This window comes from Azolla caroliniana, unplaced genomic scaffold (assembly GCF_043228905.1).
Source record: "Azolla caroliniana isolate FFs.n. ecotype wild unplaced genomic scaffold, voAzoCaro1.0.p SCAF_8, whole genome shotgun sequence".
Classification (NCBI taxonomy): Eukaryota; Viridiplantae; Streptophyta; class Polypodiopsida; order Salviniales; family Salviniaceae; genus Azolla; species Azolla caroliniana.
The window spans coordinates 4,633,366-4,777,544 of record NW_028230443.1 but is presented as its reverse complement, the minus strand read 5'-3'; the positions used below and the strand labels follow the sequence as shown (position 1 = coordinate 4,777,544).

General features: G+C 41.7%; 6 protein-coding genes, 1 long non-coding RNA gene and 2 pseudogenes across 9 annotated transcripts; 7 read left to right on the top strand and 2 right to left on the bottom strand.

Moving 5' to 3' along the window:
* The first annotated feature begins 39,159 nt into the window (after window positions 1–39,159).
* LOC147860877 (glutathione S-transferase F10-like) lies at window positions 39,160–40,594 on the top strand. Its single transcript, XM_087323179.1, has 3 exons — window positions 39,160–39,364; window positions 39,883–39,931; window positions 40,020–40,594. Exons 1-3 carry the CDS (start codon window positions 39,203–39,205, stop codon window positions 40,472–40,474), a joined length of 666 nt encoding a protein of 221 aa, XP_087179305.1. The 5' UTR covers window positions 39,160–39,202; the 3' UTR covers window positions 40,475–40,594.
* Window positions 40,595–45,998: 5,404 nt separating this feature from the next.
* On the top strand, window positions 45,999–52,805 carry LOC147860876 (NAD(P)-linked oxidoreductase superfamily protein). Its single transcript, XM_087323748.1, has 9 exons — window positions 45,999–46,373; window positions 48,846–48,930; window positions 49,305–49,421; window positions 49,517–49,581; window positions 50,258–50,346; window positions 50,428–50,507; window positions 50,781–50,892; window positions 51,620–51,739; window positions 52,388–52,805. Exons 1-9 carry the CDS (start codon window positions 46,016–46,018, stop codon window positions 52,571–52,573), a joined length of 1,212 nt encoding a protein of 403 aa, XP_087179874.1. The 5' UTR covers window positions 45,999–46,015; the 3' UTR covers window positions 52,574–52,805.
* Window positions 52,806–54,097: 1,292 nt separating this feature from the next.
* On the top strand, window positions 54,098–55,785 carry LOC147860875 (uncharacterized). Its single transcript, XR_015530094.1, has 3 exons — window positions 54,098–54,427; window positions 55,062–55,532; window positions 55,719–55,785. It is a non-coding gene; the product is annotated as an uncharacterized LOC147860875 (long non-coding RNA).
* A 5,317-nt stretch (window positions 55,786–61,102) lies between these two features.
* Window positions 61,103–67,842, top strand: LOC147860874 (putative linoleate 9S-lipoxygenase 5). 2 transcript variants are annotated; one of them, XM_087323728.1, is made up of 10 exons: window positions 61,103–61,572; window positions 61,931–62,241; window positions 63,809–64,052; window positions 64,159–64,515; window positions 64,865–64,950; window positions 65,040–65,147; window positions 65,408–65,721; window positions 65,826–66,110; window positions 66,731–67,552; window positions 67,685–67,842. In XM_087323728.1, exons 1-9 carry the CDS (start codon window positions 61,404–61,406, stop codon window positions 67,500–67,502), a joined length of 2,646 nt encoding a protein of 881 aa, XP_087179854.1. In that variant the 5' UTR covers window positions 61,103–61,403; the 3' UTR covers window positions 67,503–67,552; window positions 67,685–67,842. The 2 variants fall into 2 exon arrangements, with proteins under 2 accessions (XP_087179854.1, XP_087179853.1); XM_087323727.1 differs by having other exon boundaries at window positions 66,731–67,594; window positions 67,726–67,842.
* A 467-nt stretch (window positions 67,843–68,309) lies between these two features.
* VPS22 (EAP30/Vps36 family protein) lies at window positions 68,310–73,996 on the bottom strand. Its single transcript, XM_087323729.1, has 8 exons — window positions 73,902–73,996; window positions 72,180–72,262; window positions 71,969–72,079; window positions 70,448–70,583; window positions 70,030–70,184; window positions 69,629–69,736; window positions 68,831–68,920; window positions 68,310–68,723 (listed from the first exon to the last, which is right to left on the bottom strand). Exons 2-8 carry the CDS (start codon window positions 72,228–72,230, stop codon window positions 68,604–68,606), a joined length of 771 nt encoding a protein of 256 aa, XP_087179855.1. The 5' UTR covers window positions 72,231–72,262; window positions 73,902–73,996; the 3' UTR covers window positions 68,310–68,603.
* A 7,590-nt stretch (window positions 73,997–81,586) lies between these two features.
* On the top strand, window positions 81,587–84,014 carry LOC147860872 (glycine-rich RNA-binding protein GRP1A pseudogene; annotated as a pseudogene). Its single transcript, XR_015530126.1, has 4 exons — window positions 81,587–82,206; window positions 83,004–83,126; window positions 83,672–83,745; window positions 83,866–84,014. The product of XR_015530126.1 is annotated as a glycine-rich RNA-binding protein GRP1A pseudogene (transcript).
* A 26,167-nt stretch (window positions 84,015–110,181) lies between these two features.
* Window positions 110,182–111,382, top strand: LOC147860871 (uncharacterized). Its single transcript, XM_087323703.1, has one exon. It carries the CDS (start codon window positions 110,357–110,359, stop codon window positions 111,146–111,148), a length of 792 nt encoding a protein of 263 aa, XP_087179829.1. The 5' UTR covers window positions 110,182–110,356; the 3' UTR covers window positions 111,149–111,382.
* An 8,361-nt stretch (window positions 111,383–119,743) lies between these two features.
* LOC147860870 (glycine-rich RNA-binding protein 7 pseudogene) lies at window positions 119,744–120,417 on the bottom strand (annotated as a pseudogene).
* Window positions 120,418–135,524: 15,107 nt separating this feature from the next.
* LOC147860869 (putative xyloglucan galactosyltransferase GT15) lies at window positions 135,525–138,400 on the top strand. The gene is made up of 2 exons (XM_087323793.1): window positions 135,525–136,761; window positions 137,512–138,400. The coding sequence occupies exons 1-2, from the start codon at window positions 135,565–135,567 to the stop codon at window positions 138,118–138,120; spliced, it is 1,806 nt and encodes a 601-aa protein (XP_087179919.1). The 5' UTR covers window positions 135,525–135,564; the 3' UTR covers window positions 138,121–138,400.
* The last annotated feature ends 5,779 nt before the right edge of the window (window positions 138,401–144,179 follow it).

The window sequence follows — 144,179 nt, the reverse complement described above, 5'->3', positions numbered from 1 at the left end:
AGGAAAAATGTTCTTCTCAAATTCGGATGGTGGCCGAGGACAAGGTTGAGGTGGTAGAAGAGGTTGATTCGACCCAAACCTTCAACAACAAGATGGAAGCCATCAGGGAGCCTTCGGAAGAAGGGGGAGCTTCCATGCCGAACAAGGTCGGTGAAGGTGGCCCATTACTTGCAACTATTGCAGAAAAATTGGCCATCATGAAGAGGAGTGTCGGAAGAAGAGAAGTGAGTCGGCTTCAACAAGCCGACAACTCGCAAACTACGCAACCAACTCCGAATACGACGACTATGGTGGACTATTCATAATGAGACATAGAGAAAACTCTATGACAGCCTCCTACTCCACAAGCACCTCCAACTCGCAAGACGTGTGGTTCATCGACTCCGACACCTCACATCATATGACGTCACACCAAGAATGGTTTCGTGACTTAAGAACGCCGGATCGACCCGGCTTCATAGAGACGGGAGACGACACCACACATCCCATTCGACACATCCGCAATATCCCATTCGGGAAAGAAGGCAAACAAACTTACATCAAGAATCTCTTGCATGTGCCGACAATAACAAAGAATTTGGTCTCGGTCGGCCAAATCGTGGAGCAAGGCATGCAAGTTTGATTCAACAACGAAGGATACTTCATCGAGAAAGATGTTAACTCATAGCTAAGGGACGGAGAGACGGTCGAATGTTCATTCTCGATTCGAACGAGGTGAAATCGGCCATGTATGCCAAAGGTCACAAAACCGAGACAAGCAACCTCCAGCGGCTTTGAGTGATGCAATCAAAGGGACTCATCATTAGACTTTTGACATTCGAGTACTTGTCTGATGCCTACGATCGGATGGATGCAAGGAGTACTTGTCTGATGAATTCATCTCCTACCTCCAAGGTGAAGGCATTCGGAGAGAATTCTCATGCCAACACACACCCCAACAAAATGGAGTAGCCGAAAGGAAGAATGGCAAATACTCGAGGTAGCACGCATCATGATGTATGAGAAGCACATGTTGAACTTCTATTGGGCTGGAGCGACATCCACGGCCATCTATCTCATGAATCGATGCACTACTAACGGAGTACATAAGCTAACTCCATACAAGTTCCTTATCGAAAGGAAGTTGATCCTATCGCACCTCAAGGTGTTCGGAAGCATTGCAAGTGTACACATTTCGAACGAACAACGACAGAAGCCCAACGCGAAGTCAGAGACATGTATCCTCGTAGGATACTCATCCGAGAAGAAGGCATACAAGTGCTATAACCCTTCGACCTGAGCGGTTTGGGTCAGTCAAGATGTAGACTTCGACGAATCGGCATCATGGTACAAACCCGATTCGGCACCACCTGACCTGACCGAGGAAGAGTTGAACGTCAACTCAGAGGACAATATTTGGCCAAGTCCTTTACCAAAGGACAATTCAAGCTCTACCGAGCTAAGTGGCACACATGAGCCTTCACGCGACCAAAGCACGTCATGGCCAAGTTCGAACTTGGACAAAGGCAAAGGCAAGATGCCCAAATACGAAGTTGATCACCCCGATAACAGTGATTCGGATGTGTCAGCTCGCTCACTAAATAGTGATTTTGGTGTACCCATCATGCAGACACCCGGAGTAAAGAAGGCGCTCACATTGGCAAGAAAGAAGAATCCTGTCACTCGGCTCGGCTACAATGTGTATATGGCCCATCATTATGCCTTCGCGATGAAGGTAGCGGCTCACCAAGAGCCCGAGAGCTCTACCAAAACGACTCATGACCCACGATGGGTGGAAACATTCGGCCTTTGGTCATTTCACATTGCAAGCCTTCGTCACCAACTTGAGGGGGAGGAACCAAGATTTCCTCGGAAAAGCCGAAGAAGTCGACGAAGACCGGATAGAAGCCAACGAAAGCCAAAATGAATGTCGGACACCTCACACTTGAGCTTGAGGGGGCGTGTTGAGATATCAAGCTCAACTTAGTTTAGTCATTTAGTCAACACACGTAATTTAGTAGTTACCTAGATAGAATCTTGTTAGTGTGTTGATCTTAAAGCCTTAAACATGATTTTGTACTTGAGTGGGATACATTGTAGATCCTCCACTCCCGTGTTCATTTAATATAGGACCTACACCTTTGTACCTATATTCTATTCAGACATGTGCACCTTTGCACATGAGATGTATATATACCTCATCGTGGGTATTTTTTTATTTGATGATGCTTTTTACTATAGTTAATCATCCCCCATTTGTCTCGTTGTTCATAAGTGTTAACTTCTCCTCTCTCTTCCTTTCACACACATATCACTTAATCTTCCGCTTAACTTAATCACATAATTAGGTACAAATTATCCCTTAACACGATACCATGGGAGAACGAGATGAGCCAAGAAGAATTATTGGCGATGCGAATAAGGCAGCTTGAAAGAAGGCCCGAAGATCTAGAAAATGCGCGAATGAAATGGAGGAAGCCCGAGTGAATAACAAGATTTGGTTCAACGAGACACATCGACTACGTCTCAAGAAGATCGAAGAAGGAGATTGGGTATTGGTCTACAACAATAGCCTTGACAACCAACACAAGACAACAAGAAAGTTCGCAAGAAGGTGGTTCGGACCGTATGTGGTGACGAGTGCCAACAACAATGCCACCTACCACCTCGCGGAGCTAGACGGATCAAGGTTGGCCATACCCATTGCAGGGAAAAGTGTAAAGATCTTCAAGAAAAGACAAGACGAGGGTCCTCACCTCAATCACCTCAACGATGAAGATAGTAGGACGGAACCCTCGAACTTGAGCAAGGTCAACGAGGATGTGGAGGAATATGATTAATCACCGTAGCCAAAATCTCACACTCTCTCTTGGCACATACCAGAGGACATGTGGTTTGGTGGGGGTGGACGTCACGAAGCTATGTATTGGTGATGTATCTTGTCTCTAAAAATTGAAGTCAAGGGTTCAAATTTTAGCAATGGGCATAGTTTCGGCTCAAACCGAACCAAACCGTTAAGCCATGGCTTAACGGTTTATTGGTTCAAAGATAAATAAACCGTTTGGTTTGGTTTCAAATATTATGATCCGGTTTGGTTTTGAATTTGATGGTTTAGCGGTTTAGCGGTTTCAGCGTATGTGGTTTGGTTTAATGGTTTTAAGGTTTAAAAGTTTTGAAGGTTTAAAGGTTTATAGGTTTATAGGTTTGGTTTGGTTTTGATTTATGATAAAACGATTTGGTTTGGTTCTAAATTTTTCATAAACGGTTTGGTTTAAATGGTTCAGCTCTAAACAGTTCGGTTTAAATGGCTTCATAAAATTTAAATAGTTTGGTTTGGTATTTAATATACATAAATGGTTTGGTTTGGTTTCAAGGCCAAGAAACCGAACCACGCTCGGTTCCCAATCCGACAGCACTTCGTTCTCCAAAACCAAGATCCCCTACTCAGCCCTCTCTCCCTCCTTTTAAATGCCAAGGAGGGGGGGGCTATTACATCATGTAGTTATTCCCTGTTGCCTTGGACAGAAACTCGTTTAGATTTGATTACCATTTATTTTGCCCTACTAATGTGTTCTTACATCGTGTCGACCTAAACTTAGTCCTAGGTTATTTACAAACATATACTACAACTTGCATGCATCCGTGCACGTGGTTGTTCACGCGACTTTGGTCCTTTTTCTCCTTGTAGCCGGTTTTCCTCACGAAATCCACCCCCACCAAACTGCACATCCACCGGTATGTGTCGAGAGAGGGAGAGAGAGAGAAAATCCGACCACATGTTACTCGTCATCCTCCGACCCGTCGACTCCCTCGTCTTCATTCGTTCTTTCCAGTTTGTCATCCTCACCCACGCTGTTTGGGTGTGGCTCGTCCTCCTACAGCTTCTTGAAAGCCTTGATCTACTTTCCCGCAACCGATATCACTATTCTCATTCCGTCGAGCTCCACAAGATGGTACGTGGCGTTGTCATTCGCGCTCATCACCACGTAAGGCCCGAACCATCTCCTCGCAAATTTTCATGTCACCTTATGCTAGTTGTCAAGGCTATTGTCGTATACCAATACCCAATCGCCTTCCTCGATCTTCTTCGGTCTAAGCTTGTGCGTCCGGTTAAACCGATCCTTGTTCTTCTCCCGCGCCGCTTACAACTTCGCTTTTGGTCTCTCTACGTCCTCCGGCCTCTACTCGAGCTGGCGAATCCTCGCTGCCAACAGCTCCTCCCGGCTCATTTCGCCCATCCAATTGATCGTTGCCCACAAAGAGATTGTGTGTTCCACCGGCATGATCGGCTTTTGCTGGTACATGAGTTCCGCCAGCATGAACCTAGTCACCGAACTATGCGTAGTTCGGTCCACCCACAATGAGTAAGGTAGGAACCGCAACCAATTCTCGACTTGCCCTTCACACGCCCGTACTAGTGCCTACACCACGATTGGTTCGTGTCTGCACTCCACTTTTCCGTTTGCCTCCGGATTGTACACCGTAGTGAGAGAGAGCTTAACCTCTAATCGACCAAACAACTTTTCGGCTTCTCACGCATCCAGCTCCCCTCAATCTGCTACAATCTTCCCTACGCACCCGTATCGGCAAATCACCTCTTCGATCAGGAACCGGCATACGACCGCGGTAGTCTTGTTCTGTAGTGTCTGATCCTCCACTTGGTTCATCAGGTCTTTCTCATGCTAGCACCAGGTATCGCATTTGCCCGATCCCCATCGGCATTGTTACTAAATCCACCATCCATTTCAAATGAATGGTCAGTGCGTAGGTCGGGTGCAACTCGTCCCTATGCCAGATTGTCGAGTGCATCTGACCGCTCTCGCAAGTCATCATGAAACGGAGCACGTCACGGTGTCGCGAAGATGCGCGTGCGAGCGTGCTTCGCTTGAGCGGGACCACCGGGGTCTTGGACCAAGGAGGATGTCCGTCAAGGTATTGGGAAGAGGACGATGTGAATGTAAGATTGGAGGAAGACCTATTACACTTGAGAAGATTGAAGATTGTACACTTTGAGAAGTAGATAAATAATTACAAGATAGATGCGAAGAAGAAGAAATAGAAGCTTATATTATTGATGGTGATGATGATGGTCATATCATATTGAACCCCCCCCTTACACAAGCCGTACTAGGGGTTTTATACGTTTGTCCATGCACAAAACCATGGGCTTGGAGCCATGGTTTCTATGCACACAGTTTTGCTTTGAGACATGCAGGAAACCATGGGCTTAAAACCGTGGTTTTGTGTACACGGTTTTGTTCGTTTGTTTCCTACGGAATACTGAATATGAGAAAGAAATATAGAATATCTACAACACTTAGTAGTAGCTTTAGTGGTAAGGTAATTGCCTCTTATCTTAGAGGTGCAAGGTTCAAATCCTATTTGCAACCCTCTACATGCACTCAATGCCATTGTGACCTAGGTTTATTTATTTTCATTTTTACAAGTATTCGTGAAATGTGTGTGGATCCTCAATTTTTGATTTTTTCTCGCACTAGACATGCCACATCACGACAACGGTACATTCTCAGCCACCAATACTTCTCCTTCAGCTTCTCAAATGTGGCCCACGTCCCACGGTGTCCTGACCAAGGGTTCCTGTGGTACTCTAACAGCAGCGCCATCTGCTCTTCCCTTCTTATCACTACGCGAAGCGGAATGCCGTTATGCTTCTTAGGGTGCTTCCATATACTCCCATTCCGCAAGAAGAAACGATACACCTTCCTACGAATCCGGTTCGCTTCTTCCTTCTTTGTCACGAACGGGTAGACAGGACAAGGATAAGTAGGTGAGCTAAATATTAAGAGAGAGCGAAAGATAGATATATATAGAGAGAGAGAGAGCATAGACAAGAGAACAACAGAGAGAGAAGGTAGACAAAAGAGCAAGAACTAAATTACGCTTCCGTAACTGGTGTTTTTCACCTTGATTGTAATCAAGGTGCACCAAAGTATTTATACAAGAATGTGGTGGTAATCCTAATTCATGTTATTTTCGTTTTGTAGATGAAAATGTATGGGTTCTCACCTAGAATCGATGAGCAAAAAATAGCCACATGGTAACCCATGTTGCAAAGAAGGTTTTTGAAAGCATCACATTGTGACGTGCCGATAGCGACGCCATTAGAGATGGTGGTTGCAATGAGTTTTGGTATCGCTAACGGCCCTTTCTATTGAGTGCCATGTAGAGTAGGACCCATAAGTTGCAAAGAGGAGAAAAAGGGTAACGAACAAATGTTTTTACATGTTTATCATGTGTTGAATGCGATGCATGTAATATCTAATTTCTGTTAGGGATAGTACTAAAGGCAAGGAGAATTAGTACTAAAGATAGAGGGGAAGAATGAGGATTAGTACTAAGAGGGAAAGAGTGTGTGAGAGTGACGAGAGGGGAAGAGAGAGAGAGAGAATGATGACAACAAGAAGTATATTATATGAAGAAGGATACAAGAACAACCAAGAGGCTTATCAAATTTGTACTGAATAATGCTATGTGCCTCTATTTATAGTATTGTCAGGAGTACTCCTGAATTTTTTAGAATATTCCAGAGTAATCTAGAATATACATAAATTTCCTCTAATCAAATAATAAATGAATATCTTTTGTATTACAATGCATGGCTTAATGGTATGACTTCCACCCATGTAACATAAAGTTATGGGTTCAAGTCTTTTTGAAGCCATACTATGCCATATCATGACACTATCTCCCCTTTAAACGACGAGTGTTATGAGTCATCTTTGATTGGGGACCTGGCTTGTCTAGATATTGAAAATGGAAGTCCTCAAGAAGAGCTCGAGCATCCGCCACATTCGCCAATGGTTCCCAAGTACGCTCACTTGGACTATATCCTAGCTAATCGACCAAATAGTAGAGCTTGTTGCGAACAATCTTGGAATCAAGGATGGTAGCAACCTTGTACTCAGGTCCATCTTCAAGTTTGATCGGGGGTGGAGGTGGTGTAATACGATCTGGAATAGTGTTGTCTTGATAAGGTTCTAGAAGGGAACTATGAAATACTGGATGAATCCGTAGTTGCGGAGGTAGATCGAGGCGAAAAGTGACATCATTAATTTTTCCATTAATATGGAAAGGACCTAACCTTTGATAATCTAGTTTGTCACATGGTCGAGTAGTCTTGATGTGACGTCGTAATAGCCATACTCGATCGCCAATATCAAAATAGAATGGAAGCCGATGACGATCCTCATAATCCTTCTGTGTTTGTTGGGCATGATGTAAGTGGGTACATAGTTCTGCTTGAATTCTTCGTAGCTGCTCCAAATGATCCTCTGCACTAGGATTTGTGGGTAACTCGGGAGTTTCTAACACACACCAACGAGGATGATAGCTTGTATAAGCATAGAATGGTGTAACCCTAGTAGAGGAGTGGATAGATTTATTATAAGCAAATTCAGCAAAGTGTAGGATATCTACCCAATCTGAAAGCAGCCCCCACACAAGTAACAATGTTTGTGGAAGAGACCCGCCCTGGTGTTTGTGGAAAGGTGATGGAGTGGTTGCACCAATCCACCATCGGATTGTGTGTTTCCAACCAGGAGAGCCCTAAAACAATCGGATGTCAAGGGGTTACAATGAGATAGAATGTTAATACCTCATGGTGGAACCCGACTTGAAGTACCAACGAGACAGTGGCTTCAGTAACCACCCCCAAAGAGAGAACCTGTTTGTCGATAGCTTCAACGGATATAGGTTGTGTTGTGCGGATGGTGGGGATTTTATGTGTTCGGACGAACGCAATATCGATGAAACAAGTAGATGCACCACAATCGAGCAAGGCATGGGATTTTATTGAAATACACCCAAAACAAAGACTTACTTGCAAAGTAAAACCTCCTACTGGCATGAATGAATTGTAGGAGCACAGAGAAGTAGGGCCACGGGAAGTGTCCAACGGCATGGCTCCTACTACAGCCGGACTTGCTCGTTTTCCTGTTGTCCAGAAACCTCTGCAAGACATGCACGATCGTTTTCTTGTTGTCGAGAAACCTCTATAAGACGTGCATGGTGGGATTGATGATGAGGGCCACTCATCGGGCAGTGGCGGATCATATGCAATAGAGGTTGAGGCCATTGTCACGTCGATGTTGCCATTGGACATCAGTTAATGGTTGGAACCGAGGATGGTCAATCTCCATTGGGGTACGGGGGTCGACCTCCATTAGGGTATGAGTATCATTGGAATATGGCAATCATGGCGTGCTTGGTGAAACTGATATATGTGGCCTTGTGAGTGGAGCATTGCAGGAGGAAGACGGAAAGCCTCAAGTCCCCCGTTCCTCTTGTCGAAGCTCGAAAAGACGATTATCACATTGAACGGCTTGGGAGATTACATGGGACAATGATGTGGGCTCCGGAAAGTTTAAGAGAAGAGTCTTGACATCATTTCTGACGCCTTGACGAAACTGGTCTCATAAAGCTTGGTCATCCCAACTGACATCGCACACGATCTGACGAAACTCTGAAGCATAGACGGAAGCTGGACAAGAGCCTTGTTGTAAGGAATAAAGTTTCGTGAGTGCCGTTCGTCGTCGATCTGTCTCTCCGAATGTGGCTTCAAGCTCCGCAAGGAAGGCAAGAAAGTTATCTAAGAGTGGGGATGAGGTCTCGATCAATGGTGCAAACCACGCTTGTGCCGGCCCCAAGAGAAGGGTGCCAACGAGGCCGACCCGAGAAAAATCACTAGCATAACATTGGGGTTGTAAGCAGATGATAAGCCGAATTTGATTGATGAAGCCATGAAGATGCGCCCTCGAGCCGCTGAATTTGTCAGGTAGGCTGACGTTAGGTTCAAGGACATATGAATGGGAAGAGGAAGGGGTTGGGTTAGGTGCTAACGGAAGGTGAGGCTCAACGGGTGGAGGGTTGTTGGATGTGCTATTTTGAAACTCCCGTAATGATTGACGAAGGCTTTCACTTTCTAATTGAAGTTGTTCCAAGGTTTCCATTACTTGGCTTAAGGCTGAGTCGAACATGGTAACAAGAAGGGAAGGTGAACAAACTGTCACAGATGGGTAGACAGGACAAGGATAAGTAGGCAAGCTAAATATTAAGAGAGAGTGAAAGATAGATATATAGATAGACAGAGAGCATAGACAAGATAACAAGAGAGAGAGAAGGTACACAAAAGAGCAAGAACTAAATTATGCTTCCGTAACTGGTGTTGTTCACCTTGATTGTAATCAAGGTGCACCAAAGTATTTATACAAGAATGTGGTGGTATGCATGCAAGCTAGGAAACATCTAGAGAGTGCATGGAAACTTCTAGAGAGTGCATGAAAATGCATTCTCTAGAAGTTTCTTGAAAGTTCTAGTAATTAACACATAATGTAATAAGTTGAAACTGATACAATACAATAATGTATAGATGGATGTAGTTCAATTGGTAAGGGTCCTCAATAAGACCAAGAGATCATGGGTTCAACCCCCTGCATTCCATTGTGTCTATGACATTCGTCCACGTTGTCGAGGTATTCCTCGCGGATACGTGAAGTGAGGCGGGACCTCGGGGGTCCTGTACCGAAGAGTAAGAGAGAGAGAGAGACCCACTACGTGCGAGCGTAGATTCACAGGGACACGGCCCTTTGACGCAAAGACGCGAGTGGGACAGCGACACAGAAAGACACGAAAGTATGTATGTATTGACAAGACAAACAACAAGAACATGAAGACAACAAAACACGAAGTCGGTTACAACCGAACAGGCCGGCGAACAGATGTCGATACCTGTTCATAAACGCACAGAGGGGAATGAGTAGGTTGGAGGTGCTGCCGGAAGCACTCGGGCATTCCTCAGAGCAGCGCGGGCCTCCCGAAACCTGCACAGAAGGAAGCTATGGCGTTTGCAACCAGAAAGAGAGAGAGAGATAAGCCTTCGCACGCAAACTGACAGCACTTCGTCCTCGACTCCGCGATCCCCCTACCCTCCTCGTCTCCCTCCTTTTATAGGCAAGGAAGGAGCCGTTTCCCCTTTACTCCCTTCCTACCGAATCTACATAGGATCTCCTATGTGCAACTTAAGGCGCACGTGTATGAAGAGTCGGTTTCTACGCTCCGGTGCACCGATTCCGCTCGTGGACGGTTTTCTTCACGACATCCGCCCCCACCTAACCGCGCATCCACCGGCATGCGCCAAATTGTGTTGGGACGGAGAAAACCGGTCCAGCCTTCATTCTCCGCCCGTCGGTTCTTCCTCGTTTTCGGATCGCTCGTCGTCGCGGTCTAAGTCAACCGGATCCGGCTCGTCGTCGTGACGCTTCTTGAACGTCTTGATCCGCTTCCCAGCTACCGGTATCGCCATTCTCGTACCGTCGAGTTCCGCCAGATGGTACGTCCCGTTGTCGTTGGCGCTTTGTACCACGTAAGGCCCGAACCACCTTCTTGCGAACTTCCGTGTCGCTTGGTGCTGGTTGTCGAGGCTGCTGTCGTAGACTAGCACCCAGTCGCCTTCCTCGATCTTCTTCGGTCGGAGTCGGTGCGTCCGGTCGAACCGGGCTTTGTTCCTCGTCCTGGCCACCCGAAGCTTTTCCGCAGCCTGCTCCACGTCCTCCGGTCTCCGCTCGAGTTGTCGTATGCGCACCGTCAACAGTTCCTCCCGGCTCATCTCGTCTCTCCAGTCCACGGTTGCCCATGAGGAGACCGTACGTTCGATCGGCATGATCGGCTTCTGCCCAAACATGAGCTCTGCCGGCATGAATCCGGTTACCGAACTGTGCGTAGTCCGGTCAGCCCACAACGCGTAAGGCAGTAGCCGCGGCCAGTTCCCGACTTCACCTCCGCATGCCCGAACTAACGCCTTGACGATCGGTCCGTGTCCGCGCTCCACCTTCCCATTTGCCTCTGGATTGTACGCAGTGGTAAGCGAGAGCTTGACCCCTAACCGGTCGAACAGCTCCTCGGCCTCTTCGGCGTCCAACTCCCCGCGATCAGCCACGATCTTCCCGACGCACCCGTACCGGCATATTACATCCTCGAGCAGGAACCGACATACGGCCGCAGTCGTTTTGTTCTGAAGGGCCCGGCCTTCCACCTGGTTCGTTAGATCTTCCCGAGCTAGGACCAGATACCACATCTATCCTACTCCTATCAGCATCGTTACCAGGTCTACCATCCATTTGAAGTGGATGGTCGGAGGGTACGTAGGGTGAAGTTCGTCCCGGTGTCGGACTATGGAGTGCATCTGACAGCTCTCGCAAGTTGTCACGAACCGATGCACGTCCCGGTACAGTCCCGGCCACCAGTACTTCCCCTTTATCTTCTCGAACGTGGCCCAGGTTCCACGGTGTCCGGCCCAAGGGCTGTCGTGGTAGGCCGTCAGCAGCTCCTCCTGTTCTTCCTTCATCGCCACCACCCGGAGCGGAGCGCCGTCCCTCTTCTTCGGGTGCTTCCATAAGTATCCGTCCCGGAGAAAGAATCGGTAAGCTTTCTTCCGGATCCGGTTGGCCTCGTCCTTCGTCCATGACGCATCCGGCGTCATTGTCCTCAAGAATCCACCGATCTGGAGCCACTCGCCGTCGTACTTGCTCTCGTCGAAGTCGTTAAGTGCCGGAGTGCTCGTTCCATCGGCCGTTACGTATGCTGCCTCGAAGAAGTCCACGCCGACTTCTTCGTCCTCCGAAACCATGCTGTCCTCGTCATCAAACCTTGCCCTCGAAAGCATGTCGGCCATGGCGTTGTCCTTTCCGGAAATGTGTCGTATCTCCGGGTCCAGGGACTTGATGTACGCTATCCACCTGAGCATCGCCAGGTCCGGTGTCGCGCATCCGGAAACCATGCCGAGAATCGGCAAGCAATCCGTCTCGATAATCACTTCTGTCCCGATCAGGTAATCTTTGTCGGCCTTTACTACCGAAACGATACCCCAGAGTTCGCGTTTAACCTGGGCGTACCCTCGCTGTCGTTCACTGAGGACCTTAGCGCCGAATCGAATCGGGAACCGAATGCCGTCCCCGTCTTCTTGGCTGACGACCCATCCGATCCCGGTCGGACTCGTATCCACCGTTATGTATACCGGGGTACCCTTCTCGTAGACAGCCTTCCGGAGCGCCGGTGCTGCCGCAAGAGCTTCCTTCAGCTTCCGGACCGACTGCGTGTGCTCGTCTCGCCACTCGAATTTTCGCCCTTTCTTCAGCAACCCGTATAGCGGCTCCGCAACGTGGGCGTAATGTGGGACCCATATGTGGTAGAATGCGCATGCCCCTAGGAACCTCCGAACTTCCGTAACCGAGCTACAGTCGGTCTTCATCGCGGAGATGGCTTCTACCTTTGCCGGAGACGGCTTCCGGCCATATGGCCCACATAGGTGTCCGACTACCAGGATTTCCGATTGCCCAAAGGCCGATTTCTCCCCGGAGAAGGTGAGCCTAGCATCCTCTAGCCTTTGTAGCACCTTCTCGCAGTCGTCGATGTGTTTCTCCACGAATCGCCGGCATCCGTCCGGCCCGACTGTCTCGTCCTTCTCCTCCACCGGGCACCCCTTTATCGGGATGTCGTCCAGAAATGGCATGGTGATGTCGGGGATCCAATCCCTCAGTACCTTGTTCATTGCATTTACCATGTGAGCCACCGAGTTAGTCCCTCCTTGTGGCAGGGTACACATTCGCACTAGGCCGAGGGGAGTTCGCATCGTCGTAATGTCTCTGCTCTCCACGGCTAGCTGGAACTGGTCGTACCCTGAGTACAGATCACCGACCGAGTAAATCGACCTTCCGGCGAAGGCCTCCGCGAACTCGTCTATGGTCGGTCCGATTCCTGCGTTCCGGATGGTCACTCTGTTGACCGGCTGCAAGTCCTGAATGAAGCGCAATGTTCCGTTTTTCTTTGGTACGGTAAACCATCGGTTCGAGTATGGCGCGCTCGACGGTTCGAGAATACCCATATCGACTTTCTGCCTCAATAGCTCCATCAACTTCGGGATGTGAGCTCTCGGTACTGGAATCGGCTTGAGATTCCATGGTACATGCGGTACCGTGAATATCACCATCGGCTCCACGATCGTCGGGTCTACGCACCCGATCTCTTCCGGTGAGAATGCAAAGGCTTTCCCGTGCCTTCCGAGCATTCTCCGAAACCGGTCTTCCTCCGCCGGCAGTAGGAACCCGCCCCCACCGATTTTGAGCTCCCGGAGCGTTCCGTCGGTGAAGGTGTGTCCTATGCAGGCTGGATCTCGTAAACTGGGGTCCGACGCCACCCCTCTGATTCGGGACTCGCTGCCCTCCGGCAAGGGTGCCGCGACTGGCCTTACCTTCCGGTCCACAGTCTTGTACCTCGTGCTAACCCGGGCCGTCCGATCCGACCCGAGCCCCCGACTGAAGTTCGCGATGACTTCGTACATCTTTTCGGAACATACCGGTATCGTCCGGTCTTCGTTAAGGTCTTCTCCGGCTACCTTCCTCAGCAAAACACGAAGTCGGTTACAACCGAACAGGCCGGCGAACAGATGTCGATACCTGTTCGTAAACACACAGAGGGGAATGAGTAGGTTGGAGGTGCTGCCGGAAGCACTCGGGCATTCCTCAGAGCAGCGCGGGCCTCCCGAAACCTGCACAGAAGGAAGCTATGGCGTTTGCAACCAGAAAGAGAGAGAGAGAGAAGCCTTCGCACGCAAACCGACAGCACTTTGTCCTCGACTCCGCGATCCCCCTACCCTCCTCGTCTCCCTCCTTTTATAGGCAAGGAAGGAGCCGTTTCCCCTTTACTCCCTTCCTACCGAATCTACATAGGATCTCCTATGTGCAACTTAAGGCGCACGTGTATGAAGAGTCGGTTTCTACGCTCCGGTGCACCGATTCCGCTCATGGACGGTTTTCTTCACGACAACGTCGCGTCTTGTGTCAACGTCCTCAAGAATCTATCGATTCGGAGCCACTTCTTATCGTTCTCGCTCTTGCTAAACTTGTTTAATGTGGGAGTGCTCCTCCCCTTTGCAGTCACTTGAGCCAACTCGAAAGTCTATGCCAACTTCTTCATCTTCCGATACCATGCCGTCTTCGTCGTCAAAGTGCGCTCTCAAGAGCATATCGGCCATGGCATTGTCTTTCCCGGAGATGTGTCGTATCTCCGGATTGAGGGACTTAATGTATGCGATATACCTGAGCATAGCTTGGTCTAGAGTCCCGCATCCGGAAACCATACCAAGGATTGGTAGGCAGCGTGTCTCGATTACTACCTCTATCCCGATCAAATAATCCTTGTCGGCCTTGGCTACCGAAATGATTCCCCAAAGTTCACGTTTAACCTGGGCATATCCCCGTTGCCGCTCACTCAATACTTTCACTCCGAATCGGATGGGGAACCTTGTGCAATCTGCGTCTTCCTGATTGATCACCCATCCGATTCCTGTCGGACTCGTGTCCACCATCACGTAAACCGGGGTACCTTTCCCATTGACCGCCTTCCTGAGGGTCGGTGCCGTTGTCAGAGCCTCCTTTAGCTTCCGAACCAACTCCGCGTGCTCTTGATTCCATTTGAATTTACAGCCCTTCTTTAGTAGCCTGTAGAGCGGCTCCACGACGTGTGCATAATGCGGAATCCAAATGTGGTAAAACGCGCATGCTCCTAGAAACCTCCGGACTTCCGTTACCGACTTGCGTTCTTCCTTCATCACGGAGATAGCCTCTACCTTCGCCGAAGACGGTTTCCAGCCATATGGCCCGCACAAGTGCCTGACCACCAAGATTTTGGATTGCCCGAAAGCCGACTTCTCTCCAGAGAAGGTGAGCCGTTGATATGATCCACCACAAACCCTTGGCATCCGTCCAGTCCTACCAATTCATCCTTCTCTTCCACCAGACATCCCTTGATCTTGATGTCGTCCAAAAACGGCATGGTGATGTCCGGGATGCAATCCCTCGGAACCTTGTTCATCGCATTCACCATGTGCGCTACCGAGTTTGTTACGGGCATGACCATATAATATCCCGTGGTAAGAATTTACCGTAGTATTCTATACACGTGGATAAGTGTGAGGGTTAAACGAGAGTGTGAAGAAGGGGAGGATTACTTTTAATCCTCGGGATTGAGACAACCCATTAGGTCAAGTGTGAACTTGCCTGGGGGCCTTGGGTATCGCTATAAATAAGAGGCCTAGCTACCCTCATTTGATCATCTTTTGACTACATCGAGACTCTGCTCGTGTGGTGGGTCAACTCTTGTAGCGAGCGCGCCAGCACCAGGTACGACTCGACGCCACGGCGGTGGTATGGGACGCCGATCGAGGCTCGAGTCCGTCTCGATCCCTTCGCTCGGGGGTGGTCGGGTGGATCGGCACCCTTCTTTCTCTTTCTCCTTTCTATCTATCTTTTCATTATCCTTATCTTAAGCTTACATTAGTATCTAGATCTATAATAGAGTTGGCCCCCCCTGCGGAAGGGTACACATCCGCACTAAGCCGAGAGGGGTCCGCATCGTCGTGATATCCGTACTCTCTACGACTAGCTGGAACTGATTGTACCCCGAGTACAAGTCACCAATCAAATAGATCGACCTTCCGGCGAAGGTTTTCGCGATCTCATCAATAGTTAGCCCGATCCCTATGTTCCGAATGGTCACTTTATTGACCGGTTGCAAGTCCTGAATGGAGCGCAAGGTGTCATTCTTCTTCGGCACCGTAAACCACCGATTCGAATATGGGGCACTCAACGGCTCGAAGATGCCTATCTCCACCTTCTGTTCACCAACTCCATCAGCTTCGGGATGTGAGCTCTCGGCACCGAGATCAGCTTGAGCTTCCACGACACATGTGCTACTGTGAAGATAACCATCAGCTCTATGATTGTCGGGTCGACGCACCCGATCTCCTCCGACGAGAATGTAAAGGCTTTCTCGGTCCTCTTCTGCTGGCTGTAGGAGGCCACCCCCACCAATCTTCAACTCTCATAGTGTCTCGTCGGTGAACCAATGCCCCATGCCAGCCGAATTCTACAAGCTCGGGTCTAACACGACCCCTTTCATCTACTCCTCGTTGCCCTCTGGCAAGGGAGCCGCAACTGGCCTCACCTTCCATTCCACGGCCTTGTATTTGGTATCAACTTGGGCCGCCTTCTCCAACCTGATCATCTCCTTGAAGTCCGCGATGACTTCACACATTTCCATGGAACTTACCAGAATTACCCGGTCTTTGCTTAGGCCTTCATCGGCTACCCTTTCGATCTCTCCAAGGGTGTCGTCGAATGAGACCGCCTCCACATCACTACTAATCTCATCGTCTGAGCTAAGGGCACTGCCCGCCCTTAAACGCCCTTCGACCCGCCTCTTTTCCTGGCCACTGATGCCAGTTATAGTACAACCTCCGCTGTCGGAGAACCAAAATTTCCTACCTATGGTACATGTGTGGGGTTGCTCCGGGGTATCCGGACTATCACAGCCCCACGCCTTGATAGCCCTCTCTAAAAATCCTCTTGACCATCGGTGCCAAGAGATTCGCGGTTACGCTCCTGGTTAGGACAAACCGTCAGGAATTGGATGGAGTGACACCCGTCTTGGCTCTTCACCCGTGCGTGCGCCGAACCGTTGTTCAACACTTTGGTCTCCATATGGACCGCCGTAATGTATGGTTCGTCGAGAATCACCAGGTGTGAGGAAGTCTCCTGCACAAAAAAGTGTTGATCAATCTCAACATCCCCAATCTTCACTAAGACTTGTACATTCGGGAACGCCCCATGTAGTTCCTCCGTAGCGCACGTAGCCGCGCGTATCTTCCACCCGTGCTTGGTGTTGATCGGCCATTTCCCCTTCTTGTAGAAATCCATGGACATTAGGTTAATTTCAGATCCATGGTCTATCAGGGCCACCACCGGTTCCTGGACGTTCCCGATCTGAATGGGGGTCTCCGTAGTCGCTCTTTCCCAATGCGGCTTCAAGTAATGGCTCTCCGCCAATTCGTCTTCTACTGTCGCATCGTCTAGGTGCACCATTCGCACCTCCATGGGCTTATCCGGCTCCGGCTCCGTCGCAAGCCTCTTGCGCTTCATCATGTCCACGATGGAGTCGTGAAACTCCTTCTTGGCGATCCCTAAAACTTCCCTTAGAGACTGCTCCACCCGGCTGTCAAGGATCTGTTCTTCGAGGACTCTCCGCAAGTCCATCGCTCTTTCTATTTCCGTGCCTAGCCAGTAACCTGTCGTCTTTAACCTTTCCACCGGAAGTCCCGACATCCTTGTTCTTTGGCACGCTCTGGGTGTCATACCAATTAGAGATTCTGGCTCCTCCGCCCTTTCCCGCTCGCTTGTCCTCCACCAGAACTGGCACGCCGCTTCCACAAAACCGGTCTTTTCCTCAACCGGATCGTTCCACCCCGTGACCTCCTGGACCTGCTTCTCTGCGCAGTCCGCTTCTTCCTTCCTCAGTCATACTCTGGAAAGGCCTTCTAGCACTAGTGGCCAGAACCCGAAGTCCTTCGGTTTCAAGTCGTCGTCGCTTCCGACCCAGATATCGGCTGATGCAGAATAATGGACGGCCTCGGCATGTCACGTCGCGGCTTCTTCCATTAACCGCTTCATTCGGCCCCGACCGGTATTCAATTCTAGGGCTTTCCGAGTCTCACATGTGTGCACCCGCCCATTCCATAGGTACACCACGTTGCTTCTAAGTGCCTCGATAAAATCCGCGCAATCTCTTCGGGTGTGGCCGACTGCATCGCACCACATACATCGATGGTCGACCGGAGGACTCCAGTCACGCAACTGCAACAGAGTTACAACTCTCACTCTCTCTCTCCTACATACTTGACAACAAAACAAAACAACCCCACTAATGATTTGCCCTAGATGTATTTATACTAACACATACTATGGGCTATTTATAAATATGGCCATTTCTGGATGCTTCATCCGAATCCTACCTAATGCATCTTTGGATCTGATCCGGCTTCAGGTTCAGTTTCCTTTTTACTTCGGATCTATCTAATCTGGCGTTCAAGGCTGGCTCTCCAGACTCCAATCGGGCTCGTGCTTACTTCCAATCCGGAGGGACCTGTTTCCTAACAGAAAGTTGGTTCAACACAATGCCTTCAAGCACATCGATGTGAGATATCACTTTGTTCGGGACTGCATCAATTCAGGGAAAATCGGCCTCGAGAAGATATCTACAATTGATAATATCGCAGATGGTGTCTTTTGGCGGATCAATTCCGATCCCTTCGGCACCAAATGGGCATAACGAAGAATTAATTCAATTGAGTTGGATATTCAGGATGGTTTCAGACAATCCGCAGTCGGCATAGTCGACTCAACTTCAGACTCCCTGATTGGGATTCCTTTTCGAACTAGTTTATTTTGCTTTAGCTCTTCCGGCCTCGGCCGACCTGGCCCTTTGTTCTCAAATGTTGTCGATTCGGACAAAAGCCGACATGCTCGACAACAATTTGTATAAATTTGTATTTCCTATTTATTCCCTTGGTTACAGATTTTTGTTGTATACGCCCACTACGGGAGAATGTCGAATACGGGTACTTAATGGATCTATTCACACTGTCCCATTTGGACATATTACAGTTTAGGTTATTTATGTAAATAGTGAAAATGGAAGTTTCCCTAAGTCAATTGGTATTTAAACTTACTTTTGTAACCTAGTTAGTGGTTGTTGTTCATTGTTATGGTTGCCATTTGAATAATACAAGTTATATATTGTGTGCCTCCGAGTCTCTTTCTCTTTCTCAATTTGTCGATTGGTCTTGTCTTCTGTTCATCTTGTTGTGCTTAACAAAGGTGTTGATTCTTGTTTCCGCATATTGACAATCTTAGTTTCCAACAAAAAGGGGAGGAAAATAAAATTAAAACATCAAGACATAGCTCAACAGTAAAAGTTGAAAGCATTGGAACAAACGGCCAAAGGTTTGATGCCCACAAAATGTTCATGCTGTGAAAATTAATCTACAAGAATCCTTAAGAGACAAGAATGATGCTAACTTCTTTGGTTCATGTCCTTGAAAGTCTTGCTCAGTTTTCACACACATCAAGTAGTTTTTGTGATTGTGAGATCATTTCCCATTGACATCATCACATTGGAAAGGGTTGTTGAGTACATGCATCAAGTTCAAAAAAATTTGTCAATTTGACGTCCTAGATTTGCATGGAAGCCAGGAAAAAGATCTAAAAGACACATAAAAGAAAAAAATTATGTTCTTGTTAGATACAAGTTTTGAAAGATCTGTTTGGAAGATGGGATGCAACATAGTTACTTTCACATGTATTATGTGAAAATATTATAATTCTGGTCTTATAGAGCATATTGGACCTTTGAAGACAATAATAAAATCTATCTATTTATCCATCTATCTATTCCTTCATTTTCATGAGGTTTGCACAAGCCTTACATTTATCCCCTTGCATGTCTGTATGGATTTTCTTAACTAATTGACATTTTTCTCGCTTGTGCATGTTTTTGTGTATCATTAAATACCTATGTCAAATTATTAAGACACATTGTGGCACTAATTAGCTTCTTAGTTATGACAACTATTTAAGAGTGCATGATCACCTCTCTTAAGTCATAATACATGCGCGCTAGTAGCTTGAGAGTGCATGATCACCTCTCTCACTCATTTTGCAAATGGAAGGATAAACAATTATGTGAACTTGCCACACAACCTTTGTAAGGTTGAGATAAAATTCCAACTGAGAGAAAGATGTGCGCTTAGTACAATACACATAAAAGAGACACATCTAATTGGGCATTGCTATCAAGCATGATTAAAATTTTCTTTGAAGCTGTGAATGATCTTCCCATAAGCTCTTAATCAGTTAAGCAATTATATATTAAAGGTAAAAATTTGCAAAACCCAAGAAGCATTCAACATTGTGCATGGATTGTGTGTTTGCTCAAAGAACATTGATCTCTATTGTTGGTAGGTTATAAATTTATTTATTTATTTCCAAAATAAAGCTACTTTCCCATTAGTTAGGAAGGATTATTACAAGGAGACTATACAAGGAAGCTTATACACAAAACGGGGAATCTCCCTCAGATCAAGATCAAGAAAATGAGACTACTTACATAGTTTTTCAAACCGACTACCTAAAGTAAGTAGATACCTATACCTAAAAGCAGTGGCCTTTAGTGTCGACCAGAATGAGCTGACTCCCGGGGCCTACATCAAAGGGAGGGAGGCATGAAAGAAGAAAACAATCATCGGGGGGGCTGGTAGTTCCACCTCGGTCCACTTTCTCCTAGCGTCACCATAGGCGTGTTCCACCATTTCTACCAATAGCGCAACCGGGCAGTGGCCACGTCATTGGAGTGGTTGCAAAACTCATCTAATTGCCCTCGTAGGCAACTGATAAGCGCGAAGCAGATATCCATGATCACTTCCTCTGGGGGTTGTACCCGATCTTGGAAAACCTTTGAGCATCGTTGTCGCGTTGTTACGCGCGTGCGTGGAGAACGAGGCGGGACCACCGGGGTCTTGGACCGAGAAATAGCTGAGAAGGAGGAGAACGGAAAGACAACAGACGCACTTGCACACGCGTAGACACGGGAGCACACAGGAATCACAGTCCAACAACACAACAAAACGAGACGACTAGAAGTCCGAGTATATGAACACGTATGTATATAAATATATATATATATATCAAGACGGTTACAACTAGCAGGCCGGCAAGGCGAACACCGACGCATGTTCACTCACACACACAAGAGCGAGATGGAGACTCTGCCATAAGCACACGGGCATTCCACGGAGCAAAGTCAGCCTCCCGAAAACCTGCGCAAAATGGCTATGGAGAGTGGTAGAGGAGAAGGGCTCGGTCCCAATCCGGCAGCACTTCGTCCTCTCTCTAACGTGCGATACCTTTTCCATTCCTCTCCCTCTCTTTTATAGCCCAAGGAGGGAGGCCGTTATCATCCATTACATCACATTAATTCTGTCCTTTCGGACAGAGATACACCTCGATTCTCTCCCTATTGAATGCATGCTACCTAGGATTTCACCTCAGCCGACTTGTACCTACCTACTTACCATACAACAAAAAGTGTGCTCGCGTGTAAGGGCCGGTTTACCCACGCTAAACTCGGTTTCCGCCTAGGGACGGTTTTCTTCACGACATCCGCCCTGTCGAATACATGTGTATAATGGACGTATTCACACTATCCCTTTCGGCCATTTGTGTAATTAGCATAAAGGGTAGTTGCCCTAAGTCGGTCACTATATATAGTGACCTTGTAACCTTTTTGTAAGGTTGGGTGTTGTATTATTGCTTTATGGAATAAGAAGTCTTTTGTGCCTCTCTGTCTCTCTCTCACTCTCTCTCTCTCTCTCTCTCTCTGTGCAACGACCTACAAACTGTCATACGCAGGTGTTCAGAACACAATCGAGTGCTTCTTGATCTTCCGCATAGACGACCTTGTCTCCAACATCTGGTATCAGAGCCTGCACAGTATTCGGTCCTTCATCCCGCTGTCGGCCGTCGTCTCAGCATTCGGTTTCCTGCGTCATTCGAAGAAGAGAGAAGAAGAAGAAAAACGAGGCCTGCATCTCATCGCGTTAGATCATTTTTGCTTGGAGTAAGCTAGCAGGTTGTACTCCGTTCCTTGTGATCGTAACCGCTCGAGGTGAAATCCCCTTGTGCAACTTTGACACGATCGTGCTCCATTCGGTTAAACGGCATCCGAAGAGGTCATCAAACGCTGATCGCCGCTCATTGTAACCACTCGGTGCAGATCGGTCTCAAGAAAACAACCCCAATTCGTGCTTCATCCGGCTGATCGACATTCGAGAGGATCAGTTGGATCCGTCTCTCTCGTCGCTGCAGTCACCCGAAGCAGAATCGGTCCAGATAATCGGTTTCAATAATCGGTATTCGGCATATATATCCGAAGCGAACCGGGCTCACTCCGACTCGGCAACATTCGGGAAGACCAGTCGGTTCTGTCCCTCAAGCTACCGGAGTCAATTCGAGCAAGTTCCGAAGCCGAACCGACTCGGGTTCAAATCCGACTAGAACGATATCGGGTGAGCCAACCGGCTGCACTCCAACAAGGTTCGTAGTCAACTCCGAACTGAGCTTCGTCAACCAAAACCGAATTTGATGGCATCAACATCCGGCTCGTCAGAAATGAGTCTACGAAAGTTCGATGGATCGAACTTCAACTTCTGGAAAGAGCAAATGCAGGACTATCTTATAGTCAAGGGGCAAATCGATCCCATCGAAAATGAAGAACCTCCAGAAGGATACAAACCAATTGAGTGGCAGAAGCTGGACAGAATCGTCCGCGCCACGATTCGGATGCACCTATCGGAATCGGTATACTTTACGGTGCAATCGTGTACGACAGCATTCGAACTGTGGAAAACACTGTCGGACACTTACGAAAAGAAGGTCGCCGCAACGAAGATGTTTCTGATCCGGCGCCTCTACAACTTGCGGATGAAAGAATCCGATTCGGTTCAAGCACATCTCAATGAGTACGAAAGCATAAGCTCCCAAATCTCATCTTAGGGGACGGCAATCGAGGATGAACTCAGAGCAATGATACTCATGAGCAGCCTTCCCTCATCATGGGAAACTTTCGTCACAACCGTGTGCAACGCGTCAACCACGGCTGTTAAATACTCCGAAGTCACGAGCGCAATCCTGACCGAAGCAGCTCGGAGAAAGTCTTTCGCCAAAGACTCAACAGACGACGCTTACGTAGTACAAGGTTCGACAGACCGATCGAACATACGAGGAAGAGATTCCTCACGGCCGCCGAACAATCAGCGAAGACGGAGCCAGTCACGGGATAACCGAATCTGCAACTATTGCAAGAAACCCGGACACATCAAAGCCGACTGCCGCGCACTCAAGAACAAGAACAACAAGAAGAGTGGCCAGCATGAGGAGATCAATTACGTCAGCTTCTCAGCTGATGTGCTACCAGACGACCCGAATATACTATCAATCGAAAATCCAGTCGGATCAGAAGTTCTACTCACGACTGAAGAATCGAGCACATGGCTCTTAGATTCGGGAGTGTCATTTCACGTGACTCCTCATCGATCCCAATTTCGGCAATATACGATCCGTCACTCCGACTCAGTTCGAGTCGGCAACTCACAACACTGTGACATCATCGGAATCGGCACAGTAGAGCTCAACCTTGCAGGTGGCTCTACACTTGTACTCCACAATGTCCGACATGTACCCGAGCTCTCAAGGCCATTGATCTCAGTCGGACAACTAGATGAAGACGGCATTCGTGCCGGTTTTTCTTCGGGAGGGTGGACACTCCACAGGGGGAACCTCCTGCTTGCTAGAGGACCCAAGATACACTCCCTGTATCCGTTACATGTTACGCTCAGAGAGGGTAACCTGTTTTTGGTGGATATTCCTGTGTCATCACTATGGCACCGAAGATTAGGACACCTCAGCAAGGCCGGCATTACGCATCTATCTAGAGCCGGATACATCCCCAAACTCTCCTTCTCCGACCATCAATTCTGCGAACATTGCCAGTATGGCAAACAAGCAGCCGCATCACACCCGACATCAGCACCAAGAGAAACGAGACCTCTCGATTTGGTCCACTCGGACGTCTGTGGCCCAATGCCGCATCAGTCTCTCGGCGGTGCCTCTTACTTCGTCACTTTTATTGACGATTCGACTCGAAAGGTGTGGGCTTATCCAATTCGCACCAAAGATCGGGTCTTCTCGATCTTCACCGATTGGCTCGCTATGGTAGAAAATCAAACCGACCGAAAGCTGAAATGCTTTCGGACAGACAATGGGGGAGAGTTTAAATCCGAAGAATTCGTCAAATTCTGCCGACAACGCGGCATCCGACGTGAATTTACGGCACCACACAGTCCGGAGCAAAACGGGATTGCAGAACGAATGAATCGGACAATCCAAGAACGGATAGTTTCCATGCTCCAACACTCCGGACTGTCGGATGGCTTCTGGGCAGAGGCTCTACTCACGGCAGCACACATAATCAATATGTCGCCAAGTAGACCTCTAGGACTTCAAATTCCTCAGGAACTATGGATCGGCAGTAAGCCGAATTATGAGAAGCTGAGGATCTTCGGATGCGAGGCGTACGCCCTTATTCCGAAAGATGATCGCCGAAAACTTGCACCTCGGTCCAAGAAATGCATTTTCCTTGGATATGGATCCGACGGCGAAATGGGATACCGACTCTGGGACCCCGAACGCAGACAAATCGTTCGAAGTTCGGACGTTGTGTTCAACGAGTCGGCTATGAATCCATCAGTCGAAAAACCGATCGAAGTCCGAAGGGTAACATTTTCCGATGTGCCGACCCTTCAAGAAGGCCCCGCTCTTAACACACGGTCAGCTTCACGGGTAGCTGAACCTTACATTACCGACTCGGACAACCCCGACTCGGCACAGCAGAACAATCCGCTTTCGGACCATCCGACCTCGATACCCGATGCGACCAGTCCAATCTTACCTCGACGATCCGAGAGACTGTCGCAACCTCCGGAGAGGTATTCTCCTGGAATTTTCTTCACCGACGCCGGCGAACCGACGTCTTACGAAGAAGCATCGACATCTGTCGATTCAGCCACCTGGCATCTGGCGATGGAGTCGGAAATGCACTCCATTCGGGCAAACAAGACTTGGGATCTGGTCGAATTACCTAGGAACCGACGTGCTCTTCCTTGCAAGTGGGTTTATCGACTAAAAGAGACGTCTGATTCGACCACCCCAAAGTACAAGGCCAGATTAGTTGCGAAGGGCTTCCGACAAGAATATGGCGTCGACTTCGACGAGATTTTTTCACCAGTGGTGAAAATGACAACCCTCCGTTTTCTACTCGGCGTAGTGGCAGCCGACAACTTGGAGCTGATTCAGCTAGATGTCAAAACAGCATTCCTCCATGGTGATCTTGAAGAGGAAATTTATATGGAGCAGCCAAAAGGCTTCGTGGCAACTGGCCAAGAACATCTAGTCTGCCGACTCAGGAAGAGTCTATACGGCCTCAAACAGGCACCGCGACAATGGTACAAGAAGTTCGACGACTTCATCCAATCGATCGGCTTCTCAAAAAGCGATGAGGACCATTGTCTTTTTACCAACACAGCTCAAGATGGATCACCCATCTTCCTCATCATTTACGTGGACGACATGCTAATCTCTGGACGCCACGCGGGCCAACTTGCCGATCTCATTCGGCAACTGCGGTTGAAGTTTGCCATGAAGGACCTCGGTCCGGCACGACACATCCTTGGCATGAAGATTAGTCGGCATCGCGATAAACGACATCTTTTTTTGTCTCAGACCGACTATATCCGACGTGTCTTAGAACGCTTCAACATGCAATCAGCCAAATCTGCATCAACCCCGCTCCCCATGAATCTTCGGCTCTCTCAGCGAGACTGCCCGACATCCGGTCCGGAGGGGGAAGATATGAAGTCGGTACCGTATGCACCGGCAGTCGGCTCCCTTATGTACCTGATGGTCGCGACACGGCCTGATATTTCTCACGCCGTAGGAGTCGTTAGCAGATTTATGCACAATCCTGGCCGATCGCATTGGAACGCAGTCAAGCATGTGTTCAGATATCTGGCTGGCACAAAAGACCACGGCATTCTTTTCGGTCCGAACCGAACCTCAGGCGTAGTCGGTTACACCGACTCGGACTTCGCCGGCTGTATAGACAGTCGGAAATCAACAACCGGATACTGCTTCAAATTCGGCAATGGAGCAATCTCGTGGAAGTCGAAACTTCAGGAGTGCACAGCGACCTCAACGACCGAAGCAGAATATGTAGCTGCGTCCGACGCAGCAAAAGAAGCTTTGTGGCTCGGTCGGCTGGCGCACACGTTTCGGCAAGTCGACCATGACTCGGCTCCAGTTGTCTACAGCGACAGTCAAGGTGATGTTGCCTTGTCGAAAAATCCGGTTCACCACAACGCCTCCAAACATATCGACGTTCGATATCACTTCGTTCGGGACTGCGTCATTTCAGGGAAAATCGGTCTAGAGAAAATATCCACAACCGACAATGTCGCAGATGGAATGACCAAGTGTCTTTCGGCAGACCGTTTTCGGTCTCTTCGGCATCAGATGGGCGTAACGACAAACCAGTCCGGTTAGAGCCGGACACAGAGCAGGATGGTTCTCGACAACCGACATCAGTTCCTTAATGATCGGCTTCAACTGTTCCGACCCGACCAGTTCGGTCTTCTGCCTTCGGACCCTGCCAACTCGAACAAAGCTGATATGTCCGAGAACCTAAGTCTATACCTGTAATCTTAGATAACCCATGTATACGCCCATTACGGGGGAGTGTCGAATACATGTGTATAATGGACGTATTCACACTATCCCTTTCGGCCATTTGTGTAATTAGCATAAAGGGTAGTTGCCCTAAGTCGGTCACTATATATAGTGACCTTGTAACCTTTTTGTAAGGTTGGGTGTTGTATTATTGCTTTATGGAATAAGAAGTCTTTTGTGCCTCTCTGTCTCTCTCTCACTCTCTCTCTCTCTCTCTCTCTGTGCAACGACCTACAAACTGTCATACGCAGGTGTTCAGAACACAATCGAGTGCTTCTTGATCTTCCGCATAGACGACCTTGTCTCCAACACGCCCCCACCTAACCGGGCATCCACCGGTATGTGCCAAAATTGTGCTTTTGCTGGAGAAAACCGGTCCATGCTTTACTCCTCGTCATCCGCCTCGGACCGCCCGTCGTCGCCGTCCATGCTTTCCAGATCCGGCTCACACTCGTGTCGTTTCTTAAACGCTTTGACCCTCTTCCCCACTACCGGTATTGCCATCCTCGTACCGTCGAATTCCGCAAGATGGTAGGTCCCGTTGTCGTTGGCGCCTGTCACCACGTAAGGCCCAAACCACCTCCTTGCAAACTTCTGCGTTGCCCTGTGCTGGTTGTCGAGGCTGTTGTCATACACTAGGACCCAGTCGCCTTCCACGATTTTCTTCGGTCGCAGTCGATGAGTCCGGTCAAACCGCCCTTTGTTCTTCAACCTTGCCAACCGAAGCTTCTCCGCGGCTCGTTCCACGTCCTCCAGCCTTCGCTCGAGCTGTCGAATCTGTGCCGCTAGCAGCTCCTCCCGGCTCATCTCATCTCTCCAGTCCACCATGGCCCATGAGGAGATGGTTTGCTCTGTTGGCATGATCGGACTCTGTCCGTACATAAGCTCTGTCGGCATGAACCCGGTTACCGAACTGTGCGTAGTTCGGTTCGCCCACAAGGCATAAGGTAGCAGTCGCGGCCAATTCCCGACTTGGCCTTCACATGCCCGTACTAGCGCTTTGACGATCGGCCCGTGTCCGCGCTCCACCTTCCCGTTAGCCTCCGGATTTTACGCTGTGGTGAGTGAGAGTTTGACCCCTAGTCGGTCAAACAGCTCTTTAGCCTCTTGCGCGTCCAACTCTCCGCGGTCAGCCACGATCTTTCCTACGCTCCCATTCCGACATATCATGTCCTCGATCAGAAACCGGCACACAATCGTGGTCGTTTTGTTCTGCAGCACTCAGCCTTCAACCTGGTTCGTCAGATCCTCCCGAGCCAAAACCAGATACCGCATCTGTCCTACCCCCATCGGCATCGTCACCAAATCCACCATCCATTTGAAGTGGACGGTCGGAGGGTAGGTCGAGTGAAGCTCGTCCCGGTGTCGGACTATGGAGTGCATCTGACAGCTTTCGCAAGTCGTCACAAACCAATGCACGTCCCGGTACAGTCCCGGCCACCAGTACTTCCCCTTTAGCTTCTTGAACGTGGCCCACGTTCCGCGATGTCCGGCCTAGGGACTCTCGTGGTAGACCTCCAGCAACTCCTCCTGTTCCTCCTTCTTCGCCACCACTCGGAGTGGGATGTCATCCCTCTTCTTCAGGTGCTTCCATATGTACCCATCCCGAAGGAAGAATCGATACACTTTCTTCCGGATCCAGTTGGTCTCTTCCTTTGTCCACGCCGCGTCCGGTGTCATTGTTTTCAGGAGCCCGCCGATCTGGAGCCACTCCCCGTCATACTTGCTCTCATCAAATTCGTTAAGCGCCAGAGTGCTCCCCTTTCTAGTCGTCAGGTATGCTGCCTCGAAGAAATCTACGCCAACTTCCTCATCCTCCGAAACCATGCCGTCCTCGTTTTCGAACCTCGCCCTTGAGAGCATGTCGGCCATGGCATTGTCTTTTCTGGAAATGTGTCGTATCTCCAAATTCAGGGACTTGATGTACACTATCCACCAGAGGATTGCCAGGTCCGGCGTCGTGCATCCGGAAACCATGCCGAGAATCGGCAGGCAGTCCGTCTCGATTATTACCTCTATCTCGATCAGGTAGTCTTTATCGGCCTTCACCGCCAAAACGATACCCCAGAGTTCGCGTTTAATCTGGGCGTATCCTCGCTGTCGCTCACTGAGGACCTTCGCGCCGAACCGGATGGGGAACATCGTGCCAACGTTGTCCTCTTGGTTGATCACCCACCCGATCCCGGTTGGGCTCGTGTCCACCGTCACGTAGATGGGGACGCCCTTGCCATAAGCTGCTTTACGGAGAGCTAGTGCTACCGTAAGCGCCTCCTTGTGCTCCGGACCGACTCCGTGTGCTCTGTCCTCCACTCGAACCTATGCCCTTTCTTCAATATGTTGGGAACTCGACGTTCCTTATGTCCGACGCTCGGCCACAACCGAGATTATTTACATACACAGAAAAACAGGTAATGAAACGCGACACAAAAAAAAAAGAGGAGAGAAATGGTGCACAGGAGATATACATGGAAAACCCCAAAATAGGGGGAAAAACCACGGCAGCCCACAAGCTGCAAACTGTCACTATGCAGAAATATACAACAGTGAGATCACCGAGGCAACGACCTCGTGCTCACAGATCTTCGCCACAGGCGGCGGTTACAGCAGAGGCAACGACCTCGTCTCTCTCTCTCTCTCTCTCTATCTCTCTGTACAGTTACGCGCTCTGATTTCTACTTGCACCAACAAGAAAGAATAATAATAACAACATCATCACTAAAAGTTTGCCCTAAGTCATATTTATACTAATATGACTTTTCGGCTATTTACAAATGTAGCCTTGATGGGCTTCATCCAGTTCTCCGCAGTCGGGCCTACACCATCCGACTCTCCGCAGTCGGGTACTCCTCATCCGGCTTCCCGCAGTCAGGCCTACACCATCCGACTATCCGCAGTCGGGATCTCCCCATCCGGTTCATACCGTTTCGGCCTCGGCCGTCGGCACTGTTCTTCTCCCTTTCCATCCGGAGGGACCTGTCTACCAACACAATAGCCCGTAGAGCGGCTCCGCAACATGCGCGTAGTGCAGAATCCAGATGTGGTAGAACACGCACACCCCCAAGAATCTGCGGACCTCTGTAACCGACCCGCAGTCGTCCTTCATCGCGGAGATGGCTTCTACCTTTGCCGAAGACGGTTTCCTACTGTAAGGCCCGCACAGGTGTCCGACCACCAAGATCTCTGACTGCCCGAACGCCGATTTTTCTCCGGAGAAGGTGAGTCGTGCGCTCTCGAGCCTCTGCAGCACCTTCTCGCAGTCGTTGATGTGGTTTACGATGAACCTCCGGCATCTGTCCGGCCCGACAGTCTCGTCCGCATCTTCCACCGGACACCCCTTTATCGGGATGTCGTCCAAGAACTGCATGGTGATGTCTGGGATGCAGTCCCTCAGCACCTTGTTCATTGCGTTCACCATATGCGCCACCGAGTTCGTCCCGCCTTGTGGTAGGGTACACATCCGTACTAGACCAAGAGGAGTTCGCATCGTCGTGATATCCCTGCTCTCCACAACTAGCTGGAACTGGTCGTACCCCGAGTACAGATCAGCGATAGAGTAAATCAACCTTCCGGTGAAGGCCTCCACAAACTCATCTATGGTCGGTTTGATTCCTGCGTTCCGAATGGTCACCTTGTTGACCGGTTGCAGGTCTTGAATAAAACGTAACATGTCGTTCTTCTTTGGCACGGTAAACCATTGATTCGAGTATGGGGCACTCGACGGTTCGAGGATGCCCATCTTGACCTTCTATTTCAATAGCTCCATCAGCTTCGGGATGTGAGCTCTGGGTACCGGAATCGGTTTGAGGTTCCACGGCACATGCGGTACCGTGAAGATCACCATCAATTCCACAACTGTCGGGTCTACGCACCCGATCTCCTCCAGTGAGAATGCGAAAGCCTTCCCGTGCCTCCCGAGCATTCTCCGAAACCGGTCCTCTTCTACCGGCAGTAGAAAGCCACCCCCACCGATCTTGAGCTCTCGTAGCGTTATATCGGTGAACATGTGTCCTATGTTGGCCGGATCTCGCAAACTCGGGTCTGACGCACCCCCCTTTACTTGTAACTCGTTGCCCTCCGGCAAGGGTGTTGCTACTGGCCTCACCTTCCGGTCCACGGTCTTGTACTTTGTGTCCACCCGGGCCGTCCGATCCGACTCGAGCCCGTTACAGAAGTCGGCGATGACTTCGTACATCCCTTCTGAACATACCAGAATCGTCCGGTCCTCTTTAAGGCCTCCTCCGACCACCTCTCATAACTTTCCCAAGGTGTCGTCGAAAGAGACCGCCTCCACGGCTCCGTTGATTTCCTCTCCAGGACCGAGGACTCCACATGCCCGAAGTCGCTCCTCCGCCCTCTTCTTCTCCCGGCCAACGACGCCGACAATTGTACAACCCCCGTTGTCGGAGAACCAAAATTTCCTACCTATAGTACAGGTCTTCTTCCCTACTGTACATTTGTGGGGTTTTTCCGGGGTGTCCGGACTATCGCGGCCCCACGCCTTGATAGCCCTCTCTAAAAATCCCCTCGGGTTTCGCCACCGAGGGTCTCGCGGTTACGCTCATGGTTTGGTCGCACCGTCAGGAACTAGACCGAGTGACGCCTGTCCTGGCTCTTGACTCTTGCATAGGCCGAACCGTTGTCCAGCACCTTGGTCTCCATCCGTGCCGCCGTGATGTATGGTTCTCCTAGTATAACCGGATGTGAGGACGTCTCCTGCACGAAGAAGTGTTGGTCGATCTCGACATCGCCAATTTTCACCCGTACGTTCGGGCAGGCTCCATGTAGTTCTTCCGTGGCGCGCGTCGTTGCCCGTATTTTCCAGCCGTGTTTGGTGTTGATCAGCCATTTCCCCTTTTTGTAGAAGTCCATGGACATCAAGTTGATTTCTGAACTGTGGTCCACCAATGCCACCACCGGCTCCTGAACATCCCGGACCTTAACAGGGGTCTCCGTGGTCGCTTTGGCCCAGTGCGGCCTCGAATAGTGGCTCTCCGCCAACTCGTCTTCTAGCGCCATTTCCTCTATGTGCGTCGTTCGCACTTCCACCGGCTTCTCCGGCTCTAGCTCTGTCGACAGCCTCTTCCTCTTCACCAAGTCTACGATGGAGTCGTGGAACTCCTTCTTGGCGATCCCGAGCACTTCCCTCAGCGATAGCTCCACTTTGCTGTTGAGGATACGTTCCTCCAGGACCTTTCGTAGGTCCATGGTCCTTTTGATTTTCGTGCTCAACCGGTACCCGGCCTTCTTGGCTTTATCCGGTGCGCCGGTCGCACCGGCCTCATTCTGCCTTTGACCGAATCGAGTCTCGTACCGTTGCGAGGGCCCGGCCCCTCCGGTTTTACCTACTCGCTTGTCTTCCACCAGAGCCTCGTAGTTATGGCATGCGTCTTCAATGAAGCCCGTCTTCTCTTCGACCGGGTCACTCCACCCGGTTACCTCCCGGACCCGTTTTTCCGCGCGGTCCGCTTCTTCTTTCCTTAGTCGTGCACCGACGAGGCCTTCCAGCATCAGCGGCCAGAATCTGGCTTCGTTCATCTTCCGGGCCTCACCACCTCTGACCCGGATCCCAGTCGACGTTGAGTAGTGGACGGTCTCCACGTGGCAAGCCGCCGCTTCTTCCATCAGCCGTTTCATACCCCCTCGTCCGACATTCAGGTCCAGGGCCCTTCGGGTCTCGCTAGCATGCACCCGACCGTTCCATAGGTACACCACGTTGGCTCTCATTGCCTCGGCGAAGTCCCCACAGTTCTTCCGTACATGGCCGACCGCGTAGCACCACAAACACCGGTTTCCAGCCAGAGGCCTTCGGTCACGAACCTGTTCGCCGTCGTCCCTCCGTGCCTGTGCAATCCGGAGGTCCTTTACCATCCTAGTCAGCTCCTCTAGAGCTGCTCCTCCGGACGAGCCTTTGACCATGCCGATCGAAGTCGATCCGGTCTCAAGCCAATCTTGGGTCTCTTCCCTTCGCGCCGGCGGGGTTGGCTTGAGTTTCCTTGCTACTACAGAGCCCGCCATTGTTGATCCTTTATCGACCCACTCTCGCCGTTTGTCGAAACGGCCACAGACTCTCTTCACCACGGCCCAGTCGGTCGTCAGCCCGTCATTAGTCTCCAACAGGAGACACACTTTCTCCTGGTCCCTCGCATCCACCGACTTAACGAACAGCAGGACGCGACTTGTGTCTAGTACGGTCCGGTCGAGCGCTGAAAGACGCGCAAAGCGTTCTTCAAACTCCCGGAGGAGCACCGACATGTTTCTCCCCTTTTCAGGGGTCTCTACCCATTCCATGAAATCCCATTTCGAGAGCCGAAGCGCGTCATCAAGCCCGTATTTTTCGAGGATCCGACCTTCAAACTCTTCCCAGGTTCGGCTCTCAGCCCATACCTCGAGCACCTCCGCATGGATGCCCGGCATCGCCACCCAAGGGAATCCGGTCAGTCGCCTTTCTTCCGGAATGTCTCTCATTACCATCTCGGCCCGGTAGGCCTCCAAATAGGTCATGGCGTCCTTCCCACCGAACCGGCCTATCGTGCCGACGACTACTTCAATAGCCCTATCGAGGGCACCTGCGCCTTCGCGTGCACTCACTATCCGATCCACAGCCGAAGCCATGGCTTCCGTGAGATCCGACCCCCTCATCTTTCTATTCCTCTGCCGCCCGTTTCACGTCGGGTTCACCAAATATGTCGCATTGTTACGCGCGTGCGTGGAGAACGAGGTGGGACCACCGGGGTCTTGGACCGAGAAATAGCTGAGAAGGAGGAGAACGGAAAGACAACGGACGCACTTGCACACGCGTAGACACGGGAGCACACAGGAATCACAGTCCAACAACACGGCAAAACGAGACGACTAGAAGTTCGAGTATATGAACACGTATGTATATAAATATATATATATATCAAGACGGTTACAACTAACAGGCCAGCAAGGCGAACACCAATGCCTGTTCACTCACACACACAAGAGCGAGATGGATACCTTTTCCATTCCTCTCCCTCTCTTTTATAGCCCAAGGAAGGAGGCCGTTATCATCTATTACATCACATTAATTCTTTGTCCTTTCGAACAGAGATACACCTCGATTCTCTCCTTATTGAATGCGTGCTACCTAGGATTTCACCTCAGCCGACTTGTACCTACCTACTTACCATACAACGAAAAGTGTGCTCGCATGTAAGGGCCGGTTTACCCACGCTAAACTCGGTTTCCACCTAGGAACGGTTTTCTTCACGACATTGTTCTTTCCAGACATACCATAAGGTGAAGCCCGCGATCAACCTCCAAATTTCCAGGAACCTAGGGGATGTGGACAGCAAGTCTCTCTCGAAGCGGATCTTGCCAATTTGGCCTCCCGTGCATACATAGCACCAAGTATCTGCATTAAAGGCGTCCATCCACCTATCAGTCGAGTGGTCAATCCATGCCGCAGCACTCCACGAGGCTGTTCCAACCACTTCACATGCCACAAGGAGGCGAGTGACTCTGTCCCATACCTTTTGAGCTTGAGGGCAATCCCAAAGACAGTGTCTCAGAGACTCAATGGGTGAAGAGCAAAGTGGGCAACCTATCGGGCCACCCCTTTTACCAAGCCATTCCCCAACAGGAATCACATTGTGACCAATCTGCCACCAAAAGAGCTTGATTTTTTCAGGCATGTGGAGACACCAGAGACCCTTCCAAAAGGTAATGAGCATCTCGTTAGGGATGCCCAATGTTCACCATCCATTACGAATGGGACCATCGAGTTGCAGTTGTAAAGTATGCCCCAATTTAGTGCTATATTCAAAGAAGTGGCAGAGTTTGTCACCATGTTTCCACCTGAAATCCCCTGGGTCCCATTCTAGTTCAATGAGGGGACGAGAACCATATACCCATAACTTCCAATGGGGTTCCACCTTAGTAACATCTGGGTCTGTCTTCCAAATGTTATCAACCTCCGCCACCATTCGAACCAGAAGCCAAGTGCCCCTACTTTGCCTCTCCCCAAAAAATGTATCTCTTCCCAATCAACTCACACCCTTCACCAACTTAACCATTCCAGCCTCATCAAAGAGACCGAACCATGCATCTTCTCGCACATTCCCCAACGGAACCCTATCAACTGCCTCAGCTATCAGGCTCCGCATCTTCATAGCTCCCTTGAGGGGAGGGAATGGGTCCTCCTGGGATCCCCTTGGAGAAACCATGCGTCTCCAATCGTCTATAGAGTGAAGCTCTGTCTGCACCAACTTTGCCCATGCCAGGCCCTTAAGTTGCCCTAACATCATTTCATCGCTTGTTCGCACCTGAGGATTCCAAAATAAAGGTTGTCTAGCCCATTCGATGAGTGTCTCTGGGGTGTGCTTGACCAAATGTTGTCGCACATGACACCACGCCCGCAAGATGGAGTTTGTTACCCTGTCCTCCTGTTGACAAGCCATCTTGGGTGGGACTCCACTCGTGCAACACCAGTTCAAGGAGATAGCCCAAGGCCTACCATACTTGGGAGTCCCTGCTTGCAACCTATTGTGAAGTAGTACCTTCCAACACCCCTTACCTGGGAGAAGGCAACGAACCACCAATTTGGCCAGCAATGCACGGCTCTGTGTTAAGGTTAGCAAAAGTCCTCGCGCGACGATTAGCAAGCTTCTTACCGGACATTATACATGAGAATCAAACAGGGTTTATTAGGAGCAGGTGTATCTTTGATAATGTGTTGCTTCTTTGGGAAGCCATGGCATTGGCTGATCAGTCCGTCTCAAGCTCAGCTATTCTGATGCTTGACTTCGAGAAGGCATACGATAGGGTCCTTTGGCCCTTCTTGGAAAACGTGATGAGAGCTATGGGCCTACCCCAAAAATGGAGGAAATGCACTTCTGCCCTCTACCGGACTGCTACCAGTAGTGTGCTGATCGCGGGTGCTAGGGGCCCTTCCTTCAAACTACAACGCTTAGTGAGGCAAGGCTGTCCCCTAGCCCCATATCTTTATCTATTCGTAACCGAGGCGTTCTCTGCCTACTTACAAGCCCCAAGCAACGGATTGAGGGGATTGCCTCTGCCTGCAAGGTGATGAGGAGAATTTGCAGCAGGCTGAACATCTAGTCGAGGACTTTTGTCAAGCTGCTGGTGCCAAGGTCAATTGGGATAAAACCCAAGGCCTTTGGTTCAGCGAACAAGAGAAACCAATGTGGCATCCCCATGCCGATTTTACATGGGTCCCTAACGAGACGACGTTCAAGTATCTAGGATTTACTATGGGGAGGGCAATTCCCAAGGGAGCGCAACTGTCCCATGTGCAAGCCAAAATAAGCAAGAAGCTGAACCAATGGAGTAGATCTAAATTATCCTTCGTTGGGAGGGTCCTTATTGCAAACCAAGTGATGCTCGCCACCATGTGGCACTCGGTCTCATGTTGGATTATGGACCCGGCAGGTTTGCATGCGATTAAGTCTGCCATCAGGGGATTTATATGGTTCGGTAAGGACAACCCAATGGCTGCTGCCAGAGTGTCATGGCGTTGGTTAACGCAGTCGCGAGCCAAAGGGGGGCTTGGCCTCATAGACCCCTTGGTAGGTTATAAATTTGTTCGAGCTCATCCCAACGTGTCCCAACTCACACTTTGATTTTGTCCCAATGTTTGGGAGTCTTTTGGTTTTGTCCCAAAGCTTGGTACACTTGGTACATAATAATAGAGATTTTTGTCCCTTCTTTTGTCTCCATCGTGTGATATGTGTTTGTATTAAATCTATTAATATTTTTGGGACATAACAATATATTATGTTCAATGCAATCATACAAGCTAGATCAACAAGAAGTACACAAATTGACTCATACTCTTTAGTTACATCTCTAGAGATAATGGGGCGACCATCTATAATTATGATAGATGTTGGACTATGCACCTTTTTCAAGAGGATTTTCTATATCAATTAAAATTATTCTTTCATAAAGTAAAAGTTGGCTTTGGAATATATGAGGGCAAAGGTGAGGATTTGATGACAGCTAGAATTGCCAAGTTTAATTTATGTTGCAAAAACCCTACTAACCCAATTCAATGAGATGGAACCATTACTCTAGACCTACCCTACAAATTATGGGCTACTCAACCAAATGGCTCCTAGTTTTGGTGTAAATTACTCATTTAACACTTAATCAAATTGGCTAAGGACTTCAAACCTAATGGATGGTGTAAGGACTAGGATTGTTAGATGTAATTGGAGAATTAAGATCAAGTTTACCAATAACACCTGCTTTAACTTTACATTTGGGTCAATAAGAAAAAATTGTTATTGTGTGCTTTGGACCACCACAATATAAACAATTTGTTTGCTCGACTTCTCTGCTTTTCCAATTTAGTCAATGACCCTCGATGATGTGAGCCATCAATCTCCATTGAGTGGAGTCGTCCTTTGTTGAACCTTCCCAACTCTTTAGGGGATTGCATTACACAAAGGCTTTTATATGATAGGATAGGTAAAGGGGTTACATGAAGACCTACACGCAAGGGAAAGTTGCATACAAGCAAAACGAGAGGCATGCAAAGAAGAGGTGTCAGGCACCTCTTTTCTACTCACCAACAAAGAAACGGCAACTTGTCGACTACTCTCTCACACAATGTAGCAGTTGCCACTACAAATCTCGAAAGAAAAATAGGGGGAGGGCTTTACATTCCCATTAATATCCTCCAATATCTAACCTAAATTGAAATTTACACATATAAATCCATTATCTAGAGTATACCATTCCTCATTTAACAAATATTAAACTGACACATGTTAGAAATGTTGAGAATCAATGAGATAGACATATAGAGTTACACTCACAAATATGTATGTGTGAAAACAAACTTTTTATTACATATGAGAGTATCTCACAATGGTAGTCTTCCCATGTGCTTACACCTTAGAGCTTTGATGGGATCTGGACTAGTTGACTACAAAGTTAGTGGATATAGATAATAGTCACAACAATTGTATAAGAGAAAACAAGTGCATATTTATATTCTTTATTTGGTCTCATTATCACATAAAATGTGCAAGTCAATTGATAGTAGTAGGGATATCATTTTCTGTTACGTAACTTGTCATTTAATATGACCCAATTCCCTAGATACAAGTTAGTGCTAGATAGTACTTATCTTAAAGACAATGGCACATACTTCAAGATTAAGTACATTTTAGCTTGCTAATAAAGAATATTCTTCTAGTCAAACTCCCATTACCTTACTTCCCTCTTTCCTATATACATTGTGTCTTACTCATCTCTGGCTTCCTACATTGACACCTCATCGACCCATATGGTCAGATTGCTTAATGGCTACCCCTCATTTGGGGTGCTATCACAAAATGTGTACTCTAAGAATACATGTAGGGATAAACTGACAACTTGGGGTTGATCATTATTTAACAACACACCCATACATACACACGCATATACATACACACTCATGCAAGTACATATTACACTAAGACATGCTCAAACATATATACGCTAGCTTGTTATATACACTTGTACAAGTCTTCAAATAAAAAAACAAATGTACGTACACTTTTACATACACTTCACACTACATAGTCACTAACTTACGGTACTAAACTGACATTAACACACAAACACTAGGCCTATATATGGATATATGGATATGCATAAATGAAAAAGTGATAAGCTAGTGTCCATTCAAATTAACATTCTCAAAGGACTATTACTTACATACTTCATACAGGGGAAATTCTAAGTGCTCTAACACGTATCAAGTGGACCCACAATTCTAGGTCCATAGTGGTTCCCTTTAGCTTACACACGCGCGCGTATTAGTTTTGCTACATTGTAGAATTTTGTTGTCCAATCCTTATGAAACTCATATTATGTTGTTTGAACCCAAGGTCTTCCCTAATGAGTTATATATTGTTCACATGAGAGCAACCTTTTTGAAATTTGCACCTCAAGCGTGAACACCTACCTTATATTGTTCACATAAGAACAATATTTCTAAAAAATTTCAAAAAAGTCATGTCTACTACACTTACCATCTTATTTTTCCACGTCACACACACACGTATAATCATCACCTCTCATTATCTATTCCTTTTTATAAGTTTTCTTTCCTCAATCTTTTTGTATTCCAACATATCTAGCCCAACCTAGCTAGATTTGTCCCTTCTTTAGGATGTTTGGTGTTATATGGGAAAGAATCATTTTGTAATCAATATATCCTATTACCTTATTCCGTTTATTCTGTTTATGATGTTATTATATATATTCTTCTTCTTCCCCCTATCTATTCCTTTTTCAACGAGTTTGTTGTGCAATCTTTTTGAAATTTACTTTTCTACTCCAATCTCCCATATTAATGAAAAGTTGGGGATAATTATTTGCATAATTACTTGAGAGAAACCGTATCTTCCTAATTTCTAGTAAGTATCATGTGAATCTCTACAAACCGTACACTTGGCACCCTTTGAGGCAAGGATGAATTCCAAGATTTCTTAACACACTCTTGAAAATCAAAGTTAGCTTTTTTATTTGTCCAACTGTTATCCATCAAGTACCATAAATTCTATCGTGTCAACCTGGAGTCTTTAGGTGTAGAGATTTTTAGTCCAATAGAATAGTTGTATAATATTATTGAGATGTCACATGGGGAGGTAAAGTGAACAAAGCATTTCACATAGGAATATGTAATTTGAAGTTCAATCACTTACATGGTCATTGTTTTGTATAAGATTGCAAGAATAAGGTTTTGAATTCAATTAGATACATATGTTGCTACCAAGTTTTGATATGTCGTCATTAAAGATGTGAGGCATGAGCAAAAAAGTGGAGAGCAAGTTCAATTTGCACACAAACTCTCTCTCTCTCTCTCTCTCTCTCTCTACGTGTTTATGTGTATATAAATGCATATCATTCAATTGCATTATGTACAAGAAAAACACTCTGATCATCGCATTTGTTTGCTTGAGTTTGTTTTTATAGCCAACTACTTGATTAAAAAGCACAATATGGCTCAATCACATGATGCTTTGAAGATCTACGGGTTGGCAACGTCTGCTTCCACTAGCCGGGTTTTAACAGCTGTAATCGAAAAGGAAGCATTGTTTGAAATCAAAACAATTGACTTCTGGAAGGGCGAAAACAAGAGTCCTCACTATCTCACATTGCAAGTTAGTGTGAACCAATTATTTGTCACTCCATGGTTGTTAATTATTTATTTTACCCAATATCTACATAGTCATTATTTCTTTCCCTAGTCATAGCTAAAGTTTACTCATGATTAATGTCTATGTTTGGGAAACAACAAGCTCCAAAATAACATTCTATGAGTTTACGACATTCGGTCATTCATTAAAACTTTTGTTATTTGAAGTGAAGAAGAGATTCCGGAAAATTTATCATCATTGCATTTCAAACTTGTTAAAACTAAATAATTTGTTTTTTGTGCATGAGATGTTTTGCTATTCTAGGACATTTCTTTCTTAAGAAAACAAAAATCTTATTGAATAACATAAATTATAAGAAATAAATGATGCTAGCCATGGACCATAAGTTTTTTACTTCATTTTATCTTTACATAATAATCTCTACATAAACCCTATTAGCATCATAGGCGATAGTAATTACCATTATTTTATATTTCTCCATTGTCTAATGATCATATCCTCGTTTCTTGATGCTTTTGAAGCCTTTTGGAGTGATTCCTGTCTTGCAAGATGGAGACTTCTACATCTATGGTGTGTTTTCCTCACTATATCCCATGCTTCCTTCTCATCACTGTAATCATTTCTTTGGGTCAAAACTTATCCTCTTTTGTACATCTAGAATCACGAGCAATTATTCGCTATATTGCAACCAAGTACAATGATGTTGGAACGTCTCTTTATGGTCATACATTGCAAGAGAAGGCCACAGTTGAGCAATGGTTGGAAGTGGAGGCACAAAACTACAATCCACTTTTATCTGTATTGGTGATGGAACTTATTATCAACCCACGATGTGGGACCCCTACAAACGAGATCATAGTGGCAGAGAAACTTGCAAAGCTTGAGAAGGTTCTCGATGTCTATGAGGCTCACTTTGCTCACACTGGCAATCAATTCCTAGCAGGCAACTTCTTTAGCCTCGCCGACCTTTCTCATCTACCTTTCACCCACTACCTTGTCAATGTTGCCAATCGAGGTAATGTCATCACCTCTCGCAAGCATGTTAACTCTTGGTGGAAAAACATCTCTTCTCGACCCTCTTGGGACAAGGTTCTAAGCCTCCACAATAAATAGCCACACGTTTCTTTAAGCAACAAAGTCCTAACATGCATTGTACTTCCATGACTGATGACATGTTATTGAATAAACTATTATGTGAAGATAGTATAGTATCATTGATCCATATTTACCAAACCTTTCAATGTTTTGTCAACATCAATGGTACTTGAATTTATGTTATGTGAGAGATACATTCAACCCATGGCATTTATGCTCCCAAACCATTCCCTTCTTTTGTTTTAGTGGTCACTTTCCCACCTCACCTCATGACAATTTTGTGAGGCCATTATTGTTTTCATTGTCCTCTAATAAAATCCCCACTTCCATTCATCCCCTTTGATTCACTATTTTATAAAAAGTAGAACCTTGTCTAGCCCAAACAACCCCAGGTTAAGCAATGAGAGTTAAGCTAGTTGTTGTTGAAACTCACTAAGAACCATAGTTACACTTCCCATTGCTTCCATGGTCCACCCATTTGAAAAGATTTTATCATATAACCTTTGTGGTATCATCGGGTGCAAAATTTATGAGCAAAGCTAGTTCAAACTCCACCCAAGTAGTGTTATTACATTATAGTTCTACTACCCATATATTAGAGACTAATTAATTGATTAAACAAAACATAAGGAATTATAGTTGTTTAGAGTTAAGCAATGAGAGTTAAGCTAGTTGTTGTTGAAACTCACTAAGAACCATAGTTACACTTCCCATTGCTTCCACGGTCCACCCATTTGAAAAGATTTTATCATATAACCTTTGTGGTATCATCAGGTGCAAAATTTATGAGCAAAGCTAGTTCAAACTCCACTCAAGTAGTGTTATTACATTATAGTTCCACTACCCATATGTTAGAGACTAATTAATTAATTAAACAAAACATAAGGAATTATAGACCAAAGAAAAGAAAGAGGGGTGTCAAACCACTTGACCACCGCTAGCAACGACGTGAGATGGGCCCAAACCTCCTCAATATCCCATACCATCGAAGGTTGATACAAGTTGTACCTTGGGTCCTACAAGGATCGCGCATGCTTAGCTAACAAGAGATTGTCATAATCTCAACATGAGTCACACCCTCTCCCAATAAGAAGGTAGTTAGCCTTCTTATATAGGTAGAAACCCTAGGCCCCTAGTCTGTTCACACTTGACTACTTTATATGAAGTGGTCAAGTCAAAACACACTTAATAGTTATCCCACACCATAGAATTGAATATTATAATTCATACCCATGTTCCTTTTAGAAATAAACCCCATGCACTCATCATAAGATTATCATAAGATTAAGGAAAACTATGGAAAACCCAACTCATGATCAGTTATGGTTATGCACATAACACGATATTTGTGACCCAATTGACACAACATAATCGAAGCAAGTAACACTTTTCATTTCAGGAATACCATTCTACAACATTTCCCTTTTGTAAAATTCAAGAAACATGTTGACGTTTCTTCCATCAAATTGTTTTGCTACTTTTACAATTCTATTGATTCCTTTTCCTATTTTTCTCCACAATCACCATCATTCTTATTATCCCATCATTTTATTGACTTGATGATATCATCTTTCATTGTTGCAAGGATTTTGAACCAAGAGAGATGTCTACTTTGCTAATTTAGCTTCAATCCTTATGGTAACCTTAGGTTGTTTACTAAGATCACATCTTACTCATGATGTCTTGCAAGGTAATGGTGTGGGATCATACCATTGTCCAATACTCTCAAGTAAGAGAGATTGGCAAGAGTAGTTGTTGACTATTCTCGATTTTCTAATGTGTACATTAACTACTAAAGCAAACTCTAATCAAAATCTTCTACTCATCACATTCACGAGATTAACACTTCACCCATACCACATCATGGCTAACCATTGAACCACATCATGTTTCTAAACTAGTTGTTGCTTGTGAAGTATGTGATGAGATCAAATTTGAGTTTGACATAATCAATACCATGCAATCATTTTTTCATAATCGTTGATACCGGTAAGCAATCTTGTGGGACCCATGGAATGGGCAGGGACCCTCCACATCTACTAGTTTCTTTGCTAGGAGGCAATTTACACATATAGTGTGCCCTTGGAGCTTTGCGTGGATTCTCATAATTCTACTGTGTGAATATCGGTTCATAGAGATGAAACCACCCATGACTATTGGTTCAATCAAAGGCCTAGAGAGCATAATACTAGACCACCTATTCATAATATACAAATTTGAGTATTGCCTTATGTTTGTAGTCACTAGATTACCCATCAAGTGACCTAATTTGGGAGACCTTTTATTGAAGTTAATAGACTTTTGATGGGCTTTGGGATTGTTGTTCTATATATGCACAACAACAACGTCTACATTAAAAAAGTACATGAACATGAGGGATATCTATTAGAGTCTAACTAATTAATTAAGCAAAATATAAGGAATTATAAACCAAAGAAAGGAAACAGGAATGCCAAATCACCCGACCACCCCCTTGCAACGGTGTGAGACAAACTCAAACCTCCTCAATATCCCATACCATCACGGGTTGATGCAAGTCGTACCTTGGGTCCTACAAGGATCACACATGCTTAACTAACAAGGGACATAACCACACTATCATAGTCTCAACATAAGTCAAGCCTCCCTTGATAAGAAGGTCGTTAGCCTTCTTATACAGGCAGAAACCCTAAGCCCTAGAGTGTTCACACTTGACTCCTTTATTTGAAGTGGATAAGTGATAACACACTTAACACTTATCCCACACCATAGAATTAAATATTACAATTCATACCTTAAATGTTCCTTTCAGAATTAACCTACATGTACTCATCACAAGATTATGGAAAACTACGAAAAACTTATCTCGTGATCAATTATGGTTATGCACGTAACAATATCCCACTTATGAATGACTATTGATTTGGAGGGTAGGTTACTCGTATGCCAACTGTACAATAATTGGGAATACAATAGAGATGATTTATTGTGGCTCAAGTCAAGTAGTAACATACCTTCTAATACCATCTACAACTCAGTCATGAATTGGATCCATGTTTGTTCATGATTGATGGGATCCATCCAATCGGCATGCAATGTTGTGATGTTGAGGTCATCGACATGTTATGTTATATATGGTATGTCTTGTCCCTTTATGTTGAAGTTTGGGTTTGCCTAGAGTTTGAGTTCAAGTTGACATGGTTTTGCCATAAAACGTTCTATAATCAATTTGTCTCTATGTATACATGTGTGTGTGTAATTAGAGTTGTTGTGATGATGAACATGGTATCATTGCATAATGGCCACTATGTTATACACCCAATGTTATAGGAAACGATGTTAGATTATTTAGGCTCATCAACCCTATAAGGTTTAGTATTTCCAATATAAACTATTGGTCATAGGAAAAATGTATATAGGAAACATAGGCATATTATAATTTGTGGGGAAATCCCCTTTATTAAGTCGGAATGATTAATAACAAATGGGCTTGCAATGTGAATGGGACCCTTTGGGGTTTCCAACTTGTATAAAGGGGCAACAACTCTCATGTAAAATCGGCCTTTGGGTGCCCCAACTTTGGGGCTACCTTTTGGTCATCGGTCTCTCCCCTTTGCAATAATTAAGAGCCACTTTTTTCCATGTAGTTTTTTCACACTAATTAATTGAGATATACATGTTTTTTATTTAACAATTATCTATTTAATTATGACCCCTCATATGTTTTTTATGTAGTAATTATCTATTTAAGACTAACATATTTCTTAATCAATGTGGTCATTAGGTCTGTATTAAATTTAGACTAACTTTAGAAGCCTTTAAGGCACAATTGCATGGAGTGTCAAAGTAAGTGTGTTTTATGTGTTGATGTATGATGTTGTCTTTGCCGTTGAAGAGTGATGTCCCCCAATCCCTTAGTTAGCCCACTACGAGGAATGTGACCTCTAAAGTCTCGGTAGTGACCCTTGGAAATGCAACACTCCATGATATGAGCCGTATCGGCCCCTTCGGGAAAACTCAATTTATCCAACTATAGGGCCCACCTACATGCATAACGGCAACGATGCATGTTCTACATCCACCCCTAGAGACGTCTTAGAATACACCTCATGATACTTTTGGACACAACTCTTCCAATATCTAGTCTTGTAGAAAAGATACCCATTGTCTAAACCCACTTGGGAAGCCACCAACCACCTCCACAAAGAGTTTTATCTTTCTTATCCTTGAAAGCCTACACCTCTTGGAAGTCGCCAATAGAGGAGGAGATGATGTCATGGCCACAAATGACCGAGGAGTTATACACACATGTGGGGAATATCAATATTGTAAAGGTTGTTATAAGGGCTAGAAAGGTATAGTGAGAAGTTGAGGAATCTTGACATGTGATGATGTGCATTCCATGTTTTAATTGTATGGAATGGAAGGAGCTTCCCCTAGTTGATCTCAATGATATTGTCACCAATCATTGGATGTAATTGTAGCCTCTTGTCTTAAATATTGTCTCTTGCTTAATAAGTTTTGTAGATAGCAAATAATCTATATGCTTCTGAGAGGAGAGGTGCGTCGATTTCTTGAGTTGATGATTTCTTGCTCATAAACAACATGCAATTATTATTCATTAATGTGTCATGGATATCATTATATCATTACGACCTTAAAAGCTCGATTAAAGCGAAGCATCCATACTTTTATAAAACAATGCCAGTTATACCAATATTTTCTGGTTGGTTGGGCAGTTTCATGTCACTCAAATGATCAGACTCTCCAAATTCAGCTTGACAAACAATGAATGTTTCTTTACAATAAAAGAGTGCGCATCTATGCAATCCTTAGGTGTTTTTTTGAGCAAACATCTTTCTTGGTTGTTCCTTCCTTCTCCACATCAACACCTCACTAATAATGAACTACCCACATTTAACTAAAGGCCTCCTAATGAAAGCCTTCTTCCACAACGAAGCCGCCCGAAAGGCTTTTTTAATCTGCCTACGGAAACAAAACAAACATAGTAAGGAAATCACAAAGGGGGCAATTAAAAACATTTAAGATTAGCTAAGATTAGTGCTAATTCAAGTGGCGATTAAGGGCACTTAAGAGAAAGAGTGTTTAAGCACTAACCAAAGATTATTAAGATAAGAACATAGGTTAAGGATTAAGCTTTTTAATCTGCCCACGAAAACAAAACAAACATAGTAAGGAAATCACAAAGGGGGTAATTAAAAACAATTAAGATTAACTAAGATTAGTGCTAATTCAAGTGGCGATTAAGGGCACTTAAGAGAAAGAGTGTTTAAGCACTAACCAAAGATTATTAAGATAAGAACATAGATTAAGGGTTAAGCTTTTTAATTTACCCACGGAAACAAAACATAGTAAGGAAATCACAAGGGAGTAATTAAAAACACTGCGCATCAATTAGCTAAGATTAGTGCTAATTCAAGTGGCGATTAAGGGCACTTGAGATAAAGAGTGTTTAAGCACTAATCAAAGATGATTAAGATATAAGAACAGAGATTAAGGATTAAGATAACAACAGAGACTGAAATCCACCACACACATCAATCAGCCTGTGCAGACCACATGGCTTCCTACTGTGGACTGTACCCTAACCCTAATTCTCTGCTCTGGAGCTCTAGATGCTTACACTGCTTCCCCTCACCTCCACGATCCTCCTCCTCCTCTTTATCAAGAAACAGCATACCATCACCATCACCATCACCATCACCATCACCATCATCTGTGGTTACTTGCCAACAAAGTGACCCCACTTGGAAAGCTACCGTGCAGAATGGGAAGGATACGCTTGAGATATGTAGAGTTGTGAATGGGATGTGGCAGACCAGTGGAGGATGGGGGAAGATCGATCCTAAACTCGCTGTTGATTCTATGCTTAGATATTTGGATGGAGGTTTCTTCACATTCGACATGGCTGATCATTGTAAGCTCTGTTGTGTCTCTTGTTTATGTTTTTCTTTCTTCTTTGTTATAATTAGGCTTTTCCAATGTTAATGTGATGCATGGCATAAGAACACTTACACCACTAAGGAATGGCAAACCATGGATGATCATTGTAAGCTCTGTTGTTTCTTGTTTATGTTTTTCTTTCTTCTTTGTTATAATTAGGCTTTTCCGATGTTAACGTGAAGCATGGTATAAGAACACTTACAGTACTAAGGAATGGCAAACCATGGAAAAAGGGAGCAAGGTGCTCCATTGGCGACATCTCATTGGTCTCAAAATACTAAGGGCAGTAGCTTATCGATAAACCATAAACATAACATTGGCCATCATCCACAAGTATAGCATTGCATAGCTTATACCCCAGGATTATAACATTGGCCATGATTTTGATCCGACTGGACAAATTCTACTCAATGCGGACACATACTGCAATTGTGCTGCGTGTGATTTGAACCTGATTCCGAATGATGAGAGTTAGGGCTTCCCCTACGTAACAACTTGGCATTGTGACTCTTGTGAACACTAGCATTGTCTTATTTACATTTTGCAAATGAAAGGTGTCAGCTTTGTGAATGGGATCTTATTAAGAGTTGTGTCATTGGAAGTCCTATACGGGCATATCTGTATTATGCTTACTAACAGCCATGATTATCAAATTGTCTTTTTATAAGAATGGTGAAGAGAGGAATCATGAAACAAATGTCGTTTTCAGTTTGCTATATAAGGTAAATGTACCAGGATAATAACACTTACTTAGAGATGCCTGGTTATGTCATTGAGTTTTGAGTAAAAAAAGTGAACCACAATGAAGTCCATAGTGTGCCACATATATAGAGAGAAAGAAGGCATGTTTTGAAGCTGAGTGTGTTTAGAGAGAAATTAGATAAAAAAACAGTGCCCACTAGAAGATCAATTCTTGTGAAAAGTATGCTGATCACGGTCAATCATCAACGTTTTATTCTGTTTTCTTGAAGTATGTATAGCTGTGAGAAATATGCATCTTGTCGACAAATTAGCTTTGTGACCAACAACATATACCTACTAAAAATAAATATCTAGTCAAGCAACTGGTTAATCTTGATCATAACAGAGATCCTTCTCAAGCCCTTAGCAATGAGGAAGCATTCACATGAATATTTTTCTATCTGGATTAAATTCCCCGGCAAACAATTTCTGTACATATATTAACATAGTTGTCCTATTTATGGAACATCCAATGGGGCTTGATTACACAAGCTCTAATTTATGAGTCATAGTCATAGTTCTCGTATGCTGGAGCTATAATGCTTGATTTGAAGGTACCAATTTAAGGTCAAGTATTGTAACTAAAGTATGCTGGAGCTATATTATTAGGAAGGCTTATATTATGAAATATGATATCATGCTTTTTTTATTTGCTTAGATTTCCTTTTAACTTGTTTCCAAAGAGATACCTGATTGTGATAAGTATTTTTCACAGTGGATATGGTTCTTCATATATCCATCTTCGTGCATATTTTTATGTAGGTATTCAACTTATTTATTTCACGTTCACACTATTGTTTCCCACATTGGACAGGCTGACTGGTTGCATTGATCATTTTTGTTTCTCATCATCCAATTGTTGACATATTCTTCATTATCTGATTAGGCACATTTCAATATTTGAATAAATTTTTCGTGTGTTTTTCCACTTGTCTCCACTCTTCTACATCGATGAATTGTTTATAACTTGCTCTTCTTTGCTTGTATACAATCTTGTACGCAATTGTTTACATAGTCAGTCTCTTGTACAGACTACATAAGCAGTTTGTCTGATTTAGTGTTATGGTTCACAGAATAAAGTACACAGTTTGATTTAGTGTTGGACTCCATCATAACTCAGTGTTTCCATCACTCTATAGAGAAATGGTAGAAACATAGTGCATTGATCCATTTATTTTAGCATTGTTTCATGTGAATTTTCGTACTCTTGAATGGTAATGACATGAGTGTTGATGCCAAAGAAGTAGTTGCATGCTTCTTGAGATAGGTATTTCATCCTCTCAGATTGGTTTGTAAAACATGTGTACTTTTTATTACATTTGTTTTCGAATTCTGTTTCACTACTTTGTTTTGGTCAATATTCTTCTCTTTTGCTCAACATTCATGCTCTTTGAAGGAGAAAGAGTTGTGTGAGGTTGGATATGTTGTATTCTAGAGGTATATTATTCCAAACATTCACTGCATGTGAGGAGATTTTATCTAGGCTTCTTGATTGAAGATGCAGGGAAACCTTGAAGAACCATGCTGTCTCATGTTTTATGTTTCCACAGAATATAGATGTATGCTAAAGTAGTTTATAGATGTTTGTCTTAACATTAAAATACTTGTGTATTTTAAGTGTTATGCTACTATAATTATACCTAAAGTAGCTTACACATCTGTGCCTATCATTCTAGCTCTATATTTATGACATATTTCTATGCAGATGGTCCTGCTGAAGATTTATATGGGCTATTCATAAATAGAGTTCGTCGAGAGCGAGGAGATGAGCTTGCGTATAATGTTAAGGGGTGCATATCTTCTCACATTATGCATGTTCTTTTAACAGCAACCCTTATTTTAGGGAAACTTACCAAAGTACCCTTAGTTTTCCACAAAATTAAAAGATAAACCTAGAATTTTCAAAGTTCCCCGAACATCTCTCATTTTTTTGAATTTCTAAATGTGGTCTTCTATACGAATTCCTCTCTCTGCAGTCTTAAAATTATATATAGAGAGAAGTTCTTGAAGTAAGGTGTATTTTGGTAAATTTCCCTTATTGCATTATTATTAAGAAAATAAAATTTTATAAAATTGCAATCTTATTGTGCACAGCAGGTCTCATTGGCTAGGGTTTCACTATTGAACTTTATGGATGACACCTCCAACTTTGTGATGACAATAGGCTGACAAAATGGGTACCACCACCCGTGAAGATGACACGAGCATATGTCGAAGGAAATATCGATAGATCTCGAAAAAGAATGGACGTTAAGAATTTGGATATGCTTCAGTTCCACTGGTACATATTCGTCTAATAATTGTTTCATGGTCTTTTAAGTTGGTGCCTAATATACTGTAGTTACTGTTTTCTTAATTTATATGGGTCTCATTCAGGTGGGATTACTCAAATAAAGGTTATTTGGATGCATTGAAGCATTTAACAGACCTTAAGGAGGAAGGTATGTTGATGGTTTCTTGGGTTGTCTTCCTAAGAAGATTGCAAAAGATCTCCTATATTTGGTTCATCTGTTTGATTGGGTATATGTGCAATAATTGAAGGTTTGGTCTTATGAAGGTTTATATGTTTGTCTCTTTTCCTTAGTACAGCAACATGATAGTTTTGTCCACGGTTTGTTTATGCATGTATATTTATTATTTTTTGTGAGTGTTGTTTGTATATGTATGTATATTTATATTGTCTCTTGATTTTTGCTAGCCTTTGTCATGGTCATGTTTGCCAATAACAATCCTAGTTATTCTAGAAGCTCTTTGAGCCTGCACCTATGATGTGAGTAGATATGAGACATTTTTGTCTAGTCTATGCACTTGCACTTCTTCAGTTAGGCGTTCTAGAATTGAAGATTGCACTCGTTATTTTCTTCTTATGTTGATTTCTGATCAGCCTCGAACCCTTTGTCAGGATTTTATAGGATTTAACATCCTACTCATTGGATTCATGACACTTCTAATTGTCTGGAAATTTTCAATCTGAGATCCTTGGTTTTCAATGATATTTATACATTCCTTGGTTGTGGTGTGTGAAGTCATTTGTTGAGTATTTGTGCACAATCCCGAGACCCAATTGGAACGTAACTTCTCATTAGTTGCTGCAGAATGTATCTTTTGCTATTATAGGGAAAATCAAGACATTAGCTTTGACTAACTTTGACACCAAACGGTTGCAACTAATACTGGGAAATGAGATACCTATTGTGAGCAACCAAGTAAGATTTAACTGATTTGATTTTCTTTTATTTTGTGTCATTGCTGTTATCTTATTCATATTATGATTTGGCTATCAATAGGTTCAGTACTCTTTGGTGGATACACGCCCGGACCGCAGAATGGCAGAACTTTGTGAACTAACTGGGGTCAAATTGATAACGTACGGAATTTTCCATTATGCCAAAATACTACTAACTTGTTGCCAACGCCTTAATAAATTATGTGGATACTTCACTGTATTGCAAAATCTACTATCACAGAGGGGCATGCTGGTAAAATTTAAAGAACTTAGGAGTATTCTGGTAAATATCCAAAATGTTAGGGGTATTTTGGTGTTTTTCCATGCATCTTATGTGATTCCTTTGTTCAACTGTATTTTTCATTTCTTTATTTTCATTCTTGATGATGGTAACATTTTGGTTGCTTTGAGTAGGTATGGAACAGTGATGGGTGGGTTGCTGTCTGAGAAGTTTTTAGATACAAATATATCAATCCCATTCTCAGGACCTCCACTAAACACTCCATCTTTAAACAAATACAAACAGGTGAGCATTTTAACTTGTGAGAGTTGTGAAATGACACTCTGGTTTAGTAGAATTTCCAAAATGCCACTGGGGTTCGCCATATTCCTGCTATACCATGAAATAATGGATTTTAAGATTTAAGGTTATGATCATTGGTTTCAGTAAACTTACCAGAATGCCAATCTGGTTTATTATGATTCCCAGGATGCCACTCAGGCTCACCAATTTCTAAAATTCCATGAACTATACAAGTGTGATTTGTGTATGTGCTGAAACCAAAACCAAAAATCCTGAAAATAAAAAGCTTGAAACTATTATTCTGAGCTAATTAAGGCAACTAATTATCAGTCATTAATGACGTGAATAGCTTAAATAATTGTACTTGGGTTTTAGTAACTAGTCATCTTAATTCTGCAAGGTTAAGATTCAGAAGTTTGGAAGTAAATGGATTTGGTTGATGAAAGAACACGTAGATTTGATATTGTATTAAGACATTACTTTGTTGCATTTTGGGAATTATGGTAAACCTGACTGGCATTTTGATAACTTGCCTATTTTTCCCTTAAGGGAGGAAATAGAAATATCTGGATTTTTTCATGTTACACTGAAATGATGCACCTTTTTAACGAATCAATCAATAAACAATGGACAAATTGGGTCTTCTGAGGGTTGCACGTGATTGTTTGTCATAATTATTAATGTCTAAATTTGAATAACAAACAGTTTTTTGGTAATCAATCTCAATCAGATGGTTGATGCGTGGGGAGGATGGAGTCTTTTCCAGGAGATGTTAAGGACATTGAAGAAAATATCATTGAAACATGATGTTTCTATTCCTGCTGTTGCAGTGAAATATGTTCTTAATCAGGTAGTTCAGTTTGAAATTTATTTTACTTTTAATTTGATTCTCACCAAGTTTACCGTACTATATATTGTTGGTTGAACAATTTATTAGTGAGTTTATCCAGTGAGAGTTGAGGTCTTATTATGCTATCTATTGGACCTCATATATCACTTATTTATCTGTATATGATGTCCTCTATTATTATTATTTTCATGCTTCCTTATAGCATAATGCATACATTTTTTTCATGGATAATTTAACAGAGAAACCACCTACATTTCCCCTCTCTGCTTCTCTAAACCCTACAAGCAGCAGGAAAAGAAACCTGAGTTTTCAGAAACTTTTAAGGAACTTAATTTCAGCAATTAGGAGATTCTTGATCCAATATTTGCTATTTTTCTCTCAATTTCGGCAATTTCTCAGAAACTGCCAAAATAAACCTCCACTTCTGTATCATGCATGCACACATTATATATCATGCAAATATAATGTTTATATATAATGTTGTATATCATTCACCTACAATGCGAGATACAATGTTTATATCAATGCATAGATGCTTGCTTATATGTATATGTTAAATATCATAGCAGTTATATTTTTGAAACAACTTTTAAACCATGAAACTTTTAGAAAAAGATGAAATTTGTTTAATGTATTATGAATTTTCAGCGAGGAGTAGCAGCATCGATGATAGGTGTTCGACTTGGCCTTTCTGAACATGTACAAGATTCAAAAGCAATATTCAGCTTGAATCTTGATGAGGATGATGAAGCCAATATAAAACAGGTAGCTAAAAAGGGCAGGGATCTCCTAACTGTAATTGGAGACTGTGGGGATGAATACAGAAGGATATAGAGGTTTATCTATGCTACACAACTCATTTGACATATAATATTTTGGTATTCTATTTATAATTGATTGCTAGATAGGCTTTTAACATAAAGCAAACTCTTCTGGGGGTAGTCAAATCTCAAATCTCATTAGACGAGTGGATGTGTAAAAAATAGTTCAATTTGCTTTTGATGGAGGTAATTGATATATTAGGGTGTTCGAATACCTCATGGTGAATGAAATTCGAAGATTTGCTATGATCTATCTATGGCTTAGATATCATCACCCCAAAGTTGATTGAGGGAATTTAAATATTGTTGACTGAATCAACTTATGAGAGTAGAAAACACAATTGTAGTAGAATATGTGATAAATATTTTTTAATGCTTGCAAGACCAATTAAGGGCCCTTTTTAGTATTGCGACAATTCATCTTATTTACGAGCACATAAATATACTTCCACTTATAGTGATATATTGAAGCTTAGGACCATAGAAAGGACACTGTTATATAGATGAGAATAAAATTATTAATTGTTTTTAGCCAATGCGAAAATGTATGCCATCGATAAATCAGAGGGTATTGTTAGTATGAATTTCAAAGTCTAACATTGTTTCATTCTATGTTGAGCATACCACATACAGTGACCATCAGCAAAAAACCCTACTATACTACATACAGATTGCTAAGCAAAGACACATGATGAAATCAGCACACCATTATTACCAATAGTAGTCTATGACCAATTCTTTCAAATGTAAAGGGTAAAAAGCAACATTTGTATGGCAAATAATGGTTCCAAGCAGACATAGGTGTAAACCATGCCAAATTGAATGCATTTTTAATCTTGGGATCACTATGCGGGGTATCCTTGAAAGATGGTATTCATGTTAGGAGAAATCACCTTTGTTGTGTCTTAATTCTAGGCACCAAGTTCATATTTGAATTCATGATTGCAGGCAATGGTAATCAAACCTTGCATGCAAATATTGAATACAACCTGAATCATAACACATCAATAATCAAACCTTGCATGCAAGCATTGAATACAACATGAATCATAAGAACATTAGTTAAACCTTAAACCCTAAAACCCTTGATAATCTGAATGCTAATCCCTACACTAACACTAAAAAGAAACAATAATTAACCCTTGCCCTTAAAGAACTCGTTCTACATTTTGAATTGAATATTTTCGATGCAAAAGAATAGGCATCGACCATAAACAAAGATGAAACCTTTAGAAGTTGATGTGCTGAAAACCTAATTCGAAGCTATAACGCGAAAACCTTCTAAAAACCATGAACAATAAGCCCTAAAACATAATCAGTAGGGCATGATAAACCCTAATCTAGTAAATCTAGGGCTTCTTGATCGAGCGAACCTAGTAAACATTACATAATCGTCGGCTTGCCACCGCAACCTTGTATAAACCCTAACCCTAAACTCTAGTAAGCCTTTACCTTAAACCCTAAACTCTAAAGAAGCGATAGTCCTAGAAAAGCCCTAGCCCTAGGCTTTGATGATGACAACCTCGTATAAACCCTAACCCTAAACTCTAGTAAGCCTTTACCTTAAACCCTAAACTCTAAAGAAGCGACAGTCCTAGAAAAGCCCTAACCCTAGGCTTTGATGATGAGAAATCCTGTTCAGTTTTCTACCCGACTTCGATCTTTCTTTCCGACATTTAACTGTCAGATACTATCAAAACGGATTGAAATCGAAATAAGAGGCCAAGAACCAACTCTTTTCAAAGATTCGCCTGTGTAACGCCTTTCTGAGCTGCATATATGGATCGTTTGCATGAACCATGGGATCCATTATTCCGTCAGTCTTCACTTCCTTCTTTTCCTCTCATCAATGGCCAATTGCTTTAAGGTATGAACGAATGTATGTTTGTATGATCTTTTTTTTTGTATGATAATGCAGGTTGTTTCCCTCTCTCGTGTTTGGTAACCGTCACCTGATGGTCAACAATGTGGATGTGACGCTTCATTTCTTAGTGTCGGAGCTTGAGATGTGTAGACATGTGGTTGACCGTGATGTGTTCTGTGGTGCTTCGATTTCTAGGGTTAGGGCGTCTGAGATCGAACCATGTGGTAATCATGTTAATTTGCAACCATATTTTGGCCTGGCTATGTTGTCATGATCATGGGAATCTTTGATTTCTACGGTTAGGGTCTGTGATGGTTAAAAGCCATTTTGTAAGCTTTACATGATTAACAAGCCCTAACCAAATGGTGTTGACTCATGTGGTAATCATGTCAATTTGCAATGATATTTGGCCAGGCTATGTTGTGATGATCATGTGACACTTTGATATCTAGGGTTACGGTCTGCGATGGTTAAAAGGCATTTTGTAAGCTTCATATGATCCTTTAAGGTCTAGGTTTAGGGTTTAACACCATATTGTTAGGGTTTGTTAAGGGGTTCTTCAAATTTATACACCGAGGGGTGTATTAGATCCATAGTTGACAGGCTGGTGATTGTAATGAGCAACGTATGTATGCAGATGGCGGCGATTGTGTGTTTCCTAGTAGTGATGGTGGCGGACGGATCGAGTGGGGGAGGCATTCGTGCGGGCATTACGGAAGAAGTGATGAAGAAGAAGAGCAAATGCGGGGGCGGAGAGGAGCAAGGAGCACTGGGTCTCGTGGCCCCATGCGTGGACAACGGATCGATGGCGGCCGATCCCTCGGCCTCGTGTTGCGAGGGGGTGAGGGAATTAGTGGGAGTCACGGCATTGGGTTGTCTATGTGAGATTTTGATCTCCGCTGGAGGAGGAGGATCCGAATCTCTACTCCGAACGTATGTCACGCAATGCTCCATCCCTCACGTACCCCCGCATTTTCAATGCACCTTGTAATAGATGCAGCCTTTTACCCCCCCCCACCCCCACCCATGGGACAGATTTAGTTTAGTAATTTTCACTCCTAGAAATCTCTGTATTCTTTTTCAAAAATCTTTGTGGGACAGATTTAGTGTAGCCCTTTTCACTTCTAGAAATCTCTGTATTCTTTCAGAAATCTTTGGTTTTTTTTCTGTTTTGGTGGGGGTGGAACATGACCTATTTTGTACCTTGTCAATTGTTGTTTTGGCGATGCTTGCCGGAAGATTCTCCTGGTTTAAGATGCAGTCTTTTGCCCCCCCCCACCACCACCAAATGTAGTTTAGCCCTTTTCACTCCTAGAAATCTCTGTATTCGTTCAAAAATCATCGTTTCATTTTTTTTTGTTTTGGTGGGGATGGAACATGACCTATTTTTTGTACCTTGTCAATTGTTATTTTGCTGATGTTTTCCGGAAGATTCTCCTGGTTTAAGACTCCCCGTTCCGCCTACCGTACGCAATACACTCCTTAGTGATCATCCATCCCTGTTGTGGCTTGTCATTTTCCTTTGTTTCTTCCCACTGCCCACCGAGCACATTTACAGTTGTACATGATTCGATTGATAGGCCAGTTTTGGCCTGTTATCTAGTGGACATCAAGATTCCTTTCTTTTCTCTCCAGTGTTTTACCTTTGCAAAATAGTATCACATACATCATCGCTGGCCTCATAGTTTTAAATTTGTAAACACTCACGATTGATTGACACAGTATCTATGTCATCCTTACATTGTGTTTGTGTATGACTCAATCACTCTCTCTTTTTCACACTAGTCTAATCTCGAATTGTATTTGCGTATAATCTAATCCATTTTCGTGAAAGTGATCTACATCAACATTTTTGTAATTGTAAGTTCAGTTAAAACCAGGATAACCCGATCGTAAATCCAACCATTAGCTTGATTCATTTCTTTAAGCTGGGTGTAACAAAATACTATCGATGTTACTGCTGCATTGTATTTGTGATATCATGGGTATGGATGTCTATCTTAACACGAGTTGCTCATGGGGCATGTGGGGAAATTTCTGAGTAGAACAGGTGGAGGAATTCACCCACTTGCCAATCTAGCTCTAGTTGCTCCCCAGGCTCATCGGAATATCCTGAGGAACCATGGATTATGATTGCCTTTAGGCTAATTCTGGAGGAGGTACTCCTCTTATTTAGCATTCAGGTGATGTTAGTTTCGTTGAAGAAGTGTTGGGTGAAAATAAAATGTGAAAACGCTGCTTGAATTGTCACCATGGACATAGCCTGACTTGTTAAGATTGTATACCACCTTCTGTATTATTTTTGGTATGTCAAAGTAGGTATTTCTTTTAATGTTTTAGTAGTGACATTGGTATCTAATAGCTTTGCTTGACACTACATTTTCCAGATAAAAGCAAAATATAGTTTCTAAAGTTATGCATTAAGGTAACATAAACTAGGTTTTTGCATATTGGGGGCTCTACATTGTCATTAATTAGCATTATATATGTGTGTGTTTAACAAGAGGGTCATGTGTGTGCCGGTGGCCTAATTTGTTAGGGTTGATATCATTAAACTTGAGATGAACTGCTCAGATCCTAATATGGTTACTATTGGGGTTTCCTTGAGTTATCCTGCAGATACACATGTATGGATTTGGGCTTCCAACATCAAAATAGCAATTATTGCTCATTAACCATGTCAAATTGTTCAGATAGTGCTTAATATTGCTTCACCATGTCACATTCATCACATAACGGTTCATGTTGGTTTGCCATATTAAATTCATCGCACATGATTAGTGTGATCAAACTGGTTCCAAAAAGTTGAGTACATTGAAGTTTAGGCAATAGATGATCAAGATTACAATCTTATGTGTGGGGTTGCAAAATCGAGTCCATACAAACAATGAAGTTTGGTGAAAAAATGAATGAAGATTGCAACCATGACATGGGTCGATAATCTATAAGCATGAAAACTGTTTGAGATCAATTGAGTGCACAATTCTATGGTGGGTTGTGCTGGCACATGGCAACATGTGGAAGTGGCCATTGTTTGTAAAGGGGGTCGATCCTATGTGTTAAATGGATTGAAACATGTATGTCACCATGGAGAATGTAATTTTTCCCTGCTTGGCCTATAGTGTAGATGTCTTTGGTATGAATAATGACTTTGTGTATATTGTGAGGACTGAAATTTGTTCACGACTTGCATGTGAATAATCACATGTCTTGTGTAAAAATGTGTTGCATTTAGGATGTGTGTGCAAAGAAAATTGTCCACGTTTTAGGTATGAATAGCCGCCCTTTTTTAAAAATGTGCATGATATGTTTATGATGTGCATTCGAGGAGAATGCGTGTTCTGTGGTTTTGTTTAATAGTAAATCTTAAGACTTTTGGTTATGCTTGCTATTGCGAGAAAAAGATTTCTTATTGCCGCAAAAACGAGAAAGCCGGCTGATGGTGAGGTTTTTGTTCTTCAAATCACCATCAATGGTTTTTATGTCCATACAATAAGTATAATATTTTGTATAATCCATGCATGTCCCAAAAGGAATGGTGGGCTATCACTCCCATGAGCACTTTATTCGACGAAAATCAAGAAAATGAAATGAAATCTCTCTTTCTTTTTTGTTCTTTGTGGAAAAGTGTGTGCATAGAATCTAAAGAGGGGACTTCTTGTGTTTTTGTAAGCAATGGGTGCATGTCTTCAAGATAAAACTTGGTCAACATCAAGGGCTACTCCATCCACTAATACCATAATTGTAGATACAACCACAATGTGATCATGTTTACAATATATATATATCAAAGACATGGATATCCAAGTGTATCCTCACATGATCCCCATTTCTTAGTTAAAGTGCAACAGACCAAATCATGCATTTGTTTAGGAGCTTGATGTTATAGAGCAAACCATGTATATCAGCCCCAACATGTGTAAATGTCATTAAATTAATTGAGTGACTAGCCTATACCACTCTAAACATTCACAATTTCACTCGAAAGTTAAAACCATTTGGAACTTCCAACATCAATGAGGAGAGTTTGATTATTGAAATCGTCATAAGCTCCTTTTATCTCACAAAATAAAATATTGCATTATGCATATAAAATGCAACCAAAGAATAAAGGGAAAAGACATCATGGAACGGGAGGTTGACATGGTTATTGTTGAACTGTTTGGAGAATATTAGGGAAACGTATTTGAATAAAACAAATTATTGCATTAGAAATCATTTCTAAAAAGGAGTGTCTTCCTCCTCTCTTTCTTCATATAGCATGAACAAGAAAACAAATCATATATATCAATGCCACAATTGGTAAAGCACCATACTTGCACACTTTCTAATGAAGAGTATATGTATTCTCTCATTGAACTGAGACTAATAAACTACATGAATTTTGGATCCCAATCAAGGGAAAAAAGCCACATATTAGATCGATTTGTTGAGATAGATAGGTATATCTTCCTCATAAGCAAACATCTATACTTGAGAGCTTCAGACAAATGAAGAGTTTCTAGCATGAAAAGAGAGAAAATTTTCCTTCTCTTTGTATCCTTGTCAATACATATAACGACACCCATTGACATATTTTAATAGAAGGTGGGTTGAACCTATCTTGAACATGTCAACTTATTATAATTTTGTATATATGTACTTATCTTAAAAGGTGTGTCTTCTAGTTGGTAGTGGAAACTTATTCCCTCGTGAAAGTGCATTAAATGTGGGTCCATGAAGACATTTCCTCATGCTTATTGATTCCTACATGGTAGATGATGAAATAAATGTGTGTGCATGCACGTGCTTGAGCGACTAACTTAGTTAGTTTGTAAATATCCAATGTAAATGGGAATGGTTTTATAAAACTAAAATGATAAGCTGGAATATGTTTATTGATACATATGTTGGCACACTATGCTTGGATATTGCCACACGAATGCCCTTAGAAAACCCAAGCGAATGTTTCAAAGCTCTTATATGTAGCGTGGACATGTTTATAACTACTAATTGCATCAATCCATAGTATCGATGCCCTTAGAAACCCGAAGTGGATGTTTCAAAGCTCTTATACGTAGCGTGGACATTTTATAACTACTTATTACATTCATACAATCCTTAGTACCGAAGACTAATGGTAATAAAAAAAGTTTAGGAGGCTTATTCACATGTGTCCTTTGACATTATGCAAGCTTGATGTACGTGTTTGCTCTATGATTCGTATTCATGTGACTAAAGATGGCATGTGCTAAATCATCATGAAAGCCTTTCTTCAGAAATCTTGTGATGATATGTTTCTCAAATATCGACTTTTGCACACATGAAGTACATTTAAGGGCTCCACTTCTACCTGAAAAAATGATTGCTCTATTTAATGTAATACAATACTCACGCACTTGAATAGCTTTCATCGCATCTGTAAGAAGTAGGATTTATAGTGAGAAATTTGGATGGGACTTCGCATTCAGATATCAATTTCTCAATTAATCAAGTGTCAAGAATTAAGAAAAACGAGATTGTTTGGTTAGACAAGATAATTCAAACAATATGAATGCATGCTCTCAATAATAGATAATGAAGGCTCCGCATCTAATTGAAAACATGATTGCTCTATTTAATGTAAAGTATTACTCACAAACTTTGAATAGTTTTCGTCTAATCGATAAGAAGTATGATTTGTAATGAGCAATTTGGATGAGAATTCACATTCAAATGTCAAACGCGCGATTGATCAAGACTCAAGAGTATAGAAAGACAAATTTGTTTGGCAACACAAGATAGTCCAAATGGTACATAGGCATACTCCCAATATTAGATAATAACTTCAGGGTGAATAGTTAATGTTACCCACTCATATATTAGCCAACAAGTTATTGATAGAGATTGGACAATATATTTACCCATTGTATATATTACCGTATTCATGAACCATTTTTGTTCAATGAAGTTCACAAGGTTCTTTATCTTTTACCATAGATAAAATGCCCCATTCTCCAAGCCTTTGAAGATTTGTGGGAGATTGCCATCTTCAAAACATGACATGACATGCCAAAACAAAATGTAATGTTGTTCTCTTCAATGATTTGAAACATAAAGAAAGAACAAGTCAAGTATGCGTTTCTTTAGTGGTATAACTCCCAAATATATTGAGCACTAAAGTCAAAACTCATGTGCTACTTTTGATTCCCCTTTGAACTAAAAGATTTAGCCCATAAAACAATGTTTTCAAACTTGGCTTCTGATGTGGCTGCATTTGAGCTTAATATCATACAAAACATACTTGGATAGAGTCGAACCCTCCGTTTCAATTTCTCTCTTTCTAAAACCTTTTTTTCGAATGTTGATAAGTCTATTCTTTAAATGTTGTGTCCTTTAATACATTTAAGTTGCTTACAAGTGCATCATTGTACATGATAGGATGAGCTTAAGGTACATGTGGGCTTAAAAGTAAAAGTCTTTTTCAACTTGTAGTGTATCAAGTAAATGAAGTAAAGTATGAGAGAGAGAGAGAGAGAGAGAGAGAGAGAGAGACCAAACTGATTGGAGATAGTTTATAGTTATAATGCGCCCATCATCATCATCAAGTTGTGTTATGTTCTAAAACTATGGCTGGTCGACATGAAGTCTATGGGCATCGGCATAAATGCGAAAGTAAGACTTAAGAACTAAAAGGACGGCCAATGGAGAGAGAGAGAGAGAGAGAGAGAGAGAGAGAGAGAAGCAAATGAATAGTAAAGGGCAAGAACCAACGTGAGACCCATAAAAGAGGGCCTAAAGCTCTATAAGATATCTAGAGTCTAGACTTGTTCTTGCACATGGTATACATTATATCGAGAAACCCCATACCCTTATAACTTTTGGCTTAGAAATAGTAGGGGCTTCTATTATCATAAACCAGAAACTTGTGTCTTGTAGATCTTAGGTTCAACACTCATCTATACAGATTTTGCTATTGTTTTCTTTTTCAAACTATTGTCATCATCCTCGAGCTATTATAATGGGCCAGAACTTAGGAGTGCCCATGGTGGAAATCGAGGCGTCGATCTCGATTCTACGCCACAATGTGTTCGATCTCGACGACACTTTTGCACATGTGATCGATGCCACAGCTGATGCGGTCGGACGGAACATCGAGCTACAACTTGTTAGTGTCGAGACAGATCAAAGTAAATCGCTCTCATTTTGTTTTTGAGAAATTTGGTTAGGATTTTATTTGGCTTATCCATATGATTTAAGAGCTCTTGTGTTTAAATTGGGTTTTATTGTTTGTTTAATTAGACCAAACAAAAGGCCATCACTAATTATAGAAAACCCCATCTAGCCAATTATTAAGTAATTCTACACCAACAAAAAGCCCATGATGAATGATGCTTAAGATTTTTAACTTAAATTTAGCTCGCTGATTTGATTTAGTTCCAACATTTATCTATACAATATGATTGGCGAGATACGAACTAAGGCCCATGGTTTACAAAACATGTATTACCGCAAGGGAGTAAGAATGAAACTTGTTTTTTCTATTAGGAACATTATTGGGTAAGAGGAGCCACAAGGCTGATGTGGAAGGGTGGGTCTCCACGCACACTAGTGTCGTCGCGGCAGATGAAGGGGAGAAGTTATATCGAGCGACATTCAAGGTTCCAAAAGACTTCGGGGTTCCGGGAGCCATCCTCGTGGAGAGCCACCACCCATACCATTTCTTCCTCTCATCCATCACTCTCCACCTCCCTCTTGCCATTTCTCAAAATGTTCAACAACTCCACTTCCCTTGCAACTCTTGGGTCTATAACCACCACCTTTACGATGGTGCCCCTAGGGTCTTCTTTACCAACCAGGTGTGTGCTTTACAAACCTACACACATACAAATGTGTACTCATAGTTGCCCATGTGCGCGAAGTTCAAACACACACACACACACACACACACACATACATATATCCATGCATACATACATGCATACATACACACACGCGCCTAAAATATATCTTAGATGCATATGTTTGGAAACGACCTATATGCCCATTCCATCTTAATAATTCCACCGAATTATCAAAACGTTTAAATCGATATAGGATCTCTTCGATCTTTTGGAAAGACATTATATCTTTGAAAAATGGAGCCTATCCACATAGCAATTCCCCTTGATTTTTTCAACCCTAACTAGTGAAGATATTTCTCCAATCTCTCTTGGAAAAACTTATCTACAAGTAGTACATAATATAAGTGATGATTGGTTAATCTATCCCCATTGATTAAATAGTGTTACTTCAAGAAAGAGAAAGGTTTTCTCACGCGAGAAAAAAGCCTCGAAAGATTCGATCTCATCCCTTTTATTGACCCTTCACTTGCGAAATAGAAATGCTGAAATAGACACATATACATACAAACAAACATGTGCATACACACATACACATTGCATACATGCGTGCATGAGAAAGAACATCAACCTAAGGGAAATGCTTTCCCTTACATTTAAACAAATCTACTACAATAGTGTCATGTATGTAGTTCTAAGCAATTTTACTAGCGTTTTTTTGTATGTGTGCCATAATGGTAAGTCAATATTAAATGATTCTAAAAGCATTCACCCATCAAAAGTTCCTTGTTTATGTGGGGCAAGAGCATAGTGGGGAACAAAAGAAATGTATTGATTGTGTGTGTGGGCACACTAATAGCTTGTGCATCCAAGAACATTGCTCTACTCTTGTGTCGGAAATAATCTAAAAGTAAGAAAGAAATCAATAACCAACATGTAATGAAGATGGCATGTGCCACCCCACAAGAGAAAGATAAAGAAACAGTCCACTACCGTGCACGTATAATTATCAACATTTCACTTGTATTTTCAATTGAAAAAACAGAACATAATCATTGAAATTTCCAGCATTTGGATGTTTCGTAGCAATACTTGTGTCCTCCTTTATTTAAACACTGAGTGGAAATATCTTTGGAAGGAAAAAGAATGCCTAGTCTTTAAACCAAGTTCCTATAAATATGTGAGTGTTTTTTCTCATAATTCCATATTATTTTCATGCATGAAAAGGAAGTTGGACCAAATCGTACAAAAATCTTTTCAAAACATGTAATCCAATGACATTGGGAAGAGACACAAAGGAACGGGTTGTCATATATTTTGAACCTCCACACATTGTCCAATATAACATGTGAATACCATAAATGACAAACAATATATGCTATAACAAAACTCAAGTCAATGATATGATAAATCTCACATACATCCATGAGCACATGCATAAATAAATGCATGATCATAATGTATACCCATACTAGTGACATGCATGTCTTTCCATTTCATAAAAGTATATTTTAATTCATTTAAACCCGTTCACAATTGGAAAGCTTAGGCATTTTGCATATAATGATGGTATTGTTATCTGTAGGTATACCTCCCAAACCAAACTCCAGATGGTCTTATTGATCTTCGATATTCTGAGCTTGAACAATTACAAGGTAATGGTAGGGGAAAAAGATGGAGGCATGACCGGATATATGACTATGATGTGTACAATGATCTTGGTGACCCAGATAAGGATAATCAACTCTACTCTAGAACCATTCTAGGTGGTTCAAAAGAGTTCCCCTACCCTCGAAGGTGTAGAACAGGCCGAGATAGGACCGAGATAGGTAAAGCTCCTAGACAAAATATTTTTATGAGTATCCTAATTCCATTAAATGCATTGATGTCAAAATAATAACACAATGTCAAACTTGATGTTGATGAATAAGGTAGACCCCTCATCGGAAAGGCCGGTGGAGCTTCTAGAGTTAGTATATGTGCCAAGAGACGAACGATTTCAACGTATCAAGAAGTCTGATTTCTTAGGATCCTCGATAAAGTCGTTTGCTCATGGAACATTAACGGTGCTTGAGAGGCTTATCGAGGGAAAGAAGACATTTACGCACATTGATGAAGTCAAAGAGCTCTATTCCAAGGGTGTTGGCATCGATGTTGGTGCTATTGTGCCCTTATCCAATGAGGAAATAGAAAAAGGGCTTAAAAATGTGTTTGAACTAGCTCGTGAAATCATTGATCCTAGCACTGGAGACACGCATTTTCTCAAGTTCCCAGTACCCCAAGTAATACAAGGTAAGATAACACACACACACACACACACACACACACACACACACAATTGTTTTTCAATATTGCCACGATTATTAACTTTGTAAGTTTTCAACAAGATTCCATTGAACCTCTTCACCAATCATCTAAAAATGATGGTGGAGAATCGAGATTCCTTTGCTCATCAATCATTCTTGCTCTACAAATTAATCTAAAAACTAGTCACAATTTCCAAGGAAATATGTCACCTAGATCTCCATTCAATAACTCTTTTTTTACTTGCAAAACCTCGTTCTCTTGAACAATTCTTAGTCATTTGTCTTGCTAATTAACCATATATCTTATCAAAATGCATGGTGTTTCCTCCTTGTAGCCAACCACACTGCTTGGCTTCAAGATGATGAATTTGCACGTCAAATGTTGGCCGGACTGAATCCAATGGTCATTCAACGGTTAAAGGTGATTTTATATAATGCTTTTATTTGAAATCATGTAGGTTTTATATAATGCTTTTTTAGTGATACTAACCACTTTTCCTACTTTACTAGGCTTTCCCCATTGAATCCAAACTAGATCCAAATGTTTACGGGCCAACAACGTCTTCAATAACATCATACGATTTAGAGAAAAACATGAACGGCCTCTCTGTAGTAGAGGTATAAGAATCTATCAATTTTTAGAATATTGGCTTACATTCAAAACACAACATTGTGTTCATTGCACAATTTGGATGTATTCTTTACTATTTGCAAATGTAGTGATGAGTTAATCAATAAGAAATATACAAGTCCAGGAATATATACAATGGGGCAACAAGTTAAAATAAATATACACAAGAACTATACATTTCATGTTACATTTGTAAACATATGTGTTTTCTGATTTTTAATGCTTTGCAATTACTTTTCTTTGTTAGGCTATCAATCAAAATAGATTGTACATACTAGACTACCATGATGTATTCCTCCCCTACATAGGGAAGATCAATGCCTTGGAGGAAGTAAAGGCATATGCATCTCGAACCGTGGTTTTCCTCACAGAAAATGGGACACTCAAGTTGCTTGCAATAGAACTAAGTTTGCCCACTAACTCCAACAAGGATGACCCCCAAAAATTGAATAGAGTTTTTACTCCACCACATGACCCGAACGAAAACCATACTTGGTGGCATCTTGCCAAAGCACATGTATCTATCAATGATGCAGGTTATCATCAACTCATTAGTCATTGGTAAGAAGGATTTTTTTTTCACTTTCATTTTTTCTTAGGGATTTATTTGGTTAAACATGTTACATAACAATATTGAAAATTATATGTTGTTTTACATTTTGTAGGCTTCGTACCCATGCTTCCATAGAGCCTTTTATCATTGCCACACATAGGCATCTTAGTGCCATGCATCCTCTTCATGTTTTGCTTGTGCCACATTTCAAAAATACAATGAACATAAATGCAATTGCGAGGAAAATATTGATCAATGCCTACACCGGTCAATTCTTGATTGGAGGGATCATTGAAAGAACATTTTTCTCTAACAAATACTCGATGGAGATGAGCTCGGTAGGGTATAGAAGTTGGCGGTTCGATGAGCAAGGCTTGCCAGCTGATTTGCTCAAAAGGTAATAAAACATGTAGAAAACTCTTTAGCTTAAGTTCTATTCTATTCTTTTTTTTTTTTTTTTTACTTTCGATGAATGGGTAAATACCCCATTTTTGTTGTAAACCAATTGTCTCATGGGCCAATTTTGGTCTTAGAGGACGTTAATATATCTTTCTTTCTTTCTTGTCAACCAATCTCATAATGAGACTAGCTAATGCACCTTAGCTAGCCTTTTTATATCCTCATCTTATAAAACCAAAGATTGATGTATGAAGCATATCCATGTAGACTAAACGTGACCAAAGTCAATCTACTAACTAATTGGCTCACCCCAACCTTAATATCTAACCCATTATACATGAGTTCTTTCTATACTATGACAAAATTATGAAATAGTTGATAGTCTAGTAGTAAACCTTGTCCATTGCAAAATTCAGCTAGTTGATGCATTTTGTTATTTGCAATTTTAGTTTGAGACCTATATATAGAGGTTTCTGCCAAGACCAAATCCATCTATAGCCATCCAAAATTTGTCAAAAATAGTCACTTGGGCCTACTCTAATAGTGTGGTGTAGGGAATGTAATGTGTATGCTTATATGTTGCAAAATATAGTTGTTAATGTTGTTTCATCATTGTAGGGGGATGGCAGTGGAGGATCCTACATCAAAACATGGGTTGAGGCTATTGATAGAAGACTATCCCTTTGCAGTGGACGGGCTAGAGATATGGTGGGCGATCAAGGAGTGGGTGAGAGAATACCTAAGTATTTTCTACAAAGGTGATGGAGAAGAGGCTTTAAAGAAGGATGTGGAGTTGGAAAGATGGTGGGATGAAGTGTTAGGGGTGGGACATGGGGACAAAAAAGAAGGGTGGATAAATGTAATGCAAGGGGTCGATGAATTGGGGGAGGCTTTAACTACAATCATATGGCTCGCATCAGCACATCATGCAGCGGTAAATTTTGGACAATATGCATACGCAGGGTTCATGCCAAACAAACCAACATCTGCGAGAAAGTTGATACCATTTTATGAAGAGGACAATGTCATTGACAATGAGAAGAATGGTTACACACTAGGGGAACATCATCCTGACTTTTTAACATCTCTTTCCACCAAGACTCAAGCCATCATCGTGATGGCCATCATCGAGATTTTGTCCACCCATGCAGATGACGAGGAGTATCTGGGAGATCGTGCACCTTTTTGGATAGCCAATGAAGCGGCTATAGAAGCTTTCAAGCGGTTTAAGGCTCAACTTTTGATCATCGAGAAGAATATTATAGCTCGTAATGCTAACCCAACGCTTCACAATCGACATGGATCTGTCAAAGTGCCATACACCCTTCTTTCCCCTTTCTCTTCCGAGGGGCTCACAGGAAAAGGCATCCCCAATAGTACCTCCATTTGAATACATTTGTAGAGATTTCTACTAAAGATGTTATATATGTGTGAGTTTTACTATGTTCATTGCAATCCCCACTCTAGATTATCAATGTATAGGTATATATATGTGTGAATTTTACTTTGTTCATTGGAACCCCCAATCTAGATGATCAATGTATAGATATGATATATATGTATGAATTTTACTATGTTCATTAGAATCCCCACTCTAGGTGATCAATGGATAGATATCAATGTATCCTATACAACGCATAGACATACAAGGTGAACCCAAGGGCTTAAAAGCAATATATATTATTTCTCAATCGTATCTACTCCCAACAATTTAATGTTAATTTCCACTACCATTATCTTTGATCATTGTAACCTTGATTTAGAATTTGATTAGATTAAAATTATACATATTTATGCCCGCATTCATACATACATTACATGCATCTACCTATCTATCTATATAGACACATATGTATGTATGCAAAAATTCATAAAGAGCAAGGGAGAGGTCTTTGAGAGTTACAAATCTACAAAATGAAGCACCTCTTACATTAGTATTAATATATTAGTATGGCCAAAAGGTTCATCAATTTGCTACAATTCTATGAAGACAATTTACTAATATTTCATTCCATATAGACATTCACATAATCATACAAGCTTTGGCAGTTTCGAAGAGACATGTTATAGTCGCTCTTTATTCGAGCTTGCCATTAGAAGCCTAAGAAACAAACACTCACAGTTCTAAGAGAAATATATAGTTCATTTAAATGAAGTTTCAAGCCATCCAACGTTGCTTTCTCTCATCAGGAAAGAATGAAAGAAATATAGTCTGTCAAATGATTATTGTAAAGAAAGAAATTAGTTACACTATCCAAACAATGTTTTCCCCAACAAGACTTGTCACTCTCTATAAAACAAAAAATCGGGACTCCAAATTTCTCACACCTAGCTTGCATCAGAACCTAAGCCTTTCTGAGAGCTACCGGTCTCGAAATTTAGTAAAGAGCTGCAAATATGGAAGTATTACATCTTTGTGTATGGTTTATATTTGTACATATTCATGGAAAACAAGGTTTCTGACCACTTTTCAGCCATCATATAATACAGTCTACAACACAAGGGAACCAACATCTGCTTCGATGGCATCAGAAGAAAATGAGCCAACACAAGGAAACCAATATCGCCGCTTTCCATCAGCATGGCCATCATCCACCAATGCTAGGCCCTCCTATACAAAGCATAATATGTAATAATGGAGACGATTATCACTTTCTTTCAAGCTCATCTATACATACATACATACATACATACATACATACATGCATGCATACATACCTTAAGTAGTGTTTCAAGGGCATCGATGGCACGGCCCAATGGCCATAACAACTCTTTTTCTACTTCCTCCACACTTACATATCCACGAACCTACACGCATGACAAAAATCCATAACAGGTAAATAAATAAATGAACAGTTCGACAGTGAATCCGGCAAGACAAGTGTGTGTGCATGGGATTGCAGCCGGAACCATTGCTGAAGACATTCAGTAAAGATGTTTGGTATGGGGAATCAAATGGGTCTGCAAGAATCCATTGCCTCTTAAGGAATTTCTATTTCTCTGGTCATGTCTACTTGGATAGTTCTTGTAATTACAATAATGGCAATTTATAGCATGTTTGAGCATGTAGATGAAATCCTTCTGAGTGCAGAAAAGATGAGAGGCCCCCTGTTAACTTGCCTCAAGTAAACTATTGTATCAGGACATGTCCAGAGTAGTTCGATTTTAGCCTTCATGTACAGTCTAGACTGTTTGTAATAAGCAGAATGCCGGGCAATCAGCTTCTGATCTGTATCAGTTTCTTACATATTCTCTCATGACATATTTATGCCCTTTTTTGTTGAATGCTTCTAATCTGACATATTGTAAATATTTTTGGTAGGATTTTAACATGACATTGAAGTTCTGCCAGCGATATGATCCATTGCTAGAAAACAAATGTGTATGTGTTTCATATGTGTGCGTGTGTAATAAATATGCATTATTTATGTAGGTATGAATTTCGTGTGTGTATACATACGTATTGTATGAATACATGTATACATGTATATTTGTGTGTAATATACATATATATACCTGAGCTATCTCCAAGATTCGGTTGTGATCTTTATTCAACTCAGTCGGAACAGAACGCACCATCTTCCTTTTGCCCACAGAAAACACCTCAAACCCACTACCTAGCACCTAATAAGAATAAAGATCAGACAGTACACCACGTTTAAAATAGAATGCACTTTTTTACAACCACTGTAAACATCCAAGTTTACTCACTGATGACCATACAGCATTTCATGAATTAATTAACTTTTAGAAACATATAGGGGAGATGGTCATAAATAAAGCTTCATAAATAAATATCATGCATATATCATAAGTAAAATAATAATTTTTTTTTCATCTTCATAGATATAGACTTCACAGTAACTTTTTAATCTAGGCTTCTAAAAACAATAGAATGAAGATTGCATATGTCAAACCTCAAGTTTCCCTATAGCACGGCGGCAATCGTCTTCTGTGATTCGCTCTCGAGATGCCCTGCGTTTTTTAGAAAGTAAAGTGCACAATTCTTCCAAATCAATTAAACCTCCGTTATGAGGCCGGCTTGCAAGACAAATATCTACAATTTGTACACCTATATACACAAAATAAGTTTTGAACTTGAAAGAAAAGATCTAAATGATAATGTGGTACACAAATTTAAGATAATAATCAGAAAATGTTAGCCTTTGTGAATCAATAATTTGTACAGCTACCCACACAATGTTTTGTTAGAGGATAATAGTATTCAAATACAAGTAAATAACTTGAAAACATTAGCCTTCAATATGATGCCCTCAGAATCTATAAAAAATTAATTTCTCAAAAGCATCATATCAGGCCATATTTTGCACTCACCTAGTTCATAGTAGAAATCTCCAATTCCTAACAATTCAGCCCAAAATCCCTTGTTAGACGCTAATGGATCAACTCCAACTTTTGCACACATTTCATGAAACTGGGCTCTGAAAGCAGGGTTCTTCTTGATATCATTCTGTACTTCCATATATTACATAAAACAAAGTTCCACATTACAAGATAAAAAGGTATACTCAAATCCAGTTCTGCTATCAATCACAGATATAGAATTTAAAGAATAATATAGAGTTCTAGTCCAATTTTCAGACAAAGAAATTCAGTTAAAATAATGCACCCCAACATAAATTTGGCCATTCAATCCAAAATGAAATACACTCCAAATGCCCAATGTTTACATTAGGATGACCTGCCAACATATTCTGGTAAGATAACGGAAAATCCAACATTTATTTGACAAACTATTCTTTTGTAGAAGGGGAATATGGTATGATCAAACTGCATATTGATTAATTATATTACTATAATTAAAAGTAAGTCCAAAATCCCAGAGAGAGAAATACAAAAAAAAAATGGTATAGGCACATTATGGTTCAATAATGAATCCATAATCTGGAGCTCTACTCCAATTTTCAGACAAAGGAATTGAGTTAAATAATGCACCCCAACATAAATTTAGCCATTTAAGCCAAGATGAAATACCAACTCCAAATGCCCAATGTATACATTGCCTACATATTCTGGTTAGATAACTGAAAATTCAACATTTATTTGAGAAACTATTCTTTTACAGAAGGGAATATGGTACGATCAAATTGCATATGGATCTATTATGTTACTATGATTAAAAGTAAGTTCAAATTTCCAGATAGAGAAATACGAAAGAGAATGTTATAGGCAAATTATGGTCAGGCCGGATTGAATGCCACTTCTCCCGTAAATGGAAGTTTATAGCAAGCATGAGAGCAGATTACCTATCTGGGGATGGAAGACTGAATGACATCTCGGCAAGCAAGCAAAGTGTGACCTTTCAACTCTTAATCTTCTCCCAACCATATGCAGGTAAAACCAACTCCAAACATGTTCAAAAAGTTTTTGATAAGGTGTCTACCCTGCCCTATAAAGGACTTAAGAAAAAAGGTATAAAACTGTATTATCCTACATGTAGAATTCAGGTCAAATATTCCTATTTGCTAAACTATACACCAAAGATTTGTTAAGAGAAGATAAAATTGTTAAGATAAAACAAACAAGAATCTCTACTACATGCCAATTTATGTATGTGAAGTAAAAAACCCCCTCCCCTGGTCTCTTTTGCAATAGAAATTGGATAGCACGATCTTATTTTATTGCAAAAATTCCATTCTTACATCTGAATAGCATTTGTTCAAAGTTACATGAACAAACAAGATGCTCAAAAGGAAAGGATGTAGAAAAACCAAGCAGAAAAATTGAACAATTTAGTAAATGCACGGTCAATGCACTCATCAGGTTGAATCCTTGAAATAGGATAGAGTACGAAGCAAAAAACTAGTTTTGGATTTAAAAAATGGCAAATCAAACCTTATGCTTCCTGGCAAATTCTTCAAGCTGGTTCTTGAATGTGCTAAGTTGCTCCATCATAAGATCTGTCCTGATTTTGGCCACATTTTCTCCTAGTAATTTGTATTGTCCCTACAAAATATTACCAGCATTCAATGTATGTGAAAGTCAGAAATTTATTCAGGCAAGAGAAATAAAACAAAAAAATATGGTGGCAATGCAGATAAACAACCCGAGCAGCAGCGGCTGTCTGCAAACCGGCAATTCCAGGGCGGCGCTTCATCCTCAATTCTAAATTTTTAACTGTTATTATGCCTGACAAGTTTTTGCATTCCATTAGAAACTTTTACAAGATAGATATTAAGTAAATCTATTGAAATTGAATTGCAAAGAATAGTGGCATATATTTGCATTAGCACAAGAAAAATTAGCTTTAGGAGAAAACTAATCCATGAATTCCTGAGCTCCGAAAGAAAAGAAAATATGGTTTCATTTAAAGACTCTGTACCACAGCATGCACCGGTTCTAAACAACATCGCAGTTACAACCTTTCCACATACCGAGCAGATAGGTAAATCATGGTCAGCTCGTGTCCTGCCTAGGATGATGAGTATAGAGAGAGGAGATTAAAAGGGGTGTCTTTGGGGCTCACTTCTCTGAGTCACACATTGTCTTCTATTCTCCCATATGACGAAAGAGGAAAGTCTTTCTATCTCAGTTGGAGAGAGACATCAACAAGTTTTTCATGAATCATGATTCCAGGGAATCTTTGTGACTCATTGAGTCATGACGGACCATTCTCTGTCTCCACCCATCACCTTCTACATGGTGGGAGTATATAGCTACTTTCTATGTGCCACACCAGCAACCTCTGCCATATCCATCGGTATACTTCCCTCCCATTTCTATTTTCTTCAGGGAAGAGGGCACAAAAAGATGACATTAACAACAATGCCCAAGACAACAGAGCGATAGCACAAAAGAACATGTCAGACTTCTACATATTGTCATACTAGAAGACCTCTGAGAGGCCAGAGCAGCCCATATCTCATAGAGACTGATGATGTAAGGATATTTGTCGCCAATGCACTTTACTTGGCTTGCTCCAGATGCTCGTAGCCAAGGACAAAAACACTCACTTAGTAGAGAATGTAGGGAGATATTGGTTGACCAAACACATTTTAGTTGGTACAATCCAGAATCTCAAGGATTTGAATACCCTGATGGTACCTGCATAAGAAGATATCAAATATCATAGCCGAATTCCCAAGAATTTCACTATGGAGGGCATTGATGTCATACAGCATCATTGCATGAGAATGGCCACAAGCTTGTCTTATCTCTCTCCATATCTCCAAGTATTACTGACACACACCTTATACCCAGGCTCCTCTAAATTGTTTTATTTTAATCCCAAACTTTTTGTTTGACAGGGCTATCTATGTGGTTCATGTGCAATTTTTAAATTTGACTTTTTTATGTTAACAGAAATGACATAATATGCAGGATATTTCCCTGATTAGTCAAATAGCCAGTGGAGGAGGGAATCATTTCGGTCAAGCATGGTATTTTTGTGAATTTGCTTGAGCCACTGGAATGAGTGTGAATGCACATGTCCAGCATTTGGAAAGCCTCTTCATCTTCTTATTCTTTTCGTAGGGTCTCTCTCTCTCTCTCTCTCTCTCTCTCTCTCTCTCTCTCTCTCTCTCTCGGCTTGGTGGTTTACACCAGAGCTTCCAAGTCAATAAAATTCAGCGACCCACCCCAATTTCAATCCTCGCAATGGGCTCAGCCCCATCCCATGGATTGAAATTGGCCTCCCGCGGATTCCAAAAAGATCCCTCTCTCTCTCTCTCTCTCTCTCTCATGAGAAAATACTTTGCTCTGAGATGCGAGCAAGAAAAAAGACAAAAAACAGATGGAGTGTTGAATGAGCAAAAGAAAACGGAAATACCTGAATCAATGGAGACATGAGGATCTATGACATATCTCAGTCGTCGTCTTCTGTTCTGTTCCTTCCTGATGATTCCTCCCCTGCTCTGCTCTATACAATTCATACATATGTATATATATAGTATATACACATCTACATCTACATCTACATATACATACATACATACATACATACATACATATTCTTTTATTTTTATTTTTACATATTTTTATTTTTCTATATTGTGGGTACTCAATTTTTTTATTTTTTTTTATTTTTCATTTTATTTTTGTTTTATTTTAACAATTTTTATTTTTGGTTTTTGGTTTTGTTCTTTGATTATTTTTTATATTGATTTGTTTATGCTTCAATAACCTTATATGAAATCAAGCAAAATATAAGTAACACTCGAATGCTCCAAAGAACTTGCATCGATCAAGAAATCCTTCATTCGCTTTCCATTCTTCTTGTTTGATGACCTTGGGAGTGAGAGAGTGAGAATTTCGATGGGTTCCTTTACCTACAACCTCTTACAATTCTACATGTTCAGTGAAATATAACAGTTTTGTATAACGAATTGTTTACATTTTTTGGTCTAACACATATGGGGAGTAGGGTTAAGAGAGGGGGAGGGGACAAGAAACCATAGACTAGGAAATGTACTAGAATATGTTTGCGGGAGTATGCGTGATTAATCTCCAAAACTACCTGAATATTGCATGTCCAAGCTTAAGGCTCCTCCTACTCACATGGAAATGATGGCAATAAAGTAGGTGATTAAACAACTCATAAGCAACATGCGATATGTTGTTCTTTAGAGGGTAAGGATAAACTGTGAAAAGGTACATGGACAATGAAGTGGACTCTAGTAAGGTAGAAACTTGAAGCTCCCATGTACAATAGAGTTTTTGAATGTTTTGCTCATTCATTTGCCAATTATCAATAGAAATGATGATGCCATTTTGGTGGTCGCCTGTAAACTCACCAAGTTACTATAAGTGGGTAATATTTGTGCCTGCTAAAACAACAATAAAGAACCCAAAAGTTTTTGTAGAAGATATGCTTTATTCATATGTCAATAAGAAAAAAATATCACAGTCAGAGAATGTTTATGGTTGGTCATAGCATGTGTGGCAAATGCATCAACGACATGAGTCTATTTCATGCCAAATTGTAAGCTTTTGTGGTCTTATGTTAGGTCACCCTTAGACAACTTTTGGGCAGAAACATTTGGTCTTGAATTAGTAAGGAGGCTAGTCACTGCCTAGTATGTGTATAAACCATCCCACCCTTTTGGTAGCTATGTAGATTAGAGACATTTATTAGTAAGTCGAAGCCGGTTGGAATACATACTTATGTCAATATGTTGGTTCTCTTGCAATCACTTGAGAAACATGTATTACAACACTTAATCACTTGATATGTACTTCTATACTTTCTGAATGTTACTTAATAATTGTTGAGAATCAAACTCAACTTCCTATGTGTGGGAACACACTCTAGAATACTCAAGTGTAAACACTTAATCACTTGATATGTACTTCTATACTTTCTGAATGTTACTTAATAATTGTTGAGAATCAAACTCAACTTCCTATGTGTGGGAACACACTCTAGAATACTCAAGTGTGTGACCACCCCACCTCCTTATATAGTAATTTGTGTGTCATAGAAGTTAATATCCTATTACACATATTCTTTAAGCAGTTAAGACTCGACCTCTTTCCCAATAGGCGATTCTAGTGAGAGAACCTAGAGAGAAGGTGACTACATAAGCACCTTCTCCTTCTCTTTGTAATTGTTGGCTTATTCTTGCTCCTTGTTAATATAGTTTCTCTCTCTTTTATTATTATCGTAATTAGCTTACCCTAGTGGTAAGTCGATAACACTACAAGCACCATGTCTTGGGTTTGAAACCCAATTTCCTCACCTCTCTATTATATACTTCATATCTCTATTTCACTAGATGCCACTGTGAAATGTAGGGGTTGAACCCATGACCACCTGGTCTCCATTGGGCAACCTTACCAATGAGCTACATCCATCTGGGCATAGTTAATATAGTTTCTCTCTCTCTCTCTCTCTCTCTCCCACACACACACACACACACATAGTTCTTCCGCTACACAGAATCATCACCGATTCTTTACATGGTATCAGAGCACGTGGTAGCTTGATCCAAGCCCATCACCTTTACGTGTGTTGTGCCCAAGCCCGCGCTTGGAAAGAACTGGTTAATCAATGTAGCAACAATCTGCACAGTTTGTATCAAAGAGAAGAAGAAGAAGAAGTTCACCAGAACACTCAGATGGGAAGCGCTCTTCCTACCAAGAAGCTCGACAGATACAACTTTGCATCTTGGGAGTACAAGATGCACCAATACCTTGTCGGCCATGGCTATTGGAGATATGTCGAAGGAGCAAACGAAAATCAACCCAACACAGCACATGTCGACCATCCAACTTGGGAGCAAGCAACGAGTTGTGTGTTGTACTGTCTAGCACCATGCGTTCATGATCGCATGCTCGACTACATCCAAGAGGCCAAAACGCCAAAAGAGGCATGGGGGAATCTCAAAAAGATATCCGCGGCAAACACAACCGCACGAAAGCTTCAACTACGACAATAGTTGAACAACATTCAACAGAGGGATATGTCTATCAGCAACTACACCTTGAAGATCAAGGAGCTGTGCGACTCTCTCAGGTCGATCAATGTCAACATTGACGACGACGAAATGGTGCAAATATGCCTCGGTGTCTTGGCACCACGGTTCGGCACAATATGGTCGGTTGTCCTCACGAGGGAGAATCCTCCATCCTTCTTCGATCTCTAGTCAATGCTCCTAGTAGAAGAAAACCATGTTTGAACAAGAGGGAGCGCATCTGATGGACAAATGCTCTACACAAACTCGAACGAAGGAAGAGGACAAGGCCACAGAAGAAGGGGTCAAGCAAGCCAAGGCTGGAAAAATCAAAGGCAACCCAGAGAACAAAACTTCACCTATCGACAAGACGCTGCGAACGCGTGAGGCGGAGCATTAGGTAGAAGGGGGAGCTATCATGCTGGACTGAGCCGACAGAATAACTCCGCCCAGTGCAGATATTGTGGCAAGTTTGGCCACTATGAGGCAGAGTGTCACAAAAAGAAGTGTGAGTCGGCTCTCACAAGCCGACAACTCACAAAATATTCCTCCAACTCCAACTACGACAATCGTGCCAGAATGTTTGTGATGAGGCCCAAAGTGAACTCGATGACAGCCTCCAACCCGACCAACATCTCCAAACCAAAAGATGTATGGTTTGTTGACTCGGGTGCATCCAACTACATGGCATCCCACGAGGATTGGTTCAAAGAGCTACGAAAGCCCGAACGACCCGACTATGTGGAAATTGGGGATGACACAATTCGCCCCATTCAACATGTCGGCAATGTCCCATTTGGGGAAGAAGGCAACCAAACCTACATCAAGAACGTTTTGCATGTTCCTACAATAACAAAGAACTTGGTCTCAGTTGGCTAGATAGTCGAACAAGGCATGGAAGTCCACTTCAACGATGGAGGATGCTTCATCCAAAAAGAAGGTCGACTTATCGCTCGTAGTTGGAGAGAAGGTCAGATGTTCATCCTCAATTCTCACGAGATGAAATCGGCAATGTATGCGAAGGGCCAAAGAGCCAACGCCGACATAGAGTTGTGGCACAAGAGGATAGGCCACATCAATCTCCAAAAGCTCAAAGGAATGCAGTCGAAAGGAGTTGTCACCAGACTCCTGATCTTCACTGAAAAGGAAATTGCAGGCGTGTGCAAAGCTTGCCAATTAGGCAAACAACACCGACAACCATTCCCAAAGGAGAGGAACATAAGCAAAGGGATCTTAGATGTAGTACATTCAAATGTATGGGGACCAGCCCTGACTGCAACATTTGGTGGTTTCTGGTACTACGTAACGTTCATCGACGACTTCTCTACACATACCTGGATTTATCCCATGCGGCAGAAGAGTGAAGTTTTCTCGCACTTCTAGAAATTCAAGAACGAAGTCGAAAAGGAAACCAATCATCATGTATGATGCCTTCGATCGGACAATGGCAAAGAATACTTCTCCGACGCAGTTACAACATACCTTCAACAAGAAGGAATCCGGTGGGAGTTTACTTGCCGACACACACCTTAGCATAATGGTGCACATACTCAAGGTGACAAGGGCAATGATGAACGAGAAACATCTGCCAAAGTCATATTGGGCTGAAACGGTGAATACGGTCGTCTATCTGATGAATTGTTGCACAACATCAAGAGTGCACGATGTTACCCCCCCTGAGTGGTTCTATGGGAAGAAACCGGATCTATCCCACATCAGGATATTCGATTCAATAGCATATGTACATATTCCCGACGAGAAGCGGCAGAAGCTCGATCCCAAGTCGGAGAAATGTATACTCATACGGTACTCACTCGAGCAAAAAGTGTATGTGCTTCAACCTTTCCACCAAGAAGGTACAATGCTCATACGAGCGACTGACACTAACTCCTAGGATAACTACCAAGTAGTCTAGAATTATAGACCTCCAACGACCTACCAATTTGCACTCCAATCCGGTTCTCTGTTCCGGACACCGATCTAGCTCTGGCTTATTCAGCCGATTCGGATCCGGTTGAGCTTGTCCGCTCAACATGGAAATTATCAAACCTAAGGGATATAAAGATGAGCAAAAGTCATTGAACAAGTTGAAAATCAAGATAACAAAAAGATGTAGCTCAATCGTCAAGAGTTTAAATTAAGGATGAAAGGTTAAGGGTTTGATTCATCTCTAGACTATGAGAGGTAAGTGGACGTTGATAGGATGAAGGAGACAGATACAAACAGATGTGGATATTGGCATTTTGCTCATGCCAAGTGCTCTAAGAAAAGAAGTGAGTGTATGCATGAGGATCTCTATAGGCCTATAAAAGGGAGCTCAAAGGTCATTGTTTAGGTCGAATTTTGGAACCAAGATGGAAGTGTTGTTGGAATTTCGAATGAGTTCAGGGCTAAAAATCAAGAGGGCCTGCAAGACCACCAATGTCAAGAGGCAATGAAGCCATTGTCTATTGGGACGTTCCTTTGACCTTCTACTCACAAAATATATTCTCTTCTATCTTATTTTCCTACCTTATAAGCCACTCCATGTAACAGAGTTGAATTTACCTTGTTGTAACTACTCAATTTGAGAATCTTAATATTCATATATAATTATTTCATGTAAATATTCTATCTAAACTTATTTGTGAAACTAGGAACACGTCAAACTTTTTGGCTTAGAAATCTGAGCTCGAGCAAAGTTACGCAATTTGGAACTAAATCATCGAAATACGACATTGAAAAGCTCGCCTCATTAATACGAAGATTTCACCTCGAGGGTTGTGAGAAAGTTTTTGGATCTTGATACTGACTACCAAGCAAAAAGTTGCAAAGTCAACGTGTAATTTTTCGGATGGCAGAGTCGAACTTGCTACACCAAATGAAGTCGATGTCTTGTCCATCGAACGACGCTTGACAAGGGAGTACAAAAACGTAATTTTTATAACATCCCACCCCCCCTTTGGAAATTCCAAGTAATATGAATCCCTCATTCAAGCCTTAGAATCAAGGGTTGAGTCCTAGATTTTAAGCTTGGATCATCTTCATTTCCGCCACCATAGTTGTCGTACAAGTATCACCTCATCACTAGTAACTATTGTTGCGGAATGACTATCACCATGCTACCTGTAGCTACTATTGTTGAATGGCTACCATTATCTCCATTGTAGTTGTCACCCGGGGGCTTCACTGTCAAAACTTGTATGATAGCACGTGAGTTCATCAAAAGGGGTTTAAATTGACCATTGAGATACAAAATGTATATATATAAGGGTATAAATAAATCTTTGAAAATATATCTACCTAAGGGTATTATCAATTATGCTGGAGAAAAAAATTACATAAGCCCATGAAATATTAAATATTTCAATGAGATAGTACAGAATATATTATGCAAACAATGCTCAAATTTGGAGTAGAATATATACATTATACATACATACATGCATACATATACATGCGTGCATGCATATATACCTACATTTAAACATTACATCCATGAATATGTATATACACACATTACACCCATTTATACATGCATAGTGACTAAACATGAATATATTATATTTGTACAAATATGTATTACCATATGTAAATAGGTACATAAATACAATACATACTACATATATAAATACATGCATACATTCTACATACATATCAGAATAAGCCATATATATTGACATACATATATATATAATACACACAATAAATTACATATTACATACACATCCATACATTAGATATATACATACATATTACAAGCACACGTCCATACATATTGAATCATGTACATTGACATATGCATATATGCATAAACATATATACATACATTACATATGTTACATGTACATACATATTGAACCACATATCACCATATATATAGGTCATACGGGGTCATACAAACTACATTCCTTACATATATACATATACATGTATACGCATACATAATATGTGCATATTGCTAACATACATCTAGATATGACCCATACACATACTAAACACTAAAATACCCCAAAAATATACATACATATATACACATACGCACATTTGTACATGGACATACATATATTCATTCATACATTGCTACACGTATATATGTACATATGCCTACAATGATACACGTATAAATTTTACAAACATATATCCATACACATACACACATACACACATATATACATTACATACATACATACATACATACATACATACATACATACATACATATTCCACATATCACCATATATATAGCCTATAGGTCATATGGGGTCATACAAACTACAGTACATAAATAATATATACATACACATAAATACATATTACAAACACACATCCACAAACCTATGCATACACATACAAACGTACATACATATATTCATTCAACACATAATGGATCCAATATACACATCTAAACTTACACACATGCCATATATACAATACATATAACACATGCAATACAATACATATATGTACATACATACACACATCCCATACACACAATGCATATGTATATACAATATATACATCGTACAATTAATACAATATAATATGTACATACATACACACTTACATATATATACATGCAATATAATACATATGCATGTATATATAGAATAGACACACACATATATACACATGTATGTATGCATACACATATGTATATAGAACATACACTCACATAACACACACATACATATGCACATGCCATATGAATAATACATACAAATTACAATACATCATATGCACATGTATAGAACATACACACACATAGCACATACATACATATGCACATGCCACACATACAACACATGGAGTACAATACATACATATGCACATGTATAGAGCATAACACACACACACACACAAATATATATATCCACATGCATAAACATGCACATGTATAGAAGATACATACACATAGTAGAACACTCTTTTTAAAACGCCTCTCAAAGGGATGCTAATTGTTTTAAAAAAATGGGGGAAGAAAGGGGGGGAGATTATATATGTGATGTGTTTTAGTAAAAATTGGAGGGAAAAAGGGGGGGGAGAGAGAGAGACTCTTTGTCTCCTCTTTCACCCTCCTCCCCATCTCAAAGCTTCCATGGCCGTTGTAGATCTTGAGTATCGCTGCTTCATTGGAGGTCTCACATGGACCACCGATGATCGCAGGATACTTCGGCGAAGTTGTCAACTCCAAGGTTATCAATGACCATGAAACGAGACGATCACGAGGCTTTGGCTTTGTGACATTCTCTTATGAGCAAGCAATGACAAGTGTGATTGAGTCGACGAATGGAAAAGAGCTCGATGGAAGGAACATTACTATGGACTAAGCTCAGGCAAGATCGGGTGGGGGTGATGGAGGCTATTGTGCCTCCAATGGAGGTGGTGGTTCAGAATATTATAGGGAGAGATCAGATGGAGGAAATGGTGGAAAGTGGTTGTGGTTGTGCCGGTGGCTATAATGATACCAATGGTGGTGGAAATGGTGGCTATGGTGGTAGCAATCGCAATGGTGGTTATAGTGGGGTAATAAAAGGTATTCAAGTGGTGGCTCGGATTCACAGAATTGGAGAAAGTAAAAAAAATGAAAACTTTACAAACTTCTGTTTATAAATTGAGAGAGAGATAGCCATGAACATGATCGACCTCCTCTTCGAAGTAGTCCTCTAGCGAGCGAGGATGTGCAAGACGAGCTACAAGAAGGTGCGAGACTTTTTTGTTTTTTATGTTGATTTCTCCATTGTTCTCTATATAATCCTAAAATGCTTAGGATTGCTAATTTTGTAAACAAAACATTAATTTTAAGAATTATCTGGTTTTCTTTTCTTCATATGTAATTTCTGAATTGATTTTTATAATCTTGCATCTTGAAATTGTACTATAACAACTCTTGCTTTTGCTGAAATTTTATTGTTCTTTTTATTGTTTCTTTTTATTTAACTTTGATTTCTGTATAACCCTATATATATTATCACGTTAATTATGTATTAAAAACTTTTGTCTATGAATTTACTTTGCAAGGATACCCAAAAAGCAAATCATTTGGAGGGTCTTATGGAAATATTGTCACTTGATCTATGATAAATCAAGTATTTGTGGTGAAGAGGGGAGAAGGAGGAGGATGTAGGAAATAATGATGTCGAAAACATGAGGGAAGGTGACATTGCAAACATGAAGGTTCTTAGTTTAGTACCATATCAATTTAAAACTATGTTTGTATGAGTATGTGTATGCATGTATGCATGTGTGCATGCGTATTTGCATATGCATGTGCATGGTTGTGTTTGTATGCATGTATGAATGCATGCACACATGCATTTACAACATTCTCTTGCATACTTTTTTTGCCATGTTACTTTGTGTATTTGCTATTGTCATTTCACATGAAAGATGAGCTCTTTCGGTCTTGAGAAACCTCATGTAGCTTCAAGAAGCATTTGACAATAGAGGCGAGACATTCTAGTGAGAATCGAACAAGAGTTTGTTGTGATTTGTGCAAGATTTCATGCGAATGCAAGCTCGAATCCACATCTACCATGCTCTAAAAAAGAAAGAAGGCGGACCAATACAACTTCTAAAGAGCTTATGCCATACCATTTGAATCTCGATTGACCAACACATAGGTGCAAATAAAAAACACTTAATTTATTTTGCGATATCTTTGTTGGAAAGGTTGTAGATCTTGTTGATATGTGCTATATTAATGATACTCTTAATCTGCTAAACCAAACATGAAGTTCCATTCTCTTGTTTCGTTTCCAAATTTCTTTGTTATTCAAGGTAGCACGATAGCATAGGAACAATGGAAGAGATTGAAGCATGTGTATATTTGGGCAAGAAATGACATATATGACTGTCCCGACCTTGAATAGCTCTTGCAATGTTGGAGTTTCTTTTGAAACTATATGGAAGTAGGCTTTGTTAATTCAAGCTTCCGGAATTGATGGCTTGGAGAAAAGGGAGGTCATCGAGGCAAATATAGTAACACGAAAACCAGGAGGCATGCATCCATACACGATTATAAATATATATACATACATAGTTATGGGTTGCATATTATATTATGGAACACATAAGTTGATGTTATTGTGCATGGGATCACTTAGGAGGTGAAGGTATAATGATTGATGCTTCTTGATTATTACGCTACATCTTTTGTTTGTTGCAGATTATATTATGGACCAAAAGAGTTGAACTTATTGTGCATGGGATCAAGATTGTAGCATTACTTAAGAGGAGAAGGTATAAAGATTCATGCTTCTTGATTATTACTCTACATCTTTTGTTTGCAACTATCATTTTGATCATGTTATTTCATTCGCACAATATATTAACCTTTGGTTTCTTATTGCTACTGTATAGGTTTTCAACTTATTGAATGATGGTGCTCGACAAAGAAGTAAAATAACGTGTTTTTTGTGTGTAGGTTTGCAAATGTCAAATTTGATAAGGACTATGATAAAGGGAATGTACATGAAGCTTGTTCATATAAATTACATTGATGATAACCCCACTACTTTTCTTGCAAATTTCAAATTAAATGTTCTTGATGTAAAGCTTTGTGGGTTCCAGAGCCTAATTACTTTGTTTTTGCTGCAGAGAGATTAATGGCTATGGCTGTGAAAGAGAATATGTTTTATAGATTAAAAGTATTGTGTGTGAGTGATTGCATTGTAACAAGTTAGGGACTCAAATGCTCAATTTTTCTTAGCGAAAAACTCAGTGTGTTTGTTCTAGCATTGCAACATTTTTATCCAATGAAGTTCTTGCTCAAGTTGAATGTTGTGAATAATTCTTGAACATCTCATAGCATAGTATTCTTGTTATATATATGCCCTTTTAGATATATTGTTTTTCACTTCCATGAAGCCACAACATATGCATTGTTACATAGGCATGTTAGAGAAAATGGCATGGAATGAAGACACCTTTCATGCTTATTGATTAGATGGTGATCCTTCTTCGAAGATGGTTTGAAGACACATATGCTCCACATCAACATACATGCAAACAAACAAACATACATCGATACATACAAACACATTTTTTAAAAAAGAAATAAAGAGAAGAAAAAAATTTATTAAAAAAAGTAAAAACAAAATTTACTCTTTTCAAAAGGTGTTGCACAATGATGGTATATGTGCAGCATAGTTCCTAATATTCGCGTACGTCCAATTTACTGGACGTACGCGAACGTTTGCAAACGTACGCGTATGATACGCGATATTCGTTTGGCTTTTTTTTTTTTTGATTGTTTTTTGGTTTTTTTTATTTTATATTCATAATATTTTGTGAATAGAAGTGACATCTGACACACATACACACACTCTCTCTCTCTCACACGAGAACTGACAGATTTTCTCTCTCTACAAAATCTAGATATCTAATATACATATTACATACTCCCTCACACAGACAAAACCCATAGCTCCTCTCTCTCTCTCTCTCTAGAGTCTAGATATACACTCAATCACTGTCTCCTCACACATGCAAAACAGGGCTTCTCTCTCTAGACCACACACGCTCTCTCTCTCTCTCTCTCTCTCTCTCACACACACACACACACACACACACTATGTACACCATATACACCATATGTATATATAATATATCTATGTACCGTGTATGGATTTCAATCATACTTGGAGCCTTTTCACGTATGAGTATGATACGAATATTGGCGTTTGAGTATGACACGAATGGGATGTATGGCTAGAACTATGATGTGCAGTGCCAATAGCAGTGTGTTTTGGCATCACTACTAGCTTATTTTGTGGTAGTGACATGTATAATACACATTCACGCATGCAGATATATAGAACACACGCACACATACATACACAAACATACGTACATATACACACACATATATCAGTACACTTACATGCACACATAGACACATATAACACATAGATACATACACACATGCCGTATACATAAAATATATACAACACATGCAATACAATACAATACAATACATGCATATATAAACATGGAATACAATACACTACATATGTACATTCACATGCAATACAATACATACATGTGAACATACATACACATAACGCATACATAAAATATATACAACACATGCAATACAATACAATATATACATAAACACATATATTGAACATATATCTGTTTTCTATGTAAGCGCATTTAAAATGAGTTGTTGTCAAAATATATATTTGCACTAAGCGGTATTTTTATTAACTGTTTTTTTACAGAAGGGTCTCTAAAATAATAATAAACATACGTATAAGGGGTTTATAAAAGATGTCGTGAACGTACGTGTTACAACCTCTTTATATATAGTGGAGCCCCCGGGAGTTGTCAGCAGTGCAACTTTCGTCATTGATGTCTGTATACGTCAACTCCATCGTCCTTAATTCTCCATACCACACCTACGGGTTACATCACCTCACCATGTCACCCAAGCCGACTCCTAAACATCCCACGCATTGATACAAAAGCATATGCATGCACAAAGCATGCACATAGATAGGTACATTAAAAAACGCACATTCCTACTCTCAAATGCATATACATTCTAACACTTGGACGTTTCATTTGCACATATACATTTATACATATATATAAACATTTACAAATATATTCTTAAGTTCAAACACATATGCATTCACATGCATGCTCATGAGCAAATATTTACACCTTTATGTCTTCTTATTTAGATCGGCATACACAATTATGTATATTTATTTATCAGACTAACACTCCCACTTGTGGACACGAGCTTATTAAAGAAGTAAAGAATTTCTGAGCACATGACTTCACGAGACAACTTGAGTCCACTCCATCCTCTCTGGTTCAAGTCCCCAATGGTCTTGCTCTCACTTCACATACATGCACGTATCTTTGTGTCAATAGGTTGGCTCAACTATCGAGGAGGTCAACCAAAACTTGGTCAAGGTATAAATTGTCCTTGTGGTTGCAAAGTAGATTAGACACATTGATTAGTAATTTAGAGGTAGTTTGATGGAGTACATAATTATTTGTGACTTGATATGTTGGCAATGTAATCACTTAGGAAACATGTATTATTGTATATTTTGTTTACTATTAAACACTTCATATTCTTTTAATTAACCATTGAAAATATGCGCAAGAAAGGGCATAAGGAGTTAATCGAGATTATACTGAATATTATGTAATAATAACCCTCCAAAGAGTCATCCTCTCAAATGAGATGTTTTACAAGGCTTTTCATGAGTGTGGTGATGGAGATAGATTATGTGCCTATCTCTCTTACTATTTCGATATTCTCCCTTAACTCCTATTTGGTTTTTTAATGCGCTCATGTCAAATTTCTTCATATTGTCAGAACTAAGAGAAAAGATAGAGTGGTGGAAGAAAGATGTAAAGAGATCACGAGAAGAGAGGAATGAAGTGATAAGAGAAGAATGAATGTATTAGTACGATAGAATGAAGATGGATACAAGAAAGGTGACGAAAGCTTAACACTGGTGTTGATTCGAATTGGTTTGAGAAGAATTGTATGTCCATATTTATAGGTTCCTATAGAATAGCCTAGTGATTTCTAGAATGTTATAGAATGTTTTGTTGAGGATCAAGCACATTGGGATTTGAACCTTGTATCTTTACTTTATATATTATAGAACTTATAATAATGATATGTATCATTTATTATTATACGATAAACATACTAGCATGTAATGCATAGAATGTCATGCATACATGAAGCTATGTGGCGAACATGCTCGCATGCTTGATCTTATATAAAGGGGCTTACCCCCACTGTTCAATAAGACTTATTTTTAGAAGATATCTAATATCTAGATCTCAACATGGTATCAGAGCCATAATCAATCGTTTCTCTTTGCCAAAGAATCTCCCATCATTTCTCTATTACTTCTCCACAAACTCAACCATCAATATCAACATCTCAACACCATAACCAACTTTTGTACAACCTTTTCTTCCTCATCTCAACTATCAATATCAACATCTCAACAATAAGTGATTTCTTCTTCGATTATCGCAACGACATATCGAAAGGCCGTCAAGCATCAAGCTATCATGAACACGCAAGCTCTTCAACAACAACGGTTTTTTGGTAAACACTTTTAATTAAGATCCTTATGTACTTGCATTCAATATGTTTGTTCAAGTAGCGAAACTTGAAAATTTGACTAAAGATAATTATGCATCATGGAAGTATAAAGTCATGTTGTTTTTAAAAGCAGAAGAATTGTGGCATATAGTTGTTAATGATAAACCTAGTCCTATAATAAAAGAAGAAGATAGAAAGGGAAAGGAAAAAGAATCGGGTGTTATTGAGGATGCAAAGGATTGGAATAAAAAGGATGCACAAGCCATGGTAATACTTTCTATAAAGAATCTAACTCTAGTAGAGTTTAGTATTCAGAAGTGTAGTGTGTGTGTGTGAGAGAGAGAGAGTGAATGTATAAGCAAGAGAAGGAATTACAGAGAATAACCAGAAAAATAAGAAAACACACAGTAGGGGGATGATAGCTTATGCACTTAAGAGAGCTATATTAATTATCTAAAGATCATCAACTAAACTAAATGGCCAAAGGGGGTTTTATATACAAGTCCTCAAGGGACTGCCCTATTAAATGTGTTGGTGGAATCTAACCAAGATATCCACTTGAGTACGATTTTGTCATAATAATATCTAATATTCTTTGACCACACTAACACTCGACAACTACACGGATTACAATAAAGTGTGCTCACACACTTTTTCACACATCGTCCTTTTCTTCATAAGCACATGTTCACACAAGTTGAGCTTCATTCTCAACACGCCCCCTCAAGGTCAATTGTGTGTCCTCTTAAGCTTGAGTGTCTTGGTGTAGTGGAAGACCCAACTGCAGTTGGTCGGACTACTAGACCGTGGTTTTCCCATTGTTCCTATGTACTCGATCTTGATCTAGCAATGTTGATCTTGCCAATCCAAAATTTCAAGGTTCAAAAATTCCGGGCTTTGGAAAGTCTTCCTCTAACTTGTCAGGTCAAGTCGATTAGATGTGCCAGCCTTACTTTGCCGATGCCAGTCTCACTCTTCCTCTTGTATCGTGCTGATTCTCCATGTTTTCCTTCGTCTTTGTACTTTTACTCTCCCCCAAGCTCAACATATCGAGTGGTCTAAGGCCTCGATCCACTGAGAATTGTCGTAGCTTGTTGAGACCTAGTGCCTTAGTGAAAATATCAGCCACTTGCATGTTGGTGCCAACGTATTGGAGGTTAATGTCACCGGCCAATATGCGCTCACAGATGTAATGATAGTGCACCTCGATGTGCTTAGTCCGAGCGTGAGACACCGGATTCTTTGCAAGCTGGATGCTGTTGAGATTTTCACAGTGGATTAGTATTGGCTTGTTCACCAATTCGTTGAAGTCTTTTAGCAGTCTTTTAAGCCATACAGCTTCGCAAGCAGCTACAGTTGTGGCCCTATACTCTGCCTTAGTGCTCGATAGAGCAACTGCTGGTTGTTTCTTGCTGCTCCAAGAGACTGCTCCACTACCGAGGGAAAACATAAATCCCGAAGTGGATCGCCTATCAAATGCATTGCTTGCCCAATCAGCATCCGTGAGGCCTTCGAGTCGAAGTGGTGCTCCATGCTTATAGAAGATACCATAATTAAGTGTTCCACTAATATAACGTAACACTCACTTAGCACAATCCATGTGAGTGTCGCGGGGGGTTGCCATGAACTAGCTATGAACCCCGACCGGATAGCTGAGGTCTGGTCGAGTGATAGTTAGGTAGATAAGTCTCCCAATTATTTGGTGTTACTGTTTTGGCTCGCAGAATTTTCCAAAATCTGCAGTTAGCTTCATATTTCGATCAAGGGGTGTCGAGATGGACTTACACTCAGTCATTCTGAACTTGTAGAGCAAGTTCAACACATAGTGTTGTTGTGAGAGTAGGAACCCGTCTAGAGTTTGAATGACCTCGATGCCGAGAAAATAATGTAAGTCATTCAGATCCTTCATCTCGAACTTTTGTAAAAGCAACTTTTTAATCTTTTGTATCTTGGTGAGGCTTTCTCCACCGATGACAAGGTCATCGACATACAAGATTAAGAAGATGGGGCTTTTGAGATTGTTCTGAACATACAATGAGTTATCAGATTTTGACATCCGGAAGCCAATGTCGTGAAGATATGATGTGATCTTTGAATGCCATGCTCTTGGGGCTTGCTTCAGTCCATAGAGCGGCTTCTTCAATCGGCAAACTGCATGTGGATGTTTGTTTGATTCGAAGCCAGGTGGTTGCATCATGTAAACTTCCTCCTCGAGCTCACCTTGGAGGAATGCGTTCTTCACATTCATTTGATGCAAGTGCCATCCTTTCGATGTTGCGAGAGCAATTACTGTCCTCACAGTGGTCATTTTTGCCACCAGGGCAAATGTCTCCTCATAGTCTATGCCATGGGTTTGAGCATACCCTTTGACGACTAGCCGAGCCTTGAATCGATTGATTGTGCCATCCGTATTATGCTTTATCTTGAACACCCACTGGCAACCAATTGGATTTTTCTTGATTTCAGAGGATGGGACTAAATCCCAAGTATCGTTGTCAAACAACACGCGCATCTCCTCCCTCATTGCCTCGATCCACCGGGGATCTTGGGCAACTTCTTTGTAAGTCTCGGGTTCTTGGTCTGTTGCGACCTTCATCATGAATGCATAGTGGTGGGCCATGTACTCATTGTACCCGAACCTAACTATCGGGCTCTTTTGTCGGTTCGATTGACGGAGTTTTCCTTTGGTCATTTCCGGGGCCTTCTTCATTTCATACTTGTTGTGAACTGATCGGGGTGAATGATCTAAGTCTTCACTAGATGTCATGTCCTTGGCCTCTTGCTCAAGCATCTTGCCCTTTTCTTTCTTTCTACGGGTGTAGCACAAAGGTGATAGCACATTAGAGGTTTCTTCATGCTGTGCAAGACTCTGATTGCTAGATGACACCTCAGGTCCAGTCAGCTGGAGTGTGGGCAGACTCTCTACTGGTTCCCCACCCATAATGGTCGTTAGCATCTCTTCTTCTTCACTCTGAGAATCTACTCCAAATCTGCTTGTTTCAAGCACAATGGGGGTCACTGATGTTGGGCCATACCATGATGTCACCTCATCAAATACCACATCTCGGCTTACTCGTGACTGTCGAGTGATGGGGTTAAAACACTTGTAACCCTTTTGCTCAAGTGAGTAACCAACGAGGATCATCTTCTTTGATTTTGGGTCAAGCTTTCTCTGCTTCTCATCGGGGACATGCACAAATGCAATGCTGCCAAAAACCTTCAAGTGCGAAAGGTTTGGCTTTGTCCCAAAATACTTCTCGTGAGGGGTGATGTCATGGACACCCTCTGTTGTGCACTTATTGATGAGATACACAACCGTAACTGTTGCCTCTGCCCAATAGATCTTGGGCATGTTCTTCTCATGCAACATGGCACGGGCCATCTCAAGAATTGTACGATTCTTCCGCTCAGCAACACCGTTTTGCTGTGGTGTGTATGGGCAAGAGAATTCCCAGCGAATCCCCTTCTCTTATAGAAAGGCCTTGAACTCGGTTGAGAAGTATTCTTGGCCACCATCAGACCGTAAGCATCGAATCTTGCGATTCGTCTCATTTTCCATGCAATTCTTTAACTTGAGAAAGTGGAAGAAGACCTCACTTTTCGACTTCATCGAGCATATCCAGGTATGTCATGAATAGTTGTCAATGAAGGTAACGAAGTACCTACACCCACCGATTGTCGTTGTCTGAGCTAGGCCCCATACATCTGAGTTGATGACGTCCAACAATCCTTTACTCACATTTCTTTCGCTTAGGAATGGATGCCTATGTTGCTTGCCTAGTTGGCACACCTCACATACATTATCAGGATGTTTCGAAGTAAATTGTGGCAATCCGTGCACAACCCCTTTTGTTTGCATTGATCGGAGTTTACCGAGGTTTACATGGCCAACCCTTTTGTGCCACAACTCAATATCAGACTCCGCCTTGAGTCCCTTTGCATACATTGCTGTGTTCACCTCCGTCGCATCAAGAATAAACATGCAACCTTCTCTTCTTGCATGAGCGATAAGTTGGCCTTTATCTTCGATGAAGCAACCTTCCTGGTTCAATGGCACTTGCATTCCTTGTTCGACAATTTGGCCAACCGAGACCAAATTATTTGTGATTGTCGGGACATGCAATACATCCTTCATGTAACCCTTGTTGTCATGATTGTTAAGGGCCACATCTCCAATGTGCTCAATCATGTGTGTGGAGTCATCATCGGTCTCCACCACGCTAGGTCTCTCGAGTTCCCTCAAATTCATGAACCATTATTGATGACTTGTCATGTGATTTGAGGCACCTGAGTCCACGAACCATACATCATCAGGTTGGGAAACACTTATTATCATGCTATTCGCCCGGTGTCGGATAATAAACATCGGCACTTTGTTTTCTAGGTCAGCCATCACAACATAGTTTGTTTGCTGCCGAGGTGAGGCAACTGAGTCATTCTTCTTCTTCCGACACTCGGCTTCAAAGTGGCCAGGCTTTCCACAATACCAACACTCGGTTTGCTGGTTTTGCCTGGTTTATGCAAGCTGGTGGAAGCTACCCTTTCTACCGGAATTCCCTCGACTGTTTCGACCTTCTTGCTGCCTGGAATTAAACTGTTGTGGACCTCGTCCACCTCTTCCTCGGCCATTCCTCCCCCGATTTCCACGACCACGACTGTGACCTCGACTAAGATCATCATGTGTATATAGCATCTGCCCATCAGATGCTGTGCTTTTCGACCGTGTATGGTTCTCCTCAACCATTAGCATGGATTGCAAGTAGAAAAAGCTTGGGGGGTTCTCCCTTGTTATTATGGCAGTTCGAAATGAGGCATATTTTTGTGTAAGGCCGCCAAGACAGATATGCACCATCTCGTCATCATCAACTACAACATTGATGGAGCCAAGTGAATCGCATAAGTCTTTCATCCGGAGGGTATAGTCCGTCACAGACATATCCCCCTGCCAAATATTGTTCAACTCTTGCCGAAGTTGAAGCTTTCTCGTTGTGGTTGAAGCTGCGAAAATCTTCTTCAAGTTTTTCCATGCTTCTGTTGGGGCTTTCGCATCTTGAATATAGCTTAATATGTGATCTTGCACACATGTTGCCAAACAATACATTACCCTACTAGCGCCTTGCTGCCATGTGGGGTAGTTGGGACTTGTAATATTGGGGGTTGTTTCCTGAGCTCCCTCGATATAACTCCAATACCCTTGCCCAACTAAGTACTACTGCATCTTATATTCCGAAGATGTGTAGTTGTGCCTGTCCAACTTCTCTTTTGGAAGTGCGCTACCCATTTGCGCATTCATTTTTCTGATTTAGCTTGACTTGTATGATCTTGTTAAGGTGAGCCTCTTGCTGTGCAAAACTGCAGCGACGATAGCAGGTTTTAAAACAACGTCTCTAGCTGCTCACACAGTTTCAATGGTAGAGCTCAGTGAAGGATCTCTAACCCTCACGCTCTGATACCATATGAAGAATCTAACTCTAGTAGAGTTTAGTATTCAGAAGCGTAGTGAGAGAGAGAGTGAATGTATAAGCAAGAGAAGGAATTACAGAGAATAACCAGAAAAATAAGAAAACACACAATAGGGGAATGATAGCTTATGCACTTAAGAGAGCTATATTAATTATCTAAAGATCATCAACTAAACTAAATGGCCAAAGGGGGTTTTATATACAAGTCCTCAAGGGACTGCCCTATTAAATGTGTTGGTGGAATCTAACCAAGATATCCACTTGAGTACGATTTTGTCATAAGAATATCTAATATTCTTTGACCACACTAACACTCGACAACTACACGGATTACAATAAAGTGTGCTCACACACTTTTTCACACATCGTCCTTTTCTTCATAAGCACATGTTCACACAAGTTGAGCTTCATTCTCAACACTTTCAAACACTCTTTCATCATCTTTGATTCCACATATAAAGCATTGTAATACTACTAAGGAAATGTGGAAAACATAAGAAAAGATTTTTTCGAATGTATCTTTGGCTAGAAAAATGCAACTAAAAGAGCAATTACAAAATGTTAAAATGGATAGAAACATGACAATCATGGATTATGTTGGAAAAATTAGGAAAATTGTGCATGATTTGGCATTGATAGATTGTATTGTGGATGATGATGATATTGTGTGTGTATGTTTGAAAGGATTGCCATCAAACTTTAATATATTTAAAACATCCATTTATGTTGCTAGAATACCATCATTTGATGAGTTGTTTCCGAAGCTGCTACAAGAAGAACAAATTACGAGTTCATCAAAGAGTGGTAAGGATTGGAGTGAAAAACCATCTTTCTATGCTAATAAAGGAAAATCTTTAAGAGGAAGAGGAGGAAGGTGGCAATGAGGAAGAAATCAAGCTCGTGGAATATGGCAAAATGAATAAATTTACAATGAAAATAAATAAGAAGGTGAGAACTACAATAACAATAATAATAGAGGGAGAGGGAGAATGCAAAGAGGACGAAAATTTCAGAATAATCAAGGTAATTTTCATGGTTATTCAGCCTCAAGTATTAAGTGTTTTTATTGTAATAAGATTGGGCATCATGTGCAAGACTGTTGGATTCGACAAAGTGATATAAATAATGGAAAATATAGTGAAAGTAATTATGTATCTAGTAGTATTACTCAAGTAGATGAACATGATGAGAATACATGTGATAAAAATGCACTTGCAGTTACAATTGGTAAGAATGCAAATAATGCTTGGTATCTTGATTTTGGTTGTTCAAATCACATGACTGGAGATTGTGGTTTGTTTGACGCAACAAAGGGTTTGTCCACTCCAATTGAAATTTGTATGGGTGATGATACATGTTATGATGTAAAAAGTTGTGGAGATGTTCAATTGCATTTGTCGAATGACATGTCCAAAAAGCTAAAAGATGTGTGGTACGCACCTAGTGTTAAAAAGAATTTAATTTCTATTGGTCAACTAGTTGAGAAAGATATGGATGTATTGTTTAATAAGTATGGATGTACAATAACAAGTTTAAACACGGGAGAAGTGCTTGTAACCGGAAGAAAAGTAGGACAAATGTTCATATTGAATGACACAGAAAAGAAATGCATGATTGCAAATGAAAAAAAATGAGTTTGAGTTGTGGCATAAAAGATTGGGACATGTGAGTGCAAAAAGATTGTTAAATATGAGTAATAATGATTTGGTTCATGGATTGCCAAAGTTTAATAGAGATTTTCTTCTACCATTTTGTGAGCCGTGTTGTAAAGCAAAGTTCACAAGGACGGAAATGCCGATGAGGAATCCAACTTTCAAGCACCCATTAGAGTTGGTTCATACGGATGTTTGGGGTCCTTCACAAGTAGCAAGCATTGGAGGATCAAGGTATTTTGTAACATTCATTGATGATTATTCTAGAATGGTGTGGATATACTTTGTAAAAAAGAAAAGTGACATTTTTACAAAGTTCATTGAATTCAAGCAAATGGTTAAAAATCAATGTAATAGAAAAATAAAAATGCTTCGAAGTGATGGAGGAACTGAGTATATGTCAAATGAATTTGATAAGTTCTTAATAGAAAATGGTATTATAAGGCAAGTCATACCTAGATACACTCCTCAACTGAATGGAGTTGCAGAAAGGAAAAATAGACATATACTAGAGACAACTAGAGCTATGCTATTTGAAGTAAATTTGTCAAAAAGGTTTTGGGCTAATGCTTGTCACTATGCAGTGACTTTGACAAATAGAATGCCAACAACCATAATTGGTAATAATACTCCTTATGAATTGTTTTATAATAAAAAAGCCTCGAGTTGATACATTAAAAGTTTTTGGATGTATTTGCTATGTATATGTTCCTAGTCAAGTAAGGAAGAAGCTTGATGAAAAGGCTATAAAGTGTATTTTCCTAGGTACTGATGTCATAAAAAATGGATATAGATGTTTTGATATAGATGATGAGAAGTTTTACATCTCAAAGAGTGTAAAATGTGATGAAATGCAAAATAGGAAAACATTAGAATGTGATGTGCAAATGCCTTTGTCAAGTAAGCTAAGTAGCATGGATCATGAAAATGATGTTGATACCGAGAATGAGAAAATAGATGATTACGTTGAAGAAGTTGACATAAATTGTGGGACAACTTCACAATTAAGAAGATCTAGTAGAATAAGAAAACTTGTTTAGAGGTTAATATATGATAGTTGCATTGCACAACATTATCTCTTTATGGCAAAAGTTAATGATTTTATTGAGCCTAATTGTTTTGAAGATGCATATAAGAATAAAGAATGGAAGTGTGCTATGCAAGAAGAAATTGATGCATTATACAAGAATGATACACGGGAGCTAGTGCCTAGACCGAATGATAAAAAGGTAATTGGTTGTAAGTGGATATATAAGTCTAAGTTCAATTCTGATGGTACTTTGAATAGATGTAAAGCAAGATTAGTGGCTAAAGGTTATTCTCAAACATATGGTCTAGATTATGAAGAAACATTTTCACCAATAGCTAAAATGACCTCTATTAGGGTTGTTATCTCTTTAGCAGCATCTCTAAAATGGAATTTATATCAGATGGATGTAAAAAATGTTTTTTTGAATGGTATTTTGAAGGAAGAAGTGCTCATGGAACAACCACATGGTTTTAAGGATAATGTTATCCCTGATTATGTGTGCAAATTGAAGAGGGGCTTATACGGACTAAAACAATCACCAAGAATATGGTTTGAAAGGTTGGGAAACTACTTGAAAAGTATGAATTTCAAGCAAAGTTGTGCAAACGCATCAATTTTTATGAATGATGGTACAAATGGTAAAATCATTATTGTTTTATACGTAGATGATCTAATTATAACAGGTGATAATGATGAACTTGTACAAAAAATAAAACATAATATGTCAAATGAGTTTGAGATGAAGGATTTAGGAGAGCTTAAATACTTCTTGGGCATTGAAGTGATTAAATGTATTAATGGTTGGATGCTTTCTCAGAAAAAGTATATGGTTGATATGCTAAAAGAATTTAGTATGTATGATTGTAAGCCAATGCAAACACCAATGCAAGAAAGAATGACGTTAGATGCTACTAAAAATGATGCTCTTACAAATGTCAAGATGTATCAACAGATAGTTGGAAAGCTTATCTACTTGACAATAACAAGACCAGATATTGCATTTTCAGTTGGTATTGTCAGTAGATATATGCAAGAGCCTATGAAATCGCACATGGTGATAGTAAAAAGAATTCTAAGATACATAAAAGGAACATTAGAATATGGTCTTTTGTATTCTAATGATAAGGTGTCTCCTAGTTTCTTTTGTGACACAGATTGGGCTGGAGATAAAGAGACAAGAAGAAGTACGATTGGATAAGGTTGTTCACTTGGTAGTGGAGTTGTGTCATGGTTGTCAAAGAAACAACCAACTGTTGCATTGAGCACTGCAGAAGCAAAGTATAGAGTTACAACCCAAGCTACATGTGAAGCTACATGGTTAGAGATGTTATTAAAGGATCTTGGAGTCAAAATACAAAGACAATTAGTTATCTATTGTAATAACATAAGTGTAATCTTGTTAGCAAAGAATCCTATTTTTCATGCTCGTACAAAACATATTGAGGTTCATTATCATTTCGTTCGTGAAAAGATAGTCGAAGGCCTCATTGATTTGAGACATATCAAAACAGAGGATCAAGTTGCTAATATCTTCACCAAGCCATTACCAAAAGAGAAGTTTTTCAAGTTTAGAAGAAAACTTGGTCTTTATGATCTTAATGTGCTTGAGAGGGAGTGTTGAGGATCAAGCACATTGGGATTTGAACCTTGTATCTTTCCTTTATATATTATAGAACTTATAATAATGATATGTATCATTTATTATTATACGATAAACATGCTCGCATGCTTCATCTTATATAAAGGGGGCTTACCCCCACCGTTCAATAAGACTTATTTTTAGAAGATATCTCATATCTAGATCTCAACAATAGGTTCCTATAGAATAGCCTAGTGATTTCTAGAATATTCTAGAATGTTCTAGACCTAGAATATTCTAAGATGTTCTAGAATGTTCCAGAACATTTACAATAATTGATCTATTACAAGAAGTAGCTTTTATTATTTTATATAATCATATGCTATTCTAATGATTAGGTTCTTGACTATGTATTACAAGGTTTTGGGTTCAAGCCCAAGTGAATCCATGATGCTTATGTATTCATGACACTATCTTCCCTTCGAGAACGACGAGTGGAAGTCGTTGTTAACAATGTAGGGCCCAGTTTGTTTGGATAACGATGATGGAAGTATTAGACAAGAGCTTGAGCATTAGAAACATTATTGATGGGTTCCCAAGTGCGATCACTTGGAGGATAGCCAACCCAATCAACCAGATAATAGAGCTTATTTCGTACAATAATATAGCCTACCTCATATTCAAGGCCGTCAACAAGTTGGACAGAGGGCGGAGGTGGCATGACACGATTAGGAATAGAAGAGGTGCGACAAGGTTCCAAAAGAGAGCTATGAAAGACTAGGTGAAGCCGCATGTGTGCTGGAAGATTAAGACGAAAGGTGGCATCGTTAATACACGCAGTGATGAGAAAAGGACCTAAGCGCAAATAATTGAGCTTCTCACATGGTCGGGTAGTCTTGATGTGACGACAAAGCAACCATAGTTGGTCACCTACCTTAAAAGGAGATGTAAGACAATAACGATCGATATGTGACGAAGATCCTAGAGAGGTTCAACATGTCAGATGCAAAGCTGGTCGGCTCCGTGTTGCCGACAAACTGCAGACTAAATGCGAAGCAATGTCCGAAGGGACAGAGGGAGAAGGCTGAGATGAAGAAGGTACCATATGCCTCAGCCGTCGGCAGCCTAATGTATGCTATGGTCTGTACGAGACCAGACATAGCTTTTGTTGTAGGAGCAGTAAGCCGACATATGAGTAATCCAGGCATAGAGCACTAGGCAGCAGTGAAGTGGATACTCAGGTACCTAAAAGGCACCTTGGAGGTGTGCCTAAGGTATGGTGTTGGAAAACCTATGCTGGAAGGTTGTACCGATTCGGACATGTCAGGAGTCGTCGACTCGAGCCGATCCACGTCAGGGTACGTGATGACCTATGCAGGGGGAGCAGTGTTATGGCAATCACGACTGCAGAAGTTTGTAACCTTGTCAACTATAGAGGCAGAGTATATGGCAGCTGTAGAAGCCAAAAAAGAGTTGATCTTGATGAGAAATTTTGTCACCGAACTAGGCATGGAGCAAATGGAGGTCTTGCTTCATTGTGACAGTCAAAGCGCCATACACCTAGCCAAGAACGCGACATACCACTCCCGGACCAAGCACATACAGAGAAGGTATCACTGGTTGTGGGAGAGAGTCGAAGAAGGAGAGTTTTTCCTTGTGAAGATCCATACCGACAACAATGGATCCGACATGCTGACGAAGAACCTACCTTTGGACAGACTCAGAGTCTGTCGTCAAAATACAGGACTGACAGATTTCCTCCCACAGGAGTGAAGGGGGAGTTTGTTGGGAATATGTCCCTCTAGTGGGAGGAAGAACTGACTGATCAGAAAGCCGATAGTCGATGACAAGGAAGATCTGACTGTTCGGAAAGCCGACAGTTGAAGAGTCGAAAACAGTGAGTCGATTGTTTGAAGATTCAACTATTATTATTATAGAAATAATAATGATGATGATGTGGGGAAACAAGTCCCTCCAGATGGGAAAGAGAGAGGAGCCGAGTTGATGAGTGAAACCAGAATCATGTACGTAGCCAACTCGGGAGACTATAATTGTAAATAGTCTAGATGTGCACCCCACGTGGGCTAGGTATGTAAATAGCCAGAAAAGTTGTGTAAGTATATATGCAACTAGGGCAAACTTTAACCATGTGGAAGTAGTGCAGAAGTTGTAAAATGCAAGGGAGCGTGCGAGAGAGAAGTGTGAGCCGCGCCATAGCTGTGTGTGTAACAGCAAACGCGAAGAGCCCTGTGCGGCTGATACACTTGACAGAGTGTTGTATTCCTCTCGGTGTTGTATATCCACTTTGTATAGTGAAGAAATCTGTTCACCCGTGGTTTTCCCCGTTTTAGGCTTTCCACGTAAATCTCTGTGCACTGTTGTGTGTCTTGTTTATCTGGCATTTCTGTGATTCGTATTTTAGCACGTAGTTCGTTTATTGTGATCTATTCCACATCGATTTCTCAACAAGATACACCATTGAGGATGGTTACCGGTGTAGGCAAAGAAAGGTGTAACCTTGGTAGAAGAGTGTACCATGTTATTGTATGCAAACTAAGTAAGATGTAGAATATTGCTCCAATCATCTTGTTGATAACTAATGAAGCATCGAAGATATTGCTCGAGCGTTTGATTTGTGCACTTTGCTTGTCCATTGGTTTGTGGATGATAAGCCAAAGAGAGTTTGTAGGAGATTTTGAGGCCTGCCTGTTAACTCTTCGGGCCGGACAATGGCCTAACACAGGGTGTCTACAGTGTCGTGAAGAAAACCGTCCACAATCGGAATCGGTGCACAGGAGCGTAGGAACCGGCTCTTCTCGAATGTTGTCCATGGAAGATCCTAGGCAGGTAGATTTAGTGGGTAGGAAGTAAAGGGGGAAATGGCTCCTTCCTTGCCTATAAAAGGAGGGAGACGCGAAGGGGGATAGGATCGCGGAGAGTCGAGGACGAAGTGTTGTCGGTTTGTGTGCGAAGGCTTCTCTCTCTCTCTCTGGTTCGCAAGCTCTGGATAGCTTCCTTCTGTGCAGGTTTCGGGAGGCTTACGCTGCTCTGAGGAATGCCCAAGTGCTTCGGCAGCACCTCCAACCTACTCCTTCCTTTCTGTGTGTTTACGAACAGGTATCGGCATCTGTTCGCCGGCTTGTTCGGTTGTAACCGACCTCGTGTTTTGTCGTTTGTCTTTGTTAATACATACATACATTCGTGTCTCTCTGTGTCGCTGTCCCACTCGCGTCTTTGTGTCGAAGGGCCGTGTCCCTGTGAATCTACTCTCGCACATAGTGGGTCTCTTCTCCCTTCTCTCTTGCTCTTCGGTACAAGATCCCCGAGGTCCCGCCTCATTCCACGCATCCGCGAGGAATACCTCGACATCTTTGGTGAACCCGACGTGAAGGAGGCGGCAGAAGAGCAGAAAATGAAAGGGTCGGATCATGTGGAGGCCATGGCTTCGGCAGTGGATCAGATATTGAGCGCACGCGAGGGCTTCGGCGCCCTCGACAGAGCCATTGAGGCGGTCGTTGGTACGATCGGCTGGTTCAACGGAAAGGATGCCACGAAGTATTTGGCGTCCTACGGGGCAGAAATGCTGATGCGGGACATTCCGGAAGAGAAGCATCTTGCCGGGTTTCCTCGAGTGGCGATGCCGAGCATCCATGCGGAGGTGCTCGAGGCGCGGGCGGAGAGCCGTACCTGGGAGGAGTTTGAAGGCCGACTCCTGGAAAAATACGGGCTGGACGACGCGCTCCGGCTTTCGAAACGAGACTTCATGAAATGGGCTGACAACGGGGCGGCCGGTGCGGGCTCTGTCACAGCAAGGAGGCTTGAACCGGCACCACAAGTGCGAAGGGAAGAAACCCGGGAATGGCTCGAAACCGGTCCGGCTTCGACCGGCATGGTCAATGGCTCGTCCGGAGGAGCAGCGCTGGAGGAGTTGACGTGGGCGATAAAGGATCTCCAGATCGCCCAGACTCGAAGGGAAGGCGGCGAACCGGCTCGTGACCGACGGCCGACAGCGGGGAACAGGTGCATGTGGTGCGACGAGGTCGGCCACATTCGGAAGGACTGCGGCGATTTCGCAGAGGCGTTGAGAAACCGGGTGGTGTACCTGTGGGAAGGCCGGGTGCACGTTGGCGACACCAGGAGGGCCCTGAACCGAAACGATGGGCGAGGAGGTATGAAGAGACTGATGGAAGAGGCAGCGGCCCGACACGTGGAGGCCATCCACTACTCGGCGTCGGCCGGTATTCGGGTCGGGGGCAGCGAGGCCCGAAAGGAGAGCAAAGACGGTTTCTGGTCGACAATGCTGGAAGGCCTCGCCGGCGCACGGCTGAGGAAAGATGAAACGGACCGCGCTGAGAGACGGGTCCGGGAAATAACCGGGTGGAGCGATCCGGTCGAGGAGAAGACGGGCTTCGTAGAAGCCGCCTGCCGGAACTACGAGGCTCTAGTAGAAGAAAAACGAGTGGGGAAAGCCGGAGCGGCCGGGCCCTCACAACGGTAGGAGACCCGATTCGGGCAACGACGGAACGATGCCGGTGGGTCCGGCTCGCGAGATAACCCCAGGAAGGGCGGGTACCGACTGGGGACGGAAATAGAAAGGACTACGGACCTACGAAAGGTCCTAGAAGAACGGATCCTCGACAACAAAGTGGGGTTGTCATTGCGGGAGGTGCTAGGGATCGCCAAGAAGGAGTTCCACGACTCCATTGTAGACTTGGTGAAACGGAAGCGACTGTCGACGGAGACGGAACCGGAAAGACCGGTGGAGGTGCGGACGACGCACATCGACGACTCGGCGCTGGAAGATGAGTGGGCGGAGAGCCACTATTCGAGGCCACACTGGGCCCGAGCGACCACGGAGACCCCGGTAAAGATCGGAGATGTTCAGGAACCGGTGGTGGCGTTGGTGGACCACGGTTCGGAAATAAACCTAATGTCCATGGACTTCTATAAGAAGGGAAAGTGGCCGATCAACACAAGGCACGGGTGGAAGATACGGGCGGCGACGCGCGCCACCGAGGAACTGCACGGGGCCTGCCCGAATGTGCGAGTAAAGATCGGCAACGTCGAGATTGACCAACACTTCTTCGTACAGGAGACGTCCTCGCATCCGGTCATATTAGGGGAACCATACATCACGGCGGCGAGAATGGAGACCAAGGTGTTGGACAACGGTTCGGCCTACGCGAGGGTCAAAAGCCAGGACGGGCGCCATTCGGTGCAATTTCTGACGGTGCGGCCAAACCACGAGAGAAACCGCGAATCCCTCGGTGGCGAGAGCCGGGAGGATTTTTTGAGAGGGTTGCCAAGGCGTGGGGCCGAGACAGCCCGGACACTTGGGAAAGACCCCACGACTGTACGATGGGTAGGAAATTTTGCTTCTCCAACAACGGAGGGTGTATGATAGTCGGCATCGTCGGCCGAGAAAAGACAAGGGCGGAAGTGCGACTTCGAGCGTGCGGAGTTCTCGGCCCGGACGAGGAAATCAGCGGAGCCGTGGAGGAGGTCTCCTTCGACGACACCTTGGGAATGCTGAGGAAGGTAGCCGGAGAAGACCTTAACGAAGACCGGACGATACCGGTGTCGTGCCTTTCGGCTCCGGATCGTTTGCGTGAGTCGGGTGGGAACCGCCGAGGTTTTGGACTAGGAGAAAGAAAAATACAAATAAGGCTAGTAAAGAATAGGTATAAAGAGTTATAAGATAAGAATCTCGTGAATCCCACGAGTTTAGTATATTTAGTCAATATTTAGGTAGTAAGAGAGAATTATTTTTAGCAAATTCGTGAATCCCACGAATATTTTAGATTGATTGATCATTATAGAAAAATAATCAACAAAAACTACAATGTGCTCCCCATCCTTATATAGTGATGGGAGAGACTAAGCATAGCTACATGCTTTTTTTCTAATATGTTCATGCACACTAAATGTGCATGTGATGCTTTTCTAATCCTTGCTTTTATTTGCTAAATATAGTGCTCATGCACGCTAGATGTGCATGAGTCACTTTTTAGTTGCTTGCGTTTTTCTATAAAATATTCACGCACTCTAAATATACATGATTTACCATTTAATAAAGGTAGGCGCAAATAAAGCACTTATAGTTATTAAATCTATTTATAAAACACTAAAGATAAGGTAGCATAATGGTAAAGTTGAGGTTTGGCTACGTGGAGGTACAGGGTTCGAATCCTGCCCTATGCACGTGATAAATATCTTGATATTCTTATTTTATTTATTTATATGTAATTAAATCATTTATATTATTTTTACTTTTTCACGTAGTGTACGAAATACACTACAACACTCGCCCCCTCCGAACCCGCACATCCTCCGGTATGTGCCGAAGTTGCCAATGCTCGTTGTCTCCCCTTCATCCTCCGTTTGTCCCGCTATGTCCACTTTGTCTCTCCATTTTGAGTAGACCCATTCTTTCCACCCGAACCATTGTCGCCATCCGATCCACCATATTCTTTGTTCTCTCTCGTCATATTCTTGGCCCTTGTCATTCGTGGTAGTGTCTTTTACTGGCCTCTTTCTTGTCTTCATCAACCTTGACTTTTTTCCGGATCGCTCTCGTCCGATCGACTTTCGGTTTGATCGGCTTCCAATCGGATTCGTATTCGGCCGAATCGGAATCGGTTGTTCGGTTTCGATTGAGTTGGTCTCCTTCCGGCCCGGTTTCGATCTATCGGTTTCGGTTTCGGTTGGCTTTCTTTTCCTCGTTTTCACCAGCCTCGACCGGTCCAACCTCCAGTTGAGTCGGATTAGCTTCTTTCCGGATCGGTCTCGTCCGATCGGCTTTCGGCTAGGTCGGCTTCCATCCATATTCGCGTTCGGCCAAGTCAGACTCGGTCGATCGGTTTTGACCGAGTCGACCCCTTTTCGGGTCGGCTTTCTTTCGGGTCGTCTTTCGGCCGAATCCTCATTCGCCCGGTTCAACTTTCTTTCGGGTCGACTTTCCGTCGAATCCTCATTCGCCCGGTTCGGTTTTCTTTCGGGTCGGAATCCCGTCCATATCACCTTCCATCCTAACTGGCTTCCGACTTTACCTTTCTTGCCGCCACCTCCCGTCTCTCCGGTCTCACGTTGCTTCTCAGACACAACCGCCGAAGTCTCTAGGATTAGTGGGTAGGAATCCTCGGTATTATCATCCTCCATTGTTTCACCCATAGCCATATTCTCGGCTATCTCTCCGTCGTATGCATCGACTTCGACCTTTGTTTTCTCTCCGCCACCTTCCGTCTCTTCGGTCTCACGTTGCCTTTCGAACGCAACCGCCGGAGTCTCTAGAATCAGTGGTGGGGAAGTCTCGATATGGCCATCCGTCGTTGATTCGTCCATAGCCACCTTCGATTCGATGTCATCTTTCGTGGCGACCTCCTCAATCAAGTCCTCCTTTCTCTCTTTCACTGCATCAATTATGCAAACATCAATTATGCTTACCCCTTTTTCACCCGATGTTTCGGACACTTGTATTCTGAAATCTTCTTCTACACTTGGGTTATCGGCCTTATCCTTTGTCGTTGTTCTTTCGCAAGACAAGAGGGTAGCTTGTTTTACACCCTCTTCCGTCGGACCATCATGTTGTATTTCGGCCTTCATATTGGCTCCATCGTTTGTCTTCAATCGACCATCCTTCATCGGCCATGTCGTTGACAAGATTCTCATCTTCCTCTCATCATGTCTCCGGCATACCCTTTCGACTTTGGCCCAATCCTCGGTAAGACCGTTCGCACCGTCATCGTCTTCGAGTTCGATCCCGATGTCCATCCTTTCTTTTCGATCGATCGATTTTACGAACATTAGGACTTTATCCTCCCCCACCAACCGTTGTTCCCGCTCCGAGAGTCGAGCAAAACGATGCTCGAACTCTAGGAATGTTTGTGTTGCACTTCGGTGGGTCTTCTCCGATGCCACCCATTCGTCGAATTCTCGCCGATCTTTTCCCTTCGATCTCTTGTAATCATATGCCTCTCGTAAAGCTTCTTCGAATGACCCCCATGTCGAGTTTTGTTGCCGTATCTTGTGGATTCTCTCTTGTAGCTCATCCGTGGCTACCCGACTAAAGGATATCACTTGCAATTCTTCCGGTATCCCACATCGCATCATCTCTGCCTTGTAGTCACGTAGATAGCGTGACACATCATTTCCGTTGAATTGTCCATTTCGTTGTACGAGCCGCTTTACTGCCCCCGTGATCTCCGACATCGCTCGTTGTTCTTGTAGCATCCGCTCGAACATCATCATCATCGTTATGCTCATTGCCTCTTGTTGATTCTCCATCTCCTTGCCACCCGCCTTCACGTCGGGTTCACCAACTGTGTCGTGCCTTTCGGCTCCGGATCGTTTGCGTGAGTCGGGTGGGAACCGCCGAGGTTTTGGACTAGGAGAAAGAAAAATACAAATAAGGCTAGTAAAGAATAGGTATAAAGAGTTATAAGATAAGAATCTCGTGAATCCCACGAGTTTAGTATATTTAGTCAATATTTAGGTAGTAAGAGAGAATTATTTTTAGCAAATTCGTGAATCCCACGAATATTTTAGATTGATTGATCATTATAGAAAAATAATCAACAAAAACTACAATGTGCTCCCCATCCTTATATAGTGATGGGAGAGACTAAGCATAGCTACATGCTTTTTTTCTAATATGTTCATGCACACTAAATGTGCATGTGATGCTTTTCTAATCCTTGCTTTTATTTGCTAAATATAGTGCTCATGCACGCTAGATGTGCATGAGTCACTTTTTAGTTGCTTGCGTTTTTCTATAAAATATTCACGCACTCTAAATATACATGATTTACCTTTTAATAAAGGTAGGCGCAAATAAAGCACTTATAGTTATTAAATCTATTTATAAAACACTAAAGATAAGGTAGCATAATAGTAAAGTTGAGGTTTGGCTACGTGGAGGTACAGGGTTCGAATCCTGCCCTATGCACGTGATAAATATCTTGATATTCTTATTTTATTTATTTATATGTAATTAAATCATTTATATTATTTTTACTTTTTCACGTAGTGTACGAAATACACTACGACACCGGTATGTTCCGAAGAGATGTACGAAGTCATCGCGAACTTCAGCCAGGGGCTCGGGTTGGATCGGACGGCCTGAGTTAGCACGAAGTACAAGACTGTGGACCGGAAGGTAAGGCCAGTCGCGGCACCCTTGCTGGAGGGCAGCGAGTCCCGAATCAGAGGGGTGGCGTCGGACCCCAGTTTACGAGATCCGGCCTGCATTGGACACACCTTCACCGACGGGACGCTCCGGGAGCTCAAGATCGGTGGGGGCGGGTTCCTACTGCCGGCGGAGGAAGACCGGTTTCAGAGAATGCTCAGAAGGCACGGGAAAGCCTTCGCATTCTCACCGGAAGAGATCGCGGACCCGACAATCGTGGAGCCGATGGTGATATTCACGGTACCGCATGTGCCGTGGAATCTCTAGCCAATTCCGGTACCAAGAGCTCACATCCTGGAGTTGATGGAGCTGCTGAGGCAGAAAGTCGATATGGGTATTCTCGAACCGTCGAGTGCGCCATACTCGAACCGATGGTTTACCGTACCAAAGAAAAACGGAACATTGCGCTTCATTCAGGACCTGCAGCCGGTCAACAGAGTGACCATTCGGAACGCAGGAATCGGACCGACCATAGACGAGTTCGCGGAGGCCTTCGCCGGGAGGTCGATTTACTCGGTCGGTGATCTGTACTCGGGGTACGACCATTTCCAGCTAGCCGTGGAGAGCAGAGACATTACGACGATGCGAACTCCCCTCGGCCTAGTGCGAATGTGTACCCTGCCGCAAGGAGGGACCAACTCGGTGGCCCACATGGTGAATGCAATGAACAAGGTACTGAGGGATTGCATCCCGGACATCACCATGCCGTTTCTAGACGACATCCCTATCAAAGGGTGCCCGGTGGAAGAGAAGGACGAGACAATCGGGCCGGACGGATGCCGGCGATTCGTGGCAACTCACATCGGCGACTGCGAGAAGGTGCTACAAAGGCTAGAGGATGCGAGGCTCACCTTCTCCGAGGAGAAATCGGCCTTCGGGCAATCAGAAATCCTGGTGGTCGAGCACCTATGTGGACCGTATGGTCGGAAGCCGTCTCCGGCAAAGGTAGAAGCCATCTCCGTGATGAAGACCAACTGTAGCTCGGTTACGGAAGTTCGGAGGTTCCTGGGGGCATGCGCATTCTACCACATATGAATCCCACATTACGCCCACATTGCGGAGCCGCTATACGGGTTGCTGAAGAAAGGGCGAAAATTCGAGTGGTGAGACGAGCACACGGAGTCGGTCCGGAAGCTGAAGGAAGCTCTTGCGGCAGCACCGGCGCTCCGGAACGCTGTCTACGAGAAGGGTACCCCGGTATACATAACGGTGGATACAAGTCCGACCGGGATCGGATGGGTCGTCAACCAAGAAGACGGGGACGACATTCGGTTCCTGATCCGATTCGGCGCAAAGGTCCTTAGTGAGCGACAGTGAGGGTACGCCCAGGTTAAACGCGAACTCTGGGGTATCGTTTCGGCAGTAAAGGCCGACAAAGACTACTTGATCGGGACGGAAGTGATCATCGAGACGGATTGCCTGCCAATTCTCGGCATGGTTTCCGGATGCGCAACACCGGACCTGGCGATGCTCAGGTGGATAGCATACATCAAGTCCCTGGATCCGGAAATACGGCACATTTCCGGAAAGGACAACGCCATGGCCGACATGCTTTCAAGGGCGAGGTTTGATGACGAGGGCGGCATGGTTTCGGAGGATGAAGAAGTCGGCGTGGACTTCTTCGAGGCGGCGTATGTGACAACCGATGGGACGAGCACTCCGGCGCTTAACGGCTTCGACGAGAGCAAGTACGACGGCGAGTGGCTCCGGATCGGTGGGTTTCTGAGGACAATGACGTTGGATGCGTCATGGACGAAGGACGAGGCCAACCGGATCCGGAAGAAAGCTTACCGATTCTTTCTCCGGGATGGATACTTATGGAAGCACCCGAAGAAGAGGAACGGCGTCCCGCTCCGGGTGGTGGCGATGAAGGAAGAACAGAAGGAGCTGCTGACGGCCTACCACGACAGCCCTTGGGCTGGACACTGTGGAACGTGGGCCACGTTCGAGAAGATAAAGGGGAAGTACTGGTGGCCGGGACTGTACCGGGATGTGCATCAGTTCGTGACAACTTGCGAGAGCTGTCAGATGCACTCCGTGGTCCGACACCGGGACAAGCTTCACCCTACGTACCCTCCGACCATCCACTTCAAATGGATGGTAGACCTGGTGACGATGCCGATGGGAGTAGGACAGATGCGGTATCTGGTCTTGGCTCGGGAAGATCTGACGAACCAGGTAGAAGGCCGGGCCCTTCAGAACAAAACAACCGCGGCCGTATGTCGGTTCCTGATTGAGGACGTGATATGCCGGTACGGGTGCGTCGGGAAGATTGTGGCTGATCGCGGGGAGTTGGACGCCGAAGAGGCCGAGGAGCTGTTCGACCGGCTAGGAGTCAAGCTCTCGCTTACCACTGCGTACAATCCGGAGGCGAATGGAAAGGTGGAGCGCAGACACGGACCGATCGTCAAGGCGTTAGTTCGGGCATGCGGAGGTCAAGTCGGGAACTGGCCATGACTGCTGCCTTACGCGTTGTGGGCGGACCGAACTACGCACAGTTCGGTAACCGGATTCATGCCGGCAGAACTCATGTTTGGGCAGAAGCCGGTCATGCCGATGGAACGTACGATCTCCTCGTGGGCAACCGTGGACTGGAGAGACGAGATGAGCAGGGAGGAACTGTTGGCGGCGCGTATACGACAGCTCGAGCGAAGACCGGAGGACGTGGAGCAGGCTGCGGAAAAGCTTCGGGAAGCAAGGATGAGGAACAAAGCCCGGTTCGACCGAACGCACCGGCTCCGACCGAAGAAGATCGAGGAAGGCGACTGGGTGCTTGTCTACGATAGCAGCCTTGACAACCGGCACCGAGCGACACAGAAGTTCGTAAGAAGGTGGTTCGGGCCTTACGTGGTACAAAGCGCCAACGACAACGGGACGTACCATCTGGCGGAACTCGACAATACGAGAATGGCGATACCGGTAGCGGGGAAGCGGATCAAAGCGTTCAAGAAGCGTCACGACGACGAGCCGGATCCGATTGACCTGGACCGCAACGACGAACGATCCGAAACCGAGGAAGAACCGACGAGCGGGGAGTGAAGGCTGGACCGGTTTTCTCCGTCCCAACTCAATTTGGCGCATGCCGGTGGATGCGTGGTTAGGTGGGGGCGGATGTCGTGAAGAAAACCGTCCACAAGCGGAATCGGTGCACAGGAACGTAGGAACCGGCTCTTCTCGAATGTTGTCCATGGAAGATCCTAGGCAGGTAGATTTAGTGGGTAGGAAGTAAAGGGGGAAACGGCTCCTTCCTTGCCTATAAAAGGAGGGAGATGCGAAGGGGGATGGGATCGCGGAGAGTCGAGGACGAAGTGCTGTCGGTTTGTGTGCGAAGGCTTCTCTCTCTCTCTCTCTGGTTCGCAAGCTCCATAGCTTCCTTCTGTGCAGGTTTCGGGAGGCTCGCGCTGCTCTGAGGAATGCCCGAGTGCTTCCGGCAGCACCTCCAACCTACTCCTTCCTTTCTGTGTGTTTATGAACAGGTATCGACATCTGTTCGCCGGCCTGTTCGGTTGTAACCGACCTCGTGTTTTGTTGTTTGTCTTTGTTAATACATACATACATTCGTGTCTCTCTGTGTCGCTGTCCCACTCGCGTCTTTGTGTCGAAGGGCCGTGTCCCTGTGAATCTACTCTCGCACGTAGTGGGTCTCTTCTCCCTTCTCGTCCTCGATTCTTGGCCGCTTTTATCGTGTGTAGCCGTTGCCCTTCATCGTGGTACTTCACTTACCGGACGACGTCACCGGCTGAAACAAGCATACATGTGCTTCTACACTCATATCTAGCGCGAAAGACGTCGATGCTCGGCTAAGTTTTTTCTGTCCTTTTGTCTTTTTCTTTCTTTATCTTTTGAATTACAAGATGACTTCTCGACGAAACCATAAGGAAACAAACGAAGAAATTATAAGTAAGGAAGATTTTTTAGATGTCCTTAACCGGTTCGTTAAAATGGAAAAATGGGTGAAAGAAATTGAAGCTGAAAAACAAAAAGATAAGGAAGAAAGAGAATTGCTTATTGCTGAAGTAGCGAAACTTAAGGTAGATAACGTAAACCTTCAAAAACGAATTAAGGACCTTGAAACATCTAGGGAAGATGGTGAAATATCTTCTCTAGAGGATATTAAGGACGAGATAAAAAAAGTTAAAGAAGAGATTAAAAGTGATATGGAACTAGCAAAAACTGGGTGGGTTGATGTAGTAAAACGTAATATTAAAAAAGAACTAAAGGACGAAAATATTGTAAACACTACCCTCGAGGAGGAAAAAATGCGTCAAGCTCGACGCCTAAATGTACGAGTTACTGGGCTCAAGGAAGGGGCATCTCCCGACGAAGATGCACAAACCTTGGGTAAAATGTTGGGATATGAAGCCCTACCAATCACTAAAACTTGGAGGGTAGGGCGTGACACCACTAGGAAAAGAGCTTTAGTTCTTCAATTTAAGGACTCGGAATCTAGAATCGCCTTCTTTAAAAAGAGACCAATTCTTCGAGGATTGGGCGGGGAGCCCATCTACCTCGATGAAGACTTGACCAAGATGCAAATTGAGCATCGTAAAACTTGTATGCCGCGAGTCATACAAGCTCGTAAAGAGGGGCATCGTGCCTTCTACCGAGACGGACGGGTCATAATAAATGATCGCGCTGCCAATTGACGGCGTGTGGCCCATGTGACAAATAATAGACTTAGGATGAGTTTATGGAATTGTAACGGTGCACTTTGGACACACCCTGGCCGTCTAGAGGAGATTTTGAGGGTATCTGATATACTTTTTTTGGTAGAAACACATCAAAGTCCAAATCGAGGATTACCACGAGTTGATGGTTTTCGTTGGGAATCTGTCTTTAGACAAACCTCACGTCGACACACTACTAGAGGGTCTGGAGGGGTTGCGATATTATTTTGGAGAGAGATACATGGTAGGATAGAAATACTAAAGAAAGACCCAGAAGCCCGTTTTATGTGGGTGAAAGTACTCACTAGCAAAGATCAGGTGATATTTATTGCCATTTGTTACTTCCCCCCGAAAGGATCTCGGTATAATATGGCTGGAGTGGCGAGTATAGTTGATGAAGGAATGCCACATGGGCCTTCTCCATACGAACCTTTATCGGATGACATAATCCGATATTCTTCTCAAGGGGAAGTCTTCCTTGTAGGAGATTTCAACGCGAGAACCCAATCCCACCAATGCACAATATTTCAGATGGATAGAAACCTAGAAATGGTGAATGTCGACCCTTTAGCCTTAGGCATAACACGTACATCAAAAGATCAAGGTGCGGACGCCACAAGCTTTGGCCATCATCTGCTTGAACTTGGAAGCCGACACCAGATGATCATATATAATGGCTTAGCCAAGTGGCCGGGCTTGGAAGAGCTCACATGTTTCCCACATGGAGGAGGGGAAAGCACAGTTGATTACCTAATAGGACGCCCTGAAGCTACCCACATGGTTAGCTCCTTCCGGGTGGCCCCATGCCCCATTGGCGCAGACCATAGCTTCCTATACTTTGAGCTAAAATGTGACGCCTCCCACGCCACCAACTCTAGTAAACCAACCCATCGCACTATAATACATTTCACGCATGAGCTCGCTGACATCTATTCTCGACATGTTCAAGCGCATCTCTCCTCTTTTGATTCTTCCTTGCCTTTAGAGCACCTCACTACAGAACTCACACACATCCTCCACTCAGCAGCAACTAGTAGCTTCCCATACACGAAAGACTCCAATCATAGTAGAGTTGGGTCTATGCCACAGAACAAGTGGTATGATGAGGATTGTAGAGAGTTGTATAGACAACTTAAAGTATCGCGGCTTAGTGGTACTATTTCCTCAGTACAGGCTCGCAAAGAGATGCGCAAGATGACACGTCGTAAAAGACGGGCTTGGGAGGCATCTCAATATTGGGAACTCTACCATATGCTCATGAGTAGGGATTGTGCCCTCGCATGGAAGAGGCTACGGGAACCGAGACCACAAACACCCATCGAGGATCCCAATATTTGGCACACATATATTGAGAGACTCTACCATGTCCCGAACCAACCACCCATTCCAATGCCCTCCACACCTCGACCTACCATGGGGACACTTTTCACGACCTCTAGGGTCACGAAGGTCATCAAAAAATTACAACATAGGAAATCCATGGACCACACAGGATTGTGTGCCGAGCACATCATATATGCTCGAGAGTGCCTAGCCCCCCTTCTCGCTCTAATCTTCAACCGCGCCCTCGCCGAGGGTTTTCCACCACAATGGGCCATGAACACAGTGGCCCCTATACATAAAGGAGGGGACTCAATGGACCCAAATACATATAGGACCGTTATGATAGGTCATACGCTCGCTAAACTATATGGTGCAGTAATGGAAGCGGAGCTCAGTGATTATATGGAAACATTAAGTCTTCGAGCACCTGAGCAAGCTGGCTTTAGACAAGCCTTCTCCACTATTGGCCATATCTTCACACTCAGGTGCTTAATTGACCAGACAAAGGCTCGTAAGAAGAAACTATATTGTTGCTTTGTGGACTTTCGCAAGGCCTTTGACACGGTTCCTAGGGAAAGGTTGTTTGATAGACTTAAGAGCTTGGAGATACCAGATGACATGATCTGGGCCATTTATGCCCTATATGAGCAAGTCTCTGGGTGTGTAAGATGCCCAGGTGGCCTATCCGATTGTTTCACTAGCACCATTGGTGTAAAACAGGGTTGCCCCCTATCACCGACTCTTTTTGGGATCTACATTGATGAGATCACTGATTTTATTGCTCGTAAGGGAGGCAAGGGAGTAGCTATTGGGGAGACGCAAGTTAGTCTCTTACTCTACGCAGACGACATTGTCTTGCTCTCAGAGTCGGAACACGACCTACAAAAGCATCTTAATGCCCTGGATGACTTTTGTACACAACGAGGACTGGTAGTGAATTTAGCGAAAACTAAAGTCCTTATCTTTCATACATCGTCCCGAGTTAGGAGTCAATGTCACCTAATCCTCTCTCATAAACCAGTTGAGGTAGTGGGATCGTATGTATACTTGGGAGTCACCTTTAGTGCTCGCTCAGGTAAATTCTCGATGACCCAGGCTGCCAAAGATAGGCTAACGAGAGGGTATGCATCCCTCTCACTCTTAGAGAGACAATGCCATCAGGCATACTTTCAAGAGCCACGGACTAAGGGATGGCTTTTTGACTCATTAGTGACCCCGTCCCTCATGTATGCATCAGTAGTATGGGCTCCAGGTTTACCATCTTTCACGTGGACGCAATTAGAGAGACCTTTAGTGACGATGTTATCACGTCAACTCCGAAGCAAATCGACAGTACCACATGACATTATTAGAGCTGAGTTCAGTCTACCCCCGATGTTAGTAGAAGCACTCTTTCAAGTGGTAGTTTTTATTCATCGGATACATAGCCAACCACAAGATAGGATATCCCGTCGAGCCTTTGAGGCGTCTCGATCTTTATATGTGTCTGGCGACACTAGCTCTTGGTATAGCATCGTGGTGAGTTGGCTCCGTGCGAACGGCATAGACATTAATAACCTACCTCCCCTTAAGTACAACCATGGGACTGATCAAACTTTAATCTCTCACGAAGATCGTAATAAAGTGATACGCCAAGAAATATGGCAAATTTACACTCGATACAAATGGATCACCCCACGAGAACCACTCCCATCTAAAATGGTGTACTATAAGGAACACTTCTTGCGCTTCTCTACGCTAGGCTTTATTACACGACCAAGATATCTAGATACATTCTTATCAAATGCACTAAGGGTGGCCATTGGACAACTTAGGATATCATCTCACCAACTTGAGATTGAGAATGGTCGGGCTAATAGAGTCCCTAGAGAGGAAAGGTTATGTAGGTTATGCCACATAGAGATAGAGGATGAGTATCACTTCACATGCAAATGCCCAACTTATGCCGAGATACGAGCGGAATACCAAGACATACTAGGACCCTCTCCCACCCTCTCCAAACTATTAGATACCCCGAATGTAAAGAGACTAGGTAGATATATCTTAGACCTAAAACAACATAGGGAGAATAAATTACAAAGTGCTAACGATAACCCTCTTAGTATTCATCACCATGTAACTAGTGTAATTTTTCAGGAACAAGGGGAGACGATGAATGTGGATACACTTACGCCGCTCGGCCTCTCCCTTGAGGAAGCAGAAATGCAAAGAACAACGAAACGCCCTCGAATGTTGGGCTTCAAAACAAGTCAACGTGGAGTAGACAAGATTAAGAAGATAAGGGAACGTGAGCTACGTCGACTAGAAGCTATGGTTGGGGTACCTCTTACATGGGGACCACGGGCCACATCCACATCGCAACCCTTTGACCTTCCGCTTCTCTTCGAGAGACTTGGATGGAAATGAAAATAACAATTGTATAACACCATTTTCACTGTAGTAGAACATGTTTCTATATAAAACATGTTTGTTATTTTTTAGAACTATTTAGCTTAAACTCTATTTTTCATCTTATTTTTATTTTTACTTCGATGAATGGGTAAATATCCCATTTTTGTTGTAAACCATTTGTCTCATGGGCCAATTTTGGCCTTAGAAGACGTTAATATATCTTTCTTTCTTTCTTTTCTTTCTTGCTCTTCGGTACAAGACCCCCGAGGTCCCGCCTCATTCCACGCATCCGCGAGGAATACCTCGACAACGGGAGACACTTCACCAAAGGGTGTTACGGCAACCGGATTAGACCTCAACACTTAATCCGACTTAATTAAGTTACTTATTATGATCGTCTTTCATAACACACGCGTAAGATATAACAATTAAGACAGAACGACAATTAACACAGAAAGATAACAACGCTTAAGCTTTCATTAATTAACCGCTAACTATTACATTGTATCCGGGCCTTTAAATAGGTTTCCGGTCTGTATTACAAAACGGTGCCATCCGCACCTATTCGGGATCGGTCCGGATCCGGAACGGCATACCGTTTCCGGTCCGTCTGTCCACACTCATAGCTTAATTACAACCACATTCCTACTACTTAATTAGCTCTCCGTTTCCCACTCTGGACTCTTTTGCCGGCCGGTAACACTGCCCATAGGTGCTTCCAAAAGTGAGAGATAAATTGAGGACCACGATCAGTAATTATATCATCTAGAAGACCATGATGGCAAAATACTTCACGCATAACAATATCTGCGGTTTCCTAACTATTGATACTCTTTATGCATGGTAAAAAATGTGCCAACTTGGTAAATCGATCCACTACTATTAAAATGGTATCAAATCCTTTTGAAGGTGGCAGATCCGTAGTGAAATCCATAGAAATAGAATGCCATGGCTTGGTTGGAGGCGGTACTGGTTGTAACAAGCCATAAGGATTTTGTCTTGGTATTTTGGCTCGACAACAGGTGTCACATGTATGAACATAATCTTCAACAAATTTTTGCAAATGAGGTCACCAAAACAAGTGCTTCACCAACTCCATTGTTACGGGCATGACCATATAATATCCCGTGGTGAGAATTTACCGTAATATTCTATACACGTGGATAAGTGTGAGGGTTAAACAAGAGTGTAAAGAAGGGGAGGATTACTTTTAATCCTCGGGATTGAGACAACCCATTAGGCCAAGTGTGAACTTGCCTGGGGGCCTTGGGTTTTGCTATAAATAAGAGGCCTAGCTACCCTCATTTGATTATCTTGTTGACTACGTCGAGACTCTGTCTTGTGGTGAGTCAACTCTTGTAGCAAGCGTGCCAACACTAGGTACGACTCGACGCCACAACGGTGGTATGGGACACCGATTGAGGCTCGAGTTCGTCTCTGGTGCTAGTGCGCTCGCTACAAGAGTTGACCCACCACAAGACAGAGTCTTGACGTAGTCAACAAGATAATCAAATGAGGGTAGCTAGGCCTCTTATTTATAGCGAAACCCAAGGCCCCTAGGCAAGTTCACACTTGGCCTAATGGGTTGTCTCAATCCCGAGGATTAAAAGTAATCCTCCCCTTCTTTACACTCTCATTTAACCCTCACACTTATCCACGTGTATAGAATACTACGGTAAATTCTCACCACGGGATATTATATGGTCATGCCCGTAACATCCATGGTCTTGGCAATACCAAAATGTCCAGCCATAGGGGCATCATGACAATGTTATAATACTTGAAGGCGGGGTGATCCATCAGGGACGTAAAGGAGATTCTTGTAAAAGAGTAATCCATCTTGCCACTTGAAGTCCTGATAATGTTGAGATGAATCTTGCAATGTGGAGCAAGATGAATGGCTTGGACTAATGTGGGCTGAGACATCCTTAGCGAAATCATTAGAGTGAAGTTGTTGCCGAATAGTATCAACAAGGCGTGAATGAAGCGGCGTCGCATAAACTGTTCTTGCTTGTAGCTTTGATGGCCCTAGTAGAATTTGCTTTTGGTTGTCGAAGGCCGGATCTCCAGGTCGAGGTGCGAGATATGAACGTCGAGATAGAGCATCTGGCTTCCCTTGTTGCTTCTCAGGGTGGAAAACGATCTTGAAATCAAAATGAGTTAGAAATTGTGCCCACCGAGCCTGGGGGCTCCACTATATATAAAGAGGTTGTATCACGTGCGTTCACGGCATCTTTTATAAACCCCTTATACGCATGTTTTTTATTATTTTAGAGACCCTTTTGTAAAAAAACAGTTAATAAAAATACCGCTTAGTGCAAATATATATTTTGACAACAACTCATTTTAAATGCCCTTACATAGAAAACACATGTATGTTCAATATATGTGTGTATGTACATACTGTATTGTATTGCATGTGTTGTATATATTTTATGTATGGGTTATGTGTATGTATGTTCACATGTATGTATTGTATTGCATGTAAATGTACATATGTAGTGTATTGTATTCCATGTTTATATATGCATGTATTGTATTGTATTGCATGTGTTGTATATATTTTATGTGTATGGCATGTGTGTATCTATCTATGTGTTACATGTGCATGTGTGTGCATATAAGTGTAATGGTGTGTGTGTGTGTGTATGTACGTATGTTTGTGTATGTGTGTGCATGTGTTCTATATATGTGCATGTGTGAACGTGTATTATACATGTCACTACAACAAAATAAGCTAGTAGTGATGCCAAAACACACTGCTATTGGCACTGCACATATACCATCATTGTGCAACACCTTTTGAAAAGAGTAAATTTTGTTTTTACTTTTTTTAATAAATTTTTTTCTTCTCTTTATTTCTTTTTAAAAAAATGTGTTTTTATGTATCGATGTATGTTTGTTTGTTTGCATGTATGTTGATGTGGAGCATATGTGTCTTCAAATCATCTTCGAAGAAGGATCGCCATCTAATCAATAAGCATGAAAGGTTGTCTTCATTCCATGCCATCTTCTCTAACATGCCTATGTAACAATGCATATATTGTGGCTTCATGGAAGTGAAAAACAATATATCTAAAAGGGCATATATATAACAAGAATACTGTGTTATGAGATGTTCAAGAATCATTCACAACATTCAACTTGAGCAAGAACTTCATTGGATAAAAATGTTGCAATGCTAGAACAAACACACATTGAGTTTTTCGCTAAGAAAAATTGAGCATTTGAGTCCCTAACTTGTTACAATGCAATCACTCACACACAACACTTTTAATCTATAAAACATATTCTCTTTCACAGCCATAGCCATTAATCTCTCTGCAGCAAAAACAAAGTATTTAGGCTCTGGAACCCACAGAGCTTTACATCAAGAACATTTAATTTGAAATTCGCAAGAAAAGTAGTGTTGGGTTATCATCAATGTAATTTATATGAACAAGCTTCATGTACATGCCCATAACTATGTATGTATATATATTTATAATCGTGTATGGATGCATGCTTTGTGGTTTTCGTGTTACTATATTTGCCTCGATGACCTCCCTTTTCTCCAAGCCATCAATTCCGGAAGCTTGAATTAACAAAGCCTACTTCCATATAGTTTCAAAGAAACTCCAACATTGCAAGAGTTATTCAAGGTCGGCACAATCATATATGTCATTTCTTGCCCAAATATACACATGCTTCAATCTCTTCCATTGTTCCTATGTTATCGTGCCACCTTGCATAACAAAGAAATTTGGAAACGAAACAAGAGAATGGAACTTCATGTTTGGGTTACCAGATTAAGAGTATCATTAATATAACACATATCAACAAGATCTACAGCCTTTCCAACAAAGATATCACAAAATAAATTAAGTGTTTTTTATGTGCACTTCAGTGTTGGTCAACCAAGATTCAAATGGTATGGCATAAGCTCTTTAGAAGTTGTATTGGTCCGCCTTCTTTCTTTTTTAGAGCATGGTAGATATGGATTCCTCTTTAGAAGTTGTATTGGTCCGCCTTCTTTCTTTTTTAGAGCATGGTAGATATGGATTCGAGCTTGCATTCGCACGAAAGCTTGCACAAATCACAACAAACTCTTGTTCGATTCTCACTAGAATCTCTCGCCTCTATTGTCAATCGCTTCTTGAAGCTACATGAGGTTTCTCAAGACCGAAAGAGCTCATCTTTCATGTGAAATGACAATAGCAAATACACAAAGTAACATGGCAAAAAAAGTATGCAAGAGAATGTTGTAAACGCATTTCTGCATGCATTCATACATGCATACAAACACAACCATGCACATACATATGCAAATACGCATGCACACATGCATACACATACTCATACAAACATAGTTTTAAATTGATATGGTACTAAACTAAGAACCTTCATGTTTGCAATGTCACTTTCCCTCATGTTTTCGGCATCATTATTTCCTATATCCTCCTCCTTCTCCCCTCTTCACCACAAACACTTGTTTTATCATAGATCAAGTGACAATATTTCCATAAGACCCTCCAAATGATTTGCTTTTTTGGGTATCCTTGCAAAGTAAATTCATAGACAAAAGTTTTTAATACATAATTAACATGATAATATATACAAGGCTATACAGAAATCAAAGTTAAATAAAAAGAAACAATAAAAGAACAATAAAATTTCAACAAAAGCAAAAGTTGTTATAGTACAATTTCAAGATGCAAGATTATAAAAATCAATTCAAAAATTACATATGAAGAAAAGAAAACCAGATAATTCTTAAAATCAGTGTTTTGTTTACAAAATTAGCAATCCTAAGCATTTCAGGATTATATAGAGAACAATGAAGAAATCAATGTAAAAAACAAAAAACTCTCGCACCTTCTTGTAGCTCGTCTTGCACATCCTTGCTCGCTAGAGGACTACTTCGAAGAGGAGGTCGATCATGCTCATGGCTCTCTCTCTCTCTCTCTCTCTCTCTCTCTCTCTCTCTCTCTCTCTCTCTCTCTCTCAATTTATAAACAAAAGTTTGTAAAGTCTTCATTTTGTTTACTTCCTCCAATTCTGTTAATCCAAGCCACTTCTTGAATACCTTTTATTACCCCACTATAACCACCACTGCGATTGCTACCACCATAGCCACCATTTCCACCACCATTGGTATCATTATAGCCATCGGCACAACCACTATCCACTATTTCCTCCATCTGATCTCTCCCTGTTATATTGTGAACCACCACCTCCATTGGAGGCACGATAGCCTCCATCACCCCCACCCGATCTTGCCTGAGCTTAGTCCACAATAATGTTCCTTCCATCGAGCTCTTTTCCATTCGTCGACTCAATCACACCTGTCATCGCTTGCTCATCAGAGAATGTCACAAAGCCAAAGCCTCGTGATCGTCCCGTTTCATGGTCATTGATAACCTTGGAGTTGACAACTTCGTTGAAGTATCCTACGATCATCGATGGTCCATGCGAGACCTCCAATGAAGCAGCGATACTCGAGATCTACAACGGCCATGGAAGCTGTGAGATGGGGAGGGGGGTGAAAGAGGAGACAAAGACTGGGTGGGTTGATGTAGTAAAACGTAATATTAAAAAAGAACTAAAGGATGAAAACATTGTAAACACCACCCTCGAGGAAGAAAAAATGCGTCAAGCTCGACGCCTAAATGTACGAGTTACTGGGCTCAAGGAAGGGGCATCTCCGGATGAAGATGCACAAACATTAGGGAAAATGTTAGGGTACGAAGCCCTACCAATCACTAAAACCTGGAGGGTAGGGCGTGACACAACTAGGAAAAGAGCTTTAGTCCTTCAGTTTAAGGACTCAGAATCTAGAATCGCCTTTTTTAAAAAGAGACCAATTCTTCGAGGCTTGGGCGGGGAGCCTATCTACCTCGATGAAGACTTGACCAAGATGCAAATTGAGCATCGTAAAACTTGTATGCCGCGAGTCATACAAGCTCGTAAAGAGGGGCATCGTGCTTTCTACCGGGACGGACGTGTCATAATAAATGATCGTGCCGCCAATTGACGGCGTGTGGCCCATGTGACAGATAATAAACTTAGGATCACTTTATGGAACTGTAACGGCGCACTTTGGACACATCCTGGCCGTCTAGAGGAGATTTTGAAAGTATCTGATATACTTTTTGTAGTAGAAACACATCAAAGCCCAAATCGAGGACTGCCACGAGTTGACGGTTTTCGTTGGGAATCTGTCTTTAGACAAACCTCACGTCGACACACTACTAGAGGGTCTGGGGGGGTTGCGATATTATTTCGGAAAGAGATAAATAATAGGATAGAAATACTAAAGTCAGACCCAGAAGCCCGTTTTATGTGGGTGAAAGTCCTCACTAGTAAGGATCAGGTGATATTTATCGCAGTTTGTTACTTCCCCCCGAAAGGGTCCCGCTACAATATGGCTGGAGAGGCGAGTATAGTTGATGAAGGAACGCCACATGGGCCTTCTCCATACGAACCTTTGTCGGATGACATAATCCGATATTCTTCTCAAGGGGAAGTCTTCCTGGTAGGAGATTTCAATGCGAGAACCCAGTCCCGACAATGCACAATATTTCAGATGGATAGAAACCTAGAAATGGTGAATGTCGACCCTTTAGCCTTAGGCATAACACGTACATCGAAGGATCAAGGTGCGGATGCCACAAGCTTTGGCCATCATCTGCTTGAACTTGGAAGCCGACACCAGATGATCATATATAATGGCTTAGCCAAGTGGCCGGGCTCGGAAGAGCTCACATGTTTCCCACATGGAGGAGGGGAAAGCACCGTTGATTATCTAATAGGACGCCCTGAAGCTACCCACATGGTTAGCTCCTTCCGGGTGGCCCCATGCCCCATTGGGGCAGACCATACCTTCCTATACTTTGAGCTAAAATGTGACACCTCCCACACCACCAACTCTAGTAAACCAACCCATCACACTATAATACATTTCACGCATGAGCTCGCGGACATCTACTCTCGACATGTTCAAGCCCATCTTTCCTCGTTTGATTCTTCCTTGCCTTTAGAGAACCTCACTACAGAACTCACACACATCCTTCACTCAGCCGCCACTAGTAGCTTCCCATACACGAAAGACTCCAATCATAGTAGAATAGGGTCTATGCCACAAAACAAGTGGTATGACGAGGATTGTAGAGAGTTGTATAGACAACTTAAAGTATCGCGACTCAGTGGTACTATCTCCTTAGTACAGGCTCGCAAAGAGATGCGCAAGATGACACGTCGTAAAAGACGAGCTTGGGAAGCATCTCAATATTGGGAACTCTACCATATGCTCATGAGTAGGGATTGTGCCCTTGCATGGAAGAGACTACGGGAACCGAGACCACAAACACCCATCGAGGATCCCAATATTTGGCACACATATACCGAGAGACTCTACCATGTCCCGAACCAACCACCCATTCCAATGCCCTCCACACCTCGACCTACCATGGGGACACTTTTCACGACCTCTAGGGTCACGAAGGTCATAAAAAAATTACAACATAGGAAATTCATGGACCACACAGGATTGCGAGCCGAGCACATCATATATGCTCGAGAGTGCCTAGATCCCCTTCTCACTCTAATCTTCAACCGCGCCCTCGCCGAGGGTTTTCCACCACAGTGGGCCATGAACACTGTGGCCCCTATACATAAAGGAGGGGACCCAATGGACCCAAATACATATAGGACCATTATGATAGGTCATACGCTTGCTAAACTATATGGTGCAGTAATGGAAGCGGAGCTCAGTGATTATATGGAAACATTAAGTCTTCGAGCACCTGAGCAGGCTGGCTTTAGACGAGCCTTCTCCACTATTGACCACATCTTCACACTTAGGTGCTTAATTGACCAAACAAAGGCTCGTAAGAAGAAACTATATTGTTGCTTTGTGGACTTTCGTAAAGCCTTTGATACAGTACCTAGGGAGAGGTTGTTTGATAGACTTAAGAGCTTGGAGATACCAAATGACATGATTTGGGCCATTTATGCCCTATATGAGCAACTCTATGGGCGCGTAAGATGCCCAGGTGGCCTATCCGATTGTTTCACTAGCACCATTGGTGTAAAACAGGGTTGCCCCCTATCACCGACTCTTTTTGGGATCTACATTGATGAGATCACTGATTTTATTGCTCGTAAGGGAGGCAAAGGAGTGGCTATTGGGGATACGCAAGTTAGTCTCTTACTCTACGCAGACGACATTGTCTTGCTCTCGGAGTCGGAACACGACCTACAAAAGCATCTTAATGCCCTAGATGACTTTTGTACACAACGAGGACTGGTAGTGAATCTAGCGAAAACTAAAGTCCTTATCTTTCATACATCGCCCAGAGTTAGGAGTAAATGTCACCTCATCCTCTCTCATAAACTAGTTGAGGTGGTGGGATCTTATGTATACTTGGGAGTCACTTTTAGTGCTCGCTCAGGTAAATTCTCGATGACCCAGGCAGCCAAAGATAGGCTAACGAGAGGATATGCATCCCTCTCACTCTTAGAGAGACAATGCCACCAAGCATACTTTCAAGAGCCACGGACTAAGGGATGGCTTTTCGACTCATTAGTGACCCCGTCCCTCATGTATGCATCAGTAGTATGGGCTCCAGGTCTACCATCTTTCATGTGGACGCAATTGGAGAGACCTTTAGTGGTAATGTTATCACGTCAACTCCGAAGCAAATCGACAGTACCACATGACATTATTAGAGCGGAGTTTAGCCTACCCCCGATGTTAGTAGAAGCACTCTTTCAAGTGGTAGCTTTTATTCATCGGATACATAGTCAACCACAAGATAGGATATCCCGTCGAGCCTTTGAGGCATCCCGATCCTTACATGTGTCTGGAGACACCAACTCTTGGTATAGCATTGTGGTGAGTTGGTTATTTGCAAATGGCATAGACATTAATAACCTACCTCCCCTTAAGTACAACCATGGGACTGATCAAACTTTAATCTCTCGTGAAGATCGTAATAAAGTGATACGCCAAGAAATATGGCAAATCTACACTCGATACAAATGGATCACCCCACGAGAGCCACTCCCATCTAAAATGGTGTACTATAAGGAACACTTCTTGCAGTTCTCTAAGTTAGGGTTTATTACACGACCAAGATACCTAGATACTTTCTTATCAAATGCACTAAGGGTGGCCATTGGACAACTTAGGATATCATCTCACCAACTTGAGATTGAGAATGGTCGAGCTAATAGAGTCCCTAGAGAGGAAAGGCTATGTAGGTTATGCCACATAGAGATAGAGGATGAGTATCACTTCACATGCAAGTGCCCAACTTATGCCGAGATACGGGCGGAATACCAAGACATACTAGGACCCTCTCCCACCCTCTCCAAACTATTAGATACCTCGAGTGTAAAGAGACTAGGTAGGTATATCTTAGAGCTAAAACAACATAGGGAGGATAAATTACAAAGTGTTAATCATAACCCTTTTACTACTCATCAACATGTACCTAGTGTAATTTTTCAGGAACATGGGGAGACGATGAATGTGGATACACTTATGCCGCTCGGCCTCTCCCTTGAGGAAGCAGAAATACAAAGAGCAACCAAACGTCCTCGGATGTTGGGCTTCAACACAAGTCAACGTGGAGTAGAAAAGATTAAGAAGATAAGGGAACGTGAGCTACGTCGACTCGAAGCTATGGTTGGGGTACCTCTTACATGGGGACCACGGGCCACATCCACATCATGGCAACCCTTTGACCCCCCGCTTCTCTTCGAGAGACTTGGATGGAAATGAAATTAGGCCTAGTATAGAATCATTCTCATTGTAGAACATGTTTTTTTTATATAGAACATGTTTGTTGTTTTCTTAGAACTATTTAGCTTAAACTCTATTTTATCTTATTTTTATTTTTACTTTCGATGAATGGGTAAATATCCCATTTTTGTTGTACACCATTTGTCTCATGGGCCAATTTTGGCCTTAGAAGACGTTAATATATCTTTCTTTCTTTCTTTTCTTTCTCTCTCCTTTGAGATCCGAAGCCGATAATATAATCTATCTATCTATTTATCTCCTTTTTCCCCCCAATTTTTACTAAAGCACATCACATATATAATCTCCCCCCCTTTCTTCCCCCATTTTTTTAAAACAATTAGCATCCCTTTGAGAGGCGTTTTAAAAAGAGTGTTCTACTGTGTGTATGTATCTTCTATTCATGTGCATGTTTATGTATGTGGATATATATATTTGTGTGTGTGTGTGTGTGTGTGTGTGTTATGCTCTATACATGTGCATATGTATGTACATATTCTACTCCATGTGTTGTATGTGTGGCATGTGCATATGTATGTATGTGCTATTTGTGTGTATGTTCTGTACATGTGCATATGATGTATTGTAATTTGTATGTATTATTCGTATGGCATGTGCATATGTATGTGTGTGTTATGTGAGTGTATGTTCTATATACATATGTCTATGCGTACATACATGTGTATATATGTGTGTGTCTATTCTATATATACATGCATATGTATTGTATTGCATGTATATATATGTATGTGATATGTGTACATATGTAAGTGTGTATGTATGTACATATTGTATTGTATTAATTGTACGATGTATCTATTGTATATACATATGCATTGTATGTATGGGATGTGTGTATGTATGTACATATATGTATTGTATATATGGCATGTTTGTAAGTTTAGATGTGTATATTGGATCCATTATGTGTTGAATGAATATATGTATGTACATGTATGCATGTACATATGTGTATATATGTAATATGTAATGTATGTATGTTTGTATGTGTATGCATACATGTGTGTGTGGATGTGTGTTTGTAATATGTATGTATTGTAGTTTGTATGACCCCATATGACCTATATATATGGTGATATATGGAATATGTATGTATGTATGTATGTATGTATGTAATGTATATATGTGTGTATATGTATGGATATATGTTTGTAAAATTTATACGTGTATCATTGTAGGCATATGTACATATATACGTGTAGCAATGTATGAATGAATGTATGTATGTCCATGTACAAATGTGCATATGTGTATATATGGTTGTATATTTTCAGGTTATTTTAGTGTTTAGTATGTGTATGGGTCATATCTAGATGTATGCTAGCAATATGCACATAATATGTATGCATATATCCAATGTATGTGTATACATGTGTATCGATATATGTAAGGAATGTAGTTTGTATGACCCTGTATAACCTATATATATGGTGATATGTGGAATATGCATACATATTATGTGCATATTGCTAACATACATCTAGATATGACCCATACACATACTAAACACTAAAATAACCCGAAATTAACATATGTAATTTATGTATATATGTTTATGCATATGTCAATGTACATGATTCAATATGTATGGATGTGTGCTTTTAATATGTATGTATATAGCTAATGTATGGACATGTATGTATATATGTACTATTGTCGTGTGTATGGCTATGTGTGTGTGTATGTGGTGATATATATGTACATATGTATGGAATGTATGTATGTGTATGCATGCATGTAATATATGTATGTGTATGCATACATGTAATGTATGTATGTGTATGCTTGCATGTAATGTATGTATGTGTGTTTATAAAATTTATATGTGTGACATTGTAGGCATATGTACGTATATACGTGTAGCAATGTATGAATGAATATATGAATGTATGTATGCGTATATATGTAATGTATTTATGTATCTTTATTTTCGGTGTATTTAATGTTTAGTATGTGTATAGCTCATATATGGATGTATGTTTGTAATATGCATATAATATACATGTATATATCCGATGTATGTGTAAGTATACATATATCCAATGTGTGTGTATGAATGTATATATGTATATATATGTAAGTATTGTATTTTGTATGGTTTCGTATAGCCTATATATATGGTGATATGTGGAATATGTACGTATCTATGTATGTATGTATGTGTATGTAAATTTGTATATCATATAATATGTATGGATTATATGATATGTAGTCTGTAATTTATTTATGTGTGTGTAATATATGTAACTTGTTTTTTTTTCCCAAAAAACCACTACTTCGCATTAGTTAGCAAATAGAATACAACAATGTTTGTCCAAATCCACAATGGGATCAACATATACAACTTGGAGAAACAACTCCAAAACTATCAAACAAAAACAACAAAAAAACTCAACCGATCCTTAACTCAAGCAAAATTGAAATAAACCCTATTTTACCCCGACTCTATAGCTCCCAACTAACTCTTGTGAAATATATGTAACTTGTTTGTATGTATGTAGATTTGTATTAAATATAATATGTAATCTTCTATATTTATGTGTATGTGTATGTGCATATATAATATGTAATTTATTTATGTATGTAAATTTTTTGTGTTTGGTATGTATATATTGTGAAATGCACACATGCACACCACAACATGTTTTTGTATATAATTGTGATTTGTGTGTATAATAATATATGTGTGTAATATGTAATATATAAAATAGTTTGTAAGAATGTGTATGTATATATGTAACATGTAATTTTAATGTGTGCATTATGTATATATCATATATGTATGTCAATATATATGGCTTATTCTAATATGTATGAAGAATGTATGCATTTATATATGTCTAGATATGTATGCATGTATTTATATATGTAGTATGTATTGTATTTATGTACATATTTACATATGGTAATACATATTTCTACAAATATAATATATTCATGTTTAGTCACTATGCATGTATAAATGGGTGTAATGTGTGTATATACATATTCATGGATGTAATGTTTAAATGTAGGTATATATGCATGCACATATGTATATGTATGTATAATGTATATATGTTACTCCAAATTTGAGCATTGTTTGCATAATATATTCTTTACTATCTCATTGAAATATTTAATATTTCATGGGCTTATGTATTTTTTTTCTCTAGCATAATTGATAATACCCTTAGGTAGATATATTTTTAAAGATTTATTTATACCCTTATATATATACAGTGGTCAATTAAAACCCCTTTTGATGAACTCGCGTGCTATCATACAAGTTTTGACAGTGAAGCCCCCGAGCCACCGAGCTTGTCTCCTATTTAACACTCGAGCCGTTTGAAAATACATAAGATTTTTGTGATCACTATAAATGATTATTTGATGAGGCGATCCTTCCAAGAAATGTCGCCATTACTCGAAAGAGTCAACCACAGCTAGTAACTCCTTGTCATGCACCTCATAATTTATCTCCGCAGCAGTAAATTTTCTCGAGTGAAACGCGACTGGTTGGGACTGCCCATCCTTGCCTAGTTGGGATAGGATACTCCCCAATGCAAAGTCTGACGCATCCGCTTCAATGGTAAATGGCTTTTCGGGATCAATATGTGCTAATATAGGAGATGATGTGAATGCCTCTTTGATCTAAGTAAAGGTCGTGTCCGCTTCAATAGTCCAAACAAACGCTTGATTCTTCTTGGTGAGTTGGGTGAGAGGCAACACGATCTTCGAATAATTTCGTATGAATTTGTGATAGAAGTTAGCAAATCCGAGGAAACAGTGGATGTCTCGAACAGAACGTGGGGTTGTCATTCCAATATTGTTTTGACTTTTGATGGATCCATGAAGATACCCTTAGATGAAATAGTATAACCCAAGAATTCGACTTGTTCGCTGTCAAAACTGCACTTCTCAAGTTTGGCATACAGACCATACTTCCTTAAGCATTCAAGTACTTTCCAGACATGTATATCATGCTCCTCATGTGTTTTAGAGTAAATCAATAGATCATCTAAATAGATTATGAGAAAGATATCCAGAAAATCCCGGAAAATGTCATTTGCCATATTTTGGAAAACTATGAGTGTATTTGTGAGCCCAAAAGGCATGATTATATACTCTAAATGACCATACCGAGTGCGAAACGCCGTTTTCCACTCATCTCCCGGTCGAATGTGAACAAGATTATATGCACCCCTTAAATCAATCTTTGTAAAATGTATCTTAAATCAATCGTTTGCCTTGGAGACGATTGCGCCGTTACTGATGCATAAGTTGGTGTGTATCTTGATCTTGTTATTTGTTGTTGTCGCTCACATTGACGCTCAAAAAGACTATTATCACACCGTATTGCTCGACTAATAGCTTCTATAAGTGATTTTGGATCCTCGGGGAAGGTAAGAAGTAAGTCCTTCACATCACTACAAAGACCGGAACGAAATTGCTCCATTAGGGCTTGTTCATCCCAAGGAATATCGCTTGCAATGAGACGAAAATTAGCTGCATATGTTGAGGTTGGTTGATCAGCTTGACGTAGTGTCGTTGATTGTCATTCTTTCCCCATCTGTATCTCCGAAGCAAGCCTTAAATTCTTTGACAAACTCCTCGAAATTATGTAGTAGAGGGGAATTTGTCTCTAGTAATGGAGCAAACCATGACAACGCTATGCTAGTCAATAAGGTGCCCACTAACCCGACTCGTGATGCATCTGTCGGATAATGCGTGGGATGCATTTGGATTACCAACCGCACTTGATTCAAGAAACCTCAGAAATGCACCCTTGAACCATCGAATTTAGCTGGGAGACTGATTTTGGGCTCCTTAATACTTCCTTGACCTTCGACCCTTTGTTGTTGTAAAATTACAATTGTCGATTCTAATTGTTGCACCCATCGCGTAAGCTCTTCTTGTTGTTGTTGCATCTCAACAATAACCTTTTGTAGATCCCCAAGAAGACGTTGATTCTCTAATTCAAGAGATGTGAACTTGGATTTAATATTCTCCATTTTTGCAACAAGGGTGAGATATTCTTCCGAGTTGATGGCAACCATGTTTCGTGATGTTTACAGAGGAGGATAAGGGAGGGGGGGGGAGAGAGAGAGAGAGAGAGAGAGAGAAAATTCGAATCAATTTGTCAGAACCAAGAGAAAAGATAGAGTGGTAGAAGAAAGATGTAAAGAGATCACGAGAAGAGAGGAATGAAGTGATAAGAGAAGAATGAATGTATTAGTAAGATAGAATGAAGATGGATACAAGAAAGGTGATGAAAGCTTAAGACTAGTGTTGTTTCAAATTAGTTTTAGAATAACTATATGTCCATATTTATAGGTTCCTATAGAATAGCCTAGTGATTTCTATAATGTTCTAGACCTAGAATATTCTAAGATGTTCTAGGATATTCTAGAATGTTCTAGAACATTTACAAGAATTAATCTATTACAATAAGTCATTTTTAATCTTTTATATAACCATATGTTATCCTAGTGGTTAAGTTTTTGATTATGTATTACAAGGTCTTGGGTTCAAGCCCAAGTGAAGCCATGATGCTTATGTATTCATTAACCATATATCATATGGGGTCATCAAATTCCTATTGACAAAATTGAACAATTCGAGTCATCTAATATTAAATAAGTTCTCGTTGGATTACAAGCAAAACCCCTTTGGACAAGCAATTTTTCTTAATTCATGTCAAAACTTTTGTTTTTATTTTATTATATACAAAGGCAAGGTTTTGTTGATAATTATGTTTTCAATATTACCATAAATATCCTTGTTAATCACCTCTTGGGCATGTACCATGCCACATTTGAGGAGATATTATATGTAAATTCATCCTCCTTGAATTCTTAGTTATACTTTGTAATGTTAGTTTTATAATTAGACTAAATAATGATGTATTTATGTTGTGATTAATGCCAATGATACAAGTATTGGTTTAGTTTGAATAAGTTCTAATGATATGAAATATAAAGCTAGAAATTCTATAACTATTTCCTATTGCATTTCAAATTTCAAATTTCAAAATTTAAAGTGAAGGGTATATACTCGATATGAAATTTGGACGACTCCTACAACATAAAGGTTGACTTTGAAACTTTGGTTCTTGATGATGAATCATGCAGGTTTATTGATGGGTCATCCATGGTCATGAATGCACAATGGATGGGCCATAGAGAGGGGGAAAAACAAACTTTAAAAAAACTCGTCAATCTTGGGCAAACACTTGTCTTCATATAAAGAAGCTTACCTCCCGAATTAAGTTCATATACGACATTGCATAGCAAAAGAAGTTCCCTTAGAGACACAAATTACAATTGGTAAGATTAAGCTTGATAACTCGTGCTCAAATGTAAAGCGATGGTGTTTAGGATATGTTCATTATTATTTTTTCCTTTTTGTTCATTGTACACACCTATACCCCTTTGTCTGAAATATATGGTCTTATAAATAACTTGCAAGTTTCTAGATCCAATTTACACCCTTCTCCTACAAGTTCAAAAATGTGTGTTAAAATGCCCAAGGGCCATGACAATAGATTGATTGAGTTATGCCACAATGGCAATTCTTTTATAGACTTCTTGGGCCAATTCCTATTAAGTTGCAAGGTTTATTGCATACTATATAGCCCTTGATATATGGAACTTTCACACACTAGATTGTCTCTATCAACGTACATGTGCTCACTTCCAAACAGTAGATGTCTCAGTCTATATCAATACATAGACGCATTTCTCATCAAATTAATTTCTATAGAAAAGCAACAAACCCTTCTCCTAAATACATGGCTTTATTGGCAAATCATATGCATCAAACCTTTTTTCTGAAAAATGTCTTCAGAAAGTCACAAAGTCAATTTTCACCTCCTAGGACTTTGAAGGGAAGACATTTTTGACAAGTGGCATTACATCCTAGATCACAATGTGAAAGCATTGTATTTATGCATCATACAAGACATTAGTCATCCATACCTATTCAATATAACAATGATTAATAACTTCACGCAATTAAAATTTAAAAATCTAAAACATGGTATTGCTTGTTAGTTCTAAAACTTTGCCACAACCCAAAGGTTGGAAACAATACCATCATCTTAATCGAATGCTTTGAAGACAATGGTTGTCTATTTTCTTTTTAGAGTCTTCATGCTATTAGTGTTGGACACTATCAAATTTTGGTGTTGTTAGGCCACCAATATGATAATAAAACGTGTGTGCCCATTAACAAGGATATCCAACAATTATTTTCTTCAATATGTTCACGAAAAGCAACATGTAACACTTCATTTCCACCACCTCATTAAAGTCATTATAAGAACCTTGTCCTCTCTATATCAATCATTTGTTCACTTTCAACGTTTGATGTATCTAGTGTTGTGTACATCTCATACACCAAGCATGACCTTGCAAGACTTGTTGTACTATAATTGTCATGCTTGAAAGTGTTCGTGGAAAGAAGCATGTATGATTGTATTATGTATCAATATTTTTAAAAGTTGTGAGAAGAAACACATTGGGCCACCCTCATAGATCTCATGACACATATGTTCATGGATTTGGGGATTTGTATGAACAAATGGTGGCATTCATGATCTCATACAAACCACAATCATGGAAAGCAACATGTAACATTGCACTTCCGCCACCACATTAAAGTCATGAGAAGAACCATATTGTGCCTCCCTATATCCATCATGTTCGCTTTTAGTATCTTTGATGTCTCTAGTGTAGGGCAACATCTTGTAACCCAAGCACAACCTTGCAAGACGGGTACTATGATAGTCATGCAAGAAAACGTTCATGGAAAGAAAATATTGTTAAAATTTGTGAGAAGAAACACATCAAGCCTCTCTCATCTATCTCATGACATCTATATGTATATGGATTTGGGGCTTTCTATGAACAAACGATGGTGTGCATGATGTCATATGAACTACAATCGATCAACTAGCAAAAATTGCATGTCCCCACTGGAAATTGTGTGTCATTGCCTCATATATTGTATGATCTCCAATATATTTTTTCCAAAGAATGTTATGAAATGGGTTTAAACCAAATGAAGGATACAAGAATAAACCTTCATTTATAGACAATGGGACTACATCTCCTTGTACATGACATGATTAGAAGCAATATCTTTTATAGAGTGTGTTTTCTAAGAAATGGTAAACATTGGATTGTGCTGCTTTCATATGGTTATGCTCTCAAGCCTATTGCCACTAGATTTAACATAGCCATATTTGGAATGTGCAGTCAATGTTTGTGTATGATAAATAGAGAATGATTATGATTGTCATGTTAGTTTTAATGTTAACATTATCCTAAGCTTTGCGAGCATGTGCAAGGTGTACCCCTTAGGCGTTGAAAAATGATAATTGGCCTCCAAGAGATGCTTTGATAGGACATAAATAACATTTTGGATTTGATATATAAATTTGTTATGTTAAACCAATATCGTACTCTTGTAAGCTCCAACATGGCATATGCAAGATGAAAAATGTAGTTGTCTTAAAGAGTAGCTTGATTTGGACATAATTAAGCTTTTGGATCTGTCGAGATTCTAACCTACAAATCCAAAACTTTACCAACACACGAACTTGACATTGTTCTTAAATTTCATAAGCGTTTACAATTTAGACATTCAAACTTCGTTCAAACCAAATAAGTTTTACACATTAAAATTTCCATACGGGATACAGGAAAAAACATATTCTACCAAATGTAAAGCATTGGCACAACATGTGCACCCCGAAAAAATTAAATATCAACATTATGCTAATATACCATTATAGGCTACTCGTGTATTAAATCTTTTAAAGTGGCAATGAGTATATATAATACATACATAGTTGTTTGACATTTTCAATCATATTTCGTTTCATGAACTTTACACTAGGTTTGAGGTTTTCCAAAATTCACTCGCATCATGTTAAATTTGATGTTTCTCATAATCTATGATATATATAATGTTTTGAGAAACTTTGACTAAGCGTAGGGAATCTTTTAAGGGGAGCTAGACAAAATTAGCCCTTTGTTTTGCAATTGTGTTACGTAACTATGTTTCATGATAGCGATTTTTGCATCCATTAAAAGCAAGACTGATTTGGGAGCTAGCTCACAAGCTCCCATCAAAAGAAAGAAGAATATAATTGTTTTAACTTCATCAACACCCTTTTTCTTTGTGCATACTCAAAGCGTGATTGACTTTTTCCCATCTTCATACTCAAAGTGTCATTGCTCCTTTTTCTCCTCTACATACTCAAAGTGTTTTAAATATTTTCTTTGATGATTGATTTCTCAATAAGAGTGGCATCTGATGGTTGCAAAGTTAATTAGTATAATAGCATCTAATCATTGCATTATAGCCAAATTTTACTTGTATCGCGCTTCGAATCATTGAAATTTGATAAAGTATCTATATAGAACCACATTAGTGTTTCAATGCTTAATTGTGTTCCTATAAGGAGATAGTGAATCCGATATTGGGGATTCAATGTCTATGATATTACCACACAATCGTGATGCATTAAGGTTTTGGGATGCTTGATTATTCAAGAGTTCAAGGCCGAATGTCTTAACAATGATTTTAAAAAATGAACATTTTAGAAAGAGGTGGTCTTGATCACAAAAAGTGGTGATGAAGAATTTGAACACTTGCTCGTCGAAAACATTAGTAAATGGAAACTTTTTATTAATTCATTGCTCCTAAAGTGTGTGGCCCAAAGTTTTGTTGACATATGTCCTGTTATATTTGTCCATGCATGAAAAGCAAACTAAATTCGATTAATTAAAAAAAACAAAGGAACGGGTGGTTCAAATCTATAGATAATTGACCTGAAACAATGGGCGGTTCGGATGTACGGGACAAATAGAGTCCCCTCCAAAGAAAAATGTCATCAATCACAAATAAACAAGGCGAAGCTCACATGCTAATGCCATCATTAACTAGGAAACAAGGTGAAGTGAAGCACACATGCAATATGTGGATGTATGTAACAAGTCAACTAACTCAAAGGATGTGAGAGGGGGTTGGGAAGGGTAAAGGAAAGGGGGTCCGAAGGTGATGGAGAGTAGTTAGTTAGGTGTGGTGGGTTTTCGCACTTCTTTCTAAACGTTATAAACCTCACAAACACCCCTACCCTCCCATATGCAGAGGACCCCATGGAGAACATGGAATTTATGGGAGGTCTGTTAATTACATAATCCAAAAGCTATACCTACATAAATAAATAAATAAATACACACACACACACACATGTGCATCCATCCATCCATCCATACATACATACATACATACCTACATGTAGAACATGAATTGTATGGGTCTCTTAACTACATAATCCAAAAGCCATACATACATAAATAAATAAATATAACTCATACATGTATGTACATACATACATACACATGTACATCCATCCATACATACATACATACCGCACACACACACATGTACATCCATCCATATATACACATATACTCCATACATAGATACATAGATACACACACATGCACATCCATCTATCCATACAGACATATATACACATGTACATACATACAGAAATACATACATGCATACATACATACATACATACATACATACACATGTATGTATGCAAGTATGAAGATGAAGAGTGTGTGGAGGGTCAACTTTGTAAATATTTCAAAAACAAAACAACAAATATCCTAGTTTTGTGGGGAAGACCATTACTCATTTGTAAACAATTAAAGGAAAAAAACAAGCCAAAAAGTTAGACCAAATCAAAGCACAGAGTGAATAAAATAATTTGCTTAAGTAATAATGTGTGGGTATATATAGACACACATGGCCTTCCTTAGAAAGCTCCAGAAATTCATTCATTTGTTCATTCATTTATTTCATTCAATCCATGGCTCTGAAGAAAAGAGTGGCCATCACCTCTTCAGTCTTCTCCCTAATCACCCTAGGTTTAGTCTTCTCTGTGTGTCTAATCTCCTCTAAATCTGGCCAAATCCCATTCAATTCCCTCCCAAGCAAACGGCTACAGAATCCTGTGGTGGTCATTGTCCAAGAATATAATGCCCACAGAGAAGATGAAGCTTTCGAATCGGGGCATCTCCGAACCCCGCATAGTAGTCATCACGAACCCGTGGAAGTCGAAGGAATCAAACTGAACCTGCCCAAAAACACCACAATCGAGGACCGCCCAAATGAATTCATTGACTCGAATTTATCCGAAACCCGCCGAATCGGCCAAATCACGGAGCCTAATCCGGGACAGCATGGTGAGGTCGAGCTAATGGGCCATCATCACCCGAAGGCGGCAAAAAATGTGCCGAATTTATCGGATTCCGGTGGCCCGAGGGACACGAATTCGTCCAAGAATGTCGAGTTAGGACTTGTGGGTGACCACGAGAAATCATCCAAGGAGGGACACAATGAAAAAGAGGTAGGGTGCAATGGTAGGTATTTGTACATATATGAGCTCCCTAGGGAGTTCAATGAGGACCTAGTGGACAAGTGTGGACGCGTAACCAACACTTGGGACTCGATGTGTGGAAACCTCGATAACTATGGTTATGGCCCAATGTTCAATCTAACTACAAGTACCGCGGACATTAGTGACACTAACATCTTAGTCCCCCCCCATGCTTGGTTTTCCACGGAGCAATTCTCTGGGGAGCTCCTAATCCACCATAGGTTGGCGAAATCGTACCCCTGCCTTACAAGTGACCCTCAAGCGGCACACCTCTTCTTCATACCTTTCTATGCCGCTATGGACTCTGCGTTCACACTCTTCTCGCCTCGCCTACAACTCCGTGATCGTCTCACACAACGTTTGATTGGTTGGCTCACCGCAAACCCCACGTGGAACCGGTTCAAGGAGGAGAGGAAACATTTCATGGTGCTTGGGCGAACCACGTGGGACTTTAGTAGGAGTGAGGACTCGGATGGTGGTTGGGGAACTTCTCTCTCTGCCCAAGTTGAGTTATCCCATGTCACTAAGTTGTTGATTGAGAGGAATACATGGAAACAAGATGAGGTTGGCATTCCTTACCCCACTTCCTTCCATCCGTCCTCGGAACAAGACATAGAGATATGGCAGGTATGTCCATCCAACACTTGGTAATTATTATTTCATCATGTTACGTAAAATACTCAAACTTAGATTACTAATGCCAATTTGTTAAACCATGCCAAAATATAATGTTACATGTGAACATGTTATATCATCACATGTGCGCGATGTAAATAATGTGTAAATGTATACTACCCATCACATCCAAAAAAATTTGGTGTTGTCGTGAATGTGAAAAAGACTTTTAGTGTAAGAAATAGTCTACATTCCATTGCAAAAATTAATTACAAGATTCATGACAAAGCTTCGGGCCATCATTGCTAATCAAATCATATTGGAATAGAGGAGACAAGTCAAAAAGACACTTACATTGAATTTTGTTCATTGTAAAGAATTTACCCTTCTGGGTCTTAAAGTAGCTAACAATTCTAAAGAGTTGGGGGGAACTAGAATACTTGTCATTGGTTGAGTTGATGAAATATAAATTCTTCTACCTAAAAAATAATAACAAGGTATGGATAGTGACTGAATTCTTCATAGAAAAACAAAATTATAATATATGCACTTCTCTAACATTGCAATTACTAGAAAGAATCATATCTAACATCATGTAGTTGGTCTCATAGGGTAGGTACTAAGACTTGATGGTTCTCTATTTTATCATGTTAATGGGAAACATCGAATTGTGTTCAAAGTTCAAACATTATAAAGACTAAATAATGTTGAAACATTATAATAATAGATAATGAAACTTACTTTGCTTATATTATATTGTAGAACAAGGTGCGGTCATCTAAGAGGGAGTTCTTATGTAGCTTCATTGGCTCAAAGTCAAGAGGAAATCAATGGACAAAAGATTTGAGAATAGAATTATCTGCACAATGTGAGAGAGCTGGAAATGGAACGTGCAAGCAAGTCATGTGCGGCGGCAATTGGCTTCCAAACACAATAGATTGCACAAAACGTCCTGACCAATTGACTAGGCTCTTCTTAAGCTCCACATTTTGCTTCCAACCCCCTGGTGATACCCCTACTCGCAAAAGCTTCTTTGATAGCCTAATTGCGGGTTGTATACCTGTTCTTTTCTCGAAATCCTCAGCTTACGACCAATATTTGTGGCACCTCCCACAGAATGGTAGCCTCTACTCTGTCCTCTTTGATGGAGATGATGTTATTAACCATAGAATCGACATTCTTGACACCCTTACCCACATTGCCAATGATGCCCAAAGGCTTCGTGGTTTGCAAGAAGAAATTGTGCGTATGATCCCTCACTTGGTTTATGCACTACCTCATAACAATATTTCTCATCCCAACTTCCGTGATGCTGTTGATATTTCTATAGACAATCTTCTACATGAATCAAGTGGAGTCAAACCTATTTAAGAAAAGGGTGTGAAGACACCACACATCAAAATTTTGAAAGCCTCAAAAGTTTCGCTAAGAAAGATGCAAATGCGGAGTTTTTAATTGTTATATTATCATATGTCGGCATTATCATCACAAAAAACACTAGTGGGTTGGTGACGATCCATTGTTGTTGTAAACATAGTTGTGTGACATATCATTTAGATATTACCTTTTGACGATATGTTGAAAATTTAAACATGAATTCATAAAGATTTTTTTAAAGACAATATATTTTTATCAAAACATGAGGTTGTATGTTTCCCACGAATAAATACAAAGTATTTGACTACAAATATAATTGGGAAGTCCAAATATTCACCCTTGAATTTTAGTTGTTTCCAAGTATGTATAAAATATGTCAAGAGGTGGGGTCCTCTTTTCTCAAATTTGTCATTTGCCAAACTATGCACGTAAAGTGTTATGATGGGAACTCCTTTGCTGAGTACTTTCTGTTTATTATATTTAACTCATTGATCCATAGATTTGTACCTTATTGTGTTTTGTGTGGGCTACTTGTGGTGTTTCTCTCAAAACCTTTGAGATCACTTAGAGCTATTGGAACATCTCTCCACCCCTTGAAGTTGAAATAGGCTAAGAATAAGTAATGAGACTTACGAACATATTGTTTCATGCCCAAATTGAACACATAAAATGATAGCTTATAATCATGTATGTGTTGGGTGGGTCCACCATGGATATCGTTTTATAAGTTAGGGCATTAGTTGTGGGTGGGTGGTTGACTTCGATTAGGACAAATTGTGAGCAACTCTTTACATACAATGTTACATGACTTTTACTAAAGCTAATCTAATGCACTCATCAAGCAATAAGTTCACATTATACAAATTGGGTGTTAGATCATGTTTCATTGTGCCACATGTATATACCATTGTTTGTCATTATCAAAAATTAAAGGTGTGTTGATTGCAATAGCAATGATTGTATGAGGGATATGTTGAATGTTACTATCACAAGAGTTAATAATATAGTGAGTGATTGTTGATAAAAAAAGGGTTGTGATGTGTTAGCAAATATGTTGGGTGCTTTGTTGATTCCATGTGTCCTATAAAGAAATTTCAATAATTTATCTCCTGAAGGCATAAATATTTGAACCATTTTAATTAATGATTCTTGTTATCACATGGAAATAACTTTTGAAATTATCATTGATCGCAACTAATTGTGATATCTTAACAAAGTTATGAGATGGACAACACGGATCCACAACATAATTGATAATGTAATCCATCAAAATGCAAGCAACTGTTTATTATGATTTCACTAATCACTTGTACATGCAATAGGAAAATTCTGATAATAAAGTTTAAGTAGTATATGGGATTTGAAATTGGGTTCATGATGTTGAGGTAACAACAAACTCAACGACACACACCTTTGGGCACGTGTGTGTTAAAAATGCCTTTCCATTGAATAAAGAAAATACATTATATATCCCACTCACTTGCACAAACCAAGCTCACCAATAACAATCGGCAAAGGTTCGGTTTGAATCGAACCAAACCGTGAAACTGTGGCTTAATGACTTAACGGTTCAAATGGTTCGGTTTAGGTTCAAGTTGTTTTTAATGGTTCGGTTTGGTTTGGGGGGTGAACTATTCGATTTGGTTCGGTTTAAACAATTTAAAGTGTTTAATGGTTTTCAAATATTTTTAATAGTTTTTTTAAACAAACCTTTTATTTTAAAGCCTAATTCTCACATTTTAAGAGAAATCTTTAAAATTTTGAAATAATGAAAAATTTTAAAATTGAATTGTGACCTAAGTTGAAAACCAAAATCGAACCACAAAATTGCAGTTTTAACGGTTTGGATTTTTTCTAACGGTTCGGTTTAAATGATTTCGTGGTTCGGCTTGCTTTGGTTCAAGTTTCAAAAAATTTAAACGGTTCAGTTTTGACACTCTTGAACCAAACCAAACTGTTGCTGATTGTTACTTACCCAACTCCGTCTCTTGTACAAATGTAATCTCATTTTGCTTAATACATTACCTTAATGAATCTTGTGCTCTTTTTATTTTTTATGTTAAGTTGTTGCACTACAAGCATCATGTCTTGGGTTCAAAACCCATTTATCTCACCTCTCTATTACATACTTCATACATATCTCTTTTAATTCATTAGATGCCACTGTGGAATGTAGGGGTTGAACCCATGACCTTCTTGGTCTCCATTAGGCAACTTTACCAACTGAGCTACATCTATCTAAGGTCTCTTTAACTTCATACATATCTCTTTTAATTCACTAGATGCCACTGTGGAATGTAGGGGTTGAACCCATGACCTCTTGGTCTCCATTAGGCAACCTTACCAATTGAGCTCTCTCTCTCTCTCTCTCTCATAAAACACCACCATGACTAACTTACTACAAAGTAAAGAACCCTTCTATCTAGGGACCTAAAGACTACTACGACTCCAAACTAAATGCCACCCTACACACCAATTCAAATGGCGAATATGATGATATGTGACCTTGCAGAGTTCTCTCTCTTCTTGGTTGAGATTTCGTGACTTCTCTAGCACTGTCAATTGCCACAAAAGAAGTCCTTTTAACTTTAGAACATATTTTCTCACCCTAACTTGCGAATAAAAAATGATGGCATTTTGCATATTCCAATTGAACCATGGCCCCCAATACCTCAAGAACTCAAAAATAATTTGAAAATGAGGCGTTGGTTCATTGTTCTCCATATGCGCCAAAACCCAACTAAAGGAAGATAGACTTACTCCGGTTAAAGACATCCACACTAAACTGATACACCTCCAAACCATCCTTGCCATCAGGCATGAAATAAATCGATGCCTACTATGTTTTTTGAAATGCATCCCCCAATGGTAAAGCTCCAACCATAACTCTCCAAATAAATACCTTGGCTCGTAGCATCAATCTCAATATTTTTGACATGGTACCAGAGCTGAGAGGTTGATCAAGATTAGGTATATACGGGTAGTTGCTGTCTAGCAATACAAAGAAATAGAGAGAGAGAGAGAGAGAGAGAGAGAGAGAGAGAGAGAGTTTCAATGTCCTTGTCCACGAATGTTGCAACTGCTCCACTACGCATTCGCCCACCTCCATTGACTAATGAAAAGCTAGATGGTACCCAACTACACTCTATGGAAGTTCAAAATGTCTGCCATTTTTGACTCCTACGAGTTGTTGGAGACAATCATGGGACCTTGAGTCCATAGTGACCTTTGACCTTGCACACCCTACCACATCAATCCCTCCAAATGTTGATCTACTTCGAGCCTAGAAGAGAAGGAATGCTGATTTGTTGTCTACCATAATCACTAGTGTATGTGACTCTGTACTAAGATTAGTGCAACATACAACCGGGGCACATGAAGCTTGGAGCATATTGGCCAACGAGTATGAGATTAGAAACTATACAAGGATACAAAACCTCGAAAATCAGCTTGCTGTAGAGAAGCTCGTTGATGGAGAGAAAGTAGAATCCTTTGTAAAAAGGATTCAGGATCTTCAAGATCAGCTGACTGTTGTTGGAGTAGTCGTCTCTCCAGAGGATATGGCTCATCGGCGCATTCGAGTACCTTCCTTCCAAGTATGATGGCATTGTGACAACATTGAACACTTAGGTTCGACCCACTCCTTTAAAATTTGATGAACTAAGTGCAATGCTACTTGAAGAGGAGCTTCAGCTGAAGACAAGAGAAGGAAGGGAAAATTCGACATTTGTCTCTAGGAATAAGGGTAAAGGGGCATCCAATTTAAACAATGCGAATAGGATACCAAAGAAGAAGAAGTTCAATGGATCGTGTTTCTACTGTGACAAGAAGGGTCACACAATTAAGGATTGTCAGAAGAAGATGGCGGATGAGAAGATTGGTTCTAGTAAGACTTCTTAGAGAGAGCTTGAGTCCGCCAACAATGTCATAGATGAGCTTGAGTTATGACTCGCAACTGAAGAAGTGTGTTCTTCAGTTGACATTCAAGTTGTCGATGACTCTTGGATTCTTGATAGTGGAACATCTCGACATATGACCAATAATCGTGACTGGTACAACTCTTGGACACCTCTACAAGAGCCCATCAATGTTGTGGTTGGGAACAATGCTCGATTTCTAGCCAAAGGAACCGGAACTGTCTCCCTCAAAACAATGACCGACGGGACAAAGCATCTCTCTCAAGTGTTGTACGTGCCTGATCTCAAGATGAATCTATTGTCCATTTCTGCACTGACCGACAAGGGTCTTGATGTTCAATTCAAGAAGTCGGGTGTACAAATAACAGATTCTGCTGGCAAGGTTGTAGGAATAGGGGGCGCAACACTCTCTATGAGCTAAGCGTGTTTACAATTTCTACTGAACACAACATAAGTACTAACACAAAGCAATGACATAAGAGATTTGGGCATCTCAATGTTGCTGTGTTGAAGGAGATGAAGAAGTCGAATATGGTAGTTGGGTTGCCAACCCTATCTGACTTAAGTCATGTTTGTGATGCTTGTATGATGGGCAAGCATCAAAGATCAACCATTCCAAAAGAGAGTCAAAATCGGAGAAAGACTCCTCTACAACTAACACACATCGACCTCTCTTGAAAAATGGCAACTCCTACAATGGGTGGATCTCTCTACTATATGCTAGTCGTCGACGACTTCAGTAGAAAGATGTGGGTTTACTTTCTTCAGGAGAAGGTTGAAGCTTTTAAAATCTTCAAAAGATGGCATAAGTTTGTCGAGCGGGAGTCCGGAAAGTTAGTGCAGGAGTTACGCTCTGATCAAGGTGGAGAATTCTTATCAATAGAATTCTATGAGTATTGCAAAGAGCATGGAATTAAGTGCCAACATACAACTGCCTACACTCCACAACAAAATGGCGTTGTCGAACATTGAAACCGAACAGTTGTCGAGATGGCTAGGTGTATGTTGAAGGCACAAATTTTGCCCAACCCATTTTGGGCTGAAGCAGTGAACACAACAATTTACATCCTCAATCGGAGCTACACGAAGGCACTTCAAGGGAAAACACCCCAAGAAGCTTATACTGGGAAGAAACCTTTAGTGCTGCACTTCAGAACCTTTAGGTGTACATGCTACACAAATGTTCCTGATGTGAACAGAAAGAAGTTGGATGCTAAAAGCAAGAAGTGTACCTTTCTCGGATATAGTGAAGAGTCAAAGGCCTATCCACTCTACGATCCAGAGGCAAGAAAGATATTGACAAGCCGCAATGTTGTGTTCAATGAGGAACGACCACAACTAGTTGAGAGATTCTCAAGTTATCTCATCAACAGAAGAATTATTACACCCAATCCTAACCCACTGTCCAAATAAGGAAGTTGAACCATCTGATGGTAATGACTCGTTAGTTCAGCCTATGCTAGTGCCACATGTTGGGATTACGGTCCCTCCGGATGGGATGGTCGGATGTCCGGGAATCAGGAATGAAGACCCGGATGATGAAGACCCCGGTTACGGAGCCGGATGATGAAGACCCCGGTTACGGAGCCGGATGATGAAGACCCCGGCTACGGAGCCGGATGATGAAGACCCCGGCTACGGAGCCGGATGATGAATGTACCCGGAGCAAGATCCGGATGCGGGGACATATTTGTGAATATGTTTGCCAAGGGCCCTTTAGGCTATATGTGTAAATAGTCCGAAAGTCATATGTGTATAAATATGACTTAGGGCAAACAGTTTTATGTTGCTACTCATTTTTCTGTTTTTCCACTCTAGAGGAGTGAAGAGAGAGCAGCCGTGAGAGAGATAGAGCGTGAGAGAGGAAGAGGTCGACGCCTCTGTGTAATACCGCCGCCTGTGGCGAGGACAGCGAGCTCAAGGTCGTCGCCTTGCAGCTCGCCATTGTATATTTCTCTGTGCATAGTTTTGGTTCGGAGTCTTGTACTCCCGTGGTTTTTCCCGTACAGGGTTTTCCACGTTAATCCCTGTGTTATCGTGTCTTTCTCTGTATTTCCCATTTTCTGCAACAACGATTCGTGTGTTTCCTCGGTTGTGGCCGAGAGAAGAAGGTGAATCGGAGCGTCGATTCTCAAC

Excerpts from the sequence above, each read along its gene's own strand:
- LOC147860876 (XM_087323748.1), top strand. The coding sequence starts at position 46,016 with ATGGCTTCCTACTGTGGACTGTACCCTAACCCTAATTCTCTGCTCTGG. Across the intron at positions 49,422-49,516 it reads GATATGCTTCAGTTCCACTG|GTGGGATTACTCAAATAAAG; the intron begins GTACATATTCGT and ends GGTCTCATTCAG. Across the intron at positions 50,508-50,780 it reads ACTGGGGTCAAATTGATAAC|GTATGGAACAGTGATGGGTG; the intron begins GTACGGAATTTT and ends TGCTTTGAGTAG.
- LOC147860874 (XM_087323728.1), top strand. The coding sequence starts at position 61,404 with ATGGGCCAGAACTTAGGAGTGCCCATGGTGGAAATCGAGGCGTCGATC. Across the intron at positions 62,242-63,808 it reads GGGTCTTCTTTACCAACCAG|GTATACCTCCCAAACCAAAC; the intron begins GTGTGTGCTTTA and ends TGTTATCTGTAG. Across the intron at positions 64,516-64,864 it reads AGTACCCCAAGTAATACAAG|CCAACCACACTGCTTGGCTT; the intron begins GTAAGATAACAC and ends TCCTCCTTGTAG.
- LOC147860869 (XM_087323793.1), top strand. The coding sequence starts at position 135,565 with ATGGCTCTGAAGAAAAGAGTGGCCATCACCTCTTCAGTCTTCTCCCTA. Across the intron at positions 136,762-137,511 it reads AAGACATAGAGATATGGCAG|AACAAGGTGCGGTCATCTAA; the intron begins GTATGTCCATCC and ends ATTATATTGTAG.
- LOC147860871 (XM_087323703.1), top strand. The coding sequence starts at position 110,357 with ATGACTTCTCGACGAAACCATAAGGAAACAAACGAAGAAATTATAAGT.
- LOC147860877 (XM_087323179.1), top strand. The coding sequence starts at position 39,203 with ATGGCTCAATCACATGATGCTTTGAAGATCTACGGGTTGGCAACGTCT. Across the intron at positions 39,365-39,882 it reads CTCACTATCTCACATTGCAA|CCTTTTGGAGTGATTCCTGT; the intron begins GTTAGTGTGAAC and ends ATGCTTTTGAAG. Across the intron at positions 39,932-40,019 it reads TGGAGACTTCTACATCTATG|AATCACGAGCAATTATTCGC; the intron begins GTGTGTTTTCCT and ends TTGTACATCTAG.
- VPS22 (XM_087323729.1), bottom strand. The coding sequence starts at position 72,230 with ATGAAGCGCCGCCCTGGAATTGCCGGTTTGCAGACAGCCGCTGCTGCT. Across the intron at positions 70,185-70,447 it reads AGATTTCTACTATGAACTAG|GTGTACAAATTGTAGATATT; the intron begins GTGAGTGCAAAA and ends TTGTGTATATAG. Across the intron at positions 68,724-68,830 it reads CCCTTGAAACACTACTTAAG|GAGGGCCTAGCATTGGTGGA; the intron begins GTATGTATGCAT and ends TGCTTTGTATAG.